The 144,179-nt window shown below is 45.7% G+C and overlaps 3 protein-coding genes across 4 annotated transcripts; 1 reads left to right on the top strand and 2 right to left on the bottom strand.

Annotated features, from left to right (window-relative positions):
• Positions 1-31,509: 31,509 nt before the first annotated feature.
• On the bottom strand, positions 31,510-80,238 carry atg4a (autophagy related 4A, cysteine peptidase). 2 transcript variants are annotated; one of them, XM_086000609.1, is made up of 13 exons: positions 79,904-80,225; positions 77,860-77,970; positions 72,236-72,307; positions 65,532-65,630; positions 62,584-62,685; positions 54,430-54,502; positions 52,688-52,767; positions 47,889-48,073; positions 46,722-46,800; positions 44,507-44,652; positions 35,390-35,446; positions 33,966-34,077; positions 31,510-33,056 (listed from the first exon to the last, which is right to left on the bottom strand). In XM_086000609.1, the coding sequence occupies exons 1-13, from the start codon at positions 79,989-79,991 to the stop codon at positions 32,992-32,994; spliced, it is 1,269 nt and encodes a 422-aa protein (XP_085856735.1). In that variant the 5' UTR covers positions 79,992-80,225; the 3' UTR covers positions 31,510-32,991. The 2 variants fall into 2 exon arrangements, with proteins under 2 accessions (XP_085856735.1, XP_085856744.1); XM_086000618.1 differs by lacking the exons at positions 31,510-33,056; positions 33,966-34,077 and adding an exon at positions 38,250-38,334 and having other exon boundaries at positions 79,904-80,238.
• A 175-nt stretch (positions 80,239-80,413) lies between these two features.
• Positions 80,414-113,977, top strand: psmd10 (proteasome 26S subunit, non-ATPase 10). The gene is made up of 5 exons (XM_086000645.1): positions 80,414-80,586; positions 89,004-89,102; positions 92,715-92,861; positions 99,954-100,120; positions 112,147-113,977. Exons 1-5 carry the CDS (start codon positions 80,473-80,475, stop codon positions 112,298-112,300), a joined length of 681 nt encoding a protein of 226 aa, XP_085856771.1. The 5' UTR covers positions 80,414-80,472; the 3' UTR covers positions 112,301-113,977.
• A 3,280-nt stretch (positions 113,978-117,257) lies between these two features.
• On the bottom strand, positions 117,258-141,048 carry cnpy3 (canopy FGF signaling regulator 3). The gene is made up of 7 exons (XM_086000631.1): positions 140,957-141,048; positions 140,728-140,841; positions 135,948-136,071; positions 129,992-130,088; positions 126,551-126,673; positions 122,793-122,910; positions 117,258-121,220 (listed from the first exon to the last, which is right to left on the bottom strand). Exons 2-7 carry the CDS (start codon positions 140,828-140,830, stop codon positions 120,970-120,972), a joined length of 816 nt encoding a protein of 271 aa, XP_085856757.1. The 5' UTR covers positions 140,831-140,841; positions 140,957-141,048; the 3' UTR covers positions 117,258-120,969.
• Positions 141,049-144,179: the final 3,131 nt, after the last annotated feature.

Genomic DNA, 144,179 nt, shown 5'->3' with positions numbered 1-144,179 from the left:
TTTTATAAAGGTTCATCATAACTTCCTTGCTTTTGTACTCTATGCCTCTATTTATGAAACCCAGGATCTCATATTCCTTTTTAAGCGCTTTCTCAACCTGCCCTGTCACTTTCAACGATTTGTGCACATATACCCCCAGGTCTCTCTTTAATCAATAGTTGATATGATTACAGTTAAAAAGACTAGTATTAATGGTATAATGGTAAATTAAAAACCACTACCTGCTGAGTTTCATTTATTTTTGAGTATTTGCTGTATGAGGAAATGAAACCAAGTATGATTGGACTTATGTGGCAGCTTTTCAATTCCTGTTATTCAGTTGGCAAGTGCTTATTTCATAAAACATGACGTGAAAGATTAGCAAAATCTTGCATTTCCAGAGTCCCACTGTCATGGATTGGAATCTCAACTGAGTGTTGCATTAACTTGTAGTCCCCCTTTTCAACTATTCAAATCATGTGAGATTAAATTTCTCAAATGGAAAACTGTAATTTTAATATTAGTAAAGATTTAATGAGCCAGAACAGTTTGATTAGCCTTGGTTTTTGATCAGCTTTATCTGTATGTGGCAAGATGACTGATCTTTCTCTCAATCTCTCAAATGCCTCCTCCAAATTGTTCATGTTCCACAACATTACAATTCCCTCTTTATGCCCAGATTTGTTCTACTGTAGTAGGTAGATTTCATTGTTTGAGTACTGAGACTTGCTCTTCTGGTTTGGATCAGATTAAAGATATTCCCAACATTTATTGACAGGTATGTTCCAGGAAATCCATTACAAAGTAAAACTAGTTTGGAGGTTACTCAAGTGAATTGCCTATTGTTACCTACAGTAATTAGCCTGTTTTAAAAAGAAAACTCATTTCTAAAATTCCTACCTGGAGTAATCCTCACAAATTTACTTACTATTACTGTTCAGATTTGGCTGCAAAAGGGCATTTTGGGGTGGTCCATTCTGAACTTCATACAGTGGTACTAGAGATTCAAGATCACTTGATGGAAAAATAACCCACTGTATAAGGAAGAAATATAGGTCGGGAAATTCCTCAGAGCTGCTCCCGTTCCGCTGGCGTTACTTCGCTGCCTGCCGCACTTCCGGCGAACTGGAAGCAGCTCCAAGGAAAATCCCGACCATAAATTACGAACTTCTACAGAGTTTCCTCATTCTCTGAATGATAGTACAACAAATATGTTACTATGTGTGGGGATCAGTGCTTATTATTCAGTTACTGTTGGTGTTTTCCATTTAATAAAAAGGATAGGCAAAGAATGAGGTTAATGAATACATCTGGAAGGAATAAAAGCACATGGAAATCTAGGTTCTAGGGACAATGTACTGGGGACTTTTACCTTGTCAATCACTTAGACTATTCTCTAGTTTGTAGAGGATGACATTTGACAAATAAAGATAAAGTGGTGGAAGGCATAGGGTGTTGCAGAAGAGCCACACAGCACAATAAATTGCCAGTAAGGATCAGGACAGAATTTTGAATATATTATGGTCAATCATCCTCAGAGGCTTTATTACTTCTGATTCGTGGATACAATTCTGCTTTCTTGAAAGAACCAAATCTAGATGTGTGTGTCCCAAGGTTGCCTGCCGCCAGAGCATTCTCAGAAAATTTAGGCTATTGTGTTATGAAACAATCTTCTACCGCATTTATTACTTTAGGTTCTTTGGCCACAGTTCCATGTGAGCATTCGCAATTTATGTTGAATTGGTTGAAGTCATCCATTATTATAAATTATTATCTATACTTATCCTTCTAATCTTGCCATGTAAGGCGCTGCTGTCTTCCTTCACCTGCTGTAGAAGTCTGTACCTGATGCCAATTGTTAACCAGACTCCTAGTTGCTTTTAAGCTCTAACCATACTGTTTCAGTTTTCCCTTCCTCTTCATTCAACTTACTTGATTTCCAGAATATGCTGTTTATTTAAAGCTATCCCTCTTCCGTTGTTATTATAGCAAAATACTGCAGATGTTGGAAATCCGAAATAACAACAGAAAATGCTGGAAAAACTCAGCAGGTCAGGCAACATCCGTGGAGAGAAATTTGAGTTGACGCTTCGGGTTGGACCCTTCTTCAAAACAGTTTTGAAGAAGGGTCCAACCCGAAGCGTCAACTCAAATTTCTCTCCACGGATGTTGCCTGACCTGCTGAGTTTTTCCAGCATTTTCTGTTGTTATTTCCGTTGTTATTATCTCAATCCGTCCTGAATAACCTATTGAGTATTGAGTTCACTTCCATCTTCTGGGGTGCACCAGAGAAGTTGATACTAATCCAGGGTATTGTTGATCATTGATGAACCAGATTGGGCCAGTTACTGAGGGCTGGAATTCTTCCCACTGAACTCCAAATAATCCTACAAGTCAATGCCTTAACAGTAGGGGATCCTAACAGGACAAGCAGTAGGTGACTTACCACTACTTGGTGCTAGTAAGCGGCATAGTTTTAGCTAGTTAAGCTTCAGTAGTACCCCTGTTCACACTTTGGGAATCACTTGAATATGGGGATGGGGGGGGGGGGGGGTCATATCACAACCCGAGCCCAATCCAGCCTTGACCCAATACGAAAGCAAAATACTGCGGATGCTGGGAATCTGAAATAAAAACAGAAAATGCTGGAAATACTCAGCAGGTCAGGCAGCATCTGACTCATGCACTCCACTATCCAGCAGAGATCACTGGATAGTGATCTGGAATGGGAATCTTTGTTCATGTTTCCCCTTCAATAGCCTAAGGTAACCGAGGACAATTATAGTGGCACTACCCATACCAAGCTGAGTTCAGGCAACTGAACTGATCAAACCTGGGACTTTCCTGATCTATATGGCTCAGTACTATATTTATCCAGTAAGAACATACGAAATAGGAGCTGGAGTAGGCCATTTGGCCCTTTGAGCCTGCTCCGCCATTCAACATGATCATGGCTGATCTTCTACCTCAACTCCACTTTCCCACACTATCCCCATATCCCTTGATTCTCTTAGTTCCCAACAATTTATCGACCTCTGTCTTGAATATACTCAACGACTGAGCATCCACAGCTCTGTGGGGTAGAGAATTTCAAAGATTCACAACCCTGTGAGTGAAGAAATTTCTCCTTGTCTCAGTCTTAAATGGCCTACCCCTTATTCTGAGACTGTGACCCCGTGTTCTAGATTTCCCAGCCAGGGGAAACAGTTTCCCAGCATTAACCCTGTTAAGCCCCTTAAGAATGGTATATGTTTCAATTAGATCACCTCTCATTCTTCTAAGCCATCCCCCTCTCAAACAGATATACCACTTTGAATACTGTTGAGGGGGATGGCTTATCAGGGGAAAGCAGCAGCAGCCAACTTCCTGGCACCAGGGGTGGTTCTGCTGCACAGGACGGGAGGAAAAAGAGGGGTAGAGCTATAGTAATAGGGGATTCTATTGTAAGGGGAATAGATAGGCGTTTCTGCGGCTGCAAATGGGTCTCCAGGATGGTGTGTTGCCTCCCTGGTGCAAGGGTCAAGGATGTCTCAGAACGGCTGCAGAATATTTTGGAAGGGGAGGGTGAACAGCCAGTTGTCGTGGTGCATATAGGTACCAATGATATAGGTAAAAAACGGGATGAGGTCCTAAAAGCTGAATATAGGGAGTTAGGAGATAAATTAAAAAATAGGACCTCAAAGGTAGTAATCTCAGGATTGCTACCAGTGTCACGTGCTAGTCAGAGTAGAAATAGAAGGATATTTCAGATGAATACGTGGCTAGAGGAATGGTGCAAGGGGGAGGGATTCAAATTCCTGGGACATTGGAACCGGTTCTGGGGGAGGTGGGACCAGTACAAACCAGACGGTTTGCACCTGGGCAGGGCCGGGACCGATGTCCTAGGGGGAGTGTTTGCTAGTGCTCTGGGGGAGGGTTTAAACTAAAATGGCAGGGGGTTGGGAACCTGAGCAGGGAGACAGAGGAAAGGGAAACAAGGATAAAAGCAAAAGATAGCAAGGAAAAAAACAAAAGTGGCAGTCAGAGAAATCAACGGTTTAAAACAAACATGGCCACAGTAAATAATAATTCTAATAGGTCTAAGAGCGTTAAAAAAACAAGCCTGAAGGCTTTGTGTCTTAATGCGAGGAGCATTTGTAATAAGGTGGATGAATTAGCTGCGCAAATAGAGGTAAACAAATATGATTTGATTGGGATTACGGAAACATGGCTCCAGGGTGGCCAAGGCTGGGAACTCAACATCCAGGGGTATTCAATATTCAGGAAAGATAGGCAAAAAGGAAAGGGAGGTGGGGTAGCGTTGCTGATTAAAGAGGGGATTAACACAATTGTAAGGAAGGATATTAGCTCTGATGATGTGGAATCTGTATGGGTAGAACTGAGAAATACCAAGGGGCAGAAAACATTAGTGGGAGTGGTATATAGACCTCCAAACAGTAATGCGGAGGTTGGGGATGGCATTAAAAGGGAAATTAGAGAAGCGTGCAATAAGGGCACAGCAGTCATCATGGGTGACTTTAATCTACATATAGATTGGGCTAACCAAATTAGTAACAATACTTTGGAGGAGGAATTCCTGGAGTGTTTCCGGGATGGTTTCCTGGACCAATATGCCAAGGAACCAACTAGAGATCAGGCCATCCAATCCTAATTGGCCCAAACTAGCACAACATCACCACCCCCATCGCCCCCCCCGCCGACTATCGTACAACATCTTTGTCTGCCTCCTGTCCCATATTACCTACTTACTGAGAGCAATGCCATGGAAGATCTGCTAACCATATTTAAAGCTGTACACCACCGTACACAGACATTAAACAGTCACATGTGCAGGCGTCTTGCTTTTTTTTACATTTGTAACATTAGAAATGGCTTTTTGCTTCTGACCTGCGTTTCTAACCTCTAGCTTCAAACTTGTAAGCATAATTCAACCCGCGACATTTTCTGACTAAATAACAATTAAAATTGCAGGGCTACAGGCAAAGGGTGGGGGAGTGGGTCTAGCTGAACTGTTGCAGAGAACTAGCATGGGCTTGATGGGCCGAATGGCCTCCTTCTGTGTTGTAACCTGTTAGATCCGTGGTTCAGTGGATAAATAATCACACGGATGCTGTACATTAACAAATAACAGGTCTTTACTGGAGGAGGGTAATCTCTAGACTGGGGTACAGAGGCATGCGCACAGCTTATATACCGGTGTGGTCACTGCTGGTACTACAGTATACAGGAGCTGTAAAAAGTAGTTCTGACTTAAAGGCACATACACTGCAATTCCTCCCTTTTTAGATTAATAATACCCCCTTAATATTCAAATAACAATTACATTTTTATATGTACATTCAATAACAAAAGTCCATTTATAGATTCAGTCTTTGGGGCGGCTTCCTGACCGTTTCAGGATAGCGCCTTTCCAGAGGTTCTTGTTCTTGGTGCAGAGGCGATTCTGACCCCTTTTCATCGGGTAGTTCATCAGGTTCCACTGCTACTGGGTCTGAAGTAGATGCTACCGGTATGTCGGGTTCATCCCCAGGTACTCGAGACATGGGGTTGACGCATTCCTGTGATGCTAAGATCTGATCGACGTGGCGTCTCACAATGTTCTCCCCGACATCCACTGTGTACATTAATGGCCCCTGCCTTGTACATATCGTTCCGGGTTGCCACTTCTCTGTTCGATAGTCCCGGGCCAAGACTGGTTGCCCTACAATGAAGCTCCTTGTCGGCTTCTCGTTGATGTGCTGGAATTGTTTGTCCTCCGCACATTTGGTCTGAGCAAGTCCAGACGAGATCTCAAACTTCGGTTAAAGAACATCATGGCTGGGGTCTGGTTGGTAACTGCATGTGTCGCGTTTCGGTAGGCTAATAAGAAATTGTCCAGCTTATGCTGTAGTGGAATTTCCTCGTCGCACATGGCCTTTATCGCCTTCTTAAAGGTTTGTACGAACCTCTCAGCCAATCCATTGGTGGCTGGATGATACGGGGCGGATGTGTAATGCCTTACCCCATTCCTTTTCATGAATTTTTGGAACTCGTCGGACACAAACTGTGGTCCATTATCAGAGCAGATCTGCTCTGGCAAACCGTTTCTGGCAAATATGGTCTGTAGGACTGCAACCGTTTTCTCTGTAGTGGTTGAAGACATCTTTATCACCTCAGGCCACTTTGAATGAGCATCCACTGCTGTTAAGAACATTGAGTCCATGAATGGACCAGCGAAATCAATGTGCACCCGTTGCCATGGAGAGGAGGGCCACTCCCATGGGTGTAGAGGGGCATGTGGTGGTGCATTTTGGACCTTCTGGCATCCTAAGCAGCTCTTAGTTAGGTCTTCAATTTGTTGATCGATTCCCGGCCACCACACATAAGCCCTAGCAAGGCTTTTCATTTTCACTCCCCCCAGATGACCTTCATGTAGCTCATTTAGCACGCTCTCCCTTAACTTGGGTGGAATCACCACTCTGGATCCACACATCACTGTCCCCTGGCATACTGACAGCTGTTCTCTTCTGGATGATAATGCTGGCAACAGTGAGTCGCCATGTGTTGGCCATCCTCTCACCGTCAATTCATATACCCGTGACAGCGTCGGATCATTGCGGGTCTCCTTCTCTATATCCGCGTTTGTTACTGGCAATCGTTCAATTATCGACGAATAAAATATCTCGATAGGGTCCACGGCTGGTGCTTCCTCCACCGTAGGCAGTGGCAGGCGCGATAGCCCATCAGCGTTCCCATGCTGTTTCGTGCCTTTATATTCTATTTCATATTGATTCGCCCCTAGAAACAGGGACCATCTTTGTAACCGCTGTGCAGTCATTACTGGCACGCCCTTCTTAGGATTAAAGATGGAGACAAGTGGTTGGTGGTCAGTCAGCAAGGTGAACTTCTGCCCATGCAGATAGTGGTTGAATTTTTTTATTCCCCATACTAGGCTGAGGGCCTCCCTGTCAATCTGGGCGTAGTTGCACTCGGCTGAGGTTAGTGACCGAGACGCAAAGGCTACTGGCCTCTCCAACCCGTCTGGGAATTTGTGCGACAGCACCGCTCCAATGCCGTAGGGTGATGCATCACATGCCAAACGAATTGGTAGTGCTGGGTTGAAATGGGCCAACACCTCTTTTGATGTGATCAATTCTTTACACTTCTGGAAAGCTCGTCTACGTTCGTCATCCCACTTGCATGGTACCCCTGTTTGCAGTAGGGTGTTCAGCGGGTGTAATACCGTAGACAAATTTGGAAAGAACTTGTGGTAATAGTTTACCAGCCCGAGGAACGACCTCAGTTGTGACACATTTTCCGGTGCTGGAGCCTTGACGACTGCCTCGATCTTGTCAGGGGACTTATGTAACCCTCTTCATCGATGACGTGGCCGCAATACGAGATCTGTTTCTGGAAAAACTCGCACTTGTGGCGATTAGCTTGTAGCCCATATTCCTTTAATCTGGCGAGCACCTTCTCCAAGTTAGCGAGGTGATCACCGTCATTTTCGCCCGTGACCAAGATGTCATCCAAATAACACTGGGTCCCTGGAATCCCTTGCAGGACCTGATCCATCACCCTTTGCCAGATAGACGGAGCCGAGGCTACTCCAAACACCAGCCGGTTGTATTGATAGAGACCTTTATGGGTGTTGATCGTAAGGTAATGTTTCGAAGCTTCTTCTAACTCCATTTGCAAGTACGCCTGGGCTAGATCAATTTTGGTGAAGCGTTTACCACCAGATAGCGAGGCGAAAATATCCTCAATTCGTGGAAGCGGATATTGCACCGTGTGAAGGATTGGGTTCACTGTCACCTTAAAATCCCCACAGATGCAGACCTTCTTTGGTTCCCCAGGCGTATTACTCAACGACCTCTTCATTACAGGAATGATGGGTGTAGCCCACTCGCTCCAGTCCACTTTGGACAGTACTCCTGAACGTTCCAACCCTTCCAGCTCTGCTTCAACCGCTGGTCTGATCGCATAAGGCACTGGTCTGGCCTTCAGAAACTTTGGGCTTGCATTTTCCTCTATTTTAATTGTTGCTGTTATTCCTTTTAGTGTTCCTAGTCCCTCCTGGAACACTTCTTTTGCGTCAGTTAGCATTTTTGACAGTCGTCCAGGTGTGACGTCGTCATCCTTTTTGGCCTCAACCTTCAGTGCCTGTATGGAATGCCAATCTAATTGTATCTTTCGGATCCATTCACGTCCTAGCAGTGGTGGTCCTCCATTTGGCAATACATATATATCCATTTTAGGTATTTCTTGACCTTTATATGTCACTTTCACCCTTATTTTCCCTTTGGGGTAGACTTTTTGCCCCGTATACGTCTTCAAGACAATCTCTGTAGCTTTCAAGGGGTATGTGTGAAAATAGCCGCTTGTAGTCTCTTTGATTTATGACGGTTAGAGCTGACCCTGTGTCCAATTCCATTTCCACTTGGACTCCGTTTCTCTTGAGTGTAATCCAGATAGTCTGGTGATCCTCCATTTTGGTTACATTATGTAGTTTCAGACAACCCAACTCCTTGCTTCCGGAGTCTGTGTCACTTTTCTGTTCGCCTGAACCACTGTCCATCACCTGGTGTACCTTTTTGTACTTCTCCTGTGGAGATTTCTTACTGTTGGTTTTCTTCCCAGACCTGCAGACTCTTGCTATGTGTCCTGCTTTCCCACACTGTCTGCACACTTGGTCCTTGAACCAACAATCTTTCTGGTCATGTGTTGTTCTGCCGCAGCGATAGCACTTCCCTGTTCCATAGGTCATTTCGTTGGTGCCATATTCACAGAATCACAGAATCACAGAAACCCCACAGTGCAGATAGAGGCCATTTCGGCCCATCGAGCCTGCACCGACACATATCCCACCCGATCCCCGTAACCCCTACACCAACACATATCCCACCCTATCCCCGTAACCCCACGTATTTAATCCCCCTAACACTAAGGGTCAATTTATCATAACCAATCATCCTAACCCGCACATCTTTGGACTGTGGGAGGAAACCGGAGCACCCGGAGGAAACCCACGCAAACACGGGGAGAATGTGCAAACTCCACACAGACAGTCACCCGAGGCCGGATTTGAACCCGGGTCCCTGGCGCTGTGAGGCAACAGTGCTAACCACTATGCCACCGTGCTGCCCCATTCTTGCGGTCTCCGTTGTATCTCTGCAGCGCCCATTGCGGCTGCTTCGTGTGATACTGCCATACTGAAAGCTTTGTGCAGCGTAAGGTCCTTTTCTGATAGAAGCCGTTTCTGGGTTCCTTCACTTTGTAGCCCACACACAAACTTGTCCCTTAACGTGTCTGCTAGTCCTGCTCCAAACTGGCAGTATTTTGATAGCTTGCGCAGTTCCGTTAGGTACTCAGCATTGATTTCGTCTTTGTGTTTGTTCCTTTTATGAAACTTAAATCGTTCTGCTATCAGCAGCGGTGTGGGGTTTAAGTGGTCCTGTAGGATTTCTACTATGCTTTCAAAATTCTTGTTTACCGGCTTCTCTGGGGTTATTAGATTTTGCAGTAACCCATAAGTTTTTGCACCCATGGAATTTAACAGAACCAGTGCTTTATTAGCATCTGGCACTTCATTCGCCCTGCAGTACACCTCAATACGTTGCACATATGTCGCCCAATCTTCGACTTCATTGTCGAACGTAGAGATACTGCCACTCTTCGGCATCCTTGGTTGTGCGTAAACTATCACCAATGGCGCCTCCCGCGCTTCCCCTTCTTCTCCGCTGGCACAAAATGGCGTCTCCCGCGCTTTCCTTCCTTCCCGCGCTCGCCCGTCTTCTCCGCTGCGGCTTCGCAAAATGGCGTCTCCCGCGCTCTTCCTTCTTCTCCACGGCTCAATGGTGTCTCCCGCGCTCTCCCTGCTTCTCAGCGGCTCAATGGCGTCTCCCCTTGCTTCGCCCCGCGGACCCTGATCAGCCCGTGATCCCTGGCTGTGCTCTGCGCGTTCTTCTCTTGATATTTGTCGACGCCGCTCAGTCTAGAACCCGGCTGTTTCTTACCCTCTCTCTCTCCGGTTTGCAGTATTTTCCTCGACGCCGCTCAGTGATCAACCCCCGGCTGCGCCCTGCTCTCTTCACCCTCTGCCTTACCCCGTCGACGCTGCTCGGCTCTCTCTCTGCCGTCGGTCGGCTCCAGCCGCCGCTGCTTGGGAAGGGTCTGCTCTGGACCTGTCGTCGGTCTCTTCCTGCTCGTTGTGGCTGGGGAACCAAGCCCAGCTCTCCACAGCCTCCCCAGCAAAGTTGGATCTCTGCCTGACTGCTGGGCGGTTGCTCGCGGTCGACGCCCGTGTTCCTGGACTCGAGTATTTTTTATTTTTTTTTATGTTGCAGGTAGATTCGCATCAACACTCGTCGCCACTGTTAGATCCGTGGTTCAGTGGATAAATAATCACACGGATGCTGTACATTAACAAATAACAGGTCTTTACTGGAGGAGGGTAATCTCTAGACTGGGGTACAGAGGCATGCGCACAGCTTGTGGTCACTGCCGGTACTACAGTATACAGGAGCTGTAAAAAGTAGTTCTGACTTAAAGGCACATACACTACATAACCATTCTATGAACTCTGAATAACCTACATCTCTGTTTACTTAAGAACTTGGTTTTCTGGGTATTGGGGACACAGCTCCCATTTAATAGAATTTAAAAAAAAAAATTGTTCATTGGATGTGGGTGTCACTGGCCAGGCCAGCATTTATTGTCCATCCCTAATTGCCCTTGAGAAGATGGAGGTGAGCCACCTTCTTGAACCGCTGCAGTCCGTGTGGTGAAGGATGTTCTTGCCATGGAGGGAGTGCAGCGAAGATTCACCAGGCTGATACCTGGGATGGCAGGAATGACGTATGAGGAGAGATTGGGGCGATTGGGCTTATACTCGCTGAAGTTTAGAAGAATGAGAGGGGATCTCATTGAAACTTAAAATTCTAACAGGACTAGACAGACTAGATGCAGGAAGGATGTTCCCGATGGTCGGGGAGTCCAGAACCAGGGGTCACAGTCTAAGGATAAGGGGTAAGCCATTTAGGACAGAAATGAGGAGGAATTTTTTCACCCAGAGTGGTGAACTTGTGGAATTCTCTACCACAGAAGGCAGTAGAGGCCAATTCATTAAATATATTCAAGAAGGAGTTGGATATATTTCTTACGGCTAAAGGGATCAAGGGGTATGGGGAGAAAAGAGGGACAGGGTACTGAATTTGGATGATCAGCCATGATCGCATTGAATGGCGGAGCAGGCTCGAGGGGCTGAATGGCCTACTCCTGCTCCTATCTTCTATGTTTCTATGTTTCTGATACCTGGGATGGCAGGAATGACGTATGAGGAGAGATAGGACAAGGAAGGAGGTTCTGCTGAGGGAGTTTGAGCAGCTAGGGGCCAAATTAAAAAGCAGAACCACAAGGGTAATAATCTCTGGATTACTACCTGAGCCACGTGCAAATTTGGCTAGGGTAAATAAAATTAGAGAGTTAAATGCGTGGCTCAAAGACTGGTGTGGGAGAAATGGGTTTTGCTTCCTGGGACACTGGCATCAGTACTGGGACAGGAGAGAGCTGTTCCGTTGGGACGGACTTCACTTGGCCAGTGCTGGGACTAGAGTCCTGGCAAATTGAATAACTAAGGCTGTAGAGAGGGCTTTAAACTAATTAGTGGGGGGGAGGTTTTAAGAGAGCGAAAAATAAAAATGACAGCGGAGAAGGCAATAGAGCAAGGTAGCAGTGGGGGAATTAAAAACCAGAGTATGTCAGGAAGGGACACAATGTATAATGATAAAGGTAAAGTAGTAAAAGGGGTAAAAGCAGGAATAAATTGTCAGAAAACATATTTGAAAGTTCTTTATCTGAATGCACGCAGCATTCGTAACAAAATTGACGAGTTGACGGTACAAATAACTACACATGGGTATGATCTGGTGGCCATTACGGAAACATGGCTGCAAGATAATCATGACTGGGAACTAAACATACAAGGGTATTTGACAATTAGGAAGGACAGACAAGAAGGAAAGGGAGGTGGGGTTGCTATGTTAATCAAGGATGGAATCACTGCAATAGTCAGAAATGATATTGGGTCAAAGGATCAGGATAGTGAAATAGTTTGAGTGGAGATAAGGAATAATAAGGGGAAAAAGTCACTAGTGGGCATAGTCTATAGGCCTCCTACAGTTGCAACTCTGTTGGTCGGAGTATAAATCAGGAAATAGTTGGGGCTTGTAATAAGGGAACAGCTATAATCATGGGGGATTTTAACTTTCATATTGACTGGACTAATCAAATTGGGCATGGCAGTATTGAGGAAGAGTTCATAGAGTGTATTAGGGACGGGTTCCTTGAGCAGTATGTAACTGAACCAATCAGGGGGCAGGCAATCTTAGATCTGGTCCTGTGTAATGAGACAGGATTAATAAAAAATGTCCTAGTAAAGGATCCCCTTGGAATGAGTGACCATAATATGGTTGAATTCCAAATTCAGTTTGAGGATGAGAGAGTTGGATCTCAAACTAGCGTACTGAGCTTAAATAAAGGAGACTGTGAAGGTATGAGAGTAGAATTGACTAAAGTGGACTGGGAAAACAGATTAAAGTGTAAGACGGTACAAGAGCAGTGGTCTACATTCAAGGAGATATTTCACATCTTTCAAGATAAATATATTCCACTGAGGAAAAAGGGGAATAAAAGAAAAGACAGCCATCCGTGGCTTAGTAAAGTAATAAAGGATAGTATCCGACTGAAAACAAGGGCATATAAAGTAGCCAAATCTAGTGGGAGGATAGAAGATTGGGAAGCATTTAAAAGCCAGCAAACAATAACTAAAAGATTAATTAAGAAAGGGAAGATAGATTATGAAAGTAAACTAGCAAAAAATATAAAAACAGATAGCAAGAGTTTCTACAGCTATATAAAAAGAAAAAGGGTGGCTAAAGTGAACGTTGGTCCCTTAGAGGATGGAACCGGGAAACTAGTGGTGGGGAACATGGAGATGGCAAAGGCGCTGAACAAATATTTTGTATCAGTCTTTACAGTGGAGGACACTAAAAATATCCCAACACTGGACAAACAGGGGGCAATGGGGGGGGGGGGGGGGGGAGGAGCTAAACACAATTAAAATCACTAAGGAGATGGTACTCAGTAAAATAATGGGACTTAAGGCGGATAAATCCCCCGGACCTGATGGCCTACATCCTAGGATCTTGAGAGAAGTGACGGTAGGGATTGTGGATGCATTGGTGATTATTTTCCAGAACTCCCTGGACTCAGGAAAGGTCCCGGCAGATTGGAAAACTGCTAATGTAACACCCTTATTTAAGAAGGGAAGTAGACAAAAAGCTGGAAACTATAGACCAGTTAGCCTAACATCTGTGGTTGGCAAAATGTTGGAGTCCATTATTAAGGAAACAGTAACAGAGCATTTGGATAAACATAATTTAATAGGACAGAGTCAGCATGGTTTTATGAAGGGGAAGTCATGTTTGACAAATTTGCTCGAATTCTTTGAGGAAGTAACATACAGGGTGGATAAAGGGGAACCAGTGGATGTAGTGTATTTGGACTTCCAAAAGGCATTTGACAAGGTTCCACACAAAAGATTACTGATCAAGATAAGAAACCACGGGATTGGGGGTAATATACCGGCATGGGTGGAAGATTGGCTATCTAACAGAAAACAAAGAGTTGGGATAAATGGTTCATTTTCGGGCTGGCAATCAGTAACTAGTGGTGTTCCGTAGGGGTCAGTGCTGGGACCCCAACTCTTTACAATCTATATTAACGATTTGGAGGAAGGGACCGAGTGCAACATATCCAAGTTTGCCGACGATACAAAGATGGGAGGGAAAGCAGTGAGTGAGGAGGACATAAAAAACCTGCAAAAGGACATAGACAGGCTAAGTGAGTGGGCAGAGATGTGGCAGATGCAATATAATGTTGGAAAGTGTGAGGTTATGCACTTTGGCAGAAAAAAATCAAAGAGCAAGTTATTATCTAAATGGAGAAAAACTGCAAAGTGCTGCAGTACAAAGGGATCTGGGGGTCCTGGTGCACGAAACACAAAAAGTTAGTATGCAGGTGTGGTAAACCACTTTTATCGTTCACTATCGTTACACTATGGTTAGCACTGTTTATATGGTTAGCACTGTTTATATCGTTACACTATGGTTATCACTGTTTACACTGTTGTATCACTACACAAGGTCACCTCTTGCCACGCTGTTATACCTGGGCTGACCACAGCTGACTCCGCCCATGGCTCCGCCTGCTTGCCCAGGTATAAAGGTGGTCGACTGGCTGGTATTCCTCCTTGTTGGATCCGATCACCCACGAGGGTGGGCTCTGTTATTTAGCCAATAAAAACCTATAGTTACTAACTTAACTCGTCGCTTTTCATGAACTGAATTGATAGGTATATCAATTTTATTGGCTAAATTTTGAAATGTCTACAACGGAGCAGCCAAACGACCAGTCAGACGTACAGCCCCAGCCAAACGGCCATCTACAACAGCCCCAGCAGCCGGCCTGGCTACGAGCCCTCCGGCCGCCGTACCTGCATCTAAACCACAGGCTGCGAATTCAGCCCTCGACTTCGAACACTGGCTGAGCTGCTTCGAAGCCTACCTGGGAGAATCCGGCGTGCCTCCGGCATCCAAACTAAGAGTTCTGACCGCTCAGGTGAGCCCTAAAGTATTTGCACTCATCTGGGACATTGCCACATATGAGGACGCCCTCAACCTGCTAAAAGAACAGTATCGGAGCCCTGTAAACTCAATGTACGCCAGGCATCTCCTAAGATCCCGCTCGCAACAGCCAGGAGAGTCGGTTGATGATTTCTTACGGGCGCTGCAAATACTCGGCAGGGACTGTGACTTTAAAGCCGTAACAGCTGCAGAACATACAGATGGAAACATCCGAGATGCCTTCGTGAAAGGCCTTCGGTCAGACTACTCACGGCAAAGGCTGCTGGAATCAAAGGACCTCGACCTGAAAACAGCTGCTATCCTCGCTCGCTCCTTGGAAGTGGCCCATCGGGACCTCGAGGCGTACTCCAGGTACTGTGCTGCGCGACCCTGGGACTCGGGCCCGACCCCGGCCGCAATACCCCTTGCACCGCCACCTCCGGGACCTACCACAGCGTCGGTGTCCCGGAACCGATCGGGACCGCCACCCCCGGTACCGGCTGCGACATCGGAGCCCCGCGATCGGGCCGCCGGCTGCTTCTTCTGTGGCCAGGCGAAACACCCGAGGGCGCGCTGCCCTGCAAGAAACGCGACCTGCTCCGACTGCCACAAGAAAGGCCACTTCGCGAAGGCCTGCAGGGGGAAAGCCACAGACGCCAGCAGTGCCTCATGCGAGTTGTGGGGGCGGCCATCTTTGACCAAGGCCTCCGACGCCAGCAGTGCCTCATGTGAGTTGTGGGGGCGGCCATCTTCTCCGCCATTTTATTCAACGTCGTGGGCGCCGCCATTTTGTTCACCACACTCGACCGCCACCTTGTCTCCAGACCTGACCACCGCCTCACCCGCAGACTACAGCAGCTCGCTCAGCCATACACTAGCCTCCGTCACACTTGACCAAGCTCGCCCGCATCACCTGTCCAAGTCCATGATGGACATCAAAGTAAACGGCCACGCCACGACCTGCCTGTTCGACAGCGGAAGCACGGAGAGTTTCATCCATCCAGACACGGTGAGCCACTACTCCCTCACTGTCCGGCCAACGCGCAACCGGATCTCGATGGCGTCGAGGTCCCATTCTACAGACATCAGCGGCTACTGTGTTGTGACCCTGTCGGTTAGGGGCACGGAGTATAAAAATTTTAAACTTCTCGTCCTGCCCCAGCTCTGCGCTGCCATCCTACTAGGGCTGGATTTCCAATCCCACCTTCAAAGTGTCACTTTGGCATACGGTGGACCCCTCCCCCCACTCACAGTCTACAAGCAGCAGCTTTTAAACCGCCCACCGCGTACCACCTGCGGCCTATCCACTCTCAAGGTCCCGCCCCCTCCCTGTTCGCTAACCTCACCCGCGACTGTAAACCCGTCGCTACCAAGAGCAGGCGGTACAGCGCCGGGGACAGAGCTTTTATTAGCTCCGAGGTGCAGCGACTCCTGAAGGAGGGCATCATTGAGGGAAGCAACAGCCCCTGGCGTGCCCAGGTCGTAGTCGTTAAGACCGGCGATAAACACCGCCTGGTCATCGACTACAGCCAAACCATAAACCGGTACACCCAGCTGGACGCATACCCCCTTCCCCGCATATCTGATATGGTCAATCAGATTGCACAGTACCGGGTATTCTCTACCATCGACCTTAAGTCGGCCTATCACCAACTCCCTATCCGCCCTGAGGACCGCCAGTATACCGCCTTCGAGGCAAATGGCCGCCTCTACCACTTCCTTAGGGTTCCCTTCGGCGTCACCAACAGGGTTTCGGTCTTCCAAAGGGAGATGGACCGGATGGTTGACCAGAACGGGCTGCATGCCACGTTCCCTTATCTAGATAACGTCACCATCTGCGGCCGCGACCGGCAGGACCATGATGTTAATCTGGAGAAATTCCTCCGTACGGCCCAACGGCTGAACCTCACCTACAATAAGGAGAAATGTGTGTTTAACACCTCGCGCCTTGCCATCCTCGGCTGCGTAGTAGAGAACGGAGTCATCAGCCCCGACCCCGAAAGAATGCGCCCCCTCATGGAGCTTCCCCTCCCCCACTGTCCAAAGGCGCTGAAGAGGACCCTGGGGCTCTTCGCCTACTATGCCCAATGGGTGCCCAATTATGCGGACAAAGCCAGACCCCTCATGAAGTCCACCTCCTTCCCCCTGACGGCAGAAGCATGCGCAGCCTTCTCCCTCATAAAGGGAGACATTGCTAAGGCCACAATGCACGCGGTGGATGAGTCTATCCCTTTCCAAGTGGAGAGCGATGCATCCGACTTCACCCTAGCTGCAACCCTTAACCAGGCGGGGAGACCTGTGGCCTTCTTCTCAAGGACCCTCCAGGGCCCTGAGATCCGACACTCTTCGGTCGAGAAGGAGGCCCAGGCGATCGTGGAGGCAGTACGACGCTGGAGGCATTACCTGGCAGGCAAACGATTTACCCTCCTCACCGACCAGCGCTCGGTCGCTTTTATGTTTAACAACAAGCTGAGGGGCAAAATCAAGAATGACAAGATCTTGAGGTGGAGAATCGAGCTCTCCACCTACGATTATGATATCTTGTACCGGCCTGGTAAACTGAACGAACCCCCAGATGCTCTATCACGAAGTACATGCGCCAACGCGCAAATTGATAGACTGCAGACCCTCCACAACGACCTCTGCCACCCCGGGGTCACCAGACTTTGCCACTTCATTGAGGCCCGCAACCTGCCCTACTCCATCGAGGAGGTCAGGACCATGACCAGGAACTGCCAAACCTGTGCCGAATGCAAACCGCATTTCTTTAGGCCGGACAGAGCAAGCCTGATCAAGGCCACCCGCCCCTTCGAGCGCTTGAGCATCGATTTTAAGGGGCCCCTCCCGTCCTCTGACCGTAATGTGTACTTCCTCAACATTATTGATGAGTACTCCCGTTTCCCCTTTGCCTTCCCCTGCCCAGACATGACCAGTACCACGGTCATCAAATGCCTGAACGACCTCTTCGCCTTGTTCGGGTTCCCGAACTATATACATAGCGACCGGGGCTCATCCTTCATGAGCGAGGAACTTCGCCAGTTCCTACTAGCGAGAGGTATTGCTGCAAGCAGGACCACCAGCTACAACCCCTGAGGGAACGGCCAGGTGGAAAGAGAGAACGCGACTGTCTGGAAGGCCGTTCTCTTAGCCTTAAAGTCTAAGGGCCTCCCAACCTCTCGCTGGCAGGAAGTCCTCCCGGCAGCGCTGCATTCCATCCCGTCACTGCTTTGCACTGCCATTAACGCCACCCCCCATGAACGAATGTTTGTTTTCCCCAGGAAGTCGACTACGGGAACCTCGCTACCAACATGGCTGACTTCTCCGGGGCCCGTCTTGCTGCGAAAGCACGTGAGGGCCCATAAAATGGACCCCCTGGTCGAGAGGGTGGACCTCCTGCACGCCAACCCCCAGTACGCCTATGTGGCATACACAGACAGGCGGGAGGACACAGTCTCCTTACGAGACCTCGCACCCTCGGGCATCCCTGAGACACCACCGTTACCCCCCACCACCCCCCCCCCCCCCAAATCCAGCCCAGGTAGACGGCATGCCGGAACCCCACGAGCCTTCGCCGACCACGCAGACACCAGCATTAACATCGGATACTGCACCACCGCCGCCGCTGCTGCGCCGATCAGAGAGGCTTACGAGGCCTCTGGACAGACTGACATACCCGAACTGGTAGTACACTTCACCCCGCCGGACTCAAATTTAAACAAGGGGTGAATGTGGTAAACCACTTTTATCGTTCACTATCGTTACACTATGGTTAGCACTGTTTATATCGTTACACTATGGTTATCACTGTTTACACTGTTGTATCACTACACAAGGTCACCTCTTGCCACGCTGTTATACCTGGGCTGACCACAGCTGACTCCGCCCATGGCTCCGCCTGCTTGCCCAGGTATAAAGGTGGTCGACTGGCTGGTATTCCTCCTTGTTGGATCCGATCACCCACGAGGGTGGGCTCTGTTATTTAGCCAATAAAAACCTATAGTTACTAACTTAACTCGTCGCTTTTCATGAACTGAATTGATAGGTATATCAGCAGGTGCAGCAGGTGATCAGGAAGGCCAATGGAATCTTGGCTTTTATTGCGAGGGGGGTGGAGTATAAAAACAGGGAAGTCTTGCTGCAGTTATACAGGGTATTGGTGAGGCCACACCTGGAATACTGCGTGCAGTTTTGGTTTCCATATTTAAGAAAAGATATACTTGCTCTCGAGGCGGTTCAGAGAAGGTTCACTCGGTTGATTCCGGAGATGAGGGAGTTGACGTATGAGGAAAGGTTGAGTAGGTTGGGACTCTACTCATTGGAGTTCAGAAGAATGAGAGGCGATCTTATCGAAACATATAAGATTGTGAGGGGGCTTGATCGGGTGGATGCGGTGAGGATGTTTCCACTGATGGGTGAGACTAGAACTAGGGGGCATAATCTAAGAATAAGGGGCTGCCCTTTCAAAACTGAGATGAGGAGAAACTTCTTCACTCAGAGGGTAGTAAATCTATGGAATTTGCTACCCCAGAGAGCTGTGGAAGCTGCAACATTAAATAAATTTAAAATGGAGATAGACAGTTTCCTAGCAGGTAAGGGAATTAGGGGTTACGGGGAGAGGGCAGGGAAGTGGACGTGAGTCTAGATTCGGATCAGCCATGATCCTATTGAATGGTGGAGCAGGCCCGAGGGGCCGTATGGCCTACTCCTGCTCCTACTTCTTATGTTCTTATGTTCTTATTGGGTCGATTAGGCTTATATTCGCTAGAGTTTAGAAGAATGAGAGGGGATCTCATTGAAACTTATAAAATTCTAACAGGACTAGACAGACTAGATGCAGGAAGGGTGTTCCCGATGGCGGGGAATCCAGAACCAGGGGTCACAGTCTAAGGATAAGGGGTAAACCATTTAGGACAGAAATGAGGAGGAATTTCTTCACCCAGAGAGTGGTGAACCTACCACAGAAGGCAGTAGAGGCCAATTCATTAAATATATTCAAGAAGGAGTTGGATATATTTCTTAAGGCTAAAGGGATCAAGGGATATGGGAAGAAAGCAGGGACAGGGTACTGAATTTGGATGATCAGCCATGATCGCATTGAATGGCGGAGCAGGCTCGAGGGGCTGAATGGCTTACTCCTGCTCCTATCTTCTATGTTTCTATGTTTCTAACTCTAGGAAATATAGGCCTAGTCTACTCAATCTCTCCTCATAGGACAATCCCCTCATCCCAGGAACCAGTCTAGTGAACCTTTGTTGCACTCCCTTTAAGGCAATTATGTCTTTCCTTAGGTAAGGAGACCTGAACTGTACACAGAACTCCAGGTGTGGCCTCATCAATGCCATGTTTAATTGTAGTAAGACTTCTTCACTCTTATACTCTAATCCCTTTGTAACAAAAGCTAACATACCATTTGCTTTCTTAATTGTTTGCTGTACTGCATGTTAACTTTCTGTTATTCATGTACAAGGATACCCAGGATCCTCACCATTCACAAAATAATCTACTTTTTTGTTTTTCCTACCAAAGCGGATAACTTCACACTTCCCCACATTGTATTCCATTTGCCATGTTCTTGCCTACTCAGTCAACCTGTCCATATCTCTCTGCAGCCTCTTTGCGCCCTCCTCACAGCTTACCTTCCCACCTAACTTTGTATCAGCAAACGTTACACTCAGTCCCTTCATCTAAGTCATTAATATAGATTGCAAATAGCCGAGGCACAAACACTGATCCTTGTGGTACCCCACTGGTTACAGCCTGCCAACTGGAAAAAGTCCTGTTTATTCCTACTCTCTGTTTTCTGTCCATTAACCAATCCTCAATCCATGCTAATATATTACCCCAATCCCTGGAGTACTAATTTTGTGTAATAACCTCTTGTATGGCACCTTATCAAATGCTTTATGAAAATCCAAATACACTACATCCACTGGTTCCTCCTTATCCTTCCTACTAGTTACATCTTCAAAAAACTCTAACAGATTTGTCAAACATGATTTCCCTTTCATAAAACCATGTTGACTGTGCCTAATATTATGATTTTCTAAGTGCCCTGTTACCACGTCCCTAATAATAGATTCTAGCATTTTGCCTACTACTGATGTCAGGCTAACTGGCCTATAGTTTTCCGTTTTTTCTCTTCCTCCTTTCTTAAATACCGGGATTATGTTTTCTACCTTCCAATCCTTGGGGATGCAGCATTCGTAACAAGATAGATGAGTTGACGGCACAAATAGATACAAATGGGAATGATCTGATCGCCATTACAGAGACGTGGTTGCAAGGCGACCAGGGCTGGGAACTGAATATTCCAGGGTATTTGACAATTTGGAAGGATAGACAGAAAGGAAAGGGAGGTGGGGTGGCTTTGTTGGTAAAGGATGGGATCAGTGCAGTGGTGAGAAGTGATATTGGCTCAGAAGATCAAGATGTAGAATCGGTTTGGGTGGAGATAAAAAATAATAAAGGGAAAAAGTCTCTGGTGGGCGTAGTCTACAGGCCCCCGAACAGTAGCAATACCGTTGGACTGAGTATAAATCAACAAATAATGGAGGCCAGTAAAAAAGGTACGGTAATAATCATGGGTGATTTTAATCTCCATATCGATTGGACAAATCAAATTGGCCATGGTAGTCTTGAGGAGGAGTTCATAGAGTGCATCTGGGATGGTTTCCTAGAACAGTATGTAATGGAGCCAACCAGGGAGCAGGCTATCTTGGATCTGGTACTGTGTAATGAGACAGAATTAATAAATGATCTCATAGTAAAGGATCCTCTAGGAAAGAGTGATCATAGCATGGTTGAATTTCAAATTCAGTTGGAGGGTGAGAAAGTTGTATCTCAAACCAGTGTCCTGATCTTAAACAAAGGCAATTACAATGGCATGAGGGCAGAACTAGCTAAAGTGGACTGGAAAAATAAATTAAAGAGTAAGACAGTTAAAATGCAATGGCGGACATTTAAGGAGATATTTCATAACTCTCAACAAAAATATATTCCAGTGAGAAAGAAAGATTTTAAGAGAAGGGAGCACCATCCATGGCTAACTAAGGAAGTAAAGGATGGTTGCCAAGATTGGTGGACCAGAGGATTGGGAAATTTAAAAAAACCAGCAAAGGATGACTAAAAAAGAGAGATGAATTATGAGAGTAAACTGGCAAGAAACATTAAAACAGATAGTAAGAGCTTCTACAGGTATATAAATAGGAAGAGGGTAGCTAAAGTAAACATTGGTCCCTTGGAGGATGAGACTGGGGAATTAATAATGGGGAACAGGGAAATCGCAGAGACTCTGAACAAATATTTTGTATCTGTCTTCACAGTAGAAGACACTGACAACATCCCAGTAATGGATAATCAAAGGGCCACAGCGAGGGGGGAACTAAAGACAATCACTATCACTAAGGAAATAGTACAGGTACTTGGTAAAATAAATGGAACTAAAAGATGACAAGTCCCCTGGATCAGATGGCCTGCATCCCAGGGTCTTAAAAGAAGTGACTGCAGAGATAGTGGATGCATTGGTTGCAATATACCAAAATTCCCTGGACTCTGGAGAGGTCCCAGCGGATTGGAAAACTGCAAATGTAACACCCCTATTTAAGAAAGAAGGGAGACAGAAAGCAGGAAACTATAGACCAGTTAGCCTAACATCTGTCGTTGGGAAAATGCTGGAGTCCTTCATTAAGGAAGCAGTAGCAGGGCATTTGGAAAATCATAATGCAGTCAAGCAGAGTCAGCATGGTTTTATGAAAGGGAAATCATGTTTAACAAATTTGCTGGAGTTCTTTGAGGATGTAACGAGCAGGGTGGACAAAAGTGAACCAGTGGATGTGGTGTGTTTGGATTTCCAGAAGGCATTTGATAAGGTGCCACATAAAAGGTTACTGCATAAGATAAGAGCTCACAGAATTGGGGGTAATATTTTAGCATGGATAGAGAATTGGCTAACTAACAGAAAGCAGAGAGTCGGGATAAATGGGCCATTTTCCGGTTGGCAAACGGTAACTAGTGGGGTGCCACAGGGATCGGTGCTGGGACCTCAACTATTTACAATCTACATTAATGACTTGGATGAAGGGACCGAGTGTAATGTAGCCAAGTTTGCAGATGATACAAAGGTAGGTGGGAAAGCAAGTTGTGCAGAAGACTCAAAGAATCTGCAAAGGGACATAGACAGGCTAAGTGAGTGGGCAAACATTTGGCAGATGGAGTATAATGTGGGAAAGTGCGAGGTTATACACTTTGGCAGGAAAAATAAAAAAGCAAATTATTATTTAAATGGAGAGAGATTACAAAATGCTACAGTTCAAAGGGACCTGGGGTCCTTGTGCATGAAACACAAAAAGTTAGCATGCAGGTACAGCAAGTAATCAAAAAGGCAAATGGAATGTTGGCCTTTGTTTCAAGGGGGTTGGAGTCATAGAGTCATAGAGTCATAGAGTAATACAGCACGGATAGAGGCCCTTCGGCCCATCGTGTCCGCGCCGGCCATCAAGCCCTGTCTAATCTAATCCCATATTCCAGCATTTGGCCCGTAGCCTTGTATGCTATGGCATTTCAAGTGCACATCCAAATGCTTCTTAAATGTTGTGAGGGTTTCTGCCTCCACAACCCTTTCAGGCAGTGAGTTCCAGACTCCAACCACCCTCTGGGTGAAAAAGTTCTTTCTCAAATCCCCTCTAAACCTCCCGCCCTTTACCTTGAATCTATGCCCCCTAGTTATCGACCCCTCTACTAAGGGAAAAAGCTCCTCAGCATCCATCCTATCTATGCCCCTCATAATTTTGTACACCTCAATCATGTCCCCCCTCAGCCTCCTCAGCTCCAAGGAAAACAAACCCAACCTGCCCAGTCTCTCTTCATAGCTGAAGCGCTCCAGCCCTGGTAACATCCTGGTGAACCTCCTCTGCACCCTCTCTAACGCGATCACATCCTTCCTGTAGTGTGGCGACCAGAACTGCACACAATATTCCAGCTGTGGCCTAACCAGTGTTTTATACAGCTCCATCATAACCTCCTTGCTCTTATATTCAATGCCTCGGCTAATGAAGGCAAGTATCCCATATGCCTTTTTTACCACCTTATCCACCTGTTCCGCCGCCTTCAGGGATCTGTGTACTTGCACACCCAGATCCCTCTGACCCTCCGTCTTGCCTAGGGTCTTTCCATTCATTGTGTATTCCTTTGCCTTGTTAGTCCCCCCAAAGTGCATCACCTCGCACTTTTCCGGGTTAAATTCCATTTGCCACTGTTCCGCCCATCTCACCAACCCATCTATATCGTCCTGCAGACTGAGGCTACCCTCCTCGCTATTTACCACCCTACCAATTTTTGTATCATCCGCGAACTTACTGATCATACCCTTTACATTCATATCCAAGTCATTAATGTAGACCACAAACAGCAAGGGACCCAGCACCGATCCCTGTGGTACCCCACTGGCCACAGGCTTCCAGTCACAAAAACAACCTTCGACCATCACCCTCTGCCTTCTGCCACTAAGCCAGTTTTGTATCCAATGTGCCAAGGCACCCTGGATTCCATGGGCTCTTACCTTCTTGACCAGTCTCCTGTGCGGGACTTTATCGAAGGCCTTACTGAAATCCATGTATACCACATCCACTGCGTTACCCTCATCCACACACCTAGTCACCCCCTCAAAAAATTCAATCAAATTAGTCAGACATGATCTTCCCTTGACAAAGCCATGTTGACTATCCCTGATTAATCCTTGCCTCTCCAAGTGGAGACAAATTTTGTCCCTCAGGATTTTTTCCAATAATTTTCCTACCACTGATGTTAGGCTCACTGGCCTGTAGTTCCCCGGTTTTTCCCTACTACCCTTCTTGAATAATGGTACTACATTAGCGGTTCTCCAGTCCCCTGGCATATCCCCTGTGGCCAGAGAGGTCCTGAATATATGTGTTAGAGCCCCCGCAATCTCCTCCTTTGCCTCACACAGCAGCCTGGGATACATTTCATCCGGGCCTGGGGATTTATCCATTTTTAGGCCAGCTAAAACCGCCAATACCTCCTCCCTCTCGATGTTAATATGTTCGAGCATATCACAGTCCCCCCGCCCTATTTCTATGTCTACATCGTCCTCCTCCATAGTGAAAACAGATGCAAAAAATTCATTTAGAACCCCTCCTACATCTTCCGGCTCCACACACAGATTGCCACTTTTGTCCCTAATGGGCCCTATTTTTTCCCTAGTTATCCTCTTACCCTTAATATACTTATAAAACATCTTCGGATTTTCCTTTATTTTGCTTGCCAGTGTTATTTCATGGCCCCTCCTTGATCTCCTAATTTCTTTTTTAAGTATCCCCCTGCACTTTTTGTACTCCTCTAGGGCTTCCTCCGTCTTTAGCCTTTTGTATCTACCAAAAGCCCTCCTTTTTTTCATAATCCAGAGGGGAGTCCTGCTATAAAAAGAGGGGAGTCCTGCTACAAATGTACAGGGTATTGGTGAGACCACACCTTGAGTACTGCGTACAGTTTTGGTCTCCTTATTTAAGGAAGGACAAACTTGCATTGGAGGCAGTTCAGAGACGATTCACTAGGTTAATTCCAGAGATGAGGGGGTTGACTTATGAGGAAAGGTTGAGCAGGCTGGGCCTATACTCATTGGAATTTAGAAGAATGAGAGGTGATCTTATTGAAGATATAAGATACTGATGGGGCTTGACAAGGTAGACGCAGAGAGGATGTTTCCCCTTGTGGGGAAATCTAGAACTTGGGGGCACAGTTTTAGAATAAAGGGTCGCCCTTTTAGAACTGAGATGAGGAGGAATTTCTTCTCTCAGAGGGTCGTAAATCTGTGGAATTCTCTGCCCCAGAGAGCTGTGGAGGCTGGGTCATTAAATACATTTAAGGTGGAGATAGACAGATTTTTGCAAGATTAGGGAGTGAAGGGTTATGGGGAGTGGGTGGGGAAGTGGCTTTGAGCTCAAGGTTAGCCATGATCTTATTGAATGGCGGAGCAGGCTCGAGGGGCCTAGTGGCCTATTCCTGCTCCTATTTCTTATGTTCTTAAGACAGATACAAAGGCCACGATTTTGCCGACGCTCAGAGGGCGGGTTTGGAGGCGGGTCAGGAGTGAAAATCTAAATGATTGACGGCGGGTTGTGAACCCGTTGCCATCCCGCCTCCACGCAACTTTGCAAAGTGTCGGGTCTGTGAGTCCCGATCAGACCCGACACTTAATAATCCCATTTTTACAGGCTCTTCCCATTTTACTACATTGTCAGCGTGTTCCACGCCATTCGCAAAACACGCCAGCTGATTGTGCCGGGTTCAGCAACTACCTGATTTCTTGACAGCTGCTTCTGCAGCATAAAAGCAGACCTGTAACATGGCTGACATTCGGATGCCAGAACTTTGTGTTTTGTGGTTTTGGAACACATTTTGCAGGTTTATTGAGCTTGTGAGTGTTTAAGCTGAGAACCATATGCACTGTGACTTCCTTGGAAAACCCTCTCCTCACATTGACTGAGCGCTTATAACATCTATTCCTCAACTGCGATATATACCAGCGGAATGGTAACCATCTATACCCTCTCATCTTGGTCCTCAGAATTGGAGGAAGACCAGCCGTGGTAGTAGCAGAACCAGGCACAACAGCAGCAGCAACAGGAGCGCCAACCTTCTCCTCAGCCACCTGATGCTGCACAGAGCAGAGGGCGTCGGCACAGGGCTGCACTGCGGCGCAGGAGATACCCCCAACACAGGGTTTACAGGCCAAGGATGAGCTTCCTCAACATGAGTGAGCAGCAGTGCCAAAGGAGGCTGAGACTTTTTCTGACATCTGCACAATGCTGCACCAACACCTGGAGCCCAGAGGAGTGTGTGGACACTCCTTACCAGTGGTTGTCAAAGTCACCATCGCACTCAACTTCTTTGCTTCAGGGTCCTTCCAGGGATCAGCAGCAGACATCAGCAGCATTTCCCAGTTGGCCACACACACTTGCATCACGCAGGTTACCGATGCCCTCTTTGTAAAGTTGCACAATTACATCCACTTCTCCACGGATGAAGCAAGTGTAACCACGTGTGCGGTTGGCTTTGCAAAAATGGCAGGCTTCCCAAGGGTGCAGGGTGTCGTGGACTGCACTCATGTGGCTATTAGGGCACCCCATCACAACCCAGCTGTATTTGTCAACCGCAAGGGCTTCCATTCCCTTAATGTCCAGCTGGTGTGTAACCACAGCTGTTCAATCCACCAACCCAACTTTCGGGATGGCTACTTGGAGACAAGGGCTATCCCCTGAAGATGTGGCTAATGACACCAATGAGGAGGCCATCAAACAAAACTGAGGAGCGCTACAATGTGAGCCACATTTCCACCAGAAGCATCATAGAGCAAACCATCGGCTTGCTCAAAATGCGATTCAGATGCCTTGCCAGATCTGGTGGAGCCCTTCAGTACTCACCAGCCAGGGTCTCCAGAATCATCGTGGTCTGCTGTGCACTGCACAACATCGCACAGCAGTGTGGCTTACCGCTGCCTGAGGAACAAGTGGCTCAGCACACAGCCTCCTCCGAGGAGGAGGAGGCAGATGAGGAAGTCCTTGCGGAGACAGATGTGCAGGTTCCACCAGCACGCGAGCACATTGCTGGTTGTGAGGAAATGGGATGCACTAATCCATGCCAGATTCGTGCAAGTTTACGCAGCGGTAACATGTGACTGGCTCATGGAAATGAATGCCTGGCCGACCTTCTTAACACACCATACAGCACCTGTACAATAAATTATGGGTTCCTATCACTCTCACCACCATCATTACAGATGAAAGGCGCCCTGACCCCTCACTGTGACACTTCCATTTCTGAGCACACATAAGCCAACTCTTTGAATCTTTGCCATCGCATTTTTTTATTACAATTGAAATAACGATGAGAATCTTCACTTTGTATTAGATCAAAACACCCAAGTGACTACCCTTGTGACTATATGTGTATTAACTTTCTCTTACGCGTGCTTCTACATGGTACTTCCCCTGTGGCTTCAGAAGATGTAGAGGCACCTTGCTCACTTTCATGCTGTGCCTGCTTCAACGCCTTTGGCGGGCATCCTCTTGGTTTGGGAGCCTGGGAGGGCTCGGCAACAGTCTGCTCCTCCTGCGGCTGTGCAGGGGCTGAGACGGCCATCTCAGTTGGGTGAGGAATCTGGGCTCCGCAGTGGCATGGGAGTGTGAGCGCTTGGAGAGGAGCCCACACATCCTTGTTGTCGACCACCAACATCCTTCTCATGGGTCACCCGCATTTAGCTAGAGAGCACCTTGCTGCACATCAGTGGGGCCATGAGGACCCGTCTCTGTACTGACAGTCCTCATAACAGGGACGTCCATGTACCTCTGGTTCCTCTCCTCAATAGAAGCTCATCTATCCTCCATAGCAGACTGTCTATTTAGAAGAGTCACCATGTTCATTTGCGTCTGGCGATTTATGTCCTCCATGGAGGTTGCCATCCTTTCCATGGCGGCACCAACATTCGCCATTGAGCGTGCCACGGCATTGCTCATGTTTGAGATGGACTCCTCCATTCTCTGCACACTCACAGTTACAGTGGTAGCAAACCCTGCCAGAGACTCCTGCACCTGTTCCTGAAGTTCCAGCACCGCTCTCTTTCTGGATGGCCCCAGAGGCACAGTGTTCACATGCAGCTTAGCAGAGCTAGGAGCGCCCCGTGGCCTCCAACGAGGACTCTCCACTGCTGTCCATGTCTTCACCATCTGCTTATGCTCACTTGTGAGCTGTGATACACCAGGTGACAACACTAATCTATCTCGCGAGTGACCCACCGAGGTGTGTCTGCGTTGGTGCTGGGTGCGCTCAATTCAGCTGACGCTGCTCCCTCAGAGGTTGCAGCTTCCTCTGAGGGGTCTTCAGGCTCTTCGTCCCGGACAGTGGGGAGGGGGGGCTCTCGATGGTCCTGTGGGGGAGTAAAGGCATGAGTTAGACATGTGATATTAACGTAACAGACACATCCCATTGTGGAGATGATCAGAACTCAATCTGTATGAACATCAGATGCCATAACAGTCACTCATGTAATCTAAATGAGAGGGTTGCAAATCTATTCTGCTCTAGTTTGCTCTATTGCACCTGTCTCTCCGTCCCTCACTTCCAGCTCCTCAGCACCTCCAACGATGTCGAGAGCAGCCTCCTCAGCGGTGGTCAAGTGTGCCATGGAAGGTGGCCCTCCTCCTGTCCTCTCCCTCTTGTTGTGGGCTCCCTTTTTCTGCAATGAGGGAGACAAGTGGAGTTTGAGCGAGAATGTTGGAGTGAGTGTAGAGAATCCATAGTGTAGATGCTGAGAGGGAGACAAAGATGGAGTGAGATGCCAATACCAAGGGCCCTCCCTGTGCGTTGTTAGTTGTTGCCATTGCATAACAGTAATAGCGAGCGTGAGGGGTGCTAGTAGAATGGTGGAATGATTCTGTACATAGAGAGGGATGGTTAAGGGTGCAAGGAATGTAAGGGTAAGTTGGGATGTGCAGGAGTAGGTTGCCAATGCAGAGTGCTGGTGATGAGAGGAGATGGGGAGCAGATTGAAGATAAGTGTGATGTTATACTCACTTTTGCTGAGCGTTGCAGATCATTGAACCTTTTGCGGCACTGAACCCAGGTGCGGGAGCACAAAGACCTGGCGCTCACCTCCCCAGCAATTTGCAGCCAGGCTGCCTTGGTTTGCTGAGGAGGCTTCCTCCGTCCATTTGAGGGGAACAGAACCTGTTTGCGCCCTCTCACTCCCTCCACAAGAGCATGGAGGGAGTCATCATCAAATCTTGGAGAGGCCTTTGCTCTTGAACCAGTCATCTCGCTATCTGCCACACTGAGAAGCATCAGAAAATGAATGAAAAACCACAAGGCTGCATGGGCCCCTTAAATACAGCTGAATGGAAGACGTCGGCAGAAGCGAGCAGCAGACCCAAACCCACTGATTGGGCTGGGCAACGTGCACGACGGGCTTAATAAGCCCAGTTAAGGGAAAATAGTTAATTCAGAGCGGATGAAACCGGCAGCGGGACAGGAACCTGCCGACCAGCCAACCCGACTCTAACCCGCCACCAATGGTAAAATCGTGGCCAAAGTATTTGTTTAATGTCTCTGCCATTTCCTTATTGCCCATTATAATTTCTTCTGTCTCTGCCTTTAATGGGCCCACGTTTACTTTTACTACACTCTCCCTATTTACATACCCAAAGAAACGTTTACAATCTGTTTTTATGTCTCTTGCTAATTTACTCTCATATTCTTTTTTCTCTTTCCTCATCAATTTCTTGATCTTCCTTTGCTGAATTCTAAAATCCTCCCGATCCTCAGGCTTACTACACTTTTTGGCAACATTATGAGCCTCTTCCTTTGATCTAATACTATCTTTAACTTCTCTTGTTAGCCACAGTTGGACCACTTTTCCTGTGGGGTTTTTGTGCCTTAAAGGAATGTATATTTGTTGTAAATTATGTATTAATTCTTTAAATAGCCATTAATTTTCTACCATCATGGCCCAGAACTTGGTGTCGGGGGCTTGCCGCGCGTGCAAGCCCCCGATGTGCACTCACCCTGCGCGCCGACATCTGAAACCTGGCCCGCAGTGGATTTCCTGTCAGTGGCCCGGTTCTGATGTTGGCGCGCTGTGCTAACCTGACCCAGCGGCGTAGTTAGTGCGGTGTGCCGGCTGGGATCAGGTGAGCACTGTTCAGCCAATCAGGGGAGGGGAAACTTCATTCATAAGTTTGAGAGTAAGAACTGTCAAACTCATGAGAAGTACTGCACCCCAAAACATTACTTAAACTTTAAATAAAATTTAAAAAAACATCCCAATCATTAAATTAAGTATAAATAAGTATAAAAAAATAATTTAAACAATAATTTTTTTTTGTGAAAAAAATAAATTTTTAATAAAAAGGGTCTAAAACTAAACTTATCTTATTGTAGATTCTTTAAAATAATAAACCTGTGGAAATTTTTTTTCTAAATTGCACTAAAACACCACTTACCTGTAAAAATAAATACTTACGTATGCTTTTTACAAGCGTAAAGACCGGAGGCCTTTACACATGCGCAAATCCCCCAAAACAGAGGAAATCCAAGACGCACGCGCTGCCCCCTACAGCGCACGCGCTAGCCTCTTCAACTCTTGGGTTGGAGGAGAGGAAATGCCGGTTTTCAGCGCATGCGCTGTGCATGCTGAAAACCGGCATTTCCTCCGGCCAGACGCGTGAGTACCCCTTCCGTACTCACGCGTTTGGGGAGGAATTACTGCCCCCATATCTTTTAATGTAGTTTCCCAATCTACCGTAGCCAACTTGCCCCTCATACCTATGTAGTTTGCTTTGTTTAGATTGAAGACCATAGTTTCGGACTTAACTAAATCACTTTTGCCCATCTTCTGCCCAGCGAATGCCCGTGAAATACTTACACCTGGTAAAATGAATAGAAATTTTTTTTTTTTTCAATCATTTAAACATTAAAACACCTGTGCAATAAGGTAAAGTTATTTTTAGCTCCTTTAAAACATTTAAATTTATTTTTCAAAAAATTAAATTTTTGTTTTAAATATTTAATTAAATAACATTTTAATTAATTTTAAATATGTAATTTTTAAAAAATGTATTTGAAGTGTATGTGTATTTTTTGGGGGTATTCCCATTCATGCTTATGGGGATTCCGTACATGCGTTTTACAATCTATATGTAATTGTGACAGTACTGTAACATCAGTATTGATGTTTATAAGTTAGTTTACATCAATACCCTCAGCAGTTTACACTGCCATTTTGGTTTTTTTACATGCTCTTCATTACCTCTGTATCTTGACCATGCTCTCAAAGAAAAGGAATACACTCTGTCATCACTTCAAGCTAATTTGTTTTAGTTCTCCTGAGCTAAAAGTTTATTAAAAATTAGTAACAGGTACATCACCCCCTCAGACATTTCTCAGCAAGTTTGATTGAGGTCTTAAAAATATTTCAGAAGCTGCTAAGCACAGAGATTATTTTGAGGTTATTTAATGAGTAGTGCTTTACGTTCTGCATTATCCAGATGAGATCAATCTCTTCCCGCTCAGAACAGCCAAAGGTGCCCATCACGAATAACATATAGTACATACTGGGTAGCTGCTGAATATTTGGATGCATTGGGTATTATTTGGCCAAGGACATTGCAGTGCCATCTCTTGTTTGCACATACTAGCTAAGCTGTGTGCCCACCATAACAAAGGAGCTGATATCTTGGGGCAGGACAGGATGTGCTGACATGGGAAGAAGCTGGTCTTGATATCTAAAATCTGAATAGCTACACAGGGTATGTCTCTTTTTTTTAAATCACTATATATTACCAAGCTGGCATACAGCTCCTATGTGACACATATTTTGTACATGCATCAGTTTTCTTTTTAACATGCATTTTTGTACTGTACAGGGCTTCACAATAATCAAAAGGAAACTTTTTGGGAGTTAAAAAAAATTAAAATGTTATAGTAGACGCTAATATATTAACATTGCACTGATGTGGGTTGCACTAAAATTTGGATTTAGTATCTTGGGGCAGTCAAACAAATGCACAATAATGCAGTGTACAAAATAAATACTAGGTGGGAAGCTATAATACATTGAAAATGCAGGATCAGTATATATTTGACCAAAAGTGGATTAGACCATATACAAAGTGGTACATGTTGAAAAATGACTAAAAGAATTATTCCTCATTAGATATTTCACCCCGCAAAAAAATCAAAAGACTTGAAGTGAGAATGCAGCATTAATGAAAGACTCCTCGAATTACATGTCGAGACATGCATCCCCGAGTTCAGGCAGATAAAGAACAGATAATGGGGAAAATCCTCATCTGTCCAAGAGCAAGATGGGCTCCAGACGATTTATATGACATTTTACAGTCACAAGCCTGCTTTAAGCACTGCATAATGCCATCATCTTTGTGCATCAGAGGTCCTCTTCAGCTAAAATCCAGTCATTTTCTCTCAATGTTGTCCTGCCCCATATTACCAACTCCTCTCAAGTTTTCTAAATAACACTTGCTCCTATTGGATCCCCAAAAATGAACAGGACCCATTCTTTGGAAGATTTCCGTCTTTTCCTGTTTTGTTCAAAAGAAAGTTAAGTACATGAGGTTGGGAGTAAACTACTTGGAAGCAACTTGCTCGTTAAGTGGGAGTTGTTTCATTATCTTCAACCGTACAGCAAAGTTTCTTCTGTCCTTATGAAATCAGGCACTTGTCTTGTTAAAAAGGCTGCTCGAATGATAAAAACAGTCGACAGTCTCTGCTGTAGTCACTCATAAACAATGTTTGAAGCACGGATGAGGTCCAACCAAGTGCTTTAGACGTTCAGGATTTCAAATTCTTCCTCTGACTCAAACAGTTTATCAGCTGGCTCAACAAACTCTGTGGGTCAAAGAACACAAAGACAATAAAAACAGTATTAATGGTATAAAAATAAACCCAGATTATTACTTTACAGTATACTGAGAGGAGTGAAAATATTGAAAAGCAAAAATATTTTGATTCAAAGTAACGAATGGAATAGAGTACCAAGCAAGGTGGTAGAGGCAAAATCATTGGGATTATTCAATATACAATTAGATGTGATGGGAGACATGGTATACTGGAGAAATGAGCTTTAATTAGCCCAAATTACCTTTCTCATCCCTAACTTTCTTTATGTTAGTAATTGTTTCTGTTCAGCAAAATAGGAAACAATTCTTCATTATCTTTATTTTTTAAAGTATGAAAGGACCACAGTAATAAAAAAAAAAGCTTACAATTATATAGGACCTTTTATAATACAAAATGTCCCAAGGTGCTTTAAGGATGAACGATGGACAGAGCAGGATGTAGGGGGGAAGTCAGGAGAGAGAAGAGATGGGCAAAGAAGTAAGTTTTGGGGAGGCATCTGAAGGAGGAGAGAGATGTAGCAAGGCAAAGAGGTTTAAGCAGAGAGTTCTGCCACCCATGGTGGAGTGGAAATAATACTGTACACCAGAATTGGAAGAGTGCAGTGTGTATTCTGAGATATAGTACTGGAGAAGAGTCCTGAGCTGGTGTGGAGTTAGGTCCTGGAGGGATTTAAAGACAGGAACTTCGATAGCCTTTTGGTGGGAGAGAGAATGAGCCAGCGAGGATGGTGGGTAGGCATGCCAGATGTCATGCAGGATAGAATGTGAATGTAGTATTGGTGTAGGGTGAAGCTGGCGAGGTTGGCATGCAGGACATAGAAGAATTGGAGTCTTGAGGTGACTACTGGGGTTATTCTAGGGATAAACCTAATGAACAATGGTCCAGCATGGGTCTTACCTGCTCCTGTGGTCTGTACATCAGGCTTAGTCGCAGGTATAAACGGAGGCCAATGTGCAGGATGCTTCTCGACCAGTTCAAACATCCGGAAACTTCGCGTCTTCAGGATTTCCTGTCATTTGGCATGTTCACATCGTTAGGCATAAGCGCAATACAATTTTATTTTACATTGTAAACTATATTTATAATGGCTAACTGCATCACCGCACACCCATTTCATCTTTGGGATCAGGATTTGAATCCATCCCAGACTGATGGGGATAAATGTCTTCTCTTGTTAGCTGTAAGGACATAGTGAAATGAGTCTGGGGGTAGTCTAAACCCAGGTCCTAGTGGATAGAAGTCCACAATACAAAACTGCCCATGTATGACACCAAATCACTTTTGATGCGAGACCAGCCCTCACAGATACCAGTGCTGATGACACTAACTTAAATATGGCCTGTGGCTCAATCCTGAAGAGGATCCTTTCTCAGAGGATCCTTTCTCAAAGGTTAGGCCTCCATTTTCGAAAGACAATCCTTTGTGGTCTGAGCAGAGAACCAAAAAAGATTTTCCATGAGTGTGTGTCATATTTCTGGAAAAGAACTATGGCCATCAGTAACCAAGAAGGCCGTGGCACCTTTAATGTTACAAGCTATCACTGACTTTTTTTTTTTTTAAAGTAAAATTATTTAGAAAATGAGAAATAAATATGAAAGAATACTGAGCTCAAGTAACACCAATCTCAGTACTAAATTAAATCAACATCAAATCCACCACATGGGAAGGTTCGGAAGCTGCCCAAATGTTGACAACAGGGAAAAGAAATGATGCACCATCTCAGGATTAGCAGAGGGAGGGAAGTTTACCTAGACCACACCCTAATAACATCTAAAAAGGACAGCATTCCTTGTGAAATTTTCCTGTGGGCAACGTGGGCTTACTCTTATGGTATGGAACGATCTGGAATACTGAAGAATGGGAATGTCAAACTGGTGCAGTTGGGGCACTTTATTGAGGTTGGTGTTATTGGACATTATAAAAAGAACTTTGCCCAGTGTCTAACCTGACATGCTTGACCTTGTCTAATCAGGTAAACCTAACCTTGAAGCACAACCTGTTGGCACTGGGCACAAAACTTTTAAAAATGTTAAAATTCTATGGCACTGGTATCTCAAGTTAAAATAAAATCATTTTGAGAAAACCTTGCATAAGTAACCAATCTTCCGTATGAGCCTTGATAGTAAATGTCAACAGACTACTCAACTATGTGGGCATCACAGCTGACTTCAATCCAATCTTCACTCAATGCCCTTTCAAAGCTAAAACAGTCTGCCACTTTCCCTTTAATCTCATGTAAACTCCACAGATTTCAAGTTTAATTCATAAAGAGGAATCAGGATTCAGATTAAGACTAAAATAGAAATAGTTTCATTTCATACCTTCTGTACAAAATTACACCAGCTTTCAAAATCTTTTTCAGTGTTGCAAAAAAATCCCTGCAATGAGAAACAGATGTCAAGGAAAATGTGAGAGGCAGTACTGAGTGCGAGCCTATGCAATCAGACATGAGGCATATTGGGGTCCTAACACACAGCTTTTTCACAGCACAGGATTTAAAATATATCAATTGGACGGTAACAGACGGAGTTGTGTGGATGAATGTTCAATCCATCACACTGACAAATTCCCAATATCAGCAGTGAGGAGGCCCAGGTGTAAATGAGCTGCTTCCCCACAGGAAAGTAAGGGGCAAAAAGAACAGTAAACCCCAAGCCAATCTCTGAACCTCCCAGCACTTGCCTCAAAGCAGCGTTAGTGGAGATCTGAGAGCAGCTCATTTTCTTCATGACTGTGCTGGGAGGGGGTGTAAGCCACTTTCGTTTTTCTAATTTTTCTTTAAGGATCCCATCCAGATCAAACCTGTGGTGTGTAACATGTGTCCAAACAGGTCTCCTCATGGCTCAGAACTGCTAGACGTGTAACAAGATGTTTCCTTCAGCCCATGTGAGAGATTGAACACCAAGCTGTGAAGTAGAATCATGCGGCTCGTGAGGAGCTCCTGATACCTGCTGTTACCCTAACAATGATGCAAAGCCACGCATCAGTTGTCTCATGACCATCCAGTAACTATCATCCTTTGTGGAGAGGGGAAGAGGAAGAAAGCTGCATTTCTTTGGAGTTGAAATTTTTCTAAGATGATATGCCTAACAATAGAAAATGAGAACTTACAAATCTCTGTGGAAGATTCTGTAATACAATACCTGAGCCAGACAGATGCACAGTACTCAAAGGAACTTTGGACAGATAGAATCTATCTGTGTGGCTTCCTCAGTAGCTTACTGTAGTGACTCTTAAGCATGGTAATGTAAAATTCCGTTGGCGCAAAGTAACTAGTGCCTGGGCGCGGCGCCACCAACGATTTTGCGGGAGGTTAACGGCGGTGGTAACCGTTAGCGCCCTGCGGTGCTGCGCCGCCAGTGATGACGTCATCACTGTGCGCAATGCCCTGCTCGCGCCCCGGCCACGATCGTTGGTAGCACCCCCTGACTTACCGCCGGACGCTATGTCCGACGGGGTCAGGGGGACCTACCTGCGGGCAGGGAGGCACAAATAAAAGGGAAGGTGCGGGTGGCCATTTTTGTTGCTGGTCGCCTGCCAGCACCTGCTCCCTCTGCCATCCCTAGCCTCCTCTGCAGCCCCCCCGCGGAGCGCCGGCTGCGCTCCGTGAGCCCGGCACTCTGATCCCTGGTGGCCCAGCTGGGCCCTGGGTCGCGCTGCGCAAGGCCCCTCCCCTTTAATAAGTGGAGGAAGGCCTGCAGTACCGCGGCACATAGCGCCGCGATATTCACTTGCAGCGCCCCAAGAGGGAGGCGGGCGCTTCCAGTAGCACCCCGCCTCCCTCTTGGGGCGCTACCGGTGAATTTCGGCCTGCGGGGGTGCTAATTCTATCGGGGTGCTGGCACGACCCAATTTTTCCCCCCAAGTCTTCCTGTTCTTAACTGGGCTGTTTGGCAGTGTGTGGAGGAAGAAAGAAGGAACCAAACTTGCAGCAAGGTGCTTTCCCAGAGAGTACTTATTAAAATCAGTGGGTGAGTCAACCTACACTGCTGATTTACACTTCCTAGCAGCTGGTGTGCAGCAACACTGGCAGGATGTAAACTGTGGTGTTCCCCAGGGGTCAGTGCGGAGTCTAATACTATATAGATAAAAAATATAAAGGATCTGGACTTGTGTAAACGGGGCACAATATTCAGATAACACAAAAATAGGGAGCATGGTGAGGATTTTGATAAAGTAATTTGGGAAAAGTTATTTCCGCTGGTCAGTGAGTTGATAACTAAGGGGCTTGTATTTAAGATCATCATGAAAAACATAAAGGGAGTAGTTAGAAATATTTTTAGATAGAGGGATGTTAAGACATGAAATGCTCTGCCAGAAACAGTAGTGGAAGTAAAATCAATTTTTTTAAACAAAGCATGAGGAAAAGGAAGAAGAATGCAACTAAGTGGATAGCTCTGTTGGAGAGACAGTCGAGGTACAGTGGGCCAAATGACCTCCTTCTGTACTATAATATTTGATGATACTATGAGCTAGCAGTGCAGCGCAATCTCTATTTCATGCCATAACTCCAAATGTATGCCAGGATGTCAAGAGCTGCTGCAGCTGCATCTTAACATTTTGGTCAATCTGTATCATTGCAAGAAGTTCACAGAGAAAACCCTGTTTGGAAATACAATCATCGCTTCATCAGATTGCCTGTAAAACTCCTTCCCCGACAATATCCCCCGGAACTCTGAACATTCAACTGTGAGAAAACTCTAGCTTTCCTGTTTGGTGCGCCAGTACAAATTCTCCAGAACCTTCTATGCTATTAACAACCATTAGGATCAATCTCATGCAATATACGTTTAAATGTCTTTGTTACAGCTATCGCCATGTCTGTGCCATCTAATGTTAAAATAGTTTTTTTGCTCATATTGCATTACTATTTTGCCAGCAGATGGTGCTATTGCACTTTGTAAATTAAACGATGATAATACTTGTATTTATTCAAAAGGTCTGGAACTCTGTTCAGTGCCTCATAAAGAAGAGTGGAAATGTTTTGTCTCCTCCCCTCTTAACATTTATGTTTCCACCCTTCTTTTAGGAATACCTGCAATGTGTTCAAAGGGTGGAATGGGCTCCCAAAATCTTCTAAAGAAATTCAACAACAAAGTGTACAGACGCCAGAGAACAGAAGGCAAAAGGCAGAAGAACAAAGGAGGAAGAAAGACTATTGGTATTTTCAAGACAACGTACCAAGAAATTCAAAATAATCAAGTGCGGCACTTCATTGTGGTAGAACTTCATTCCAAAACTCTGAGCAGCATGAAGCAGTTGGTAACTTGAATGGGATATGGAAGAAATAAAAAGGTGAGCACTAGGCTGAGGTAAAACAAAAAGGCAGCACCAGGCATTAGGTACATTTAAAGGGGAGCCCCTGAAAGAAGTAAAGCTGAAAACAGGATACCGGGTGAGAAATTACACTACAAAGGGAGCATCTTAGAGAAGTTACACCATGAAAAGAATACCCCAGAGAAATCAAATCAAAAGGAGACATCTGAAAGAAGTACAATTAGGATGAGGTATGCTTGCTGTGGGATGTTTACACTTGAGAACACCAGGTGTAATAGGTGGGGGAAGAGATACAAAACTTGTCAGTTAATACAAAAGGTCAGTTAATACAAAAGCTTACGAGAGAATCACAGAATCATTGACATTTACGGCACAGAAGGAGGCCATTCGGCCCATCGTGTCTGTGCCGGACGAGAAAGAGCTCTCCAGCCTAATCCCACTTTCCTGCTCTTGGTCCGTAGCCCTGTAGGTTGCAGCACCTCAAGTGCATATTCAAGTACTTTTTAAATGTGATGAGGGTTCCTGCCTCTACCACCCTTTCAGGCAGTGAGTTCCAGACCCCACCACCCTCTGGGTGAACAAAGTTCTCCTCAACTCCCCTCTAATCCTTCGACCAATTACTTTAAACCTATGCCCCCTGGTTATTGACCTTTCTGATAAGGGAAATAGATCCTTCCTATCCACTCTATCTAGGCCCCTCATAATTTTATACACCTCAATTAAGTCTCCCCTCAGCCTCCTCTGTTCCAAAGAAAACAACCCCAGCCTATCCAATCCTTCCTCATAGCTAAAATTCTCCAGTCCTGGCAACATCCTCGTAAATCTCTTTTGTACCCTCTGTAGTGCAATCACATCTTTCCTGTAATGTGGTGACCAGAACTGAACGCAGTACTCTAGCTGTGGCCTAACCGTTAGACAGTTCAAACATAACCTCCCTGCTGTTATATTCTATGCCTCGGCTAATAAAGGCAAGTATCCCGTATGCCTTCTTAACCATCTTATCTACCGGTCCTGCTACCTTCAGGGATCTGTGGACATGCACTCCAAGGTCTCTGTTCCTCTACACTTCTCAATATCCTACCATTTATTGTGTATTCCCTTGCCTTGTTAGCCCTCCCCAAATGCATCACCTCACACTTCTATGGATTGAATTCCATTTACCACTTTTCTGCCCACCTGACCAGTCCACTGACATCTTCCCGCAGTCGGACAGCTTTCTTCCTCACTATCAACCACACGGCCAATTTTTGTATCATCTGCAAATTTCTTAATCATGCCCCCTACATTGAAGTCTAAATCATTGATATATATACCACAAAAAGCAAGGGACCAAGTGCTGAGCCCTGTGGAACCCCACTGGAAACAGCCTTCCAGTCACAAAAACACCCGTCGACCATTACTCTTTGCTTCCTGCTACTGAGCCAATCTTGGATCCAATTTTGGATTTAAGCAAATTGACTGGTGGAGTTTGTCAGTAGATGTAAAGTGGATCACCTTTAAAGGCATACTCCAAAGCATGTAGGATAAATCCCTACCTGGGATCAGCAAGTGTAGGAAGAGTGAGAAGTGGCAATATGAATTCAATGGTACAATTTTAAAGTGGGTGCAGGAACAGAGAGACCTGGGGGTGTACGTACACAATTCTGTGAAGGTGGCGGGACAAGTTGAGAAGGCCATTGAAATGCATATGGGATCCTTGGCTTGATTAACAGAGGAATAGAGTACAAAAGCAAAGAAGTTATGCTAAACCTTTATAAAACACTGGTTAGGCCTCAATTCTGGGCACCGCACTTTAGGAAGGATGCCAAGGCCTTGGAGAAGGTGCAGAAGAGATTTGCTAGAATGGTACCAGGGATGAGGGACTTCAGTTTTGTGCAGAGACTGGAGAAGCTGAGGATGTTCCCCTTAGATCTTGAAGGGAAAAAGGTGAAGGGGATCACTGGGATGAATATAGGAACTTGCAGAAACATGTTAAAATAGAGGCAAAAACAGACATGGGGGAAAAGTATAGATGCAAATATAAAATGCAACAGTGTGAATTTGTTCCAGTGCTTTATAAAGGACATAAGCATTAGGAGCAGGAGTAGGCCATACGGCCCCTCGAGCCTGCTCCGCCATTCAATAAGATCATGGCTGATCTTCGACCTCAAATCCACTTTCCTGCCCTATCCTTGTATCCCTTGATTCCTCTAGAGTCCAAAAATCCATCTATCTCAGCCTTGAATATACTCAACGACTCAGCATCCACAGCACTTTGGGGCAGAGAATTCCACAGATTCACAACCCTCTGAGTGAAGAAATTCCTCCTCATCTCAGTCTTAAATGGTCGACCCCTTATCCTGAGACTATGCCCCCTAGTTCTAGCCTCTCCAGTCAGGGGAAACAATCTCTCAGCATTTATCCTGTCAATCCCCCTCAGAATCTTATACGTTTCAATGAGATCACCTCTCATTCTTCTAAACTCCAGAGAGTATAGGCCCAATCTACTCAATCTCTCCTCATAGGACAACCCTCTCATCCCAGGGATCAATCTTGCAAACCTTCGTTGCACCGCCTCTAAGGCAAGTATATCCTTCCTTAGATAAGGAGACCTAAACTGTGCACAGTACTCCAGGCGTGGTCTCACCAAAGCCCTGTACAATTGTAGCAAGACTTCCTTACTCTTATACTCCAGCCCTCTAGCAATATCAGTAAGAGCACAGCTAAAAGAGATGAGAACTTTAAAATATCAAACTGGACTGAAACAGAGAATGAGCATAAGATCATTAATATTCTGAATGTCTACTTCCTCCAAGTATTCACAAGGACGAACATGAGCAAATGCCCTTGCCAAGTAGCAATAACCTAATTAGAATTAGATAACCTAATTAGAATTAATGATTGATATAAATTAGATGGAAGTCCTGGACAGAATAAAAGGGCTCAAAACAAACTCTCCAGGGATTGATGGTACTTATCCCAGAATACTGAAAGGGGTAGGGGAGGATTTATGAGGCACCAACAGTGATCATGAAGGAGTCAATGAATATTGTGGCAGGAAAAATGCCAACCTCGTGCCAATCAAAAAGGATGGAAAAGTCAATAAAGACAACAACAGGCTCATTAGTCTTACTTCAATACAAAATAATGGAATAGATTATAAAGCCTAACTTGAGGATCATTTGCACAATAACATAACATCAGTCAACATGGATTCAGAAGGGGAAGCCTGACTAACTTCCATGACTTTTTTGAGAAAATGACTGTGGAAAACCCCATCACATACCTAGACTTTCAAAAAGCAATTGAGAAAGTTCTTTTTACACAAAAGACTACTAGTTAAGCTTAAAGCTTTAACGCTTGAGGACAAATCTTGTGAATGAATAAGAAATTGACTGAAGGAAAAAAAAGAACAATAAAAAAAAAAGATGATATTCAATATGGACAAGTGCAATGTACTGCAGATAGGAAGAGAAAATGGGTGACATATATATTCCACCAATAGTGTCAAAATAATCAAGTATGAAATTGAAAGAGATCTAAGGGTTTTAGAAGATGATGCTCAAATGTTCAACTATTGTAGAGACATTTGCACTTTTCAGCCTTGAAAGGATGACACTGACAGGTGATCCTGCACAGATAGAAAACAGTATGGAACAGGTAAATGAGGAGTTACATCAAACTACATTACAGGTTCAAAACCAGTAAAAGGCAAATTTATGATTAATGTAAAGAAGTTATGAGGAGAGGTTGGAAATGTCAGGACTGTTCTCCTTGGAACAGAGAAGGTTAAGAGGTGACCTAATCGAGGTTTTCAAGATGATGAGAGGTTTTGACAGAGTAAACAGGAGAAACATATTCCCTCTGGTGAGTGGGTCAATAACCAGAGGTCATAGATTTAAAATCATTGGCAAAAGATCCACAGGGGAGAGGAGGAGAAATGTTTTCACTCAGAGAGTTGTCGGGGATCTGGAACGCTCCACCTGAAAAGATGTTGGAAGCTGATTCCATGAATAATTTTAAAAGGGAGTTGGACAGGTTCTTGGGAATGAGGAATTTACAGGGTTACGGACAAAAAGCGGGGGTGTGGGTCTAAGCACGACTGCTCTTTCAAAGAGCCAGCACAGGCACGATGGGCCGAATGGCCTCCTTCTGTGCTGTAAGTTTCGATGATTCTATGAAGCTTTTCCTAAAAAGAATGATCAAAACTGTTTTTCTGTAGAGCAGACAAAAATTCTGGAATCCCTTAAGAACATTTTGTTGCCTGCATTGGGGAGGAGGAAGTGAATCAGTGTTTGGGTCAGAGTGTGGTTTTCTGTGCAACAAGCAAATCAGTTGATTTTCCAAATCTGGGGGTCATGAATGCAGCTGCTTTACTCAGTGATGCTGTTTAATACGGAGACTTCACTACTAAAACAGCACAGTTAAGAGGTCTGTTCACCTTTGTATCATGCATTATTTTATGGCAGTGACAATAAGGCAGCAACCTACTGCCAAGCTCCTGCTAATGTTGCACATGGTCTAGCTACCGTGAAGTACTCAAAAGCAGCCTATGGTGATTCAGCCAATAGTTTTCTCACAATGTGAAAAAGAGTCTGGTCTCAGCCATCTGCATGTACCTGAAGATAAAGCCGAGAATAGATTCTCCTAGTGGGGAATTACAGAGAAACCCATGGCCCAACTCACTGTAGCAGATTGTTAGAGCACCAATGGATGGATGTTGCCAGAGGCTTTAGCTGCATGAACATCCTGTCATTATGGCCAGCCTGCGGCCAATCCCATCCAAAAAATGAGGTCCACACTCAGCCCGACTCTGTTAAGTGAATCGAGGAGGCTCAAGCGCATGGAATGGCTCCGTCTGATCGTCAACCCATTCAGACGGAGCTGCTTATCTGTGTGAGGCACTGAAATGTCCTTTGGAAACCTCCACCTCACAACATGAGCCTTCTCTTGTGCCATTCCATGTCTGCACAGAGTGCACTCTCCATCCCCACGCCCTCTTCTTCCACTCGGGCACACCTTGGTGAAACATCCTGCCGACCGGCAGAGATGTCCCCCCCCAGCGGAGAGCCCTGTATTCGAGGCTCTTCCCCAGCACACGGCATGGTGGCCGCAAATATCTATTTTGGCCACTTTACCGACACCCTGGCCACGTGCCCATTTTGCAGCCAAGACAAAACAGTCTCCCACATTTTTGTACACAGCAAGGTTTTATATTTCCCAAGGGGGGGGGGGGCTGCTCCTCAACGTTTTAAAAGAAGAAAAAAAAAGACTGACTTGCATTCATATAGCGCTTTTCACGACCATCGGACGTCCCGAAGTGCTTTACACCCAATGAAGTACTTTTTGAAGTGTAGTCACTGTTGTAATGTAGAAACACGGCAGCCAATTTGTGCACAGCAAGCTTCCACAAACAGCAACATGATAATGACCAGATAATCTGTTTTTTTAGTCATTTTGATTGAGGGATAAATATTGGCCTGCTTTTCTTCGAAATAGTGCCATGGGATCTTTTACATTCACCTGAGAGAGCAAATGGGGCCTCGGTTTAACGTCTCATCTGAAAGACGGCACCTCCAACAATGCAGCACTCCCTCAGCACTACACTGGAGTGCCAGCCTAGATTTTTGTGCTCGAGTCTCTGGATTTTACTCCATTTTAGTCCCTCGCTCTTTATTTCTGATCAGTTGGTGCGCAGAGGGGCATGCATATCAGTGGACCGCCTGGTGGGTCCGCTCCTGGGCTTGGCGCAAATAGCCATCCGCAGATCCAGGGTGCACGAGACTGATGGGGGTGGGGCGGGGGTTGCTTTGACTGCTGCACTTGAGGCCTTGTGTGCACCTGGTGACCTGGGAAAGGGAATCCTGGGATGTTCGTCAGTTCATTTGAAGCGTTCTGCGACTGGTGGGCAGCGCTAGACACGCTGTGTATTTTTAACATCGAAAACCAGATCCTGATTCAAATATTTAAACACTTTGCGCACACATGACTGGGCCACTGTGCTAGTGATGCCTTCCTCTTGAAGGGGGCACTTGTTACTGGTTCTTGTCCTGGTGGCTTTGGGCTCATGCTTTGCTCCACTCTACTGCTCAGACAAAATAGTCCGAACTTTTGTGAACCTAGTCACAGATCTGTTATTCTTGGTTGAGACAGCAAACAATGGATTGAGCAGCATCACTCACTAAAGCTACCGAGGGGTCAAGATGTGTAATTTTCATACGATGCGGTGTTCGCTGGCAGTGATAACTGTAATCATCCACACTCCCATCGTCCTCTGTGTCTACTGCAGCCTGTGTTGTATGAGGGTCCAAATAGATCAATTCATCTCCTGTGTAAAAAGCAGAAAACATCTCAACCATATACAGAGCATTCAGTGCAACAGCAGATGAATGGTGTGAATAAAATTTAGTAACTGCTCAATATAAAACCTCAGAGACATTTTAGTTTAAAATAACTACTGTACCAGCACTAACTGACTAACACACACGTATACACACAGGTCTATATTGCAGTATCGCACTGACACTAAAACATTCTATGTAATTGTACAATACTGGCATTATATAAACAGTGTCCATTGTATAATACAATACTAATGCTGTAACACTAGCACATTGGAGCAGGTGCAAAAAAAGATTTACAAGGATGATACCAGAACTGAGAGGTTCTAAGTATCCAGAATGACTGAACAGGCTGGGGCTCTTTCTCTAAAAAATAGAAGGCTGTGTGGTGATGTTATAGAGATCTTTAAAAATATGAAGGGGCTTGAACGGGTAGATGTAGAGCAGATATTGCCACTTGTGGGGGTTCCAAAACTAGGGGTCATCAATATAAGATAGTCATTAATAAATCCAATGAGGAATTCAGGAGAAACCTCTTTACCTAGAGAGTGGTTAGAATGTAGAGCTTGCTAGCACATGGAGTCGTTAAGGTGGATAGCAGAGTGCCTTTAAGGGGAAGCTAGATAAGTACATGAGGGAGAAAGGAATAGAAGGATGTGATAGGGTGAGGGTTAAGTAAGGTGGGAGGAGGCTCGTGTGGAACATAAACATTGGCATGGACCTGTGGGGCCGAATGGCCTGTTTCTGTGCTGTAAATACTATGTAATTGCTGACTGTTCCAAGCCCACTTGGTAACTCGATGCACTTTCTGGCACTGCTGCACCAGCAACTCCCAAAGAATAAGCCTGCTGTGGTAAATTCTTATAACAACTGCAAGACCCTCGTTAACCTCTTTTTAGTCACATATTCTTGATCAGACATCTTCAGTCAAGGCATACCTCTAACTACAGTTCCATTGAATGGTATCATTTAATTATCACATTGAGGTGCAGCATGTGGACCGTACCAGTGGAGGCTTTTGTGCTTTCTCAGTAATAAGAATATACAGCACCAGGTCAGCATATGAAGGAGGATAATTTACTCTATGAAGAAATAGGAAGGGTACTTAAGAACAGAAAATTATTTTGATGGGAAACTTCAATCAACCTAATATAAACTGGAAAAATCCAAGTAGCTAAGAGTCAGGATTGGTAAATTTAATACACTACTGCTTCATGATCCAGATCAAAGAAGCCACAAGAGAGAGTGCTCATTTTGATATGTAATTTGTAAATGACCCAAAAAATCTACACAAAATGGAAGTCAAAGCACATTTGGAGAATAGCTGCCAAAGACAAATCAAGTTTAACATAACCTGGGAGTTGGAAATACCCAAGGCCAGGAGCCAATTCACTGAAATGAGGAAATAGATCGGGGAGGTTGTTCAACACTACTTTAGCAGCAGACGTGGAACATCTAAAAAGGTACAATGCTGAGCATGCAGGATAAATACATAGCAAAAACCAACAAGCTCAGACTAAACCAATGTGATGCTAAATGGATTAAGAAAAACTAAAACTGATAATGACAAAATCTCTGCAAATCCTGCAGGGATGATTACAAAAAAAAGCATAAACATGTCGAAAGGGTGATCAGATGAGCAGAAAGACTTAAAAGAAGCACAGCAGCGGAGGCTAAACATAACAATAAAAAATGCATTCTGTACCACAACAATAAGAGGGAAGTCAGAGAAGAGGTGTATAGGTGTGGTGAACAGGAGAATTTAAATCACACTATGCAAGAATATAAGCAGTTGGCATTTGGCAAAGAAGACAGGGCAACCATCAGTAAGGCTGCCCATAAATGGCCAGACCAAGTTGATGATACATTTTGAATGACGTGCTACACCCTGTTGTGCCAGTACTGTACAGTAATGTATACAAAATCCATAGTGCAGTACAATACTCAAACTATACAGTACTAATTTACTTATTTATTTGGTATCACTCAGCACCATTATTTTAATTTTGCACCTGTACTGAAGTTGATAGCTCAAGTAATTACTCCAGGTACTTACCAAGAAATCCTATAAAATAATAAGCATTGTTTGGTTTTCCTCCTAAGACTCCTAAAGACTGAGGCATCTTAAAACATTCCTGCAACAGAAAAGGAGCAAACGAATATCAGAATTTAAAATAAATGTCTCTATTTATCAGCATAAGGCAACAGTCCTCGGCTTTTAAAAGTAACCGACAACACCTGAATAAAAACATTAAAAAACTGCAAATGCTGGAAATCTGAAATAAAAAGAGAAAATGCTGGAAATATACAACAGGCCAGCCAACCTCAGGAGAAAAGACAGATGAATGTTTTTGGTGTATACTCTTCCTTAGAACAATACCATGATTTGGGTTCACCCCTGCATTTTTCCACAAGCAAAGTTTCCAGTTTCAGACTGGCTAACTGTGAGAGCCACTGTGGAGGCAATAAAATTCAGAAGCCAAAGTTTCTACTGAACCATATTAGTGGCGGGTTATAGAGCTGCTTAGATTGAGGCCTGAGGATGGCAGTAGACTGCAATCTACAAACATTTTGGGTTACACCATTGCAAAACAGAGAAAAGAAAAAGACTTTCATTTATATAGCGCCTTTCATGACCAGTCAATGAAGTACTTTTGAAGTGGAGTCACTGTTGTAATGTGGGAAACGCACAGCAAGGTCCCACAAACAGCAATGTGATGATGACCAGATAATCTGTTGTTGTTATGTTGGTAGAGGGATAAATATTGGCCAGGACACCGGGGATAACTCCCCTGCTCTTTTTTAAAATATTGCCATGGGATCTTTTACGTCCATCTGAGAGAGTAGACGGGGCCTCGGTTGAACGTCTCATCCAAAAGATGGCACCTCCGACAGTGCAGCACTCCCTCAGCACTGCACTGGAGTGTCAGCCGAGCTTTATATGCTGAAGTCCCTGGAGTGAGACTTGAACCCACAACCTTCTGACTCAGAGGCGAGAGTGCTACCCACTGAGCCACAGCTGACACTGAGGGGTACAAATGCCACCAGATGCCTCATGTCATTATCCTGATGTGCTTCCAGCTCAGGATTACCTTCCTCTGATAAATATATAGTCACTCCTTATTTTAAAAACACCACCTAGTTTATTTTAGAATCAGTAAGCATAAATTTCAAGGTACCTCCTGTCAATGCCTGCTAGAAAGAGAAATGGATTTAAGCTTGCCTTTAGCGCGTTGATGTAAACCGGATTGATGTGGTTTATTCCCATACGTAGAGGTATGATCAGCAAAAGTGGTTTCCAGTCCCTACGGTGCACAGGCACAGTCTGGTTTTTGGATACATCACCTCTGTACAGTGAGGTATCAGTTTGTAACCTGCAATTCTCAGACCAATGTTTGCACAGTTTTTCTGAAACAATTTTAAAAAGAAAAAAAATTAAGAAATGTACAAATTTAAAAGAGTAATCAATGAAGAATACAAGGGAAAGGTGTTAAATATATTTCTTCATAGAGTGTCAGTGCCAATACACTGTCTTGAGTGTGACAAAGCCAGCTTGGATCATCAAATATTGGTCCAGAAATTCGGGTCCCAATGCGCGAGTACGCACGGGGTACTCACGCGTAGGCCCAACGAAAGTGCCGCTTTTGTGCATGCACTGCGCATGCGCGGGAAACCGGCACTTCCGTTCCCCTGAAAGAAGAGGTTGACAGGTGGAACGCGTGCACCGGAGAGGCAGCGCGTGCGCATCGAACTTACATTTTTTTTGCAGATTTCTCCCGGAGGGTAAGTCTCCAGCAGTTACACTTTTAAAAAGCAGGCGCAAGGCCTGCTTTTAACAAGGTAAGTGGTGAATTAATTAAAATTAAAACATTTTTTCCACAGGTTTATTATTTTTAAATACTTTAAAGAAAGGTAAGTTTATTTTTAGCCCCGTTAGAAAATGTAATTAATTTTTTCAAAAATTTAAATTATTGTTTAAAATAGTTATTTCATGTAATTTATAGTTATTTTAAAAATGTGATTTAAAAAAATTTTATTTGAAGTTTTAGTGATGTTTTGGGGCTTATAGTATTTACAGGTTTGGCAGCTCTTCCTGTCAAACTTATGAATGAAGCATTCCCTGCTAGCAGTGGCTCTCCATGGCCCACGTGATCCCAGGGGACGCATCGAACTAACTGCGCCCCTGGGATACGCAAGCACTGCGCGCCGGCAGTTGGAGCAGGCCCAGGATCGGAATCCCACGCGGGCCCACAGCTCAACGGCCGGCGCGCTAGGTAAGTGCAGGTCGGGGGCTTGCACCAGCAGGAAGCCCCCGACCCGAATTTCTGGGCCATTAATGATATACTTTCTGACACACTCAATTTTGTCAAGTTGTTACAGTGGAAATGGTCTGATAAAACACAAAACACAAAAAAGGTAATTTCAAGGGTAAACCTACTTAATTTAAATTTCTAAAGGTGATTGAGGGGCGAGGGAGGGGCTGGGGGAAAGGGTTCAGGATGAAAGGCAATGAAGGTGGTTTTTAAACAGTTCACTTGGGGATATAAGGAAAAAATCAAATAAACACTGTGGCAGTGTGAAGGACATGTTCTACTCTGAGAACAGTGCTCAGAATTGCAGCACGTAGAAATGCAATAAAATAATGATGGCAATAACGTTGTTTCTTCTCCCTTGGCACAAAGCTTTCTTTTATAGAAATCTAACAAAAACACTCAATTGGCATAATTTAAAAAAATATATAAAGACAGTACTATTTCCATTTAAAAAAAGTAAATGTTTCATCACTGAATGTGAAATTTCGACTGCCAACACATTATTGGAATCTCTAAGAAACAAGTCAATTCTGAAGTTAATGTTTTGGGTTCAACGTTTATAGCTTTTTTTATTATCTCTATTTAGAGGTTGCTCATTGTTTGCAAATGCTTCAGAAGAAACTGATGCATACTGGCAGAGAGTGGAGTATTGATATATATTGTGGGAGGAAATCTCTTAAATTAAAAAAAAAAAGGTTGCAGAGTTCGGTTTTATCAACTTGTTTCAGATATTCAAGATCCTCTCATCTAACAACCTGCAGGAGACAGGGTCAAAGGCACTGAAATGCCACAGTGAATATGAACTCAATGAAATTCCTTTGTCCACTATTTTAACCGAGATATTAACCTGCTTATTCGTATTTCCTTAAATGGATACATTTTTTAAAATGTATTAATTCACATAGAAACATAGAAGATAGGAGCAGGAGTAGGCCATTCGGCCCTTCGAGCCTGCTCCGCCATTCAATGCGATCATGGCTGATCATCCAAATTCAGTACCCTGTCCCTGCCTTCTCCCTATACCCCTTGATCCCTTTAGCCTTAAGAAATATATCCAACTCCTTCTTGAATATATTTAATGTATTGGCCTCTACTGCCTTGTGTGGTAGAGAATTCCACAGGTTCACCACTCTCTGGGTGAAGAAATTCCTCCTCATTTCTGTCCTAAATGGCCTACCCCTTATCCTTAGACTGTGACCCCTGGTTCTGGACTCCCTGACCATCGGGAACATCCTTCCTGTATCTAGTCTGTCCAGTCCTGTCAGAATTTTATAAGTTTCAATGAGATCCCCTCTCATTCTTCTAAACTCCAGCGAGTACAAGCCCAATCGACCCAATCTCTCCTCATACGTCATTCCTGCCATCCCAGGTATCAGCCTGGTGAATCTTCGCTGAACTCCTTCCATGGCAAGAACATCCTTCCTCAGATAAGGCGACCAAAACTGCACACAATACTCAAGGTGTGGTCTCACCAAGGCCCTGTACAACTGCAGCAAGACATCCTTGTTCCTGTACTCAAACCCTCTCGCTACGAAGACCAACATACCATTTGCCTTCCTAACCGCCTGCTGCACCTGCATGCTTACCTTCAGCGACTGGTGCACAAGGACACCCAGGTCTCGTTGCACGTCCCCTTCTCCCAATCTATTGCCATTCAGATAATAATCTGCCTTCCTATTTTAGCCACCAAAGTGGATAACCTCGCATTTATCCACGTTATATTGCATCTGCCATGCTTTTGCCCAATCACCCAACCTGTCCAAATCATCCTGGAGTTTCTCGGCATCCTCCTCACAGCACACACGCCCACCCAGCTTTGTGTCATCTGCAAATTTGGAGATATTACATCTAGTTCCCTTGTCTAGATCATTAATATATATTGTGAATAGCTGGGGCCCAAGGATCGATCCCTGCGGTACCCCACTAGTCACTGCTTGCCACTCGGAAAAAGACCCGTTTATTCCAACTCTTTGCTTTCTGTCTGCCAACCAGTTCTCTATCCAAGTCAATACCTTGCCCCCAATCCCATGTGCCTTAACTTTACACGCTAATCTCTTATGCGGGACCTTATCGAAAGCCTTCTGAAAGTCCAAATACACCACATCCACTGGTTCTCCCTTATCTATTTTACCAGTTACATCCTCAAAAAATTCCAGTAGATTAGTCAAGCACGATTTACCTTTTGTAAATCCATGTTTGATGCGCCATCAATTACTCAAAAGACTGAGGTTGAGCGAGTAACAATCAGGCTTTTATTAACTAAAGAATGAAGGTCTTGTCTCGAGTGGTCGACCCGTCCAGAATACTAAGGGACTGGGAGGTAGTCACTTATATACCTGGAATAGTGGGAGGAGTCAGCCGAGGCATGTCCAGACCTGTACCTAGTGGAATACACATACAGACACAGACAGGTATGACAGTGGTTTACCACAATGTTGACTTTGTCCGATCCTGTCACTATTTTCCAAGTGCTCTGCTATTACATCTTTTATAATGGACTCTAGCATTTTCCCCACTACCGATGTCAGGCTTACCGGTCTGTAATTCCCCGTTTTCTCTCTACCACCTTTCTTTGAATAGTGGGGTAACATTAGCTACCCTCCAATCCATGGGTACTGTTCCAGATTCCATCGAATGCTGGAAGATGATCAGCAAAGCGTCAACTATTTCTAGGGCCACTTCCTTAAGTACCCTAGGATGTAGATTATCAGGCCCTGGGGATTTGTCGGCCTTCAATCCCATCAATTTCCCTAACACCATTTCCCTACAAATACTGATTTCTTTCAGTTCCTCCCTTTCACCGGACCCTATGTTCCCCGACATCTCTGGGAGGTTATTTGTGTCCTCCTTTGTGAAGACAGAACCAAAATATGTATTTAATTGGTCAGCCATTTCTTTGTTCACCATTATATATTCACGGGATGTGGGCATCGCTGGCAAGGCCAGCATTTATTGCCCATCCCTAATTACCCTTGAGAAGGTGGTGGTGAGCTGCCTTCTTGAACCGCTGCAGTCCGTGTGGTGTTAGGGGGGGAAGTTCCAGGATTTTGACCCAGTGACAAATGCACCCATAAAAGTAGCAGACTAAGGAATTTCAGATTCTCTGCTTTTCAAGCCCAATTCTGCAACACCAGAGATACCCCACCATGGTCTTTATGTAACTTTTTAACCCAGTGGAATATGCCAATGATGGCGGGGGTCGGGGGGGGTGTTGGGAACACAGTCAGAAGACTGGTTTAATAAGAGAACTTGAACCATTAGGACACCAGAATACAATGCTTCCACAGCAACAACTGGATAAGGGAAGGGAATCTAATGCTCCATGGATGTTTTAGCATATGCTCAATAGAAACAGAAAGTTCTGGGAATCCCCAGAATAGACTGTTTCGGAACGAACAAGGCAGATGCTGCCAATCAATACTAGGGGCTGTTTAGTTTTAAGACAGTGTCCACTTAGTGGCTCCTCTTGCACTAAAAAAACATGTAGTGGCAGGTAAATAAATTCTCACTCAAGGTAGCTTTCCAGTAACCCTGGTTAATTTTACAACAACCCCGCTGGTATGGCAGAGAGTGGAGCTGGTCTCCACATTCAGCAGCTGAGTTCAAGTCATCTTGTGCCTGCTCAAACTGATTCATCCACTTCCCCACACCCTGTGTTAAGTAATGGACAAAGCATTGTTAACTAAGTGAGCAAAGTATTAAAACTCACTGATATCTTCAATAACTACAGTATTATCCATGGAAATGTAAACTGCCAGAGCATTCCAGTCGTCAAATAAGGCAAGCTTCCTGTGAAAAAAGAAACATTCAGCTTGTACATTTCTATCTGGAGGGAAGAACGGAAAGGGGGAAAATGGATACTTAGGAATGATTACACAAAGCAGGAAAATATTAGATATAAGCCAGTAATTGAGAAAAATACATTTTTAGTTTCTTCATAATACACACCAGTTGACACTTCCATTAGACTACGACCTTGCAGTCACTTTGGGATATTTTATTACACCATTAAGGATACTGTAAAGGGTCTGTGTTGGTTCTAATCCCCATGAGGCGGCAGGCAGGGGAGTTTGTACCTCCATGACTGACATCTAAGGAAATTGAGCCACCTGTTGTTTATTTAGAAACGGTGCTACTCTAAAATGGAACAATTTAAAATACGTTGGGTGGTGGGGTGGGCAATATGGTGGTTTAGGCATTGGCCTTTCGCCTCTGGGACCTGGGTTCTTATCTAGCCCAGACTGATGTGACATTCTCCTCTGTCTGTTGGCTGTAAGGGCGCAATGTAAAATAAAGTTTGGGAGTACTTGCCCAGTTCTAAATGGAAATAGCCCCAAACTATCCTTATTTGCCAGATTCACTCAAAGAGGCCACAGGTTGGCTTGTATGCAGAATGGAAAAATGCCACACTAGTGCAGTAGGGAATTTTTTTTATGTTGAGGTTGAGGTATATGTTGGGGCAGAGTAGCGGGAACCCTACTCTGCTTCTAACCATGAAATAGCTGACCTGGGATGCTTGATTCTGACACTATGGGGGTAATTTTAAACCCCACCCACGACCGGCAGGAGAGGGTCGGGGTCGGGGGGGGGGGGGTGTTAAATTGGTAAATATGTGAAACCCGACCCTAACCCGCCGCGAACGTGCCTATTTCCAGCTTAACCGCGGCAGGTTTGGGGGCGTCCGAGTAACCCGCTCTGGAGAGGCGGGTCCATAATTATAATATTTAAATGAGGTTCTGTTCCTCAGATTTTGGGAGCCATTTGAGTTTTACAGCTGTGGATCAGGTTTCCCAAGGCGAGGCAGGCAGGAGCTGCCGGCTGCACTAGGTAAGTGCTTTTTAGAGCACTGCATGTGGGCCAGGAGGAGCAGGAGTGCTTCTCCCAGCCACTCAAGCAAACCTGCTGCCGCGATTTGCCTCCCTGCCCGCGATCTAACGACCACCCCCCACAATCTACAGACTCCCCCCACCCCCCGCGATCTTCATACCCCCCTCCCCACCACTATGCCCCGATCTTTCCCTTCCTCCTTGCTGCCGCGCTCCGAGCCACCCCACCATGCCTCAATCGTTTATAATTGCCAGGAAAGTCTCCAGCGGTCCCTGGCTGCGGCCTTCTACCACTGCTTTGTCGCCCGGCAGCCGGCCAGCCTTTTAATCTGGCCGGCTATCGGGTGGGAAATGAAATAAAAAATGCTAATGAGGTCCTGCCGTTAAATTCAGCAGGACCTTGGCCTTCCCGGCTGCAAACACTCACCCCCGCTCCCTCCCGCAAATATTGGGGCCTATATGCCCAAAATGCTCCATTCCCCAACACTAACCTTGACGAGCACACAACTTACACAAAAAGAGAGTCAACAAAAATAAGTGCTAAACAGAGGATGTTAAAGATCAACTTGAGTGTTTGTAAAAGTTAGATGGAACATTCCCTCCCTTATTCTGAATTTTCACTTACTTTAATACTTGGGCCACTGTGTTGGGTCCGTACCATTCCCCAACAGATTTACCCTCTCCCACTCCCATCTGAGCTGTTAGAAAAGGAAGACAAGGAAAATGTTAGAATTCAGTCAGGACAACCATTAGTATGCATCACAAATTCTGACACAAAACGATTTAATCCAGTAAGTGATGGTTGTGTCTATTTGCAACACCAGATTTTTGATTGGTCCCCTTGGAGGACAAGACTAGATTTCTGATTGGTCCCCTTGGAGGACAAGACACACCCAACAGTTTGTCTGGAATGTGTAATTTGATCCTGCCTGCTGGAGAGTAATCAAGATTTCTATAATGTGTAATTTGATCCAGTCATTGTCAGGCAGGCTACTGAGTTCACAGTGCTAACACTACGGCTTTCAGAAAACAGACAGGGCTCACCCTCCTGGGTTAGGAGCACTCGCAGTGTTCACACTGCCGAGTTCAGGTAGGAAGGGGTGAGGCCATGGAGGGATTTTAACATGAGGGTGAGAATTTTAAAATCAAGGTGTTGGTGGTCAGTGTTTTGGTTGCGTGGCCCATTCAATACACAAAACTCCGGTTCAAAAGCCGGTAAGTGGCCTGCGCAGGACCTCCAGACAGCTTAGCGGGAACGTCGTTGGTGGACCATGAGCCAATGTAGGTCAACGAGCACAGGGGTGATGGGTGAATTGGACTTGCTGTGTGTTAGGACACGGACAGCAGAGTTTTGGATGAGCTCAAGTTCATTGAGGGCGGAGGATGGGAGGCGGGCCAGGAGAACATTGAAATAGTCGAGTCCGGCAAATAACACATAAATGTAATGTTATGCAGGACCAACACTGAATACGCTCTCATTTTAAAAAATTCATTCATTCATTGCCCATCCCTAGTTGCCCTTGAGAAGGTGATAGTGAGCTGCCTTCTTGAACCGCTGGGGGTTGGGGGAGGAGAGGGAGGAGGTGGTGCAGGTGTAAAGGGGGCGGGGGTGGAAGAATGTGACCCAGGCCTAACAGAGGGCAGGAGAACGTGATCCATCTTCCCATCCAATGTTCCCCATAATTTTCATTGGTTGAGCAGCCCCTTTAAAGGGGCTACGGGTGTTGTTCCCATCTGGATACGTTCTTGCTCTCCTCCCACACCCCCCTCCTTTAGACCTGGATCACGTTCTTCCCCCCTCCCTACTGTTCTAACCGTGCTCCCCACCCCCTCCACAAGTCCTGACCACCTCTCCCCGAGTTCTTGACCTCCCCCCCCCCCCTCGGAGTTCCTGACCTTCTACGAGCTCTTCTCTCCCCTCTCCGAGCTCCTCTCTCCCCGCTCCTCTCTCCCCTTGCAAGCTCCTCTCTGAGCTCCTCCCCCCCTCTTCGATCCCGTCTCCTCTCTCTTCCCCTTTGATCCCCTCTCCTCTCTCTTCCCCTTCGATCCCCTCTCCTCTCTCTTCCCCTTCTATCCCCTCTCCTCTCTCTTCCCCTTCGATCCTCTCTCCTCTCTCTTCCCCTTCGATCCTCTCTCCTCTCTCTTCCCCTTCGATCCTCTCTCCTCTCTCTTCCCCTTCGATCCCCTCTCCTCTCTTCCCCTTCGATCCTCTCTCCTCTCTCTTCCCCTTCGATCCCCTCTCCTCTCTTCCCCTTCGATCCTCTCTCCTCTCTCTTCCCCTTCGATCCCCTCTCCTCTCTCTTCCCCTTCGATCCTCTCTCCTCTCTCTTCCCCTTCGATCCTCTCTCCTCTCTCTTCCCCTTCGATCCTCTCTCCTCCCCTTCGATCCCCTCTCCTCTCTTCCCCTTCGATCCTCTCTCCTCTCTCTTCCCCTTCGATCCCCTCTCCTCTCTTCCCCTTCGATCCCCTCTCCTCTCTTCCCCTTCGATCCTCTCTCCTCTCTCTTCCCCTTCGATCCCTTCGCCTCTCTCTCCTCCCCCCCCTTTGATCCCCTCCCACCACTTCGATCCCCTCTCCTTCCTCCCGCCCTCCCAGCTGATCCCGAGGAAAGTATTCCAGTGCAGGCCGCGGTACCGTTTGGTACTGCGCATGCGTGACCGGATTGAGTGCGCATGAGCGACCAGATCGAGTGCATACACAGTACCAAACGGTGGCGCATGCGCAGAGGGACCAGAAATCCGTGGAATCACAGTGGATCGTAACCTCCAATAAGGCTCAAATTTAAAACAGCTAGTTTACAATTCTTTTGTAGCACAGCCAATTGATTGGTTATCCAACTCTAAACAGACACAATTAGCCTTTTCTGGCATTTTCTATTTGGATCAGAAATTCTGTACAATAAGTTTGAATGACAGATGGTTCAGCCCAATCCCATGCTTCGGTCTGGCATCAAAAGATACTGCCCATATTACTGAAACCCTGAATTTGGATTAACCATTTGAGGATAGTACCAGAAGTAACAAATCTACATTCTAAAAATTATAAATTCCCTCTAACCCTCACTTAGTGACAAAGCAGACTCCCATTCAGAATTCAGAGTTTGTGTCAATGCCTTGAATGATATTCAACTCAAGTTTCCAGTGAGCTGGTTGTAGGGTCAGGTGCTGTACGGAGTGTCTCAAGGTTATAAAGCGCCCCATCATGGGCAGCAGTGGTAGCAAGATGACTAATTCTCTGACTAACTGTGCCGGGACATTGTATGCCAGCAATCCTGCATGCACCCAGTTCTGAGCAGGTCAATAAATATTGACATGAATTCTCCCAAAAATATTCACACTGCACTGTTAATTTAGAACACATTCAATAAATGCTATAAATACAAATGCTATCGAGAAGTGTAAGGAGTTCAAAACTGCAGCCTGTCCTTTCTTCACCTACTTATCCTGAGGGAAGGGCTGTTACCAGTATAGACAGAACCTTTCTTGTTCAGGTTACAAGAAAAACTTATACTATTCCCCCGCTTTCCTCTCCCCCCTCCCAACCACCACACACACACTGTCCACCGTTCCTCAACAAACAGAGTGGGCAACTAGCCAGCTCCCAGCCTACCGACCATAGAGCACATATACCAGAAACGCTGTTTACGGAGGTCACGGTCGATCATCAAAGACCCTACCCACCCCAGCCACAGTCTGTTCGCCCTCCTGCCATCTGGGAGACGCTACAGATGCATTCGCACCCGAACGACCAGATTTAGGAACAGCTTCTTTCCCAGGGCTGTCATCCTACTGAACTCCAAAAAATATATATTCCACTGAGAAGAAAAGGGTGTAAAAGAAAAGACAGCCATCCATGGCTAAGTAAAGAAATTAAGGATAGTATTCGACTAAAAACAAGGGCATATAAGGTAGCCAAATCTAGTGGGAGGATAGAGGATTGGGAAAACTTTAAAAGACAGCAAAAAATAACAAAAAGATTGATTAAGAAAGGGAAGATAGATTATGAAGGTAAATTAGCAAAAAATATAAAAACAGATAGTAAGAGTTTTTATAGTTATATAAAAAGAAAAAGGGTGGCTAAAGTAAATGTTGGTCCCTTAGAGGATGAGACCGGGAAATTAATGGTGGGAAATATGGAGATGGCAAAAACACTGAATGAATATTTTACATCAGTCTTTACAGTAGAAGACACTAAGAATATCCCAACACTGGACAAACAGGGGGCTAAAGGGGGGGAGGAGCTAAACACGATCAAAATCACTAAGGAAGTGGTACTCGGTAAAATAATGGGACTCAAGGCGGATAAATCACCTGGACCTGATGGCTTACATCCTAGGGCCTTGAGGGAAGTGGCGGTAGGGATTGTGGATGCATTGGTAATAATTTTCGAAAACTCCCTGGACTCGGCAAAGGTCCCGGCAGACTGGAAAACTGCAAATGTAACACCCTTATTTAAAAAGGGCAGTAGACAGAAGGCTGGAAACTATAGACCGGTTAGCCTAACATCTGTGGTAGGTAAAATTTTGGAGTCCATTATTAAGGAGACAGTAACAGGACATTTGGATAATCATAATTTAATAGGACAAAGTCAGCATGGTTTTATGAAGGGGAAGTCATGTTTGACAAATTTGCTGGAGTTCTTTGAGGAAGTAACGTATAGGGTGGATAAAGGGGAACCAGTGGACGTAGTGTATTTAGACTTCCAAAAGGCATTTGACAAGGTGCCACACAAAAGATTATTGCTTAAGATAAAAAATCACGGGATTGGGGGTAATATTCTGGCATGGATAGAGGATTGGCTATCTAACAGAAGGCAGAGAGTTGGGATAAATGGTTCGTTCTCAGACTGGCAATCAGTAACTAGTGGTGTTCCGCAGGGGTCAGTGCTGGGTCCCCAACTCTTTACAATCTATATTAACGATTTGGAGGAGGGGACCGAGTGTAACATATCAAAGTTTGCAGATGATACTAAGATGGGAGGGAAAGTAGTGAGTGAGGAGGACATAAAAAACCTGCAAGGGGACATAGACAGGCTAAGTAAGTGGGCAGAGATTTGGCAGATGGAATACAATACTGGAAAGTGTGAGGTTATGCACTTTGGCAGGAAAAATCGTAGAGCAAGTTATTATCTTAATGGCAAGCAACTGGAAAGTACTGAAGTACAAAGGGATCTGGGGGTCCTGGTGCACGAAACTCACATGGTTAGTATGCAGGTGCAGCAAGTGATTAAGAAGGCCAATGGAATGTTGGCTTTCATTGCTAGGGGGATAGAATATAAAAATAGGGAGGTATTGCTTCAGTTGTACAAGGTATTGGTGAGACCGCACCTGGAATACTGCGTACAGTTTTGGTGTCCATACTTAAGAAAGGACATACTTGCTCTCGAGTCAGTACAAAGAAGTTTCACTCGGTTAATCCCGGGGATGAGGGGATGGACATATGAGGAGAGGTTGAGTAGATTGGGACTCTACTCATTGGAGTTCAGAAGAATGAGAGGCGATCTTATTGAAACATATGAGATTGTGAAGGGGTTGGATCGGGTGGATGCGGGGAAGATGTTCCCGACGATGGGTGAAACTAGAACTAGGGGGCATAGTCTTAGAATAAGGGGCTGCTCTTTCAAAACTGAGATGAGGAGGAACTACTTCACTCAGAGGGTGGTAGGTCCATGGAATATGCTGCCCCAAAAAGCTGTAGAAGCTACATCATTACATAAATTTAAAACAGAAATAGACAGTTTCCTAGAAGTAAAGGGAATTAAAGGTTACGGGGAGCGGGCAGGAAATTGGACATGAGTCTAGGTTCGGATCGGTCATGGCCCTGTGGGTAGCGGAGCGGGCCCAGGGGCCGTGTAGCCTGATCCTGCTCCTATTTCGTGTGTCTAATTCTGTTAGATTCAGGAGATGGTTCTGGGATCGTGGATTGGCGGTTAGGATCAGATCAGCCATGATCTTATTGAATGGCGGAGCAGGCTCGAGGGGCCGATTGGCCTACTCCTGCTCCTATTTCTTATGTTCTTATGTTCTTATGTAAAGCCTGCACATCTGCCAATGCACTTTATTATGGTTATGTTTATGTTAATATACTACAAGCCAAATGTATGTTGAATGTTTAAATGTCTTAATCCAAATGTACACTCTCGGGAGCCGCAAGCCTACATTTCGTTGTACTGCACTTGTGCACTAACAATGACAATAAAGTTGATCATGATTATTATGATGATCTGTTCTTGAGTCAGACACTTTGATTAATATTACAGTAGGATATGATATGCACTCCAGTGGTGCCTCCCTCTCAGTATGCAATCTGTTTGATGCTTCCACTAAATGATACGCCTTCGAATAGGAGATCATTATGTGGGGAAAAACTGGATTGGTCCAGAATTGCACCACTCCATGCTAGTAAGTTACCATCATGTTATCCATGAACTTTCTTCCTAATTTCCAGTGGTCTTTGGAGGTTTGTGTCAAAGAGGGCAGGTGGGTAAATTCATCCCAGGCATTCATCAAGCTACTCTATGCCAGTTGATAGGAGGCACAAAGGTCTCCACTCAGCACCACACCACAGAAATATGGATGAGATCAGGAACTCAGCAGAGCAGAGAAAATTCAACCTGCCTTCCATGACTGCAATCTGCTACACAACTATTTTCTAGTTAGGCTTAACTTCCCCCCACCCAATCTTCTCTTTGAGTCTTCTGAAGGTGCCAACTTTTGCTGGGGTCCAGTTTCACAAGCAGCAGCAGCCCTCCAGCTCCAGTGTTATACTTGATACGTGAGCCCAGGTACTAAGGACGTGATTTTGTCAATGGGTGCGGGGTGGGAGCGGGTCAGGTGGTTTCCGGCTTCCAGTCCCGCCCCCAACTACAATGGCCCACACACATGATTTTACGTTGATTGACCTTGTTAAGTCTGCCCTGCGGGCTTGCTGGCCAATTAAGAGGAAGCCGGTCAGATGACGTCATTTGATGACGCGTCATCTGCCGGTTTTCTTAAACGGACCACGCACAATTTTTTTTTTTTGACAGCTCATTTTTCAGTGTTTGACAGCATTGAGGTGCTGCAAACACTGACAATCACTGTACAAAGGTGAGCTCTTGCACCCAGGCTCTCCAATGACTCCCCCCATAGGCTGGAACAGATGGCAGCTGCAGGTGAGGTGACAGGAGCGATCTGTCACTGGTGAGAGAAGTTCTCCCAATGAGGTGGAACTGGACATCGTTTTCAAAACTTGTTACCTAAAGAAATTGTAAATGCATTAAAAATGATCTTCCCAACATTTTCTTACCTCTGAGACTCACCAGTGCACCTTTTTATCCTTCACACCACTTCTGCAGCTGTCATCAATGCAGATACATTACAACTGACTCACATCACGCCACACTTACCTGGCGTGGTGTCCGGACGTCAGGAAGCCCAAGGCAGAAGTGACAAAATTAAAAAATAGCCTGTCAACTACTCTGAACTACCTGTTAACAGGCAGGTAATTGGCTTTAATCCTCTTCCCGCCGCTAGGTGTTGGGTCAATGCGCAAATCGGGGACCCGACACTTGGGAAAATTTGGAGGCGGGTTGACGGTGGGATCGGACCCCGCCGTCAATCAAAATGATTTTAACCTTTGACCCGCCCTCTCAGTGCTGATAAAATCGCGGCCTAAGTGTTGGCTTGCTATTCAAATGTACCAGAATTTACAAGCATTACTCAGCAGGGATTATTGCAGAACAATCGGCTGAGATAAGCAAGTTCAGTCCAACCTAACCTCAGGCCTACTGGTCGCTACGGCTTAATGCTATACCAGACATTGCTGTTAATCATTTGCCGATTGAGAAAACCCAAACTTTGAGATGGACCTTCACCATTAAAAGTGTCTCAATAACTTAGAGCAGAGCAGGAAGTAAAACTATGAAGAGCACAGTTAATCTCAGTTTCACAGGTTTTTACAGGAAATTAATCGTAACCAGCTTTGTGCACAAAATTAAACGGCCCTGACATCCATCACACTGCTGTGCCAACACGCTTCCCAGGAATTTCTCTCCTACATGCTTAGCAGCGCCACCAGCAGGTAAACGGTATATTGCAGTTATTTACAAACAATTCAAGCAGAGTAAAGAAAACCTCCATGATGGAAATGGTTACATAAAATTATAGAACGTTAACAGTATAAAACAGGCCATTCAGCCCATCAACTCAGCACGTGTTTTCCTCCATTTATGCCACTTAATCTAATCCCACTCTTCTGTTCACTCTCTATACCCTTTAACAACCCTCTCTTTCAAGCAACTACCTCATTTCATTTTTAAAATAATATGGACTTTGCATTGGCAACAATTTGTGGCTGAGATTCGACATTCCAACAGTCCTGATGGTAAAGAAACGCCTGGTCAGGCACCACGAGAAGCACACGGCACCCACCCACCAGTATCCCACACCAGAATATATAGGTAAGAGGCGCTCCTACCTCTAGCTGTCCAAGGAGCAGTGCTTGCAAAGTTTACAGTTCACACAGAAAACTGTTATCAAGTTATGCCATGTGCTACAACCCCAACCTGCAACCCACCTCCACAAGAGGTACCACACTATGAAAGGGTTCCACTTTCTCAATGTGCACTTCCGTTGTGCTATGCCGGAGAATTTCAATTTGGAAAAGAAAAAAGTGTTAAGGACACCTCGATGCTAACAGTTAGTGTATTTATATATTTTTGGAGGGCGGAGCGAATGTGCAATGAATTCTTATTTATGGTTTTACAGTTGTAAAACAAAAACACTTGTTGTCTCCCTTACCCATTTGATGAATCGAGTAACAACTGTCCTTCCTGTCCAGAAAACACTGCAGAATCCGGTGGTACTGCTCAGGCTGACGTTTGCCTTTCTCCCATCGCCAATCTGCAACAATACCATTCAATTAACCAACTAACAAAACATATAAACACACGTAAAAATAACAGTTGAAAATAACTTTAAAAAAGTGAGTGTCCTCAATTGAAAGACTACTTGCCAAGTATTAACTGTAACACCTGCTAGTTTCAGTATTTCTGTTTAGAACAGGATAGTTGGTAAGAAAAATCAGCTGAGAGGAATTACTTGGCCCTGACTGTTGGTGAAGCTGAATTAACACCAGTGGAGGCACAGTCATTAACACTGTCCCGAGTCTGACAGCTAAATTAACACATTATAAACCAATGGTTTTCTCCGGGTGCTCCGGTTTCCTCCCACAGTCCAAAAATGTGCGGGTTAGGTTGATTGACCATGATAAAAAAAATTGACCCTTAGTGTTAGGGGGGATTAAATACGTGGGGTTACGGGGATAGGGCTTGGGTGGGATGGCTGTCGGTGTAGGGACCGGGTACTAGGGTTTGGATGATCAGCCATGATCTCGTTGAATGGCGGAACAGGCTCGAAGGGCCGAATGGCCTACTCCTGCTCCTATCTTCTATGTCTATGTCAATGTATAACTGTTCTTCATCTCCACCCCTTGGACTTGAAGGAGCGAAGATGGGGCCACACCGGGGGAATGACCAGGATGGTAGAGAATAAGGGCTAAAAATTGAGTAGCGCCCCAATTGAGGCGCTAACTTCGCCGGGGCGCTAAAAATAGAGTGGTTGCGCCCCAAGAGGGAAGCGGGGCGATACTGGAAGCGCCCCGCATCCCTCTTGGGGCGCTGCGAGTGAATATCGTGGCGCTACGTGCTGCAGCGCCACACGTTGCAGCACGTCGCGCCGCGTTATTGCAGGCCTTCCTCCCCTTCTTAAAGGGGAGGGGCCTTGTGCAGCGCGACCTGGGGCCCAGCTGGACCCCCGGGGATCGGGAGTGCAGGCAAAAGAGCCCGGTACTCAAGAGAAGTGCCGGGCTCTTGGAGCGCAGCCGGCACTCCGCTGGGGCGGGGGCGGGGGGGGGGGGGTTCAGGAGGCCGGGGACGGGAGCGCAGGCAGGTGGCCAGCAACAAAAATGGCCGCCTGCACCTCGACTTTAAATTGTGCCTCCCCGGCCGCAGGTACGCCCCCCTGACCCTGTCGGACATAGCGTCCGGCGGTAAATCAGGGGGCGCTCCCGAAGATTGCGGCCGGGGCGTGAGTGGGGCGCTGCGCACACCAGTGACGTCATCGCCAGCGGCGCAGCGCTACCAGTTAGCACCACCACTAACCTCCCGCTGAATTTTGCGGGAGGCGTGGGCAGTGCCACGCCCGGGCACTAGTTGGTTTGCGCCCCACTTAGCGCCCTCTTAAGGCGCTAACGGGTGGCACTACCAACTGAATTTTTCCCCCTAAGGGTTTTACTGGGAACAAAGACATCAAAGATGGAAGTGAGGGGGTAGCTGAACAGATCGACAGCTGCAGAAGTACCATGGTGAATGGAGGCCCAAAGGCTAGACAACTGAAAGTTTGAAAGTGCAGTTGTAAGTGACTCCTGTGGAGTTGGTGGGGGCGGGGGGGGGGGAGGAAGTTGGAGTTTTTTCCAGGGGCTGCGCAGAAGGAAGTGGTGTTGGAAGGGGTAGGGGGATATGGGTGAACAGGGACACAAGGAAGTGGTCGAAGATGGCACTGCCTGCGATTGAGACAATGGGAGTATGGAGGCCATGTGAGATGGCAGGGTCGAGGGGGTGGCCATGAGTATTGGTAGGTTATATGGAGCGGGAGTACAGGAGGGAAGTGAAATCAGAGGAGAGAGTGAAAAGTGAGTTGAGATGGAGACTGAAATCACTGAAGATGAAGAGGCACACAGTACAAAGACCGAGGGAGGAAACAGGGAGGATATCTTGAGAAGAAACTTGGGGTAAGGTTTGAGGGGGGGCATGGTAGAGAAGGATTTTAAAAGAGAGACGAGAGGGCTGGTACTAGGTAAGGTACTCAAAAGAGGAGAAGGTGCCAGGGGTCATTGGGGGGGCGCGGAGGCCAGGGTGTGATTTGGTGATAAGGGTGACAGCACCACTGTGGTGGTTTAGGCAGGCAGGTGATGGAAAGTACAGCCAGGCAGGTAGGCTCAGTAAAGGGCAAGGTGTTATCACCCATGAGCCAAGTTACTGTCAAAGCTATGAAGTCAATGAATTATTCACAATAAGGTTGTGGATGGCTGTACAGCCCTGTGAGTGAGTGACCTGTTAATTTCTCCTATTTTTCACTGACCAGGTCCCTCTGTGAGGCAGGGCAACCTGCTCCATGACCTCTCCTATTGACCTCTAGGCTGTTTACAAGATCTGCCTGGGCATGATTCTCTCCCTCTGCAGAGTGGTGAAAAAGAGGGAGGCCCTGGACTTCATTTAGCATTTCCTCACAGTGCCAAGACTATTACCTCACTGAGCAAAGGATTCCAAGAGTGAACCCGAGCCCAAAGCTTGTGCTCCAACTCAGTGTGACACTCATCTGACTCAGTCTTTATACAGTTCAGGTTTTTGTGATGAGATGTGATGGCATAGTGGTTAGCACTGTTGCCTCACAGCACCAGGGACCCGGGTTCGAATCCGGCCTTGGGCGACTGTCTGTGTGGAGTTTGCACATTCTCCCCGTGTTTGCGTGGGTTTCCTCCGGGTACTCCGGTTTCCTCCCACAGTCCAAAGATGTGCGGGTTAGGTTGATTGGCTATGATAAATTGACCCTTAGTGTTAGGGGGATTAAATATGCGGGGTTACGGGGATCGGGTGGGATATGTGTTGGTGCAGGCTCGATGGGCCGAAATGGCCTCTATCTGCACTGTGGGGTTTCTGTGATTCTGTGAAGTTACCGTAAAGACTCACCTATCCCTAGGTGTTTGCATATTAATGCTTGTGCCAGGATCATCTGTCCGCAGCGCAGCATACATCCCCAGCCAGCATCAGATGAGGGGCCGGTCCCCCCTGTGTGAACAAGAACAGAGGATTTACTATACACGCAAGTGTGAGCAAGCTGCTGCCGACATGATGATTCGCTTTTGGATGTGAATACAGGTAGACTATCCTTTATCTGGACTTCCGAAAACCGAAACCCTCTAAAAACCGAAGGTTTTTTCGGTCAGCGTAAGTCCAGCGTAAGTCGTGCGCACGACCCCCCCGCCGACCCCGACCGTAAGTCGGCGGGGGTCGGGGTCGGCGCCGGCGGGGGTCCGTGGGGGGGGGGGGGGGCGGCGGGGGTCGGGGCCGGCGAGGGTCCGCGGGGGGGGGGGGGTCGGGGCCGGCGGGGGTCGGGGTCGGGGCCGGCAGGGGACCGCGGGGGGGGGGTCGGCGGGGGGGGGGGGGGTCGGGGCCGGCGGGGGTCCGCGGGGGGGGTCGGCGGGGGTCGGGGCCGGCGGGGGTCCGCGCGGGGGGGGGGTCGGCGGGGGTCGGGGCCGGCGGGGGTCCGCGGGGGGGTCGGCGGGGGGGGGGGGGGGGTCGGCGGGGGTCGGGGCCGGCGGAGGGGGGGGTGGCGGGGGGTCGTGCGCACGACCCCCCGCCGACCCCCCCGCGGACCCCTGCCGACCCACCTTCCGAAATCCGAAATTCTCCGAAAACCGAAACACAGCTGGTCCCGAGGTTTTCGGATAAAGGATAGTCTACCTGTATCTAATCCTTTTAGACTATTTACATTTTTTAATATATATAAAATATACATACACACATAAAATAGTGTAATTTTCCTACAATATGGTTATCATTTTTAATGTTTTTATATTTTTCGCTGTCCCTTTAATAAGTGTTGGCTCATTGAAAAACATACAAAATTACACATAAATATTCCAACAATAACACAGCCATCTAGATACACATGCTAAATGCTATGGTAGAATGTGATTTTATATATACAGACTTGCATTTATATAACATGTCATCATATCTCCCTGAAACTTCTTGAATTGTTTGCAGCCTTTGACACGGTTGACCACTCCATCCTCCTCCAACGCCTCTCTACTGTCGTCCAGCTGGGTGGGACTGCACTCGCCTGGTTCCATTCTTATCGATCTAATCGTAGCCAGAGAATCACCTGCAACGGCTTCTCTTCCCGCTCCCGCATCGTCACCTCTGGTGTCCCCCAAGGATCTATCCTTGGCCCCCTCCTATTTCTCATCAGCATGTTGCCCCTTGGCGACATCATCCGAAAACACAGCGTCAGTTTCCACATGTACGCTGACGAAAACAGCTCTACCTCACTACCCCTTCTCTCGACCCCTCCACGGTCTCTAAATTGTCAGACTGCTTGTCCAACATCCAGTTCTGGATGAGCAGAAATTTTCTCCAATTAAATATTGGGAAGACCGACGCCATTGTTTTTGGTCCCCGCCACAAACTCCGTTCCCCAGCCACTGACTCCATCCCCCTCCCTAACATCAGTCTGAGGCTGAACCACACTGTTCACAACCTCGGTGTCATTTTTGACCCTGAAATGAGCTTCCACCCACATATCCGCAGTATAACGAAGACCGCCTACTTCCACCTCCGTAACATCGCCCGTCTCCGCCCTTGCCTCAGCTCATCCGCTGCTGAAACCCTCATCATGCCTTTGTTACCTCTAGACTTGACTATTCCAACACACTCCTGGCTGGCCTCCCACATTCTACCCTACATAGACTTAAGGTAATCCAAAACTTGACTGCCCATGTCCTAACTCGCACCAAGTCCCGTTCACCCATCACCCCTGTGCTCACTGACATTGGCTCCCGGTTAAGCAACGCCTCGATTTCAAAATTCTCATCCTTGTTTTCAAATCCCTCCATGGCCTCGTCCCTCCCTCTTTCTGTAATCTCCTCCAGCCCCACAAGCCCGAGATATCTGCGCTCCTCTAATTCTGCCCTCTTGAGCATCCCTGATTATAATCACTCAACCTTTGGTGGCCGTGCCTTCTGTTGCCGAGTCCCTAAGCTCTGGAATTCCCGGCCTAAACCTCTCCACCTCGCTACCTCTCTTTCCTCCTTTAAGACACTCCTTAAAACCTACCTCTTTGACCAAGCTTTTGGTCACCTGCCCTAATTTCTCCTTATGTGGCTCAGTGTCAAATTTTTTGTCTTATAATGTTCCTGTGAAGCACCTTGGGACGTTGTACTACGTTAAAGGTGCTATATAAATACAAGTTGTTGTTGTTGTTGAACCCTCTCAAACAATTTCACACACCATGGATTACTTTAAAGTGTAATAACTATTGTTATGTAGGCAAATAGAGGCATTTTGCACAGAGCACAATCTCACACACAGCAATCAGATGAATGACAGTTAGTGTTGATTGAAGGACAAATGTTGGCCAGGACTCTAGGAATACCCCTTGCTCTTAGAATAGTGCCATGGGGTCCTTAAAGTCCACCTGAATCCCCAGTGCAGGCAGATGGGCCTCAGTCTAATGTCTCTTTCAAAGAATTGGTTCTCCGACAATGCAGCGCTCCCTTAGTACTGCACTTGAGTATCAGTCTAGATTATCTTCTCTGGTCCTGGGGTGGGGCTTGAACGACAACCTTTTGACTCAAATGAGTCAATCTTGCTTTATTCAATGTTCCAGGCCAATGACACTATGTTTTTGATGCAGTTTTGTCAATGGGGTTACAGTTTTGTCAATGGGGTTAGTTTTGTCAATGGGGTTACAGTTTTGTCAATGGGGTTACAGTTTTGTCAATGGGGTTACAGTTTTGTCAATGGGGTTACAGTTTTGTCAATGGGGTTACAGTTTTGTCAATGGGGTTACAGTTTTGTCAATGGGGTTACAGCTTTTATGATCAGGATTAACCCATTTGATTTACTCTGGTCACATTGATACTGGACTAACACTATAGCTGGTGATAATAATGTAGGAAATTACTGTTAATAATGTCCTACATTACCAAAATGTACACAGCGGGGCTTGCCATCTTCTGTGTTATTTCAAGATCAAGTTCAATGACAGATACAGTAATCATTGTCTTTGTTCTTGCACAATGAATAATCTGGGGGCAGATTAAATCAGTGGACACCAGATCCCAAGCTCATTTTTGATAAGTGGACTTTCAGGAAAATTAATTCCACACCCTTGATTTAGATCTTGCAGAGCATAGAAAGTGCATCATGGAGGAGAATCAAACCCATCCTTTGAGCATAAAGGAATATTCACAAAGCTGCCAATTCTGCAGGATTTGAGGAAGCACACACTTCTGAAACCCAAATTAAGTGCACAGCCTTCTAAAACTATGCATCCATACAATATCCCATTTCTTTCATGTCTCCCAAGGTACTCTCTGAACAAGAGGATGGGCAGGCAACCTGCTGCCAGACTTACGTCATTCTCTGCTGGCAATCTCAACCTAGTTCCTATCGAACACAAGTCCGTAACACAAATACCCCGATAATTTAGCACAAATTAGTAATCTCATTCAGAACCCATAAGAACAGCTGGAGTGGGAAGTAGAAATGTCACACTGGTGCAAGCAGAGGTGCTCTTCTGAGATTAAGGTTAAGGCAGATCATTGGGTTACACCAAAGGAAGCTTTCCGCAAGTAACAAATACACTGTGCTGCCAGGTAGCAGGATTTGACAAAGAGTTACATCGAATTTACAGCACAAAAACCAGGCCGATCGTCCCAGCTGCTCTATGCCGGTGTTTATGCTCTGCACGAGCCTCCTCGCATTCTACTTCATCTAACGCTATCAGCATATCCTTCTATTCCTTTCTTCCTCATGTACTTATCTAGCCTCCCCTGTCTAGATATGACTAACATCAGTGATTCCTGAAGAGGCAACAAACACCTGCGGTGACGCCCAGCCACGTTTTCTAGTCGATTGAAAATAGGTTTGCCAGTTGACCTGATTGTTCTTGGGAGGGAACAAGGAAAAGCTACAGGTATCTTCACAACCAACAGACTTGGTTTATTTGGAACCAAGATCACATGTGAATATCAATTCTTTATGCCAACATCTTTCAGTGTGTTATGTTTTGGAAAATCATTGAGTCCCATCATCTCTCTGTCTTTGCCGAATGCAGTATCTTACCAGGTGATCATGAAGCTCTTATTTATGAGTGTGCTGTAAGAGACCATGGTAATGTTTACAGTTTAAACATCTTTGGCAAGTGGTTCAGAGCTACAGCAGAGTGGCAGTAAGCTAGCTGGCACAAACAATTCCCTACACACCTGATCTGAGGTGTCTTGGAGAGGTGATTACTGAATGTCAAGCATTTTCCACAGGTGAAAGATGTCCAAAAACCCTAGATGCCTTGGATACACAATATCCAGCTAACCAGCACCAGCCTTCTCTCAGATAGGGAAAATCTATGGGTTGGAGAGGATACAGTCAAGTTGGGGCAAATTAAGAGAATAAATAATAAAATTTTACGGAGTGACTGCTGCCAATGACCGAAAGCTACGCAGAAGCATACTGCGCATTAACCTGGAACCGGAAGCATGATGTTCTGTATTTTCCCCAGAGCCCACTCTCTCCCTGGCATTTTTCCCCAGAGCCTGCTCCCTCCCTGGCATTTTTCCCAAGAGCCCACTCCCTCCCCGGCATTTTTCCCTAAAGCCCGTTCCCTCCCCGGCATTTTTCCCTAAAGCCCGCACCCTCCCTGGCATTTTTCCCTAAAGCCCGCTCCCTCCCCGGCATTTTTCCCCAGAGCCCGCTCTCTCCCCGGCATTTTTCCCCAGAGCCCGCTCCCTCCCCAGCATTTTTCCCCAGAGCCCGCTCTCTCCCCGGCATTTTCCCCAGAGCCCGCTCTCTCCCCGGCATTTTCCCCAGAGCCCGCTCTCTCCTCGGCATTTTCCCCAGAGCCCGCTCTCTCCTCGGCATTTTCCCCAGAGCCCGCTCTCTCCCCGGCATTTTCCCCAGAGCCCGCTCTCTCCCCGGCATTTTCCCCAGAGCCCGCTCTCTCCCTGGCATTTTACCCAGAGCCCACTCTCTCCCCGGCATTTTCCCCAGAGCCCGCTCTCTCCCCGGCATTTTCCCCAGAGCCCGCTCTCTCCCTGGCATTTTCCCCAGAGCCCGCTCTCTCCCCGGCATTTTCCCCAGAGCCCGCTCTCTCCCGGGCATTTTCCCCAGAGCCCGCTCTCTCCTCGGCATTTTCCCCAGAGCCCGCTCTCTCCTCGGCATTTTCCCCAGAGCCCGCTCTCTCCCCGGCATTTTCCCCAGAGCCCGCTCTCTCCCTGGCATTTTCCCCAGAGCCCACTCTCTCCCCGGCATTTTCCCCAGAGCCCGCTCTCTCCCCGGCATTTTCCCCAGAGCCCGCTCTCTCCCCGGCATTTTCCCCAGAGCCCGCTCTCTCCCCGGCATTTTCCCCAGAGCCCGCTCTCTCCCCGGCATTTTCCCCAGAGCCCGCTCTCTCCCTGGCATTTTTCCCCAGAGCCCGCTCTCTCCCCGGCATTTTTCCCCAGAGCCCGCTCCCTCCCCGACATTTAATTTTTTCATTTTTAGCGAGCCCGCCCCTGTAACGAGCCGGGAGCCCGCATGCGCAGAATGCTTCTATGCAGCTTCCAGGTCATTGGCAGCAGTTGCATCCAAAATTTTAAGCCTCCCTATGTTGGGAACTTTTCAGGAGAGCACGACGTACCCCATGTGCACTAAGAAAGTATTAGGAAGATGGGTCAACTTGGCTCAGTTGGTAGCACTCTTGCCTCTGAGTCGGACGATTGTGGGTTCAAGTCCCACTCCCAGTGTTGTGCACAGAATTCTCGCTCCCATTTTCTCCCCCAATGCTTCCCTCCTTGAAGACAGTTATGGATCCAAAGGTAACATTCTGAAGGGCAGTGACAGCCTTCAGTAGCTCACTCATCTGGCTATTCTCATGCATGAGCCTATTCAGTGAGGATTGGCGGGCCCTTCAAGCATAGGGATCACCACACTGAGTCCCATCCTATCCTATTTCCTCATTCAGCGGGTGATGAATCTTTGGAATTCTCTACCCCAGAGGGCTGTGGATGTTGAATCGTTGAGTATATTCAAGGCTGAGATACATAGATTTTTGGACTCTAGGGGAATCAAGGGATATGGGGATTGGGCGGGAAAGTGGAGTTGAGGTCGAAGATCAGCCATGATTTTATTGAATGGCGGAGCAGGCTCGAGTGGCCGTATGGCCTACTCCTGCTACTAATTCTTATGTTCTTAAATCATTCCCTTATGCCAAGCAAGGTGGCACTGCAATCTATCTTAGAAGTGGGAGGCAATGACAAGCTGTGACAACAGGAGGATGACTAAATGTCTCATTTGTTGATCTTTGGGGTGGGGGGGGGGGGGGCGAAGGAGGATCTCCACAGGAAGATCCAAGACACAGTGCAGTGATAGGGTTAGCTGCAATGGACTTGAGCCCCTACAGTAATATGATTGGACTAAAGAACAAGCCCAGAAGGTAAGTGTTAAAAGATGCTGTATAAATGCAAGTTATTGTTGCCTAGTCGAGAAAAGGGACCATTCCAAAAGTGGGGAGGGGGGAGGGGGGGTTACCTCTTCCACCTGGGCCTTTTAATGTCACATCACAAATCGCATTCACCTACTGAGCTACTGGGCAGTGGGGCCCCAGCCATGCTGATTACAGTCAGAATACTCACCAATTGGGGAGAACTTCTTCCTATACGTAAACCAAAGCCTTGACTTCACGTCTGACAAGAGTTCAGATCTTTCTGTTAGAAGAAAAGGAAACATTAGATACTAGGTACCCAGGATCAAGCAACACATTCCCCTGCTCTCCAAGTGATGAAGTACAGTTGTGCCAATAGCTTTACAGACTGCTGTTAAGATAAATTGTGCAAGGCCAACTGAAGTTACACGCTGGTGCAGTGAGGAATTTACTATACAATAACACTCCAACTGAAATTATTCATGCTTTCCCCATTTACTATCATGCATTTATATAGCCTTTCACGTTCTCAGGACATCCCAAAGCACTTCAGAACCAATGAAGTACTTCTGAAGTGTCGTTACGCTACTTATGTAGGCAAATGTGGCAGCCAATTTATGCACAGCAAGGTCCCACAAACAGCAATGAGATAAATGACCAGATACAGGAAACTCTGGTTTATCCGGAGGTTGTATGTCCAGAAACCTCGATCTACCGGCAGAAATCAGGAGCCGTTTTGTTAGGTTTTTTTTCTTCTTGTGGCTTTGTTTTCAACAGTCGGGCTCTGGAAAGTCTCTCTGAAGCTGTTGCTAAGCTACAGAGACGCTTCCAAGGTACGGGCCGACTGTTTACAAGCTGTTGCTAAGCAACAGTGTTTGTTGTCAGATACGGAGATGAAAACCTCCGTATGCTTCAACATTAACTTTGTATGTCCGGCAGTTTTGATAGATCGGCAACAGCTCGGTCCCGTCGGTGCCGGATATAACAAAGTTTCCTGTAATCTGTATTGGTGGTGATGGTTGAGGGATAAATGTTGGCCAGGACATCAGGAGAACTCCCCTGTTCCTCTTTGAATAGTGCCATGGGATCTTTTACATTAACCTAAGCAGGCACAGGGCCTTGATTTAACATCTCATCCAAATGACTCAAGTCTCTGGAGTGGAGCTTGAACCCATGATTTTAGACTAAGACAAGAATGCTACCACTGAGCTAAAGCTTACAACTTTAATATGGTAGTACTACCACCTACAGCCAGGCGTATGGAAATAAAGTGCCAGGGGTGAACCGGATATACAGATGTTGACCCCAAATTGTGCCAAACTATTATTTTTGTTTTGTCTTTGGAGTTATGGGGCTGGCTTTTGTCAGCCCCGAGGAGGCGGGTATGGGGGTGGGACTGCCGGTAAAGTTGCAGAATTTGGGGGCGGCTAGCAAACCCGCCCCCAACCCGCCTCCGTGCCCTCTTGCCAGGAGGCGGGAAGCCGTCCTGCCCCGGGTCCCGTCTCCTCGAGGCGGGAAAGGGATTAAAGCCTATTAACTGCCTGTTAACAGGCAGAAAATAGGATTATCCCCATTTTTAGCTCCAAAGTGCAGGCTTCCCGACCTCTGGGAACCCCGCCAGGGTGTAGGAGACGAGAAGGAGGTCTGCGGGGGTCGGAGAGGTCTGAAAGTGCGATGTAGAGGTGAGTGATGGGTGCAAGTGGGGAGTGGTAAGTATGTAAGTTGAGTGTAGTGTTATAAAATGTTCACTTACCTTTGTTTCTGCCTACAGCCTTCAGCCGCTGTGGAGCTGGAGTCCCGACATCTCCATTGTAGATATCACAGACTGGCTGTTGGATCCTCCGAACCAACAGCCAGGTGATTTCTGCAAAGTTGAAAGGTTTGATGAATCCTGAACACAAGGACTCATCAAACTACACAAAATATCAGTGTTTGACAGCTTCACAGAGCTGTCAAACGATGACATTTCTTCTTTCAAAAGTTCTTGACAGATGGCACATCATACGTTGACATGCTCTGTCAGTGACTTCCCCCTAATTGGCCTGCTGAGCCCGCTGGGGTAATTCAGGGGAAAATCCTGCTGGTTGGCCAGAAGCTGATGGAGGCGGGATTGAAAGCCGGCAAGCAGCAGTCCCGCCTCCAAAAGCTTCTCATTGAGAAAATCCAGCCCATGCAGTCTGTCACCTTGTGACCAGGTGCTGAGAATACTTCAAACTATTGAGGGAATTTCTGAGGTGGGGGGGGGGGGGGGGGGAAGAGAAGCTCAGATGACAACAGAAAGCACTAAAGCATTTGCTGCAATTTTTTTAATTCGCTCTTGGGATGTGGGCGTCACTGGCAAGGTTGGCATTTATTGCCCATCCCTAGTTGCCCCTGAGAACGAGGTGTGTGCCTTCTTCTTGAACCAGCTTTTTATTTCCAGTTGTTTAAAAAACTGAATACAAAATCTGAAACTGCCATGGTGGGATTTGAACTCTCGGTCTCTGGATTATTATTCCAGGCCTCCGTTACTCCAGATAACCACGACACTACTGTATCTAATTCTAATCACTATTTAAACTAAACTGAAAAAATGAAACTTCAATTATTTTATTTTAACTTAATAAAAACAAATTGATAAAAAAACTGGGTTAACTAACAGCACTGTTAAAAAAAAAACTTTGCCTTCCATGGTTCTCCGATGTATATTGTCTGCACAATGACATTAGTTTGTCTGAGAAGTTATTTTCTATTTCTGGCATGCATACATAGAATATACAGCACAGAAACAAGGCATTCGGCCCAGCTGGTCTATGTGTTTATTTACCACATGAGCTTCCCCCTACTCTAAGTATCACTTCCTATCCTTCCCCCGTATCCCTCTATTCCCTTCTCCCTCATGTATGCATCAAGCCTCCCCTTAACTGCATCTATGCTATCTGCTTTAACCACTCCATTTGGCACATTCTCACCACTCTCTGTGTAAAGAAATTCCTCCTAAAGTGTTTATTTGAAATGACTGGTACGCCTGACATCAGTAGTGGGGAAAATGCTAGAGTCCATTATAAAAGATGTAATAGCAGAGCACTTGGAAAGCAGTGACAGGATCAGACAAAGTCAACATGGATTTACAAAAGGTAAATCGTGCTTGACTAATCTACTGGAACTTTTTGAGGATGTAACTGGTAAAATAGATAAGGGAGAACCGGTGGATGTGGTGTATTTGGACTTTCAGAAGGCTTTTGAGAAGGTCCAGCATAAGAGATTAGCGTGCAAAATTAAGGCACATGGGATTGGGGGCAAGGTATTGACTTGGATAGAGAACTGGTTGACGGATAGAAAGCAAAGAGTTGGAATAAACGGATCGTTTTCCGAATGGCAGGCAGTGACTAGTGGGGTACCGCAAGGATCGGTCCTAGGACCCCGGCTGTTCACAATATATATTAATGATCTGGACGAGGGAATTGGATGCAATATCTCCAAATTTGCAGACGACACAAAGCTGGGTGGGAGGGTATGCTGTGAGGAGGATGTCGAGAAACTCCAGTACGATTTGGACAGATTGGGTAGAAACATGGCAAATGCACTGTAATGTGGATAAATGTGAGGTTATCCACTTTGGTGGCAAAAACAGGAAGGCAGACTATTATTGGAATGGCAATAGATTGGGAGAAGGGGAAGTGCAAAGAGACCTGGGTGTCCTTGTGCACCAGTCGCTGAAGGTAAGCATGCAGGTGCAGCAGGCGGTTAAGAAGGCAAATGGTATGTTGGCCTTCGTAGCGAGAGGGTTTGAGTACAGGAACAAGGATGTCTTGCTACAGTTGTACAGGACCTTGGTGAGACCGCACCTTGAGTATTGTGTGCACTTTTGGTCGCCTTATCTAAGGAAGGATGTTCTTGCCATGGAAGGAGTGCAGCGAAGATTCACCAGGCTGATACCTGGGATGGCAGGAATGACGTATGAGGAGAGATTGTGTCGATTGGGCTTATACTCACTGGAGTTTAGAAGATTTGAGAGGGGATCTCATCGAAACCTATAAAATTCTGTCAGGCCTGGACAGACTAGATGCAGGAAGGATGTTTCCAATGGCCGGGGAGTCCAGAACCAGGGGTCATAATCTAAGGATAAGGGGTAAGTCATTTAGGACTGAAATGAGGAGGAATTTCTTCACCCAGAGAGTGGTGAACCTGTGGAATTCTCTACCACAGAGGGTGGTGGAGGCCAGTTCATTAAATATATTCAAGAAGGAGTTGGATATATTTCTTAAGGCTAAAGGGATCAAGGGATATGGGGAGAAGGCAGGGACAGGGTACTGAATTTGGATGATCAGCCATGATCTCATTGAATGGCGGCGCAGGCTCGAGGGGCCGAATGGCCTACTCCTGCTCCTATCTTCTATGTTTCTATGTATTGATATTTATGCCCTGTTCGCCAAGTCTTAAAACACAGTTTCATGAATCATTCTGTAACAATGGAATTCTATCTGCCCCATTAATTTAAAAATAAGCTTTTGGGGTTGAAGCTGAAATTGCCTTTTCTGAAAAAAGAGACTTTCCTCCTCTTCTGCTTGCTTGCATTCTTACTGCAACACTTTCATCTTTCTCCTACCCCCGATCCATATACTCCTCCACTCTCAGCTGACACAGGCTTTCAGTCTTGAATGCTTCAAATGAATCACCATTCACTGGGCTCCGTCTACTCCCATCTGCTTGTTTTGATGGTTCTAATTAGTAAAGATTAAAATGTTTTCCTAGTGTCCTGAACAATATTCCTCCCTCAACCTTTGCCACAAACAAAAAGGACATTTGTCTATCTAATGGCTGTGTGAAATTGCTGCCGCAGAACAGCTACTCATTTGTCTACATAACAAAAGTCACTACTTAAAATGTAATGTGCAGAATTTGAGAATGTTTTGGTGCAGTAAAATGCCAGATTAATGCAAGTATGATCATCAAATTACTCCTTAGTTTACATTTAGCTTCCAGTTTTGCCAGATTATAATTACAACCCAATGCACAGGTTACTCAGCATCTGAAAGAGAAAAATAAGATTCACTTTTCAGAAGTGACCATCATCAAAACAGTTCGTAAATGTCACACCTACATTGTTAAGCTATCTGTCCATTTCAGATGCTGATCAACCTGCTGTGCATTGCTGCCATTTTCTGGTTGTGGTAAACCACTGTTTGTATTCCTGTTTGTCCTGTTTGTATTCCACTGTGTACATGCCTGGACATGCCTCGGCTGACTCCTCCCACAGGTCCTAGTATAAAGGTGACTGCTCCCCAGCCCTTAGTATCATGGACCGGTCGACCACTCGAGGCAGACCTCCATTCTGTTGTTAATAAAAGCCTTTAGTTACTCTTCTAACTCTCAGTCTTTTATGAGTAATTGATAGCGCATCACTGGTTTTATTTCATCCCTACATCTCTACTCCCGATTTCACACAGAAATACTGTTTTCCAGACGCTTTATTGATTTTTTCATTCTCAGAAATTGATTTGGATGAACTCTTTCCTTCACTCTTACCTTCTTTCTCTTTGCCCCCCTGCCGAAAAAATATACCTTTTCAAGAGAGATCCACCTCTTTCATTGAACTAAAAACTTTAATCACTCGCACACTGTGTTCTGCCACTCAGTTTTATCTGTCAGTAATGCTGTTGTCTCCATGGAGGTAAAAAGTGAACCACTCATTAGCTTTCTTCGCCCTTCTTCATCTGCAGAGGTGCATCACTGTTCCCTAGATTGAATGGGCACCTCGACAAACAACTAAAACCTGGAACCATCTTATCTTGCATAGCACTGAATCTCAAGAGGGATCTAGTGTACTTGCTTTATCTACCATGGCAATCCTACCTGTTTTTATGTGATACTGTTTTCCCAGAATCCATGTAGGCTCTTCAGTGTCTGGAAAGTCCTCAAGCAACTCAGAGAAGCCAGGTATTTGATTCTCACACTTGGCCAGAACTGTAGTGATACAAAATAGATGGCACAGTAAAGATACATTTCTGAAGAACTATTCAAAACTGCCAGCAACATTCTTATCTAGCAAATCAGGAAATTTAAAAAAAGCTGGCATCAGTATAAGTGAACACGAAGCTGTCAAATTGTCATAAAAACCCAACGGGTTCACCGGTCTGCTTTTGGGAAGAAAACCTGCCATCCTTACCTAGCTTATATGTGATTTGAGACCCACAATGTGGTTGACTCTTAACTGTCCTTTGAAGTAGTCTAGCAAGACACTCAGTTGTATCAAACCTCTACCAGCAGCTCGAGAAGGCGGCCATTACCACAGTCTCAAGCAACTAGGAATGGGCAATAAATGCCAACCTTGCCAACAATGCCCATATCCCGAGAATCAATATTTAACAAAGACGCTGCTAGGCTGAACATAATAACATGCGGTTGGAATTTTCTGTTGTTTTATCAGTCACCTGTGTTTCTGACTAGAGCAAGATATCAGTCTTGCCTCAGTGGTAGTAGTCTTGCCTGAGTCAAAGGTTGTGGGATCAAGCCCCACTCCACAGACTTGAGCACATAACTTAGGCCGACACTTCAGTGCAGTGCTGAGGGAGTGCTGCAGTGGGAGAGGTGCTTCCTTTTGGATGAGATATTTAACCTGCTCTCTCAGGTGGACATAAAAAAAATCACATTGCACTATTTGAAGAAGTGCAGGGAAGTCAGTAACTGCTACTAGGCTATTTGACCGTAGAAGGCACCACTGCCAAATCCTAACCTGTCCTCACTGAGGATTCACACCCATGCAATGTCCTAGATCAGGAATAGGGACCGAGGCTAATTCCCTCCCCCTCTCAACCCAGGGAAAATTGTAGCACTGTCCTGGCTAAGATCCGCTAGCTCAGCAGAGAGCAGAGATTGAACCTGGGAGTCTCCTGGTCCACAAAACTCAATCCATTTACTCACCAATTCATCCGGGGAAGCTACGTAGTTCAATGTTTTATCTCCTTGGCTCCAGTCCCAGTTTCAGCTAGCCACATCCCACTGTTTGTGGAGTTCCTTGGCACTCACATTTATTTTTTAAGTGGAATAAGAAATGCAATATCACAAAGTTCTCTCCTACCGTAGCCTCAAAAAATGTCTCACCATTCAGTGTTGCTGCAACACATCACAGATAGATTCATCCTCACATGCTATTAAACATATTTTTACCCCATCAAGCTTACCCTAACCAGGTTTTGATTCAATAAACATAGGCAAGAATGTGGCACTAGGACAGCTGTGATCAATCCTCACAACCTGTCACAAGGGTCAACCCAAGTCACCCAGAATCAGTCCTAGAACAGAGGATGTCATTACTATTTGGATCCAAGTCACTTTATTTTAAGTACTGGACTTCGTGTCACTGTGAAACAAATAGTCAGCAAGGTTTCGTTAACCTGACAGCACATTTAAGATGCGCGCATTACAAGCTTAAGTTTAACTTAAAGATTAATCAAGCTTCATCACGAAGAAATATAAATGAACAAACACAAAAGAAAGTCGAGCAGTTGAAGCGCATTGATAAGAAGCCGCTCCTTTGAACGCTTTAACAAATAAACAATCCAGCTGACAGCAGCTGAAATCTGAGATCACAAGGCTTCTTTTGGTTTCAGTGAATTTAATAATGAATTATCGGATTCTAATAAATTATCACAATAATAATAACCGTAACGATCCTGGAGACTGAGACCATCCCAACAACACTGATTGTTACAATAGTTATTGTGGCCTCAAAACAGCCAGAAGTGAAGTTGCTCTCTCAGCTTTTATTTATAGTGTGCCTAGCGACAACATTTTCAAACAAGATTAAATCAACTTAGCACCGACGCTTAATAATACCGCGGTTGAGATACTTTGGGTAGGAGATGTTACAGTTTTGTCACAACAGCGAAGACGTTACCTGCCTCCATTCTCAGCTCTGTCAGTGTCAGCACAGGATCAGAGCGCTGCGCGCAGTGTCCTCTGGTTAATGTAGTCCTCCTGCCCATCTCGCTTTTGTTCCCCGCAGGCCGCGGCGGACTACAGCTCCCAGAATGCGCCGGGCCCGCCAGTGACGCACTACCCGGTGTGAGCTGGCGCCGCCTGAGGCCCCGCCTCCGTTGCTAGGGCTCGAAATTTAGCAGGGCCGGGAGGCAGGCTGATTTTCTGCAGTCAGCAACAGCGAACTGAGCCTTTCACTCCACTGGCCAATTACAGGTCACTGCTCCTGGAGTACTGGAGGTTGGAGGCGATTCAACGCACAAATCGATGCGGTGTGTTTGTCTTTGATCTGATTGGTCGCTGGAGGTCAGCGTGTATTTGACTGACAGGCAGGGGGCGGGACAAATGACATGTCTGGCCGAAGGGGCGTGGCAAAGAACTTGACTGACAGGCAGGAGGCGTGGTAAAGGACAGAGCTTGATTGGCAGTTCGGTGGAAGTGGAGGGGCGGGACTTCTGGTCAGGGTTGCTATGAGAGTGAATCAGCAGCATGGACGGTGTAGTGTCTGATGTGGAGATCTGCAGCCTGGCTTATACAGGGGACTTGGAGCAGCTCAAGACACAGATCCTGGCAAACAAGGGCCTAGCTACAAAAACTGACCAAGTAAGCACAACTAGTCCACAGTCATATTGCCAAAAGGTAGGGTGAGCCAGTTCTTCATAATGTGGATTGCTTTTGGGCCCTAAAGTTTCACCTGCAGTTCCATTGGGGGATTGGTACTCCATTGACTTTGGGAAGGAGAATCTTTTCTTGATAGCTCATTGTGGAATGCATGTAGCCCTGAGTTATTAGACACATCAGGGTGCTTAGAGTAAGGCAGTGCTTTGTCTTTGACCAGCTGCATCCTTTGGTTAGCTTCAGACACATGCTTATGGAGGGTCTCAGCTTTAATGAAGAGCTGGCTCTCTGTGGTGGGTTGGTTGCCTGTGCACTGGTTGGCCACTCCCTGGGCAGCTATCTTGATTTGACAAGCAAAACTAGATGATGGGCTCTGGTATAGAGAAATACCTGCCCTCCAATATATAAGCTTACAGCAGTGGATCCAGTGTGAGAATCTTCATCTTGAAAGTTCAACAGCAGTGAAGGTGCTGTATCAAAGCCTTGTCAAGTAACTAGGGTATCAACTCAGGCACAAGATGTTAATGGCTATCTACTGCAGCTAGCTACAGCTGTCCTTACTCGGCCTTGCTTCTGTAGCCAAGATAGTGAGGTAGATCTCTTCCTAAATCTAATAATTACAGACAGGCTCTTGGTTGGGCCAAATTGTGTAGCAGTAGATGTAGATTACATGCCAACCTGCATATAAGCAGTCCAGCAGTTCTGTGACTCTGCTGTTGTTTGAAGTGATAGTAGAATTTGGCAGTATCTTGGATGTCTAAATAGCCCTTTTTAAGATTGGACTGTTCACCCTGAATAGGGAGGGGTCTAGAAATGGTGCCTTAAAAATGACTTGCTGCCACTCCCCTGGCCAGCTTGCTGTGGCTCTTGAGTCATATCTAAACTAGTCCAGACATGTGGATAAGAAAGTTACTTTTCATTGCACCATGGAATGTCTACACCCTAATGGATAGATAGCAGCTCTCTGACCTGCAGACAGACTGGACTAGTTGCCAGAAAGCTTGTTTGATACAAATTGGCCATTGTTGTCTTTGGCAAAACCAGCCAAACAAAATGATTATCTTACCGAGGCAAGTGAAGATAGATCCTTCTGGAAAGGGAAGGCTGCAGAGCACCGGTATGAGTTTGGTTTTGGATTTTACATCATTTTCAACCTTGCGGCCCGACTGGAAAGTCTTCCCAAAGACATCAGTAACTATCTCCTGTTAACACAGTCAAGCTACCACTGGTGCCTAAGGTACAAATCGCTTGACATGCTGAGCGCAAAGAGAAATTCTAGGAAGACCTGCGTCAGACAACCTGCACGGGCAACGTTCTGGACATATCCTCACTCTGCGCTAGTGTCTACTTGCTGCTGTTACTGTAACACACTAATTCCACAAGATTCTGTCTTGTAGAATAACCTATTGTGAGGCACCTTAGGATTACATAGGACATAGAGCACAGAAACAGGCCATTCGGCCCAACCAGTCCATGCCAGTATTTATGCTCCACACGAGCCTCCTCCCGTCTTTCCTCATCTAACTATCAGCATAACCCTCTCTTCCCTTCTCCCTCATATGCTTGTCTAGCCTCTCTATACTATTCGCTTCAACCACTCCTTGTGGTAGCGAGTTCCACATTCTCACCACTCTCTGGGTAAAGAAGTTTCTTCTGAATTCCCTATTGGATTTCTTGGTGACTATCTTCTATTGATGGCCTCTAGTTATGCTCTTCCCCACAAGTGGAAACATTCTCTCTGTAGCCACTCTATCAAAACCTTTCATAATTTTAAAAACTGGGTCATCCTTCAGCCTTTTTTCAAGAGAAGAGACCCAGCCTGTTCATCCTTTCCTGATATAGTATCATTTCTGGTATCATTCTTGTAAATCTTCTGCACCCTCTCCAGTGCTTCTATATCCTTTTTTATAATATGGCGACCAGAACTGTGCGCGGTACTCCAAGTGTGGTCTAACCAAGGTTCGATACAGGTTTAGCGTAACTTCCCTACTTTTCAATTCTAGACCTCTAGAAATAAACCCTAGTGCTTGGTTTGCTTCTTTTATGGCCTTGCTAACCTGTGGCGCAACTTTTAGTGATTTGTGTATTTGTATTCTGAGATCCCTTTGTTCCTCTACCCCACCTAGACTCGCACCCGCCAAGTGATAAGTGACCTCCCTATTCTTCCTACCAAAACGTAATACCTCACATTTGTCTGTGTTGAACTTCATTTGCCAATTACATGACCATTCTGCAAGTTTATTAATGTCCTCCTGTCATTTGTTGCAGTCTTCCTCAGTATTGACTAAATTGTGAACAGCAGTGGACCTAGCAGTGATCCTTGTGGAACACCACTACCCACCTTCTGCCACTGAATAGCTACCCTTTACTCCTACTCTCTGCTTTCTGTCCTGAAGCCAGCTAGCAATCCATTCTGCTGACTCCGCATTCTCTGACCTTGTTCGTCAGTCTACTATGGGGTACCTTATCGAAGGCCTTTTGAAAATCCAGATAAATTACTGCATTACCATTGTCTATTCTCTCTCTTACCTCTTCAAAAAATTCAATGAGGTTGGTCCAGCAAGACCTTCCCTTTTGAAATCCATGCTGACTATTCATTATTATATTTTTGGTTTCCAGATGGTTTTCTCCTTTTTAGTAGGGATTCCATTATTTTTCCTACCTCCGATGTTATGCTGACTGGTCTATAATTCCCTGGACATGTTCTATCCCCCTTCTTAAATATAGGTATTATGTTAGCTATCCACCAGTCCTTTGGCACTACACCTTTTTCTAACAAATTATTAAATATGCATAGTAATGCCTCTACTATCCCATCCCTAGATTCTTTTAAAATGCGTGGATGCAATCCAGGGGTTTTATCCTCTGAGTTTGATTAGTTTTTATTTAATATATCCCCTTTTTTATTTTAAATGCACTTCTCATTACTAATCTCATCATCATCCAATGTCATGCCCACCTGTTCTATCTCCCCGGTAAATACTGAAGCAAAGTAATTATTTAATATTTCTGCCATCTCTCTATCGTTAGCTGTGGTATTATCCTGTCTAGCCCTTAATGGCCCTATTCCCAACCCAACCTTTTTTTTATTGATGTGCCTATAAAATATTTTACTATTTTGTTTTATATCCTTAATAATTTAATTTCATAGTTCCTCTTTACCTCCCTAATTGTTTTTTGACTTCTCTCCTAATCTTTTCGTATTCTCTCTTATCGTGCACTCCCCTGCTGTCTATGTACTTAATGTATGCCTTTTTCCTTACCCTCAATTGTTCCCTTATGGCTTTATTCATTCATGGAGTCTCATTATTATTTAGTTTGTTCTTTCCTTTTAGTGGAATATATTTTCCTGCACTCTGTTGAACACCGTTTTAAATGTTTCCCATTGCTGTTCTACATCATTGTTTGCCAATATTGTTGCCCTTTTTTCCCCCAAGTTCTATTCTCAGCCCCTCAAAATCATCTTTTCTCCAATCTATTAACCTGGTTTTCGTCATACTTGGGTCCTTCTCAATTATCATCTTAAAGCGTATTATATTATGGTCACTATTGCCTATATGTTCCCCTACTTTTACTTCTCTTATCTGCTCTGGTTCATTCCCCCATTACTAGATCCAATAACAAATCCTCCCTTGGGCTTTTTACATATTGGGTTAGAAAGGAGTCCTGTACTCATTGTTAGGGTTGCAAAGGGGTGGAAAGTTTCCGGTAAATTTCCAGAAATTTTCCACGGGAAGTTTATTTTGGGAATTTTGCCCAAAAAAGCACATGCTAGCATAATATTGTGTTTTTTGTATTTCTTTTTTTTCCACAGGTCCCCTCTCTCAAAATTACTAACAGAGATGGAATCGTAATTATTAAGGAATTTCTTAATCAATATATGTTTATCTTCTTACTTGGCTTGTTTTAATAATTACAAGTTTTGTGTGTGACTGTGAACAAATGTGTCCTGATTGGTTGGATGAGCGACTAGCTCCCTCTATTTGTAATATTTGCATATCGAATTGTGATTGGCCTGCAGGCATCTGTAAGACTGCTATAGTTTTTTTAAGATCCAGGTTAGGGGTCCTGAGGGAAGTCATTTTGTTTTCTGCTGATGTTGTGATGATGCAGTAAGTAAATCAGACTTTATACCAAATAAACCAGTTACTTGTTGAACTCTGTTGTCCTTCAATTTAAAATATACAAAATAATACACTATTGGTGATGTAGCGTCGTGTGTGTACAGGTCATGCTTCCATCACATGGAGCATCAGCAAAAATGTACTCACCCTGTTGCAATCGTGCTGATCGACTGCAGTTCGACACAGAGATGAATGCCCTTTATTTCTCTGCATAGAACAATGCCACGTTTACCGTCGGATGTGTGGAAGGATTTTACCCCAGGCATTAAAGATGGAAACACTGTAGAAAGCCATATGTAAAGAATGCCACAAAGATGCAGCAGCATTTATCCAAATGCAACAACTTCACTCATATTACGTCTATTGGGTGCGCAGCTCATGGGCTTAACCTGCTCCTCAAGGACATCATGGGTTTGAGAACCATGGAAGCACTGTACAAGAGAGCCAAGCAAGTTGTTAAGCATGTCAGGGGAAAACAGGTAGTTGCAGCAACCTACAACTCCAAGCAAATGACAAAGAACAAGAACACCGCACTGAAGCTGCCCAACAACACTAGATGGGGTGGTGTTGTCATAATGTACAACAGCCTTCTGGAGGGTAAGGAGTCGCTGCAAGAAATGGCAATATCTCAGTCTGGGGATATGGAAACCACCATCAAGAAAATACTGCTGGATGATGTGTTTTGGGAGAGAGTGGTTAGCAGCCTTAAACTACTCTCACCAGTAGCATCTGCAATTGCTCAGATTGAAGGAGATGACGCTGTCTTGTCAGATGTTCTCAGGCTTTTTACTGATTTAAAAGAACAAATCAGCATTGCCCTACCCACATCCCTGCTGCTCAAAGCAGAGGAGAAGGCAATTGTTCAATTCATACAGACGCGTCAAGAATTTTGTGTCAAGCCGATTCATGCTGCAGCATACATGCTGGACCCAAAGCATGTTGGGAGACCAATACTTTCTGGAGAACAGATCAACAGTGCTTACAGTGTGATTTCTACCCTCTCACACCATCTCAATCTGGATGTGGGCAAAGTTCTCTACCAAGCAAGGTCTTTGGAATGGGGATGGGATATGGGAATCATGCAAGCATATCAGTGCACATACCTGGTGGAAGGGACTTTGTGCATCTGAGGCCCTGTCACCTATTGCATCGGTGATACTCCAAATCCCACCTTCATCAGCGGCCTCTGAACGAAACTGGTCACTTTTTGGGAATATGCATACAAAGGTGCGCAACAGGCTGACTAACAAGAGAGTGGAGAAACTGGTGGCTATCCGGGCGAACCTACAACTTATTGAGCCAGATACAGAAGTGTCCACCACACAGCTAGACACTGACACAGAGGAGGAAATGGACACGTCCGAGCCAGAGTCAGAGAATCAGGAGGAGCAATGAGGAGCAGAAGACTCAAAGGGACAAAATAAGGACAAATTACAGGCTAAATAAGCTGACGCTCTTATTTTATTTTAGATGGGTCTTTTTTGTGGGGGTTCAATAAAGTTCAAAATTATAACCTAAATAAAGTTTTGAAAGCCTGTTTTTTATTTGTATGGAACAGTATGTCTATTTTGACGACAAAGATAATATAAGGGTCAGAGACAAAAACCATCAGTGTGCAAAAAAACTCTAAATTCCCATGGAAAGTTTCCTCTTTTAAAAATTCCCAGAATTTTGCAACCCTACTCATCATTGTAATAACTGCATTCCCTTATCCCCTTTACCACCTACCTCTTCTGCCCAATTAATATCGGGTAGTTGAAATCCCCCATGATTATTATTCTATGTTTTTTACTCATTTCCCTAATTTGTCTGCATATTTCTTCCTCCAGCTCCCTTCCACTATTAGGTGGTCTGTAGACTACACTTATTAGTGTGATTGATCCTTTATTAATGGATGTAACTGGTAAAATAGATAAGGGAGAACCAGTGGATGTGGTGTATTTGGACTTTCAGAAGGCTTTCAATAAGGTCCCGCATAAGAGATTAGCGTGCAAAGTTAAAGCACATGGGATTGGGGGCAAGGTATTGACTTGGATAGAGAACTGGTTGGCAGACAGGATGCAAAGAGTTGGAATAAACAGATCTTTTTCCAAGTGGCAGGCAGTGACTAGTGGGGTACCGCTGGGATCGGTGCTAGGACCCCAACTATTCACAATATATATTAATGATCTAGACGAGGGAACTAGATGTAATATCTCCAAGTTTGCAGACGACACAAAGCTGGGTGGGCGTGTGTGCTGTGAGGAGGATGCAGAGAAACTCCAGTATGATTTGGACAGGTTGGGTGATTGGGCAGATGCATGGCAGATGCAGTATAATGTGGATAAATGCGAGGTTAGCCACTTTGGTGGCAAAAACAGGAAGGCAGATTATTATCTGAACAGCAATAGATTGGGAAAAGGGGAAGTGCAACGAGACCTGGGTGTCCTTGTGCACCAGTTGCTGAAGGTAAGCATGCAGGTGCAGCAGGTGGTTCAGAAGGCAAATGGTATGTTGGCCTTCATAGCGAGAGGATTCGAGTACAGGAGCAAGGATGTCTTGCTGCAGTTGTACAGGGCCTTGGTGAGACCACACCTTGAGTATGGTGTGCAGTTTTGGTCACCTTATCTGAGGAAGGATGTTCTTGCCATGGAGGGAGTGCAGCGAAGATTCACCAGACTGATACCTGGGATGGCAGTATTGACGTATTAAGAGAGATTGGGTCGATTAGGCTTATATTTGCTGGAGTCTAGAAGAATGAGAGGGGATCTCATTGAAACTTATAAAATTCTAACAGGACTAGACAGACTAGATGCAGGAAGGATGTTCCCGAAGGCGGGAGAGTCCAGAACCAGGGTCACAGTCTAAGGATAAGGGGTAAGCCATTTAGGACAGAGATGAGGAGGAATTTCTTCACCCAGAGAGTGGTGAACCTGTGGAATTCTCTACCACAGAAGGCAGTAGAGGCCAATTCATTAAATATATTCAAGAAGGAGTTGGATATATTTCTTAAGGCTAGGGGGATCAAGGGATATGGGGAGAAGGCAGGGACAGAGTACTGAATTTGGATGATCAGCCATGATCTCATTGAATGGCGGAGCAGGCTCGAGGGGCCGAATGGCCTACTCCTGCTCCTATCTTCTATGTTTCTGTGATCTTTTATCTCTATCCATATGGATTCTATTTTTGTCTTGCTGAAAATGATCTGGTCATTATCTTATTGCTATTTGTGGGAGCTTGCTGTGTACAAATTAGCTGCTGCGTTTCCTACATTACAACAATGACTACACTTCAAAAGTACTTCATAAGTAAAGCGCTTTGGAACGACATGAGGTCATGAAAGGCGCTATAGAAAGGCAAGTCTTTCTTTCTTCAAAAATAGTGTCACGGGATATTTTACATCAAACCCGAGAGGGCAGACGGGGCCTCGGTTTAACTTCTCATCCGAAAGACAGCACCTCGGATGGTGCAGCACTCTCCTCAGTACTGCACTGGACCGTCGGCCTAGAATATGGGCTCAAATCTCTGATTTGAACCCACAGCCTTCTGACTCGGAAGCGACCGTGCTACCATTGAGCCACGGCAAACAACAGCAACTGCAAGGGACTCTGTACACCAGGCCAACCATTTGTTTTGGGGGGGAAAAAAAGCTTTACAGGAAACTTTGGTTTATCCGGAGGTTAAAAGTCCAGAAAGCTCTATCTACCGACAAAATTCAGAGCCGTTTCCTATAAGTTTTTTTACTTCTCGTTGCTTTTTTTTTCCCCAGTCAGGCTCTGCAAGGTCTGTAGCTAAGCAACAGCTTCAGCTAGAGACACTTTTAAGCTGCAGCCGACTGTTTTGAAGCTAAGCAACAGGGTTTGTTGATTCACACGGAGCTGAAAATCTCCGTATGTTTCAACATTAGCGCTGGTTTGTCCGGCAGTTTTGATGGGACGGCAACAGGTCGGTGCCGGATATCACAAAGTTTCCTGTACTTTGACACGCCACAAGGCTTACTTTAAAAAAACAAATTACCTGATTATTATCTTGCTGTTTGTGGGACCTTGCTGTGCACTACTTGGCTGCTGTGCTTACCTACATTACAACAGTGAATACACTTCAAAAGAACTTCATGGGCTGCAAAGCACTTTGAATGTAACATTTTTCTTTCTTTTTATGCACAGTAATGGTTATTGTAGCTTTGGATATGCTTGAAATTATATCAGTAAATCTGTGAGGGTTATTTATGTGGTCTCACCATGTGAAGTAAATAATTTGAAATAATCTTTCTCTCTCTTTCCTGTCACGTTTGCTCAGGATAACAGGACGGCATTACATTGGTCATGCTCAGCCGGACACAAGGACATTGTAGACTTTCTGCTAAGTCTCGGAGTACCAGTCGATCCTAAAGATGACGTGAGTAGAGTTGATTAATTCTTGTTCAAACTATCTCTTACTGTTCACTGCTGCAGTCCATTTAAAAATTCTCATCCTCGTGTTCAAATCCTTTTTTTTTATTTATTGATGGGATGTGGGCGTCGCTGGCTAGGCCTGCATTTAGTGCCCATCCCTAATTGCCCTTGAGAAGATGGTGGTGAGCCGCCGCCTTGAACCGCTGCAGTCCATATGGTGTAGGTACACCCACAATGCTGTTGGGAAGGGAGTTCCAGGATTTTGGCCCAGCGACAGTGAAGGAACGGCGATACAGGTCCAAGTCAGGATGGTGTGTGGCTTGGAGGGGAACTTGTAGGTGGTGATGTTCCCATGCATCTGCTGCCCTTGTCCTTCTAAGTGGTAGAGGTCGCGGGTTTGGAAGGTGCTGTTCAAGGAGCTTTGGCGAGTTGCTGCAGTGCATCTTGTAGATGGTACACACTGCGGCCATGGGATGCCGGTGGTGGAGGGAGTGAATGTTGAAGGTGGTGGATGGGGTGCCAATCAAGCGGGCTGCTTTGTCCTGGATGGTGTCGAGCTTCTTGAGTGTTGTTGGAGCTGCACTCATCCAGGCAAGTGGAGAGTATTCCATCACACTCCTGACTTGTGCCTTGTAGATGGTGGAAAGGCTTTGGGGAGTCAGGAGGTGAGACACTCGCCGCAGAATTCCCAGCCTCTGGCCTGCTCTTGTAGCCACAGTATTTATATGGCTGGTCCAGTTCAGTTTCTGATCAATGGTAACCCCCAGGATGTTGATAGTGGGGGATTCAGCGATGGTAATGCCATTGAATGTCAAGGGGAGATGGTTAGAGTCTCGCTTGTTGGAGATGGTCATTGCCTGGCACTTGTGTGGTGCGAATGTTACTTGCCACTTGTCAGCCCAAGTCTGAATGTTGTCCAGGTCTTGCTGCATTTGGACACGGACTGCGTCAGTATCTGACGAGTCTCGAATGGTGCTGAACAGTGTGCAATCATCAGCGAACATCCCCACTTCTGACCTTATGATGGAGGGAAGGTCATTGATGAAACAGCTGAAGATGGCCTCGTCCCTCCTTATCTGTGTAACTGCCTCCAGCCCTCCAACAACTCAGTGTATTCCTTCAACTCTGGTCTCTTGTCCATTCCTCCACTTCCTTCACCCTGCCATTGGCGGCCGTGCCTTCTGCTGTCTAGGCCCTAAGCCCTGGAATTCCCCATCTTATCCGTGTCTCTCTCCTCCGTTGAAACCCTCCTTAAAAGCTACCTCTTTGACCAAGCTTTTGGTCACCTGTCCGTGTCAATGTTGTGTCTGGTAAGGCTCCTGTGAAAGGACTTGGGACGTTTTGCTACGTTAAAGGTGCTATATAAATACAAATTGTTATGTTGGGCTATGTTTTCATGGGTTGCGTGGTCACCTTAAAAATCAGTGAGATCCTGTGATATTCCAAACTGTTTCCTAAAGTTAATGTAAAACCGCATAAAATTCATGAAATCTGCATCCCATGAAAAACATGCAGCTCCATGTATGGGGGAAGATTTTATCTGAGCAGTAAGTGTAGCATTCATTATTTAGCATTCTTTATAAATGGGCTTATGATTTAATTATACATAACCAACCGACAATAGTTTCCCTCTATGAATTATGTTGCAGGGGAACGTTAACAAGTAGCTGTTTAAGAACTCTAGGCTCATTTACAATTAAATGTCCTTCTTGTACAGAGCAAAGGTATTGCAGCTTATGTGGGGAGGGGAGGAAAGGAACTATATTAATGCAGATTGGTAACTGATCTTGGATTGATGCTATGTTTAATTTACTTGGAACACTAATCTGCTTTTTATTGGGCTCAAACCAGTCACTTTTTTAGTTACCAGCAAAGTTCCCCCTAAGGTGCGCGGCCACGCACCAATCTGGAGGTCCCACGCAAGCCGCTCACCAGCAACTGCTGCTGGAAAGATACCCTGCATGCAGCGGCTGCGCAGTAAATTCAAAGGGACCGCGCACTTAACCAATGTCCCCTCCAATCATTTTTTTTTTATCAGTCTCCCTTGCACTAGCATATTGCCTCCGCAAGATCCTGCAAATCCATTGGCGGGATAGGCACACCAACGTCGGTGTTCTTGCTCAGGCCAACATCCCCAGCATCGAAGCTTTGACCACGCTCGATCAGCTCTGATGGACTGTTCACATCGTCCGCATGCCCGATACGAGACTCCCAAAACAAGTGCTCTACTCTGAGCTCCGGCACGGCAAGAGAGTCCCAGGTGGGCAGAGGAAACGCTTCAAGGACACCCACAAAGCCTCCTTGAAAAAGTGTAACATCCCCACCGACACCTGGGAATCCCTGGCCCAAGACCGCACAAAGTGGAGGAGAAGCATCCGGGAAGGCGCCGAACACCTCGAGTCTCTTCGCTGGGAGCAAGCGGAAGCCAAGCGCAGGCAGCGCAAGGAGTGCACGTGAACCCAAGCACCCCACCCACCCGCCCCTTCAACCACCGTCTGCCCCACCTGTGACAGAGACTGTAGGTCCCGCATTGGACTCATCAGTCACCTGAACTCATTTTTAGTGTGGAAGCAAGTCATCCTCGGTTCCGAGGGACTGCCTAAGAAGAAGCATATAACTATTTACTGAAACAAATCACGTTTAGGAGCATTGGTTATTTTTTTTTAGATGAATCTCACAAATCAAATTAGGATTATAGTATTGAGAAATTGATTTTTCCATCTTTAGCACCACATTGTCGGAGTTGAGCACTCCTAGGCCTATTGAGATGTGTAACATAAAGCTCCCTCCCATGTAGCACGAACGTCTTTTAACTCCAACCTCTGAAGGGCAACCTCACTCCCGCAGGAACAGACTTCTGTTTCCCAATCCAACTATTTTAGTGACTTCTCTCGGTGAGCTTGCTATGTGACAATTTGTGCCAAGTACAGTACTGGCATTTTGAAAAAAGTGTCCTACTCAAAAACTAGATCCTGGTATCTGCAGTACTGTATTTCGATTGCACTAGGGAAATCCTTTCACCTCTTCTCGGGTGGTTCTCTACTCACCGATTAATGGTTCGAAGTGAAATACATTGTGGCCCGTCTAAACCAATTTCTTGCTCCGTAACACAACAGTGTCCAATTAATGGAGAAAGAATCACCTAGGTTGTCATCTACACTCCTACCATAAGAGGGTGCTCAGGAGAATTAAGTCCCGTTGTTGGGGCTGATTAAAGAGAAGTCTTGATCTTGTATCCAACTGATATCTGGTCTGAGAATGTCCACTGCTGGGACTTGGCTTAAAAATCTGGCCCTAAACAGTACAGATTTTCAATTCTATGTAATATTTTAACAAAAGTTAAATAGTACATTTAGAATTCTAAAAATGAAAAACTGCAAATGTTGGAAAACTGAAATAAAAACAGACAATGTTGGAAATTTACAGGCTGTCGGCAGCTGGAAACAGAAAAGACTGGTTAGCATTATGATCTGTGTTGCTAAAAGGGTGTACACCTGCCTGTTTTCTTGACAGCTGCTGCCTGACCTGTGTACTTTCAGTATTTCCTGTTAAGTCTCGCATTCAATTAAGCCCTTAAACTAGTGTGCTGACAGGTTTTTTTTTAATTATTTTATAGGTCGACTGGACTCCCCTGCACATTGCTGCATCAGCAGGTCGAGAGGAAATCGTGAAGGTGCTGATTGGTAAAGGAGCACAGGTCAATGCTGTCAATCAGAATGGTTGCTCACCGCTGCACTATGCTGCCTCTCGAAACCGATATGAGGTATTGGGCTAACATTTAAACATGAGTCCATTTCTCTTTAGTCAATATCCTGTTTTTTTTTTGTTCACTTCCCCAGCTCTCCTGAGGTGGTTATTCGAATTGAGTCGTGGTTCCTCAAACACCTACGGCCCTCTGGCACTCGCTTGTGATTGAGGTTTACGGTATTTTTATGAGCCTTTCTTCTCCCTTTCAACCAGTTTGCTGCATTCTGTGTAAATAGATCTCATCTCTTCTACATTACACAAACTGCAGCCTCTTGGATGTCAGTCCCTGGAAAGATCTTGTAGCCTTGGGAATCATAGATTCTAGTTCACCAGTGCTCCTTGCACCTTTACTTCGCTCTTAGACGTCCCAAAATACATAAATATCAACATGCCACACTCTCTAGTTTGGTTTAGGTCCAAGTTGAGTTACTAGGTTTTAGCTACAGTAATTTTAATGAGGGACAGCACAATTGTACACAATGGCTATTAAACTTCCTTTTGAAGATGCACTTGCTCCTTCAGCCGAAACCAGTTTATAGTCTCTTTCTCACCCTGGTGCAAACTTCAGTCTGGTTCCTGGAGATGCTCATTGTCACATCCCTCTTCCTTATTTGCTCACATTCTGGCAGTTCTCAAACCCAGGACTTGCACATGCTATTTTCTCCTTGATTTGCCCAGAGGTCAGCGTGGGCATAACGATTTGGATTTGCAATGTTTCGTTGCTCCTCTGTCTTTCTGACAGGGTCTGTCCCAAAATGAAATTGTGCACAGAATGGGAGGTGATGACATGGTCTTCCAGGATCGATTAGCATGTCAAACTAGTCTGAAGCTCAGAAATAACAAGCATTTACAACAGTCCATATAACCTAACACTTGTTGGGCATCTCAATGTTTTGAGGTTGAAGATAAAATCTGTCTTAGCTTGTAAATTATACAGAAAAGGTCAGATATAGCCAACTTGACTTCCTCGTAACAACAACAACTTGTATTTATATAGCGCCTTTAACATAGTAAAAGGGGGTTGGGGGGGGGGGGCACCAGAGGTAATAATGTGGGAGCGGGAAGAGAAGCCATTGCAGGTGATTCTCTGGTTACGAATAGATCAGAATGGAACCAGGCGAGTGCCGTTCCACCCAGTTGGACCACGGTGGAGAGGTGTGGGAGATGGATGGAGTAGTCAACCGCGTCAAAGGCTGCAGACAGGACGAGGAGGGATAGTTTACCTCCCATCTAAATTTATACTGTGACCTAACCAGTGAACCTTTCCTTCTGCCAAAGGCGGATTTGTGTTGGGATATGGCGGCACAAACATCTGCAGCCCTCTGGTATTCACCTAAGTAGCCACTTTGCACGTGTAAGCCAAATTGGTGTGTCAGTGGGCTAAGTAAGTCATAATGTGCATTACTGCTAAGCTTGATTCTGTCCTCACCCAGCAAATGCCTGGGCACTTTCCAACAGGAGTCATTGAATCACAATCAAGCGAGGGACCCTATCTGACTTTTGTATTTTGTCCCTGGGAGTTTTCATTCTCAATACAGGAAACTTTGGTTTAGCCGGAGGTTGTATGTCCGGAAACCTCGATCTAACGGCAGAAATCGGCAGCCGTTTTGGTTAGGTTTTTTTTTATTCTAGCATTTTTTTTTTTTTTTTAACAGTCCGGCTCTAGAAAGCGTCTCTGTACCTTAGCAACAGCTTCAAAGACGCTTCCAAGGTACGGGCCGAGTGTTTACAAGCTGTTGCTAAGCAACAGTGTTTGTTGTCAGATACGGAGATGAAAACCTCCATATCCTTCAACATTAGCGCTGGTCTATCCGGAAGTTTTGATAGATCGGCAGCAGCTCGGTCCTGTCGGTGCCGGATATCGCGAAGTTTCCTGTATCAATCAGGAGGAGTGGGGTGCAGAGCCAGAAAAGCCTGACATACTGTAAATGACCAGTCTCGCTGTCAATCATAAACCTTTTTTTTTAAGAAGTTGTAGGCATCGGTGAATGCTGGTAGCTGTAGCCTGCTTCGCTATTGTGTCTTCACTAGACAACGATACCTCTGGGAACCTGAGGCGCTCACATTATTGCAGGCATTTCAAACACAGCAAATGCAATTCTTTAGGTTATGCTGAATCACTTTATGGTAAATATTGTATTTTTCACATCCGATTGTCACAATCTTTATTTCTAGTAATATGTCTTCAGTTTAGTGGAGACCCTAAGATGGTGGCGGAAAGGGTTTTCAAAACTAGTTTGGTGCAGTGATTTGATCCAACTGTCTTTATTGGTAGATTTTGCTGACAAGTCCTTTTTATTAAAAAAAAAAAAAAATTGTTTTCACATCATTAATAGTTCCTTATTGAAAGGTTTTCGGCCTTCCTCGTGTTTGATTCCTATCTCTTGTTTGTGATTTGTTGTTTTAGGAATATGAAATTTGAACTTTCAGCTACAAATAATTTGCATGTTAAACTTCTGAGACTGGAAATGTGATGATATGGATAAATGAATGCAAGAAACAACTTTTTTTATCAGTTCATATATATTGCTCACAGTAAGTCAGATAATGTACTATTTTATAGAAGGACAGGCCTACCACATATTCTGTTTTACAGGTCAAAAGTCTAATTGTTAGGGAAACAGCGCCTTGGGTCACTCAAGAGTTTGATTGCTGTTTGTTATGGGAATTTTGCAAACCAGTTTCAGGCTTCAGATCAGAAACACACAGCATTTTAAGATTGTTTTCCCCCTGCACGTTCACTGACATATGCTTTTAATATATTATTATCAGTGGGTCTCCTGTGGTTATTTTATAAGGATAGAAGAGTTCCATCATGTAACGCACAATGTATAATTCTCCTACTAAGCGATGAGATTGTTTTCCCTTAAAGTCACAAAGTCTACTTGTTAAATAAGCACTGGGTGAGGTCAGAGTTTAATTGCTCTTCAGGCTGCACTTGTATTGAACCTTTCAGGTCTTCAGGACATCCCAAAGTGCTTTATGAGCTATGGATGACTTTTGAGGCATGGTCACTGTCATGCAGACAAATGTAGCACAGCAAGGCCCCAGACAGCAGATGAATGAATGTCCCGGTAATCTTGGTTTTGTTTGAGGGAGGGATGTTGGCCAGGATGCCAGGAGAACCCCCAGCCATCTTTGAACAGACTGATCGAATCTTTTACATTGCCCCAGCAGGCTGACGAGGCTTCCACTTAATGTATTCTCCAAAAAAAGGTGGCAGCACTGACAGTGCAGCACTCCCTCAGTATGGCACTGGAATGTCAGTCTAGATTAGGTGCTGATGCCCACAGTAGGGCTTGAACCTTGCTGCCAACTGAGCCGAGCTGCCAGCTGCCAGTCAGAACCGTCGTTGCATTTTTTTTTTAAAGTGTGTTCGATAAGGTCAGACAGTGGTTACAGGCACTCTAGCTCCAATGCCCTTGTATCCATTTTCATAAAGGGGTGCAGAGCTAACCCAGGTAATTACAGAGTACAGGAAACTCTTTGGTATCCGGGACCGGCGTGTTGCCGGTTGATCAAAAATTCCGGATGACGGAGAGGGTTATCTACCGAGGCTATTTTTAACAAAGAAAAATTTTAAAAAATCAAGAAATGTGCAGTATACAGTAACTGGGTACTCGCCTACAGAATGTTGTGTTAAATGGATGGTGGAAGATGCTTGATTAAGTACAGTACTGCCAGTTGAGGGTAATGCAATGCAATGACTACCAGCAGCGTGGGAGACACACAGTACCCCTGTAAAATAGCGGATCAGAAGAGACTACCGGCAGCGCGGGAAGAGTCAGACTCCTGTTACAGGGGTATTGAGGTGTTCCGACTCCAGACAGCGCCAAGAAGCCGAGTAGTGGCAGTTTGGAGAACTATCCCCACTGACTAACTCGGCCACCGCGGGAGACTCGGACTCGGCAACATTGCCGGTTATTGAGGTGTTGTTTTCGGAGTGAGCATTTTGCTGGTTAATAGAGAATTCCAGATATTTAGGTGCCGTTTAAACGAGAGTTTCCTGTAGTTACTTTAACATCCGTGGAGTAAACTTTTTGGAATCTTTGAATCATGAAATATCTAGATGAAGAGAAAATAATTAGTAGCAGTCAACGTAGATTTCAGAAAGGAAGATTGCTCGACGAACCTGATAAAATTATTTGATGAGACTACAGATTTGGTGGATGTGGACTTTCGGAAAGCCTTTGACACAGTACCACACAGGAGACTATAGGAGAAGATTAAAGGGTGTGGAATTCAGGGAAAAGTAGCAAATTGGATTTAAAAACTGGTTAGAAGGGAGTAAACGGAGAATAGGAGTTAAGGGCAGTTTCTCAGTGGTTTGAAGTGGTAGTGGTGTGCCACAGGGTTCTTCTGTATGGGACTGCTCCTAGTCAGAATGTATGTCAATGACTTGGGAATAAAGAGAGTGATGTCTAAATTTGCAAATGATATTAAAATGGGGTCATAGTAAATAATCCTGCGGACTAAAGGAAGCTGCAAGTCGATCTAGAGAAGATGCTGGAATGGGCAAAAAAGTGGCAGATAGAATTCAATGTCAATCAAGGTGAGCTACTACATTTTGGATAAAAAAATAATAAAAGTAGTCATTATACGGGGCAAGGCTGAGTGATGTGGAAGAGCAGAAGGTTCAGTGGGGGAAAACAATCTCAAGTGGATACGGTCATTTAAAAAAAAAGCTAATGGAATACTGGGCTTTATGGCATAAAATATGTAATGGTGAATGTATGTAACACCTTTAGTGAGACCACAGTTGGAGCACTGTGTGGAGTTTTGAGCTTCACACTGTACGAAGGATGTTTAGAGAGCCTAGTTCATACTCATTACGATGCTGCTCAGAAAAAATCCTCCAGCTCCGCTGCTTGTTGTCATGACCCTCTTCCTGACCTCGGCATTTCCTGACGCCTTCCATCGTTTACTCCTCTGCTTCCCTAGCAGGCTGCTCTGCTCCTCTCGCTGAGTCAACCTCTGGCCACTTTTCATTTCACAAAGAACACGTTTTGCTCCCTGGTCACCCATCCACTTCCACCCTGCCGTCCTGTTACTGATGCAATCTGTGGCTTTTTCTTTTTATAACCACCTCTCTTTTTGCTCCACCATACTCGCTCTGACCCTCGACTTTCCTGCAGTCCTCCTCCAGCTGCAGGTAATCTCCGTGGCCCACTGACCCCCTGCACAGCCAGAACACCACAAAGGCAAACATGGGAGTAAAACAGACATGATTCCTGCATCACCTCATTGCCAGAATTCAATATCTGTAACTTTGCATCTGTCGCTGGGTTTGGTGGTGATTTCCCCCCACCTACTCAAGTGAATTATTTGACTCCGCAGTTGGTTGTCATGAAAGCTCTGGCTTGCATTCTCTACTTCACGTAGTCTCTTGTGCTTTTTTTTCCTTTTCTTTTTGTCTACATGTTTTGTATTCGAGACTACAAACCTCTTTTAGCATGCATGTGTGTGGAGAGAATAAAACACATCTTGACAAAACTCAGGTTCATGGCTGAATAATATCAGAATGGCACAATGGCTTAACTTCTGCCTCGCTACCTGACTCGTTTGTCAGCCACGAGGTACAATAGCTCTCCAGCTATCCGTTATCCAACATGCGATGGTCCAATGATAAGTTTGTCAGTTGAGGTGGTAAAGTTCAATCCAGTTCAGATTATTCTTTACCATAGAGTGCTGGCTGATGGCACTGTGACCATATGGCCCACTTAAATTCACTTGTATTCTATAAGATAATTGACCTATTTATTACTTGAAAAATGCAAACATGGATGCAAAGCTTCCTGGTCTAACTTGTGCATTACACTCTTGCACTATGACCACTTTACATAATGCTCAATTATGCTTAGTTCTGAATACTTTTTACTTTGAAATGTTTGTCCTGCCTCTCTCACCCTCGGCTGTGATGTGAGAATGAGCTTGGGCTTTTAAAACCAGCACTGTAACTTCTGCTCAATGGTTCAAAGGGTTATAAACAGCATCTTTTCATAATCTCAACAGCCGTAACTGAGTGAGTTTCAGTCTGACTTAATGATCACCTGACCAAATCTGCTTTCATGATGCATGACACAATCACTCCCGCCCCCCCAGGGTGAGTTCACATATCCATTTGTGGCTGGAATTCAGTGCCTGCCCTCTGAAGAAGATCCCAGCGATCTACTGCTAAAGCTACCTTGAATAATCCACAAGAACCTTCGATTTATTAAAATAAGTCCTCTCATTAGAGAACTGGGCTGTCATTCAAACGTTTTAAGATTGCGTTTCAAGCCACTCGCCATAACTTGTGACTTGTCATAAGATGTAAATTGCTTGGCTCTGAAGGACTATTTATAAAGAGGACATGGTTACCATCAGTCATGTGTCTTGTAATTTACTCAAAGCACATCTACAGCCAGTTGAAAACTGAACAGACTGGAGGAGCTAACTTGAATAGATTTTTTTTACTATGTATTTAAAAAGTCTTGTGTATGCATGCAGTTGCTGTTGTCCTGATTTTGGGTCGCACTTTTATGTCAATAATTAACATTGAAATTGCCCATGTAGACATTTTAGAATGAAAATCCTGAGAGTGAAATTGGTCTTGGGCAGTAGCACAAAATGGGTGATCGCTACCGCTCAAAACCAATTTCACCTCCCACCTATGTAAACAGTGCCTGTAACACTCTAGTTGTATGCTCCAGCGAGTAGGTGGTGCTGTGGAGTGAGTTTCTGAAGTCTCCCAACTTTGTCACTATCTTGTATATTAAAATGGGTAATGCAGCAGGCAATTTACTAGTGTATTATGTTTTATTTTGATGGTTGATTGGATTATTGTCTTTATGTTGCTTTTTGGGTTGTCTATCCTTGTAGAGGTATTCCTGTAGTTGATTGGGAGGGCAAGTCTGTTGCCAATCCGATGCCTGGCCAGCTAGTTGCTAGTGATGTTGATAACTCCCCCTTTATTTTTCTCTTCTCCATGGCTGCAGTCAGTGCGGGGAAAATCCTGCACCCCACCGCTCAATGCCACTACCCTTTAATGTTGTGTTTATATTATTGTAAAGCAGCAAACTGCTTTTTTTAAAAGCCCTAATTCTGTTTTCACTATCTGTTGCTATAGATTGCTTGCATGTTGTTAGAGAATGGAGCAGACCCGAATGTTACAGACAATATCCACTCCACTCCCTTGCATAGAGCTTCAGCAAAAGGAAACTTTCGTCTTGTACAGCTCTTGCTGAAGCATACAGCCTCTACAAACCTCCAGGACTTGGAGGGAAATACACCACTGTAAGTACCTCGCTTCTTTTGAAGGGGTGTTGTTCATGTGGAACAGGGGTATTAAAATAAGGGTAAAAACTAAAGTATAACTCTAAACAACTTTTGTCTTCTCTTTCTCTTTCCCCCCCCCCCCCGCCTCCTCCTCCACCACCACCCGCCCCCCCCCCGTGTCATCTGTACATATATCACTAATAATCATAGAATATAGGTGATTTAAATATGTTGACAAATACTAGTTCTCGCCAAATTTCATGCATCATTTCATTTTAAAAGGTGTTTTTGTAAGAAGGTTTCACACAAGGTATTATTAAGTGCTTAGTTTTTGCGAGAGAGGGTGAGCTAGCGCACAAATTGTGGTCAACGTACCAGTGCTTTGTTTTCAAGTTCGCAGTAGCAAAAAACAATCATGGAAAGACAAATTTCCAGGATCCAATCAAAACACACCTGCTTCATAACAATCCTAATTGGCCCAAACTAGCACAACATCCCCCCCCCCCCCCCCCGACTATCGTACAACACCTTTGTCTGCCCCCTGTCCCATATTACCTACTTACTGAGCAATGCCATGGAAGATCTGCTAACCATATTTAAAGCTGTACACCACCGTACACAGACATTAAACAGTCACATGTGCAGGCGTCTTGCTTTTTTTTTACATTTGTAACATTAGAAATTGCTTTTTGCTCTGACCTGCATTTCTAACCTCTAGCTTCAAACTTGTAAGCATAATTCAACCCCCGACATTTTCTGACTAAATAACAATTAAAATTGCAGAGCTACAGGCAAAGGGTGGGGAGTGGGTCTAGCTGAAGTGTTGTTGCAGAGAACTAGCATGGGCTCGATGGGCCGAATGGCCTCCTTCTGTGTTGTAACCATTCTATGAACTCTGAATAACCTACGTCTCTGTTTACTTAAGAACTTGGTTTTCTGGGTATTGGGGACACGGCTCCAATTTAATAGAGTTTTTTTAAAAATTGTTTATGGGATGTGGGTGTCGCTGGCAAGGCCAGCATTTATTGCCCATCCCTAATTGCCCTTGAGAAGATTGGAGGTGAGCCACCTTCTTGAACCGCTGCAGTCCGTGTGGTGAAGGTTGTTCTTGCCATGGAGAGAGTGCAGCGAAGATTCACCAGGCTGATACCTGGGATGGCAGGAATGACATATGAGGAGAGATTGGGTCGATTGGGCTTACACTCGCTGGAGTTTAGAAGAATGAGAGGGGATCTCATTGAAACTTAAAATTCTAACAGGACTAGACAGACTAGATGCAGGAAGGATGTTCCCGATGGTCGGGGAGTCCAGAACCAGGGGTCACAGTAAGGATAAGGGGTAAGCCATTTAGGACAGAGATGAGGAGGAATTTCTTCACCCAGAGAGTGGTGAACCTGTGGAATTCTCTACCACAGAAGGCAGTAGAGGCCAATTCATTAAATATATTCAAGAAGGAGTTGGATATATTTCTTAAGGCTAAAGGGATCAAGGGATATGGAGAGAAGGCAGGGACAGGGTACTGAATTTGGATGATCAGCCATGATCTCATTGAATGGCGGAGCAGGCTCGAGGGGCCGAATGGCCTACTCCTGCTCCTATCTTCTATGTTTCTCCCACAGTGCTGTTAGGAAGGGAGTTCCAGGATTTTAACCCAGTGACGATGAAGGATCGGCAATACAACATAATGTCATGATATGTCCTTTATAAAACAGCATAGCATCCTACTTATCATGACCAATGCCACAAGGCACTCAATGTATGTAATTTTGCATTTGATGAGTGTCCATCACACTTAAGTTTCCAAGAACTGGTCAAAAAAGACTTGCTTCACTATCTCTGAACACGTTTGTCTCAAATATTTTTCCAAATTCTTTCACCAACTATGTAATCCATCCATTGCAATGGCCTAACCTCTGACTCACCATGGGCAATGAATGCCACAGGGGATCTGCTAGTATATTAGTTAAAAATAAAACTACTGAGTTGCTTATGAACCAGCTTACTGGCCAAAAGTAATCATGTGCTGCTTTCTAGTTGTCTCATTGGCCAACATTAATCACCTGACCACTTTCTCATTGAGCAATAGTAATTATGTGATCATTGGGTTTTGTTTACTCACCATTTCATTGGCCCAGTAGCAACCAAACTGGTTTTGAACTTTTATCTCCAATATTGTCCTCGTGTTCAGTGGCAAACACCACTCCTGTAAGTAAGCCCTCATGTCCTATAAACTAGAGTGTAACTTTACTTGCCCAATATTTAAGTAATTGATGCCAGTCAGGGATCAAATAGAAACAGAAACTTCCACTTTATATTGCACCTTGTAACGTAGAAACATTTCCTAACATGCTTCAGAGGCCTGAGGAAAGTGGATGCTGAGCCAAGGAAGGCGACATTAGGAGGGATGACCAAAAGTTTGGTTAAAGAGGTGAATTTTAAAGAAAGTCTTAAAGGAGATTGAAGAAGCGGAAGAGTTTAGGAAGGGAATTCCAGAGACTGGGACCTAGATGGCTGCAAATGATGGGGCAAAAGGAGGTGGTTGGTGCACAAGAGGGTGGAGTCCGAGAAACCGAGCGTTGGGAGGGTATGATCTGGAGGGTTAGGGCTACAGGGTGAAATCACGGAGGGCTTTAAGCACACGGATGATGATGTTAAATCTGAGGTGCTGGGGGAATGGACATTAATGTAGGTCATCGAAGACAGGATTGATGGGTGAGCGTGACAGGATACAAATTTTGGATGAGTTGAACTTTATGGAGTGTGGGAAATGGGAGGCGGACCAGGAGAGGATTGAAGTAATTAAGTCTGGAAGTACAAAGGCATGCATGAGGGTTTCAGCAGAGAATGGTCTGAGCTGGAGCAGAGGTAGGCACAGTGGAAGTAGGCCATCTTCCTCCTTGCAACATAGAAAAGGCAGTCCTGTGCTAAAAAATCAATGTAAAACTGGACCTGGAGCTAGGTCCCCGACCATAACCTTTCTTGATGTTTCACTACTAACCTTCCAAGAAACCCGTTGTGCGCCTCTTTCATTGTCTTGCTGGGCTCCGAAGGGCTGAACTGGGGCAACCCTGTTGAAGATGCACCTTCTAACTCCTTTGATGTACAACAAGTGAACAAAGGAAATTAAATGTGTATCTTTCCTATTGTATCAAGCTGTCAAACGTCCATAAAACATATTAGATAATGACTAAGCTTCCCAGAAATTGTTTCCAAGGTGATGACTTTGGGCCGGAATTTGCAGTCGGAGGGCGTACCTCCGGAGTACACCTCTAACCCGATTTATATATAAAAAAAAAATCATTTACATCTACCTATTGGCTCCCGGGCTTCGGAGACTTTGGGTTCTGGGCCTGCAGGCGTACACCTGCGTAAAGGCCCACGGATCCCAGGGACGCATGCAGTTCGGAAGCGTCCCTGGGAATACGTGGGAAGGGGGATTTCATTTACGAACGGAACCCCCATGAGCATGAACCCAATCCTTAATACAGGAAACTCTTTGGTATCCGGCACCATAGGGACCGGGGTGGTGCCGGTTGATTAAAATTTCCGGATGACGGAGAGGGTTATCTACCGAAGCTATTTTTAACAAACAAAAATTTAAAAAATCAAGAAATGTGCAGTATACAGTAATTGGGTACTCACCTACAGAATGCTTGATTAAATACAGTACTGCCAGTTGAGGGTAATCCATAACTCTTTAATTACTTAACAGTAAAACAAAACTTATACAGGAAACTTTGGTTTATCCGGAGGTTAACTGTCCGGAATGCTCGATCCACCGGCAAAAATCAGGAGCCGTTTCGTTAGGTTTTTTTTCTTTTCATTGCCTTTTTTTCACCAGTCAGGCTCTGCAAGGTCTAGGTGAAGCTGTTGCTTAGCTACATAGACGCTTGCAAGGTACGGCCGACTGTTTAGAAGCTGTTGCTAAGCAACAGGGTTTGTTGCTAGATACGGAGCTCAAAAGCTCCGTATATTTTAACATTAGTGCTGGTTTGTCCGGCAGTTTTGATGGGACGGCAACAGCTCGGTCCCGTCGGTGCCGGATATCACAAAGTTTCCTGTACAGTAAACAACTGTATACAGCGTGGGAGAGTCAGGCTCCTGTTATTGAGGTGTTCGGACTTCCGACAGCGCCAAGAAGCCGAGTAGTGGCAGTTTGGAGAACTACCCCCCACTGACTAACTCGGCCACCACGGGAGACTCTGACTCAGACTCGGCAACATTGCCGGTTATTTGAGGTGTTGTTTTCGGAATATGAATTTTGCTGGTTAATAGAGAATTCTGGATATTTAGGTGCTGTTTAAACGAGAGTTTCCTGTAATTTACACAACTGGAATAAAAATAAATGTTCCCATTTTCAAATTTGATTAAAGGTCCTTTTAATGAAGCATTTACTATATTTTTTTTTTTTTAATTACATTTTTGAAAAATATTTTTAAACATTTTAATCCGGGCCAAAATTTACAAACTCATTTTAAATGTTTGTGTATGATTTTTAAATTTTTTAAATTTTACCTTTACACTGGTGAAAGCAGGCCCTACGCCTGTTTTTACCAGGTCTAAGGGTTTTGTGGGCATTTGCTGGGCAGTAGTTGGGCAAATAGCCCAACTCTGTGCCAGTGAAAGTGATTTTTGGGTTGGTGCAGTAGATCTGTCCAGGCGAACCTTAACTGATCGCACGTTCCAGGTTTTTGCGCATGCGGTAACCCGGAACTTGCGAGGCCTTTTAGACGCCGTCATGGGGAATGGAAAATCTGGGCCATTAAATCTGCATTTAAAAAAAAAAAAAAAAAAATTTAAAAAAATTGTTTATGGGATGTGGGCGACGCTGGCAAGGCCAGCATTTATTGCCGATCCCTAGTTACCCTTGAGAAGGTGGTGGTGAGCTGCCTTCTTGAACCGCTGCAGTCCGTGTGGTGATGGTACTCCCACAGTGCTGTTAGGTTAGGGAGTTCCAGGATTTTGACCCAGTGACGATGAAGGATCGGCCATATAATTCTAAGTCAGGATGGTGTGTGACTTGGAGGTAGTGGTGTTCCCATGCGCCTGCTGCCCTTGTCCTTGATGTAAACAGCTTACTGAAAATGGAGGAAAGCACACCTAATCAAAGGGGCAAGATGGACACCAAATACCTATTGAAGCAATCTAAGTGACTTTTAATGTGATCACTCCATTGAAAACCATAAAAAGAATTGCATTTATATAGCGCCTTTCATGACCACTGGACATCTCAAAGCGCTTTACAGCCAATGAAGTACTTTTGAAGTGTAGTCACTGTTGTAATGTGGGAAATGCAGCAGCCAATTTGTGTACAGCAAGCTCCCACAAACAGCAATGTGATAATGACCAGATCATTTTTTTTTGTTACGTTGATTGAGGGATAAGTATTGGCTAGGACACCGGGGATAACTCCCTTGCTCTTCTTCGAAATAGTGCCATGGGATCTTTTACGTCCACCTGAGAGAGCAGACTGGGTCTCGGTTTAATGTCTCATCTGAAAGACGGCTCCTCCGACAGTGCAGCACTCCCTCAGCACTGCACTGGAATGTCAGCCTAGCTTTATTTGCTCAAGTCCCTGGAGTGGGACTAGAACCCACAACCTTCTGACTCCGAGGCGAGAGTGCTACCCACTGAGCAACAGCTGACACTGAACACTGACCATGAACAAAACGAGCCAGTAAACCAGGATGCAATTTCAGGTGTTCAACATATTACTATCCCCCTGATACCTGCAATGGCTGTACGCCTGGAATTTCCGATGGGGCTTTCCATTATCTCCTGCAGTAAATTACGCTGGAACCCCAGTGAATGGCTCAAACAGGCACTTCTGCCATTTCTCTGGTGTTTCTGCTGAAGTTACGGTGGGCGATTGGGAGAGCCTGCGTGGAAACCCTACCCCACATTGTCTGTTTCCTAAGCTGTTGTCTATCAAACAGACTGCATTTTTGTAATGAAAAAGCCAAGTCGATGGTGGTAGGGGCAGTGCAGAGTATGGGCTAGACACCGCGACAGGTCTGTGCAGGCAAAGGGAGCAGGATATAGCACAGGGAGCGAGTGCAACCTGGTCTCCACTTCAGACATGCAAACAGCGCTGCAGCAGACACACTAATGTCATAGTCATAACGGCACAGAAGGAGGCCATTCAGCCCATCGAGTCCGTGCCGGCTCTCTGTAGAGCAATCCAGTCAGTCTCATTCCCCCGCTCTATCACCATAGCCCTGCAAGTTTATTTCCCTCAAGTGCCTATCCAGTCTTCCCTTGAAAACATTGAGTGTCTCCGCTTCCACCACTTCCGTCGGCAGCGAGTTCCAGGTCCTCACCACTCGCTGCGTAAAAAAAAGTTTTTCCTCACGTTCCCCCTGTATTTCTTGTCCAAAACCTTAAATCTGTTTCTCCTAGTCCTTGTACCATCAACTAGTGGGAACAGCCTTTCCCCGTCTAGCCTATCCAAACCCGTCATAATCTTGTACACCTCTATCAAATCACCCCTCAACCTCCTTTGCTCTAATGAAAACAAATCCAGCTTCTCCAACCTGTCCTTGTAGCTAAGATCCCCCATCCCCGGAACCATTCTGGTAAATCTCCTCTGCACCCTCTCGAGGGCCTTCACATCCTTCCTAAAGTGTGATGACCAGAACTGGACGCAATACTCCAGTTGTGGCCTAACCAGCGCTTTATAAAGGTTCAGCATAACTTCTCTACTTTTGTACTCAATACTTCTATTTATGAAGCCCAAGATCCCATATGTTTTGTTAACCACTCTCTCAATATGTCCTGCCACCTTCAGGGACCTATGCACATTAACTCCCAGGTCCCTCTGTCCCTGCACACTCTTTAAAACTGTGCCATTAAGTGTATATTGATCAGGAGCCGTTTAGTTAGGTTTTTTTTCTTTTTGTTGCTTTTTTTTCCACCAGTCAGGCTCTGCAAGGTCTCGCTGAAGCTGTTGCTAAGCTACAGAGACGCTTGCAAGGTACGGCCGACTGTTTAGAAGGGTTTGTTGCCAGATACGGAGCTCAAAATCTCCGTATGTTTCAACATTAGCGCTGGTTTGTCCGGCAGTTTTGATGGGACGGCAACAGCTCGGTCCCGTCGGTGCTGGATAGCACAAAGTTTCCTGTACCACAACACACTGTTTTCTGTCCTTAAGCCAATGTGTGTAGATTTTTTTTTGTACTGGCTGTACTTTGTACCTGAGCCAGTGTGTACTCTTTTTTTGTATATGGACCATAAACAAATAAACTGTAACTTAAAAAACCATTAAATAAAACTTAACAAATTAAATTAAAATTTGGTTGGCCGGGGTGATGAGGCACTCCAGTCCCTGTGGTGCCCACCGGTTGCGGAAGGCCTCGAGCGTGCCAGCGGACACCGCGTGCTCTGTCTCCAGGGCCACCTGGGCATGAACGTGGCCACAGAAGAGAGGCAGGCAGTCGGGCCAAACGACCGTCCGCTGCCTGGAACAGTTAATGGCCACTTTGGCCAGGCCCAGGAGCAGTCCTACGAGGAGGTCCCCCGACCTGCCCACTCCCCTCCGCACCAGGTGACCAAAGATCAGGAGCGTGGGACTGAAGTGCAGCCAAAAATCGAGGAGCAGCCCCTTCAAATAATGGAATATGGGGCTGCAACCTCTCACACTCTACGTACACGTGCTATACGGCCTCCACCAGGCCGCAGAAAAGGCAAGCAGCCTGGGAGTCCGTGAACCTAGCTGAGCCAGTGTATAGTAATAATGATGTGAGACCACTGCATCAAGTAATCTTGCTGTCAACTCCTTGTATTTCACACCTGATATTGGTGCGACATAATCTCTCGCACCACCAAGACCAGTTTGGCTAGTGGTGGCACTTTTACCGTTGTCAAAAGGTCATGGATTCAAGGTCTCGAGCACATTATCTAATCCGCAAATTCATTGTAGCACTGAGATGTTAAAGCCCCATTTTCCTCTTCAGGTAGATGTAAAAGATCCCATGGCACTAATCGAAGCAGACCAGGGAATACTCCGAATGTCTTCATCCCTCAACCCAACATCACCTCGGAGACTAACTGATCATTTACATTTTTTGGTATTTGTGTGAAAAATTGTCGTCTGCATTTGACCACATAACCACAAAGATTACACTTCAAAATAATTAATTGGCTATAAAGTACTTCGAGGCTTTCTGATCTGTGCTTTCATTCTAACATCAAACATACAGTGTGGGATAAGTCGTGCAGCACAAGGTCTCAAAACATAACTTATTAAGACAATCATAATCGGGGTTGGCTGATGGTAATGTTTTTGAAGAAGCTGCAATTTCTTGCGCCAGAATGGCGAGGCTCCCCAGATATTGGGCCTCGGGCCTCGTTATAATGGGAACGACGTGGCATCAGAGCCCAACGGCAAAGAGTTGTGCGATATCAGGCCACTGCTAGAGTCAGAGAGGCCCTCCATTATGTGGGGTCGGGATCAGGGCCGCGGGTCAGGTCCAGGAATTGCAGGGCCGATCAGGGGTCCGGGATTTGTGGGGCGGGGGCCGAGGCGGAGAGTAGGTCGGGGCTCGGGAACAGTGCCGATTGGGGGGGGGGGGGGAGGTAGTTACCTCTGGGCTCCACATTCAGGTAAGTTACTTACCACCTTTGTTGCAGGTGATTCCTAGGGCTGGTTTCCCCGAGTACAGTTCATGATGGCGCTGGCTGCCATCTTAGAGAGGGGACCTCAAACGGGTGTTAAGCCCCTTATTTGCATAAGGGTAAAGAACACCACTGAAAGCAAACATGCAGGTGCAGCAAGCAGTTAGGAAGGTATGTTGGCCTTCATTGCAAAAGGATTTGAGTACAGGAGCAAGAATGTCTTACTACAGTTGTACAGGGCCTTGGTGAGGCCACACCTGGTGTACTGTGTGTAGTTTTGATCTCCTTACCTAAGAAAGGATATACTTGCCATAGAGGGAGTGCAGCGAAGGTTCACCAGACTGATTCCTGGGATGGCAGGACTGTCATATGAGGAGAGATTGGGTCGACTAGACCTGTTTCACTAGAGTTTAGAAGAATGAGAGGGGATCTCATTGAAACGTATAAAATTCTGACAGGGCTAGACGGACTGGATGCAGGGAGGATGTTCCCCCTGGCTGGGGGGCCTAGAACGAAGGGCCACAGTCTCAGGATATGGGGTAGGATATTTAGGACTGAGATGAGGAGAAATTTCTTCATTCAGAGGGTGGTGAACCTATGCAATTCTCTACCACAGAAGGCTGTGGAGGCCAAGTCACTGAATATATTTAAGAATGAGATAGATAGGTTTCTAGACACAAGGCATCAAGGGGTATGGGGAGAGAGCGGGAATATGGTATTGAGATAGAGGATCAGCCATGATATTGAATGGCGGAGCAGGCTTGAAGGGCCAAATGGCCTACTCCTGCTCCTATTTTTCTGTGTTTCTATTTGGACACAATACTCCAGTTGTGGCCGAACCAGTGTTTTATAAAGGTTCATCATAACTTCCTTGCTTTTGTATTCTATGCCTCTGTTTATAAAGCCCGGGATCCCGTATGCTTTTTTAACCGCTTTCTCTACCTGCCCTGCCACCTTCAATGATTTGTGCACATATACCCCCAGGTCTCTCTGTTACTGTACCCCCTTTAGAATTGTACCCTTTAGTTTCTATTGCCTCTCCTCGTTCTTCCTACTAAAATGTATCACTTCGCACTTTTCTGCGTTAAACTTCATCTGCCACATGTCCGCCCATTGCACCAGCCTGTCTGTCCTCTTGAAGTCTATCCCTATTCTCCTCGCTGTTCACTATACTTCCAAGTTTTGTGATATCTGCAAATTTTGAAATAGTGCCCTGTACCCCTAAGTCCAAATCATTAATATATATCAAGAAAAGCAGTGGGCCTATTACTGACCCCTGTAAGTCCATTATTTATAATAAAGTTCAAAATATTGGTCTGGAAATAGCTGCAACAGCAATATTGGCAACAAACGGCATTACAGGAAACTCTCTTTTAACCGGCACCTAAATATCCGGAAATCTCTATTAACCGGCAAAATTCAGAAGTAGGTTCAGGTAAGTTTTACTGTATATTAGTGGCCATGTAACCGGGGTTCCTGGATCTGTGGCCATGTAACCGGGACTCCTGCACAAGTGGCCGTGTAACCGGGGCTCCTGCACCTGTGGCCGTGTACGGGGCTCTCGTACCTTGGTAGGTATACCTCTCCGTAATCCGGAGTTTTTAATCGACCGGCAGCCCGTCGGTGCCGGATAACAGAGTTCCCTGTAGTTAGACCTCTACTCTCCGATCCTCCAGTGGTAAATTTACGCCACAAATTTCTGGAGAACTGGTTGGAATACACTGCAGTAAGTCAGAAGGGGTGCAGGCAATGTCTGATACAGATCAAAGGGGCCGGGGATTGTATCTGCTTTGTAAATGGCCATTTAGGGAAACTGGCATTTAGGAATATCTAAGAAGTTTACCCATGGCTACACACTAAATCTAAATATTTTAAAAAGGAAACCGTACTATAAACGCTGGAATTGCGATCATTCTCACTTGTACGTGGCGCCAAGAGGACTGTCACATAAATTATCCTAATTAAGATAATATCCACTGTGCACCTATTTGCTGATACGTGACATTCTGATGTCATAAAATTTAAGCCTCCTTAAACAAGTAGATTTTAACTAGAAAATGCTGAACTGTTCGACAGCGAGAGCAGTCTCTGAAACATGACCAGTTCTCTGTTGGTGTTGACGTTCCTACTAGTGATAACCGCTCATTTTCACTTCTCCATTTATTGTTGACATTTAATCAATTCTGAAAGTGCCAAAAACCTCCCAAACTGGACAAACTCAAAAAGTGAATGCAGTTGACTTCAGTTTCTAATTGCACCTGATGTATTATTTTACGGAGGGTACATTTTCTTCATGTTTTACTTTCTTCGTTATTACTTAGTGATTAAATGCATGTTGGGTTGTCGATTTATAAATTTTAGAACTACGAACAAAGACTTTCATTTATTTTGCGCCTTTTATGAAGTCTCAAACATTTCATAGCGCTTTGAATTTGATTTATGAGAATGGGTCTGGGGATTTTCTTCGGATTGATCTTGTGTGCACTAAGTGCGGATGATGCGGCATAAGAAGCAACCATCTTCTTGAATAAACGCACAACTCCCACTGTTGCCAGGTCTCCAGCGCCATTATTGTTCAGTCTAAGTGGTAGCAAGGTGAACATTGGCTGAAATACAGCAAATTCACAATCGCTAATATGGGGTGGGGGTGGGGGGGGGGGGGTGGAGCTATGATCATTAGCTGATCAACTTTATTGGCGAGGATCTCAGTGGGGCAGTGCCAAAGTCCCAGCTAATGATGGCATGGCGAAAGTAATGACGTAAGTCACTCGCGCCATACTTTCCAGGAATTTCTGCATCATTATAATGGCATACACTGTAGATGCGTCATTGCTATGGCGGCCATTTTCAGCAAATTCAGGCCCAATTTCTTGGCTACCCCAATAATCAGTGGGTAAATGTGCTACTGAACCATACCAACCTGGTTCAATCGGTGGCCTGTGCTGAGTAAGCTAATCTCCGCTAGGGCAGTGATGTGTTCAGTACACCTAGAGCTAGAGAATTGAAAAAAGCTGATTCAGTTCGTGGTCCTGATTGCTATCCAGTGAACCCTACTGTAAAATGCACATGTGGTGATCTGGCTGTCATGCCCCCAACCCCCTCCTCATGGACCTGTAGCCTACTAACACTTACTGCCAATATTTACACTTGAAAATTGTTGCCTGTGGAACTATACGCCCTCAAGAATTAGAGCTAAAAGTCTACTGTTGTCCATTGCATGCAGTGGTAATGGTGTATCTGTGAAATAGTAAAAATAAATGAATGCGTTCTACAGTTATGCGATATCAGGTAACTGGTACTATAACATTGTAAGTTTTTGTTTAAACAGAATGCCAGCAAATATACAGCTTGAAATGGCTGACCTTTCTGCCTACTGTATTTGGACTCGAGTGTGAGATGAGACCTTTTTTGATTTAAAATTCTCTTTGCAGACACTTGGCATGTGATGAAGAGCGGGCTGAGGAAGCCAAGCTGCTGGTGGAGAATGGAGCGAGCATCTACATAGAGAACAAGGAGGAAAAGACACCCCTGCAAATGGCTAAAGGTGGTCTTGGCTTACAGCTGAGAAGAATGGTAGAAGGTTGAAAATGGGGGTTGTTTTCTGACACCAGTCTGAACTCTGGCGTTTCCCTCAAAACATCGAATAAGAGCAAGGTGGGGAAAATAAATTCTGGGCGCTTGTATTGGTTGTGTACTACAGTACCTGCTATCTCTCCGAGTATGTGCACAACACATGTTGTGTTACTTACAACTCATGAAGTATTTAGACTTGTACCTGAAGGAAAGTCCTTTTACCACAGCCTCATTGGTATAATATTCTTGGTCTTAAGAGCTCTGCAAACATGAAACAAGATGTGCACCATCAAGTGACCTGTCAAAGCAGTGATATCAGCACTGATCACAGAATAAATCTTCTTTCCACTTTCAGTGTCAAAATTATCCAATGACCAAAACTTGCAGCGGTGTGGGGTAGTCACTGTTGTTGCAGCAAAATACTTAAATTGCTGGGTATGGTCATTGTTCTCCCCTGAATGCTTGAAAGATAGATGTCACTGGAAAACTCGAGATGTGAAAATGTAAAAATAGAAGCGTGTTCAGTAACGTACAGCTTCACACCAATGTATCTCATAGGATATGCTTTAAAAAACGCTTGAGACACTTGCAGTGGCTGGAAATTTCTGGAGATTGTCTTCAAATTATTAATTTTCCAAATAAAATGACTTGTGAATCCTTTCTCCTCTCCCCTCCCAACTTTTCCACCCGATAGATTTCTGCTTAGACCTCTTAATACGCCATTCCCCCTTTTCCTCCTCCCTCCCCCCCCCCCCCCCAAATATGCTCAACTTCACTGTTCCAATGGGCTCAACCTCACGAGATCATTTAGTTAAATACCAGTGAGGTGACTAGCTGCCTCTTCTGTGTATCAGCAACAAAACTGTTTGCAGTTTTTAAAAAGTCATTACCAAGGCTCAATTATTGTTACAAACAGTGGAAGAAAACATAATATTAATGGACACTGCTAATGAATGAATTGAGAATAGCAGACTTCTCTGCAGCTGCAGCAGTGATCTTGTCCTTATTGTGGTCTAACATTTATTTGGGTACTAGTCATCATTGCTGACTGCCTGTGTGACTATCCTATTTTCATTTGGGGCTGAGGAGCCTTCTCTGTGACTATCCTTTTGGAGAGTTGGGGGAGGGAAGAAAGGAATCATCAATGTGAAACAGTAATTTTAACAAATTTCTTTTATTTTCATCTTACTACTGGCACTAAACACACTGTTTAATGGAGTTACTGCTCATCACCTTTGGACTGCTGCCTCTCTTACCGTTGGAACCCAGACAGCAAGAAGGAGCAAAACTACAAAATATTGAAAACTAAAGGCTCTCTAGTTTTGTTCTGTTGTTGATGCTTTCTAAGGATATCTGCTGATTCTGTGCGGTGTTAACGTTCATGTTGATTTCACAGCTAGAAATGTCCAGTACAATGCATTAGTGTAGGAGCTAATGTTAAAACAAAATAATAGGTTGTATATTTACTGGGCATCATCTGTTACTATTGTCAGTTCTGGATGGATGAAAACAGGTTCCTGAGGGAACCTTTGATATGTAAGATAATATTGAACTTGTGCTTACACAGCAGATCATACTTGGAAGATGAAATTTGATTGAAAGAGCTGCTTCTCTTGCAACTTACTGTACACCCATATGTCTTGGTGTGTACTGAATATGGTTCCTGTAATAAAGATGTGTACACAATCATTGCTGTTTTTCCTTTTATCTAAAAAAAAATCCTGAATCTCTTTCCATAAGTGCCTGTATTTATGTTTGTGGAATATGACAATGGGTAATCTGATCGTTCTTTTGCATTCTGCACACATCAGAGGAGCTTGGCTGGCCTTGGTTGGTTCTGGGAAAACTATGGGCTAAGCTTGTCCATAAAAAGTGACATTTGGCTAGGTGGTGATACACATGACCTGCTCCTGCCTCATATTAAGAGGATTGTATTCCATTGCCCCTCAGGTTCCTGGGCTTTGCACTACTATTCCCCTGCATTACTGAATCAAACCCCACTGTGCCACTGGCTCCTAGACCTCGCACCACCTACTGCACTCTTCCACTGGCTCTTGGATCAATCTTTGCTGCTCTGCTACCTCCTGGTTGCCCAATCCCAGATTCATCTGAGGACGATGGTCCAAGCCCTCAGGAAATACTGTCTCTACTGCTGGAGTCCATACTAGCTGTTCTGATTCTTGAGATGGACCCCAGTCCTCAGCTGATTCCTAGGCTTCACTCCACTACTAGATTCCTGAATCTTACTGTGCTCATAAACCAGTGCCTGTATCAAACTCCAACTCCTCCAGTTTCTGGGTTCAAATCCTGATTGTCTAACTTCCACCTTCTGCGAACTTGAGATCCTGCCCTTCCAAGGCAACACTTTGGCCTTTGCTTCTGATCTCCATTCAAGCTGCTCCACTGGCTTCTGGGCCTGAGCTATGCTTGGCTGGTTTCCAGGGGCATGCCTCACTTCTCATCTAGTTACTGAGCTGGACTCTATCTGCTGGTTCCTGGGAGGGTAAGCTGTGAGGAGGATGTCGGGAAACTCCAGTACGATTTGGACAGGTTGGGTGATTGGGCAGAAACATGGCAAATGCACTATAATGTGGATAAATGTGAGGCTATCCACTTTGGTGGCAAAAACAGGAAGGCAGATTATTGTTTGAATGGCAATAGATTGGGAGAAGGGGAAGTGCAAAGAGACCTGGGTGTCCTTGTGCACCAGTCGCTGAAGGTAAGCATGCAGGTGCAGCAGGCGGTTAAGAAAGCAAATGGTATGTTGGCCTTCGTAGCAAGAGGGTTCGAGTACAGGAACAAGGATGTCTTGCTGCAGTTGTACAGGGCCTTGGTGAGACCGCACCTTGAGTAATGTGTGCAGTTTTGGTCGCCTTACCTGAGGAAGGACGTTCTTGCTATGGAGGGAGTGCAGCGAAGATTCACTAGGCTGATACCTGGGATGGCAGGAATGATGTATGAGGAGAGATTGTGTCGATTGGGCTTATACTCACTGGAGTTTAGAAGATTGAGAGGGGATCTCATCGAAACCTATAAAATTCTGTCAGGTCTGGACAGACTAGATGCAGGAAGGATGTTTCTGATGGCCGGGGAGTCCAGAACCAGGGGTCATAGTCTAAGGATAAGGGGTAAGCCATTTAGGACTGAAATGAGGAGGAATTTCTTCACCCAGAGAGTGGTGAACCTGTGGAATTCTCTGCCACAGAGGGCGGTGGAGGCCAGTTCATTAAATATATTCAAGAAAGAGTTGGATATATTTCTTGAGGCTAAAGGGATATGGGGAGAAGGCAGGGACAGGGTACTGAATTTGGATGATCAGCCATGATCTCATTGAATGGCGGAGCAGGCTCGAAGGGCCGAATGGCCTACTCCTGCTCCTATCTTCTATGTTTCTATGTTTGAAAGAAGGCATGCCAGTTTAATCAACAGCCAGCTTAGCCTGATTGTCCACACCTGCCAAGATGCCACCATTTTTGCAGGCCCTGACACATCAACCAGGCAATAACCATGGGCAACCATGTTAACGGGGACCAGGTCATCAGACAGTTGGTGCCAGCTGCCGAAAGGTCACCTACAGTTACCATGCAACATAAGTAGGGCTGGCACAGACTGTGACTAATAGTCAGCAGTGAGCTGAAGTTTACTTGCACTTCCTTGCAGGCATGCTGCAATACTGACCTATGGAGATGAGGCTGTGGAGTAGCAAACCGGTGCCACTGTCCTCACAGCCATCTTGTACTGCACCATCTCCATTTCAGCAGTCATCAAACCAGAGTAACGGAGCTGGGCTGCACTATCACTGGCCTGCAGATTCATGCCTGCACCTTGGGTTTCCTTTCCCTTCATTTTTGCCGGTCAGTTCTCACCCTTTTCTTCCTTCAGCTTTGGGAAAGGCTGCCAAGGGTTTGAAATGCCTGCTGAGCATTTCCTAAGGCTGTAAAAAAAATTGTGCGGCTCTTCTGATACCTTTTAATTGTCCGCATCCCTTTAAATTTCCCTTGTATGCAGTTTTCCATTCCCACTGCTACTGTGCTTACTGAATGCATCAAATCTGCACCTCAAGCTATGCATAATGATGCAAATAAACATCAATAAAATTGACAGCATATAGCACCCATTTCAAACCAGGTAGATGTGAAATGCACACCTATTCAAAATGTAAGCTGATAGCTCCAGTTAGAGCTAGCAATAGCACAGGTGTGATGTGCCAGATGGCTACTTCCTGCGTAATTACTATGATTTCAGTATAATCGATGCAAAGAGCACCTTGAGTTTATGTTAAGGGAGCTCAGGACTTTATGAAGTTCTGACAGTTATAGGTGTCATATGATAAGAACTTAGGAATACAGTAATAAACGGCATATACCATCTAAAGGTTATTCAACTTTTCTGAGACTGATTTTTAGGTCTGAGGCAGCTGCATGGAGGTCACCTCATTGCTGTTTAACTTTGATATTCACCAGGACAGTGTTTTTGGCAGATCGGTTTTGGTAGCAGGGTTTGGAGCAGGGCCTCCTCCTAAGTTGGTATACTTTGGCATAGTTCCTACAAAGACTGCAGAATGACAAAGGAGAATAAGAATACCTCCATTGTCAGGCCTTCATATGATAGTATCCTTCACACACCATGCTCTCTCCCAATCAGCCCCAGTGCTGTTGGTTTGGGAATCTTGGGCAAAGCTGGTAGAGATTAACAGCAAGTCAAAAATGAACTGGTTTTATGAAGGAGGTTCCTGGGGCACATACAAGGCAAGAGCCAGAGGATACATTAGTTGCCACCCATCATGATATCAGGATTGAAATTTTTATGGGCTCTCAGCACGTTGTTTCACCACAGCCAAGGTGCAAAATGTTGGACAGGAAAAGACCAACTGGTCAGTCTAGTTATGCATCACGATGCAGACATTCCCTCTGCTGCTACAGTATATGAAGGATGCTATAATTTGAAAAAGGACCCAGACTCTACCAGATGGGGAACATTACTATTTTGTTTTATTTGCCACCAGAAGGAAGAGCTGTCATTCCCTCCCAACTATTTCTCAAATACAGTCTTATCACAAGCTGGTGCTTTATCATTCTGAATTGATACAAATCATTTAAGATAATGAAAAGAGTTAGCGATGACCTGCATGGAAAATAAGTGAGATGTATTATCTGGATAATTTATACAAACAGGAAATTTAAAATCTGATATCCATCAAAGACTCAGATGTTTAGATAGGGATCAGTTCAAAGATGGAATTTAATATTGCAGCAGCCAAGAAGCCAGAAAAGCTATAACAGAGTCTGGAAGTAATGCCTAATTTTACTTTTGGGGAGGATGAATATGCCAGCTGGTGATATAAATGGGACGGTAGAGTAAGTGAATCAACTTGTGACTTTGGGCTGTGTTTTTTGTAAAAACAATTTTGTGAATTTTTGTGCGCATAATGAGGTATTCTCTGTCCCAACAATGTGCCCTAACCTCAGAAGACTCTCCCTAGTGCACGTGTGAGAAATTTTTTATTCATCTGGCTGAGATTGCGAGTCAGTGCTGAATTAATACTATGGCCTTGCATCTTTGTGAACTGGGTTGAAACTGCCTGAATTCATTTCAGAGAATCGCAGGTCTCAATATTCCAATCCAACACCAGGCCACAGAGTCTCAATATTCCAATCCAACACCAGGCCAGAGAGTCTCAATATTCCAATCCAACACCAGGCCACAGAGTCTCAATATTCCAATCCAACACCAGGCCACAGAGTCTCAATATTCCAATCCAACACCAGGCCAGAGAGTCTCAATATTCCAATCCAACACCAGGCCAGAGAGTCTCAATATTCCAATCCAACACCAGGCCACAGAGTCTCAATATTCCAATCCAACACCAGGCCACAGAGTCTCAATATTCCAATCCAACACCAGGCCAGAGAACAAGTGGATCACCTACTTTCAGCTGGAATTTAGTTCTACCAGCAATCTGCCCCATGTGCTAAGTACAGCATTATAATCCATGCTTTGAAAAAAAAATCTCAATTTAGGAAGAGGTTGGGTGCAAAGGGTCTATGCTGGGGAGCAGGAGAGGTTAGGTTTTGCCCTGGGGAGGGGTTGGGTTTTGCCCTGGGGAGGGGGAGGGGGAGGGGTTGGGTTTTGCCCTGGGGAGGGGGAGGGGGAGGGAGAGGGGTTGGGTTTTGCCCTGGAGAGCGGGGGGTGGGGGGTTGGGTGAAGTTGACTTTTGCCCAGTTGATTCAATAGTAAGAAATTCATTCATTAAACAAAAGGTACATAAGGAATATTCCAGCTGGAAATGCGAGCATGAAGTAAAATTTAGGGCACACACACACGGGTGTTTGCAAATTAAATACATGGATGTAACACAACCTGCATCCTATTGAGTGTCCAGGTTTAAAAACAATGAATGCAGGAAATCAAATAAAAACTAGAAATATGCAGCAGGTCAGCCAGCTTCGGAAAGAGTTCTGATGAAGGGTTTCATTCTGCACTTCCCCTCAATTCTTTATTTGCCTCCATTAGAATAAAAGCAACCACACTCCCGGTTCCCCTCATAGCATAGATTTATTCCCCGACTGAGAGATCACACAGGTGACCTTCCCCCAAGCCTCTGCCACTGGGCTCTTGGGGAGTTCACGGCCGTGGCCTGGGGTAGTCTGCCCACCCACTTTCCTCGCGTGTTTGAGAAGGAGTGCAGGGCGGAGAAGGTGGTGTAAAGCACCAGTCTTCTGTAAGGAACCGGTCCCTGTTGGTATACTTGTGAACGCAAACACGCATCCTGCTCCAGGAGTTTGCAGCGCTCTGCCAAGGAGTAATACGAGACCCGCTTCGACTAATTCCTGCTGCCAATAATGAGCATTCCTGGCATTTGAATAAGAACAGTTAAACTGGACAATTTTCAAAGAAGTCCAGAAAAATACTTAAGGACCAGTCTTTAAGTAGCTTTAAATTATTCTGATACTGTGAAATTGTTTTACAAGCAGTCAATCAGAATGAGCATAAAAGCCACATGCAACAGGCATATGGAAGGATATAATTAGGATTTTAACAAATATATAAAAAATTACTTTTCCCAGAGGTTTGTGTATCTATATTTGGGTAGATATATGTTGTGAATTTCCATACCACCTCCCAAATGATTAGTGGTTTCCACTGTAAGGAGCAGTAACAGCACAAGTAGTTACTGATTTACAAAAGTCACTAGCAGAGATGAGTGGAAAATTCCCAGAATCTAGAATCCAGGCAACTATATCTATTACATGCCAGACTACTGCAAGTCTAGGGACCTTTATTTCACTGAATGAATGATGCAGGTTATTTATAAGCATCTGTGCGTGTCTGTCTGTCCCTGGCAATTTGGATAAATTCACAAGCCACATGAATGAGACTGGATCGGTTTATTCAGGTCACCCAAACCCCAAGACCACATTATTGCCTTGAAATGGCGACTTGAAAACAATGAAGGTTTTTCTAAAAGTTCCTGCTGGGTTTTATCATGTGGTTTTGCACTATATGGCAGAAAGGGGTTTTAGATTTTTTTTAAAATCCAATTAGCTGACTGCACACACTTATTTGGTTGCCATGCTCACAGTTATATCAGTCACTTTTATGTAGTATGTGAAAGAATTGCTTTTGTCATCTGTACAGAATTCAAATTCTACACAAGCCATGTAGATCAATATAAAAGCTCGAAGGCCATTGATTTAAGGTGATTTAATAAGTCAAATTCGTTTTTTAAATACGTGGGATTCCATGATTTTTACTGGTGTTTTAGAGATCACATTCTACAAACTCATTTGTCTTTCCATGAAAATGGAAAACCCGTGACTTTGCCTATGGTATACAATGGGGCTGCTATTCCCGACATTCAGAACCATTCGCTTGTAGGAACGAAACAAGTGGACTTCTATTTTTTGTTAGATGGTATTTTGAGATTTGTTTTGGGAGACGCATTTCACGATTCCTTCGGTTTTCCTGAAATGGAAAACCAGTAACCTTGAAAAGCTGTAAAGTGATTTTCTACTTCAGCTTTTTAGTGCGTTTCTTCATTCTGGGCCTCTCCTTGGTTTTTTGGATGGATTAGAAATTATTGGATTTGCTTTCGAGTACCCGTGACGCTTCATGACATTCTATTTAGGAATGTCAGGACACATCATCTACCTCAAAACAACGCAGCGGCACCATTTCCTGACACAAAAATTAACTCAACCAATTATGAATTCCCATCCACTTTAGCTAAACTACAAGAGGCGTGATACAGATTAATTTTCCTGTTCCTACACATAAAACACGGGTTTTCCATTTTCATGGAAAGACAAATGAGTTTGTAGAATGTGATCTCTAAAACACCAGTAAAAATTATCCTCAACAAAGAAGCCAGGATAGGGGCATTCAAGCATAAAATGTCAACAATAACAAGCAACAGAACAGAGGACGCAGTCTGTGTTTTGTCTATGCCACTCTGAGATAGGAAGGGACGGAAGAAAATGCAGTGGATCATGATGTATAAATAGACAAACCAACAATCAAATAAGTGACCATTTTGTTGTCAATGTATCTGTGATTAATTTAAAGCTATTTAAACTCATATTAAGAAAAAGGTCCATAGGGTTCAGATTGCTGTCCATTTACCAGCAATGCTCTTTAACACACTGTTCTGAAACAATGCTTCCTGCCTAGTCCTTCAGTCTTTACAGTTCATCACGTCTGTGGGAAGTAGGTGATTTCCGTTGGGTTTGCTCATCATCTGACGACATGCTTTTTTCCCCTTCTTGGTCACTGTCCTCTTGTTTCTTTTTCTTCTTTCCTTTTTTCTCTTTCTTTCTATTCCCTTCCTTACCCTCTTTATCCTTATTTTTCTTCTTTTTTTTCTTTTTCTTCTTCTCCTCGTCGATCGCTGCAGGGTCCCCCTTCTGGCCATTCCAATGTTCACTCAAACATTCTGAAATAGATTCAGATTAGTGCATTCATTACAGATTCACCTTTGTGCAGGAACCTTTGGCAAATTACTTTTGTTTCCTGTAATACACATGGCATAAAGGACGAATGATGCTGAACTTCATTGCTACGCTGCAAAAATGCAATGGCTTCAGTTGTGCACTCCCAACAGATATGACATGCCGTTCGTCTCCATTCCCAGTGATGAAGGCCATCCTCCTTCAACATCAGGAATATGCTAAAAAAAAACACCACATGCAGGCTCGAGACCAGCTCCACGTAAAAACAACAATCCCCTTCCCATCACCTGATGGTCCGTCATGATAATGCATTGTCAAGAAATTAACAGTACATTTGGACAGTACATGGAGTGGGTGGACACATGGATGAAATTCAACGCAGAAAAGTGTGAGGTGATACATTTTGGTAGGAGGAATGAGGAGAGGCAATACAAGCTAAATGGTACAATTTTAAAGGGGTGCAAGAACAGAGAGACGTGGGGGTGTCTGTGTGCACACCTTTGAAGGTGGCAGGACAGGTTAACAAAGCAGTTAATAAAGCATATGGGATCCTGGGCTTTATAAATAGAGGCATAGAGTACAAAAGGCTAAAGAGTAATGCTAAACCTAAATAAAACACTAGTTCAGCCCCAACTGGAGTAGTGTGTCCAATTCTGGGCACCACACTTTTAGGAAAGACGTGAAGGCTTTGGAGAGGGTACAGAAGAGATTTACTAGAATGGCTCCAGGGATGACTGGAGGAGCTGGGGTTGTTCTCCTTAGAGCAGAGAAGGCTAAGAGGAGATTTGATAGAGGTGTTTAAAATTATGAAGGGCTTAGATAGAGTAAATAAAGAGAAACTGTTTCCAATGGCTGGAGGGTCGATAACCAGAGGGTAGAGATTTAAGGTGATTGGCAAAAGAACCAGCGGCGACATGAGGAAAATCTTTTTTATGCAGCGAGTGGTTAAGATTTGGAATGCACTGTCTGATAGGGTGGTGGTTACAGATTCAATAGTAAACTTCAAAAAGGGAATTGGATAAATACTTGAAGGAGAAAAAATTGCTGCGATATAGGGAAAGAGCCGGGGAGTGGGACTAACTGGATTGCTCTTCGAGAGAGAGCCGGCGTAGACTCGATGGGCTGAATGGCCTCCTGTGCTATACCATTCTGTGATTCCATACGTACCCATTCACCACCAGCTTAGAGGAACAGATTTCAGTCTGTGAGGCTAAAGTTACCCATGGAGCCTTCCACTTGGTTAGAACAAGAAGAGCTAGTAAACTAAGGTTCCCTTGGGGATTATAAGTTTGCTGCCTCTTTCAACTCAAGACACCAAAGGAGAACTGACAGATAGCATCTATTACTGCAACTACAACTTGCACTTATGTAGCATCTTTAAGAGATAAAACATCCCAAGGCATTTCTGAGAGACATGAGGGAATTTATTTCTTAAACTCTTTCACAGGGTTACTGTGGCTGCAGTCTTCCCAGGGATGTCTGTCTGCAGTAAAAATTAAAGCAGCGTAAATGCAATGCATGTCTCCAAGGCTTTTATGTTTTAGAAAGGTTTATACCTGTCTCGTGGGCCCTCAGCACGTGCCGTTCACAGAGGAACATGGTGAGGTCTTCCTCCTGATGATTTTTATACCAGTCCTCAATAACATCCTCATACTTTTCCACCATCACATCACACTGGGGTATAAAAGAGCAGTGTGATTATTTGCAACGCATTTTTGACACTGCGCATGCGCGCCCGTTTGGCACTGCGTTTCCGCACTCGATCCGGTTGCGCATGGGCAGTGCCAAACGGTGTGGCGGCTGCGGCCTGCACCGCCATGCTTCCCTCGGCTCCGTGCAGGGAGGGTCAAGGGATCAGATGTTGGGGGGGGGGGGGGTGGGGAGGAAGATAGGAGAGGGGACCGAAGGGGGGAAGAGAGGATCGAGGATCGGAAGAGGGGATTGAAGGGGGAGGTGAAGGAACTGAAAGGGGGAAGAGAGGAGAGGAGAATCGAAGGGGGAGAGAGGAGAGGAGAATCGAAGGGGGAGAGAGGAGAGGAGAATCGAAGGGGGAGAGAGGAGAGGATAATCAAAGGGGGAGAGAGGAGAGGGGATCGAAGGGGGAGAAAATCGAAGGGAGGAGAGGGGATTGAAGGGGGGAGAGAGGAGAGGATCAAAGGGGGGAGAGAGGAGAGGAGATCGAAGGGAGAGAGGAGAGGGGATCGAGGGAGGAGAGAGAGGAGGGGGATCAAAGGGGGGAGAGAGAGGAGAGGGGATCGAAGGGGGGAGAGGAGAGGGGATCGAAGGGGGGAGAGAGAGGAGAGGGATCGAAGGGGGGAGAGGGGATCGAAGGGGGGAGAGAGAGGGGATCGGAGGGGGGGGAGAGAGGGGATCGGAGGGGGGAGAGAGAGGGCCGACGGGGGGAGAGAGAGGGCCGACGGGGGGGAGAGAGAGGGCCGACGGGGGGGAGAGAGAGGGCCGACGGGGGGGAGAGAGAGGGCCGACGGGGGGGAGAGAGAGGGCCGACGGGGGGGGAGAGAGAGGGCCGACAGGGGGAGAGAGAGGGCCGACAGGGGGAGAGAGAGGGCCGACAGGGGGAGAGAGAGGGCCGACGGGGGGGAGAGAGAGGGCCGACGGGGGGGAGAGGGCCGACGGGGGGGAGAGAGAGGGCCGACGGGGGGGGAGAGAGAGGGCCGACGGGGGGAGAGAGAGGGCCGACGGGGGGAGAGAGAGGGCCGACGGGGGGAGAGAGGAGAGGATCGAAGGGGAGAGAGGAGAGGATCGAAGGGGAGAGAGGAGAGGGCCGACGGGGGGGAGGAGAGGGGATCGAAGGGGGAGAGAGGAGAGGATCGAAGAGGGAGAGAGAGGAGAGGGGATCAAAGGGGGGGAGAGAGGAGAGGGGATTGGAGGGGGGAGAGAGAGAGGAATGTGAAGGGGGGAGAGAGGAGAGTGGATGAGGGAGGAGAGGGGATTGAGGGGTGTGGGAATTAGGAGTGGGGGCCAAAGCAGGAGAGGAGGGGAGCTCGGAGGTGGAAGAGGAGGTCAGGAGCTCTCGGGGGAGAGACGTTCAGGAACTCAGGGGTAGGGGTGAAGGGAAGGGCATGAAGAGAACAGTGGGGATGGGGTAAGAACGCGATCCAGGTCTAAAAGGTGGGGGTGGGTCAGTGCGAGAACGTGATCCAGATGGGAAGACAGATCACATTCTCTACCCCCACCCACCCCTGTTAGACATGGATCACGTTCTTCCAACCCCACCCCCTTTACACCCGCACCACGTTCTCCCTCTCCTGTCCCTAGACCTGGTTGATTTCTCGGAAAGCCCGGTGCATGTGCGGCAAGTGACATCATTGGACTGGACGAAATCCAGTCACTATTCACTTCATACCCAATAAACCTGTTAACAATCCGTGCCACAAACAATCCCCCCCCACCCCCCGATAGATGGGGCAAAGAAGGTTGGGAACTTGTTGGGTTGTGGGGGGAGAAGGTCAGGATCATCTTGGGGGGATAGAAGGTCACGAACTTGTGGGGAGGGGAGAAGGTCAGGAATTCAGGGGATGACGGGCAGGTCAGGAATTTGTTTCGGCGTCAGGAACTTGTTGCGGGGGGGGGCGGCGAGGGGAGACGGTCCTAACCCACGGGGGTGAGCCCTGTCCGTCCTCTGAAAGCAATACTGTGAGCTCTGGAACCCGGCAGTCAGAATGAATTGATTAAATTACACATTGCAAAGTACTTGATTACTCAAGCAGGCAGGATCTAATTATACATTCCAGACAAACTGCTGGGTGTGTCTTGTCTTCCAAGGGGACCAATCAGAAATCTGGTGTTGCAAATACACACTGCCATAAAAGAGAGAGCACTTACTTGGAGTTAGACAAGCACCAACACAGTTTCACTGCTTAAAGGGAAAGTATATTTATCTGAATTGCCACCTAATCCCAAAAAGATTTTTTCTTAAACTACTGGTATCTTGGTCCTCTCTTGTAATTTGTTGGTCAATGGCAGTAGGGTTATATTTCAACTTACTAATATCATACAGCAGTGCTCAACAGCAGCAAATGAGTTCCAAGGGCGAGTGTGAAAGAGGTCCTGTCCCACATGTTGCGCCACCTCCCTCCAGTGCTCCTCTACCCGGGGGCATGGCTGGCTGCCTCCTGGCACTCCTTCTCCCTCACTCCCCCCGTCATTCCCTTAGGGGCAAAGCCTGGTCCTCAGTGACTCAGTGACCACCACCCCCCCCCCCAAAAAAAAATGTAAATAAATTTGGTTGAGTAAACTTTGCGTATATTTTTCCAAAATTAAAATCCAATTGTTTTAATATAAAACAGCTTTATTTAATTTTGGAATGCAGAGGAATATGTACCTTTAAACCAATTCATATGTGTTTTATATACATTGTTGCCACCACGTGTGCAGAGATCTTGGTCACTATGTAGTGTATTGGCAGATGGGGCCCAAAATCAAAGGAATAAAAATATTTTTGTCCCTTAATTTTCTTTCCTCCTCTCCTGAAGGCACTAACTCAGGCTGGGATACAGTCCAGTGGTGCTAACCACCCTCCAGTACCTTTATTAAGTGTCCATTTTTCATGCATGAGCCTAGGCAGTGAATGCCAAAAGCCTGTCCAACTTCAAAGGACATCACAACCTAGGACATCAAAACACACCCACTTCCAGGAGCGATCTCCGGATAGCTGTCAGGGACAGGAATCCTGGCTGGTTTCTCCCGACCTGACCTCAAGGACACAGAAATGTAGCACCTCAACTGTCATTCAGGCTCACTGAGCCCAGACCAGACATCAAACCTAGAACGTTGCTGGTCTCTGTGGTCCGGTTCCATACTGGGCAGTGCATTTACAATGGAACAACCAAGGGAAGTGGGAAACGTAATTGGGGTTGAGGTTCCACTTTGGGCACAATCGGCGATTCCAGCGCAAATTGTGCCCGTTTTGAAAAGTGTTTTTTTTCCGACCCCAAACTCATTTGCATATCGCCGAACTCAAAATCTGCCACGATTCATTTGATATGGGGGTGTGGCCAGTTGTGTGTGTGTGTGTGGGGGGGGGGTCTTCTAGCACGTTTCTAAAACTAGCGCAAAAGTTCGCGAAAACTCGAGTTGCGCTGAACACAATTTGCGCTTAAAATTCTGCGTTCTTTTGCGTCAGTTACGCTGATTTCAGGCGCGTTGCACAGAAATAAAACAGCATAATCGAGCGGAAACTCCAGGCCATTATCTTTTGTGCTATTATTTTGCTTTGTAAAGCAGTCCCCATCTTCAACCCCACGCACCCCCGCCCCCCCCCCCGCAAGTTGTCGATCAGCTCCTCTGCGCATACCTGCTTCTTCATGTCAGAGACCTCAGCCGATGTCTCGTTCCACAGCTCATAGGGGATGTCCATCACCACTTTTACACCTTTATGAACAAGGCCATGGAGAGTCTGGAACGTCTCACTCATTCCCTGGGTTGGAAAGAAATAAAATAAAGCATTAATGACTCTGCACATGATGATACTACTTCTCCGTGATGATTTTAAAAAGAGTTACATTTCACTATTGCCTCTGGCTTATTGCTTTTTTTATGGCGCCTCACTCATCACGCTGATCGCACAGCCATCTTCTCCTAATAGCACAAAGCAGTTTATTGGTCTTCAGCCTTTCACTGTTTCCCCATATTAAGGGGATCTTTAGTGTAGGGGATAAAGTCAAGACTTTACATTACTGGGCGCTCTACACATCCAGATAGCATTCCGACATAAAGTTACTGAGCTTCCTGGCCAATTGACTAGCTGCTTTCTCATGTGTGTGCTTCAATTCTCTAGTAATAATGGATCAATTTAAGAACATGATGCAAACTGCGACAGTTTCACCATCACCTGATAGTGACCCCTGAACCTGTCAAATGGTGCAAGGCCTCTGGCTTTTCAGCCTTAAAGGGAGGTGAATGCGAGGAGACCTTCTATATGTAAATAGGATACTACGTGGAATAGAAGATATAAACCTATAGGCACTATTTCAAGTTAAATCATAACCACAGGACAGGGGGACCTAGGTAAAAGCCAGGTTCGGCACTGATGTCAGTCAGCAATTCTTCACTGAAAAAGCAACGCCCTCTAGAATGCCCAATGCCCTTCTGGGTCACGTAATGGAGGCAAAGTTCTGGAATAATTCTGGTAGTTAAGATACTAGGCTGGGCAGCTAGTGTAGGGAGGGGGCAAGCTAAACCATAGGATTCTATGGAAGCATTAGCCTAATGGGCCGAATGACCGCCCTCATCGGCAATGAATTTGTGAATCTGTGTGAAGAGTGCGAGCAGCAGTGAGCAGTGTTGCTTTCTGGCAGCAGGAGAAGGGAGGCGGCACAGGAAGTGGGAAGGAGAGCTCGAAGGCATAGAGTGAAGGAGAAAATATTTAAATAATTCAGAGGCCACAGCATAAGGAAAGAGGCAGGGCATGGTCACACTTGAAGAATGCAAAATGAATGCACAATTTTATACTTGCCTTGGTGTGGTAGGAACATTTAAGAATATTAAATTTAGATTCACAAGAATTAGAATTCACCAGCATTAAAATACCAATCAGAAATCTAGGCTACTGTGAGTAGTTCTTTTTTTTAAAATAATTGAAGAGTCCAAATGAAGGATCAAAGCTTTTCATTAAGACATTAGCAAGGCTGAAACAAGTAGGAGAGACCATGAGATAATCCAAGGAGGGATTAGATATCACCAAGCTTGGATCTGAAAAGCTTATAGATTGTAGCATGACGGGAGAGAGTGGGGGGATTGGAGTTCCATAGTTATAAGGGAATTGGAAAGAATGAGCTGATGACAGATACTTTATTTCCCCAATCTGTGCCCCTACCACAGGGCTCATTGTCCAGCCCCTCCACCACCAGTTCACTGTGGCTGCAGTATGTATAGAAAACTTTAACATTGTTTATTCACCAATTTACACCACTACATTCCTGGATATTTCCAGGTTGGTGCATTGGTAGAAATGATTTCTGCCCGATTCGGACCTTTCCAACGTATGAATTCTCCTGGTCCTAGTGTATCCCAAAATGTGCATGCGTCGCACTGGTGACATGATCATGCACACTGCGCGATGAAGTATAACTCCTTCTTGAATATATTTAATGAATTGGCCTCTACTGCCTTCTTTAAACCTGTGGAATTCTCTACCAAAGGCGGCAGTAGAGGCCAATTCATTAAATATATTCAAGAAGGAGTTGATATATTTCTTAAGGCTAAAGGGATCAAGGGATATGGAGAGAAGGCAGGAACAGGGTACTGAATTTGGATGATCAGCCATGATCGCATTGAATGCCGGAGCAGGCTCGAGGGGCCGAATGGCCTACTCCTGCTCCTATCTTCTATGTTTCTATACCCACATCGTCCACTATGTGCAAGCACCCCAGGATCGACTTTCAGTGCCAAGATCTGGAGGTGAAGCCACTTTAGGTAAGCTTTTGCTTAGAGGGATTGACTAGTCAAAACAGAACGTTAATTCCTGAATATCACAACCATTTCCCACCTGGAGATTTTAATACTTTCGTTGATTTCTGATAGGATTTCTCAGCTGTGTGTGAGAAGAAAAAAAGCCTAAACAATCCAGGACGTAATCTATCTTGACAATGATGCCACTTCCTAAGAAAATGTGTGTATTGTGTCTCTTGCTGTTGTGTGCCACTGTCTTGTCTGGATTCCAAACATAGCAAATTAACCAAAGACACCAAAACTATTTCACTATTTGTGTTGTTATGGTAATGATGGGATGGGCTTCTGGGGAATATGGGCCTAAATGACCAGATCCAACATGTATAAACTATGGGATGGAGCCAAGATTCTTGAGGGGGGGGGGGGGTAGGGCGGAATATAAGAATTAATTCAATTTGAGGATACAGGAAATCAAGATCCTTTAAACTATCTTGAACTAAGAATCTGGATGGAGATATGATCCTTTGCATGTCAGCAGTATTCTTGGCAGAGTGCCAAGAGGATATTATTGCGCGCCATAAAAGTGGTGTCTATGAACTGTGCCCACCCCTCGGTGCTCGACTGATGTAGACGCTAACCAATAGACCAGCCCCTTCCACCGCCATTGCCCTCCCGACCAGTTGGCGCTCACGGTGGGCGTAATTGACAGGGCGGCGCCCAGGAAGGACACGTGTAACCGGGGACTCGGTTTGCCCGGGGACACCGTACCTCATCTGGAACTGTCCCCGGAAAACGGGTACACATGGTCACCTTCCTTTAAAAAGTCCTTAATGTATGCAGTATCTGCAGGATGCACATGCAGCAACTCACCAAATTTACTTTGACAGCACCTCCCAGCTCTGTACAAGGTCATGGGAACACCATCACCTCCAAGTTTTCCTCCAAGTCACACACCATCCTAACCTGAACACATATGTCCTTGACTGTTGCTAGGTCAAAATCCTGATATTCCCTACCTAACACCACCGCAGGGAGCAAAACCAGCATAAAAACTGCAGTTGCTCAAGGAGAAGCTCACCAGCAGCTTCTCAAGGCAACTAGGAATGGGCAATAAATGCGCTTTCAGCAGTGTCACTCCCATCCCAAGAACAAGGAAAAAGTCAATTGTGAGCCGTCACTTAATAAATTTGCAGTCACTTTGCCACAAGCAATGATCCTTCAATGCGGACGCCAATATCCATCAAACACACAAGTGCATCGTCCACCATGACAGCCGGCACCAGCAAAATCCAGAATAAAACTGCTTCCTCCACCCCCCACCGAAAGGCAGCTCATCAGTGCTTACCTTTGCAAAGCGATTACTCCCAGTTCGCTCCTTGTGTAGGTTATATTCCAACAGCCGGTTGCAAATGTTTTCTGTTACTTCAATCAACCGAATGTCACTTTGAGAGAAAAAAAGTTAACAAGAAAACCTTTGTCATACTGGAGTCATATCCTTCATTTTATTTTCGGATTCTGGCTTGATGGTTTTAACCAGTTGCTATTCCAAATCTATATTTAGCTCTTTCCTGTGGTCAGGCAGAGTAATCAAGATTTCTGTTTCTAAGACTAGGGCCTAGAAATTGGGTATAGCCCCGCTTGAGGCGTTAGAACTGGCGCTGCGCAAAGTTTATAGCCAGACGAAACTTATTGCTGCCTGGCGCGATATTGGGTTGCATCGCCCCCAAAGGGGATTGAGGCGCGAATTCAGACGTTGCACGGGGCTCCTAAGGCGCAAAAGTTCAGGCGCTACCCAATATCGGCGCGGACGGGCGCAGCGCAGGTGATCTCAATTACCGGAAACCACGAGACTTCCAGGCGCCGGATGGCTCTTAAAGGGGTGGGTCAGTCAGCCTGAGCTGCCACACTCAACGCCCTGTAGGCCTCAGAATCAGCGCTCGCCCTTCTCTGGCGCAAAAAACTTGGTCAGGATGGAGAAGGTGAGACAGAGAGCAGAGCTCTTCAGCACTGAGGCTCTGGAGGAGTTGGTGTCCGCAGTGGAGCGCCGTCGAGATGTTCTGTATCCTGACAATGGCAAGAGGCCGAATCAAAAGGCTTACCGGCGATCTTGGAGGGAGGTTTCTCTGAGGGTCAACTCCAGCAGCATGGCGACCAGGACCCCTGTTCAGTGCAGGAAGAAATTCAACGACCTCACTCGGGTCATTAGGGTGAGTGTTGTTTATGCAAACTTCTGATTCCCTCCATCTGCACCTGACTTCGAGCACCGTTACCATGATGCCCCAATGGCCATCTGTCAGCAAGCACCCATGGCCCTTTCTGGGCACACACATGGACATTTCACTCAAGGCCACATGTAAGGGCTCTTGCACCATGGGGGGCATGCGATGATCTCTCAAGGCATCATGTTAGAGCTTCCCCTTCTTTCCCCTGCAGTCCAAGCTGGCGGCAATGCGAAAGGACCAGCGTCGAACCGGTGGCGGGCCTCCACAAGTCGTCACTCTCACGGATCTCGAGGAGAGAGTGCACCAAATTCTTGGAGGATGTCTGTGTGGTCCTGTTACCACTGCATCTGCCGACCCCATTTCCGACAGCGAGGGTAAGGCTCTCACCTTCTCCAGCTGTTTCCTTCCACTTGGTCCCCCCGCCAGCATGCTTCCTCAGTGTGCAGCCATGTCAGAGCCTTGCCGCAATCTGGCATGCCTTTCTGCCAACCTGTCCTTTTGCTAAAGCCACTCTTCCACCTCCCTGCTTTCAGATGATTCATCACCAACTCGGGCTCAACGCCCTGAAGCTGCCAGTGCCAGTGCCTCCGGAGGCGAGGATCAGGAGGAAGCCGGAGCATCCGCTCCAATCTCAGGGGAGCATACACATCTGCAGACTGGGGATAGTAGTTCCCTGGAGGGGGGGCGGGGGGGCTCTGAGGATGAGCCAGTTGCCAGAACAAGCGGCATGCAGCAACGCAAGGAGGGTAGGCAAGTTCGGCCATCGTCTCCCCGGAGGGCAAGGCAGGTAGTGATGACTGCTGCACAGAGTGCAGAGGAGGTGCGTCGCCTGGCTGAAATGAGCACCCAGGCCCGGCTCAGGCACACTGAGCTGATGGCTGCAGTGGGGAGGATGCCTCAGTCAATAGATACACTGGCAAAGAGTGTGTTGGACTTCGGGGCAACAATGGAGAGGACTCTCCAGGGCTTCGGGGCAACAATGGAGAGGACTGTCCAGGGCTTCGAGGCCGCTGTGGAAAGGACTGTTCAGGGCTTCAGACAATCCCTGGAAAGGTCGGTCCAGGGCTTGTCCGAGGCAGTGGAACGGTCGGCACCGGCCTTGTCCGAAGCAATGGAAAGAACTGTCCAGGGCTTCTCCAAAGCACCGGCACCTGCCACAGGTCCTCACTGCTGCCACGCAGTCGCTTGCCGGCCTCATCCACACCCAGATTGAGGCAACGCGAACTCTCACTGCAGCCACCCTATCTGCATCAGCTAGGATCACCCCGGGCCCTTCCAGTCCCATACAAGGCCAGGAATCAGTGGAGCATGCGATTGTGGCGGATGAGCCGAGCCGGTCCTCTCAGAGAGCCAGTGTGTCGTCCGACCATGGTGCAGGTGTCCTCTCTCGGCAGGTGACCATTGCACATGCCAGCGCTGGTACATCTGCAGTGCAGCTGCCACCACCTGCAGGGCACACTGCTTCCAGCCATGCTCAGATCAAGCATCCTGCGTCCGCACCCTCCAAGCCCAGAGGTCGGCCAGGCCGTCCCTCAGGGGCTTCTGCACTTCCACACAGTCAGCAGGCGTCCCCCAGCCTTGACCCCGCCACTGGGGTTCAATTACGTAGGAGCAGCAGGGAGGGAAGGGGCCGACCGTGAAAGAGAAGTCGTTCTCCATCAAGGGGCCAGCAGTAGAGGGAGGTGCTGAGATGTTTCTTTGGCCAAATTCAAGGACACCCTCACCTGTTGTAATTGTTGGAAATGGTTTGTTGAGTTTTGCGGCTTTGCCGAAGAGTTAACTGTTATTTTGTTAGTTATGGTTTCTGTTGACATGACGTTGTTTTGCTGTAATGAAAGGCTTTTGTGATAATAAAGAAAAGTTTTAATGTGCTATGGTACACGTGACTAATTACAGTGATGCTGGCCTTCAGAGGCTTTCAAACATCCAAAGTGCGCAGGAGTAAAGACACCCATCATTCCGCCAGAGGGGCCTCGAAACGAGTCTTGATGAGCCTCTGACGGATGGCCCTTCCACTTTCAGGAGCCCTTACATCGTCCTCCTCCTCCTCCGCCTGCTCTTCCTCCTCCTCCTCCTCCTCCTCATCCGCCTGCTCTGCTGGTCGTTGAGGAACAGCTGGAATTGGCTGGGTGTGTCAAATCGCCAAGTTGAGGAGCATGCAGCAGACGACGACGACGATGTGACCCACTTGCTCCGGCGAGTACTGCAGGGCTCCCCCCGAATGGTCCAGACATCGTAAACGCTGTTTGAGCACACCAATAGTGTGCTCTACAATGTTCCTGGTCGCCTGATGGCTGCTGTTGAACAGCTCTTCTGCTGGGGTGGCGGCCACACGGAGTGGTGTCATCAGCCATGGGCAGAGAGGATAGCCCTTGTCCCCAATAAGCCAGCCTCGTGGTCGAGCCGGCCCCTCAAAAAGGTCACAAACTGAGGTCTGCCGCAGGATAAAGGCATCGTGGCTGCTCCCTGGGAATTGGGCGTTGACTGCCATGATGATTTGGCGGTAGTCACAGACCAGCTGCACGTTGAGGGAGTGGAACCCCTTGCGGTTGCGGAAGTCCTCAGGATTCTGGAATGGCGCCCTCAAAGCCACGTGTGTACAGTCAATCGCCCCCTGCACCATGGGGAAGTCCGCAATAGCAGCGAAGCCCTGCACGCGCTCCGCCTGCTTCTCCAGGGTCAGAGGGAAGGTGATGAATTGACGCCTTCGCCTATAAAGGGCAGCTGTAACTTGCCAGATGCAACAGTGGACTGCAAACTGAGAGATATTCGCGATGTCCCCAATGGCTCACTGAAAGGATCCGGTGGCATAAAAATTGAGGGCAACAGTCAGTTTAACGGCCACCGACAGAGAGGTCCTGCACCGTAGACGCGGCTGCAGATCCTCAGCAAGCAGGTGGCACAGCTCAGTAACAACGTCCCTCCCGAATCGGAGCCTTCGCACACACTGTTCCTCCGACATGTCAAGGTATGACACCTGCTGCCTAAAGACCCTCGCAGCATACCCTCGGATTGGCCAACCTCCATTGCCCCTCCTCCTTCTGGCCAATCCCAGCCCTCTCTCCCGCCGTCTCTCTGCCCCTTCACAGTGTTCGGCCATGAGGCCATCGCCCTCCAAAGCAGCTCCCATTCCGATGCCAGTTGGTCAAAAGGCTGTTAGGTCTAGTGCTCCAACTGCTCCGGGCAGGTTTGAAGGTCCCAAGTACTCTAATGCTAAATTCCAAAAACTCTGCTCCACAGTAGCTCACCAACTCTCTCCACCAACGATCGCAATGAACAGGCCAAGTGGCTGCAGCTTTTATACTAGAGCTGTCCCCTTTAAATAGCGCCCCCCGACTACGAGAAGGGCCTGCTAACGTTCCTTCGAACTGTCACTAATAGCGCTAGGCGTACAGGTTCCGGGCGCCACCCAATATCCGGTCAGGGGCACCTAAAAGGCGTTGCACACTGAAATGACGTCATGATCTGCTTGCGCACGCGGGCGCGCGCAAACACTTAGCGCAGGCGTCAAATCTATAGTCAATATGGGAGTTGTCGCTATCTTCATTGCGCCCGCCCCAACATTGGGTAACGCCCCAATTCTCGGTCTCTTTAGGCACTAACCGCTGGCGCTAACAACCGAATTTCTAGGCCTAGATCTTTTGTTTTGTTCCAAGCAAAATGCCACAATGGTGTGGTGTTTTAGTATTGTGTTTAAAGTGGCCTGGCCCTTTTAAGGCCACAAAGCCTAATTGACATAATTCTTGAGGTCAATTAAAGGTTAGTTTTTGGTGAGGTAAGCAACAGGTTTTTCTCTGCCCACCTGGCCAATTCCCAGAGCTCCATCCATTCCTCTTCATCATTTACAAGCTACTCTTTGACAATATCGTACAAAGCATTGAGCCAATTTCCACAAAGCTCCAGCTCCTCCATCATTCAAAGGCTGTTGCTACACTCTTCAACTGCCTGTCCATCATTGAGACCTGGATAAGCCTAAATTTCATCCAGCTTAATGCAGGCAAAACTGAAGCTCATCCTCTTCAACTCCTGCCAGTAATCACTGGCCTCGCCTCCATCAACCCTCCTCCCCCCCAAGGAACCATCTCAGGCTAAGACATGAGGTGCGAAACATTGGCATACTGCTTGATCCAAACGAAGCTTCCATCCCCCACATCTGCACCATTATCAAAACTGCTTTCTTCCACCTGCACAAAACAGCCCACCTGCACACTTACCCCTCCCCCACTGTTGCCAAACCCCTAGTCCAGGCCTTCAGGCCCTTGAGGCTCAAACCCCCACCCCCTACAGCACTCTCCTAGTCGGTCTAATGCCTCAACCTGTCACAAGTTACAATCAATCCACAAAGCAGTAGCTCATGTCCTCACACTCCCATTGTCCCGACCATCTCCAAGTTTCACTAAATCCCCGTGTCGCAGCCAATGAACATCAAAATTTTCATCCTCGCTTTCAAATCTCTCCATGGTCTCGCTCCACCCTACCATGGAGATCTCCTCCAGTCTTACCTGCCCACACGTACCTTACTCTGCTGATATCACTGTACTCCTTGTCCTCCAATCTCTAACATCCACCATTAATGGATGCTCATTCAACCACCACATTGCTATCATTTGCAAGTACCTCCCTAACTCTTTCAACCTCCCTCCCTGCTTTCAAATATCTGCTCAGAATTATTTTCTTCAACCATGTATTCAATTCCCCATCATAACCCTCTTCACTCTCTCCATTGTCTCCTGCTTCTTTTTCATTATTTTTCCACCTTAATTTTGAATTTAGCCCCTACAAGCACAGTCCGTGTCCTCTAGTCCTACTGTTCTGGACAAGGTGAAATAGCTTGTCATGGTCTACATTATTTCGTGCTTTAGAAGCCTAAAAACAGCAATCATCACCTCTCAACCATCTCTTTTCCAGTGTTTGCTAACAGCGGTTCAGAATGTCTTCTGAAGAGGCCTACGAGCAGATTATCCCATTTTTTTTTGGCCAGGGTCCAGAAAGAAAAATAAAATAAGAGGAAAAAATTATTTAAAGTATAAATATCAGTGTCCCTTGCAAAAATAAGTGAACTTGCAGGAATTTGCTTACGAGTGCCTGTATTTTATTTTCGACCCCTTTCCTTCCAGAAAGCCGTATTTGGTATCAATCACCTCATTGGTTTTTCCTGTTTCATCAAAAGCCAATTTCAATTCCACAGCAAGGTACTTGCAAACTAAGGAGCAAAAAAAAAGATAGAAATAGATATCAAAAAGGAAGAATAATTCAAAATGCCGATTTCGTTATCAAGCCAGAGAAGGAACATTGTACACTACATTTTTGTCCCGATAATCTGAGCTCCCAAAACTCTGTAATTTAACCAAAGATAGTTGTCTGTTAAGCAGCATATTATACATGGCATAAAAAGAAAAACATGAATGCTGTAATTTTGAAATAAAACAGAAAACAATGTTCTAAATATTGCACAGTACAGGAAACTCTCGATTTACCGGCACCTAAATAACCGGAAATCTCTGTTAACCGGCAAAATTCAGGAGTAGGTTCAGGTAAGTTTTACTTCATATTAGTGGCCGTTCCTGGATCTGTGGCTCTGTAACTGGGGTTCGTGCACTTGTTGCTAAGCAACAGGGACGCTTGGTCTGTGGCCAGAGTTCCTGCACATGTTGCTAAGCAACAGGGAAGCCTGGATTTGTTGCTGTGTACGGAGCTCTCGTACCTTTTAACTAAACCTCTCTGTAATCCGGACTTTTTGATAAACCGGCACCACGCCGGTCCCGTTGGTGCCGGATACCAAAGAGTTTCCTGTAGATTCAAGTGTTCAAATCTCCTAACTACTTTTGTAAAGCGACAGCTGGTGGAAATAGAAACATAGAAGATAGGAGCAGGAGTAGGCCATTCGGCCCTTCGAGCCTGCTCCGCCATTCAACGAGATCATGGCTGATCATCCAAACCCTAGCACCCGGTCCCTACACCGACAGCCATCCCACCCAAGCCCTATCCCCGTAACCCCGTAACCCCACGTATTTAATCCCCCCTAACACTAAGGGCCAATTTTAAAAATTTTTTTTTTTTATCATGGCCAATCAACCTAACCCGCACATCTTTGGACTGTGGGAGGAAACCGGAGCACCCGGAGAAAACCCACGCAAACACGGGGAGAATGTGCAAACTCCACACAGACAGTCACCCGAGGCCAAATCTGTTAATAAGCCATTAAATCTGTCATTAACAACACCTTTCGATTTCTGTTGTTTTCTCCTCCCCTCTTGCCAACTTGGTCAAGTCCTCACTTACATTGGCCATTCCTGGAAGTTTGCTTCTCCAGCACGAGTCTGCCAGTTCTCACGAGGTGTCCCACCTGAAACACTAACCTATCTTTCTCTTTCAAATTTTGCTGGAGCATCAAATGTTGACCAGCGATTTGGTTTCGTAGTAATACAGTGATAGCAGTGTATTTTTGTGAGTGTTTGTGCTCAAAGTGAGGGATGTTGGTGCTGGTATTTGCCACACTTTCTTTTCTCAGGCATCCGCTGTCAGCATGAAGTGCTCTCTGGTACATATACCGCAGTTATGTGCAGAGCCAGGCTTCCTCAAATTTTCCCTAACGCCCTGCCACAATTCCAACCTCAAAAGGGCACCATCTATGGCACCAGTTTAATATTTCAATTTACTACGCCAGCCATCTTGGTAAGACTGACAATTTAGTTAATTTGAAATAAAATTCCCCACAAGTTTAAGAAAGCAGAACCCATCTTTGGTTTGCATCTCAGTCAATGAATAAAATTGGTTGTGACTGTTTCTTGATAGAGAAACAAATGAAAGAAAAATGGCAACACTGTCTCTCACTTCTACTTTTGTTCAGAAAGAGGAACAATTGAAACAAACTGAATCAGAATGCGCTGTTGTAAGTAACAATAAGAAATAAGGCTAGTCATTTGCACACGGCTGTTTTGTTTCTAGCTGTTGAACAGCAATCAGTAAATTCAACTAAAACACTAACGAGAGGGACAGTGTGTGAACGAGTGGTCAGAGAACCATATACTCAGTGTGCCCATCACAGACCACAAAAGGGGTAGTGCTTCCAACATAGCACAGTTATTTCACTGGATTGGGTCAACCTAATAGTTGCAGCAACATGCTGAAATACGCATATCTATCCTGGTCAAAAGGATTGGAGAGTAATTGATTTCTATTAAAACTTGTTGAATATTTGGCGAGGGATGTCCATGCTGGGGAATGGAACCTTTTTTTCCCCATTTTTCACACCGTGTGTTATCAACAACAACTTTCATTATATAGCGCCTATAAACAGAGAGAGTAAACATACTCTCAAGACATACTTCAAAGACGCATAATCAAAAAAATGACACCGAGTCAAAGGAGATAATAGAATGGGTGGGACCACTGGTAGGGCAAAGGGATGGAGGGGATGTACAAGAAGCCAGGATCAGGAGGTTTGGAGGGCAGCTGTAAGAGGTTACAGAGATAGGGAGAGGTGTGGCCATGGAGGGGTTAAGACATCAAGCCCTTTCCGATCAGATACTATACAGGTTTGGTGGAAAATAAAGATCCTTGGACTCTCAAATCAATGTACTTTAGAGGATTGATCACTTCCATACCATTGTGACATTTCAATTTCCCATGTCAGTATCCTTCTGGTTTGAGCAAGACTGTCGATTTGTGTTGAATTATAAGCTACTTGTGCTGTAGAGTCCCATGCACCAGGAATCAGGGTAAATAAATGCCAAATTGTGCACACTTATTATTTTACTCATTCTCTGGATGCCGGGGTCACTGGCAGGGCCAGCATTTATTGCGCATCCCTAGTTGCCCTCAAAAAGTTGTTGGTGGTGAGCTGCCGCTGCAGTCCATGTGGTGAAGGTGCTCCCACAGTGCTGTTTGGTAAGCAATTCTAGGATTCTGACCCAGCGCCAATGAAGGAATGGCGATATATGTCGAAGTCAGGATGGTGTGTGACTTGGAGGGGAAACCTGTAGGTGATGGTGTTCCCATGCACCTTCTGCCCTTGTCCTTCTAGTTGGTGGAAATCATGGGTTTGAGGTGCTGCCGAAAAGCCTTGGCGAGTTGCTGCAGTGCATCTGTAGGTAGTACGCACTGCAGCCACGGTACCCCGGTGGTGTCCCCTTGTGCACAATGGTTTATTTATTTTTGGGGGAATCCACGGGAGTCCGTAGAAAATTTTGAATCGTTACATTAAAAATTGTGCTTGACCGAAAAAAATAAGTGGCATTTGGATTTATCCATATTTAACAGGCCAGCCAGGCCATCACTTTCCCAAAAGCTATCTCAACAGTCACTCGCCACCCTTTCACAGAGGCAGTCTTTCCTTCTAATCTCTTCGTCACAGTGGCGCTCCCTCTCCAACGCCAATTCACATACACACACCACCTTCTTGATGTACTACTGGTCTTGGCTGCAGCTCCTGCTTGGCGATTCTGCTTCATTTTGGGACGAGGCTCTGTGTTTCAGGAGAGAATTCCTGACTGATCATGAGACCAGGAATTCCAACATAGTGGGAAATGGAAGAGTGCATCCTCTGAGGTTATGGTATATAAGGTGTACTATTGGGGCAGAGGGTCTCTACATTGAATCTAACTGTCAAGGAGTAATGATTCTTGGCATCTAAAATGGGAAATATTCCATTTTCCAGTACCAGTGGATCAATAACTGACGTTACTGTGTTAGGATGAGACAAAATACCCTCCAATCATCATGCAAACCTGAATACACAATCACCTCACAAGCCACAGGCAAGAGCTCTTAAAGGGACAGGGTCTTAGGTAGAAAACACCATGGTTGTAAACAGAGGAATTTGCAATCATACAGTCAGGTTGTGCGGACACCAAAATTAAATTGATATGATGTCTAACTAAAATCCAAATATTGTATTAAAAAATATGCAAAATCAATGTTGAAAAGTTCACTCTACAACAGACCTTCAACACCCAGGAACATGGCAGATATTGATCAGAGTGTTCAGGACAGGCTGTTCCAGGACAAGCCAACCTCACTGAAGGGGCACTTTAAAATACCAAAAACTAGGCACCATAGTCCCACAAAAGGTGTTACCTCTATACTCAAAGATTTACTAAATATTGAATGACTAAACACTAAATAATGGAGCCATTAACTCTGTTGACTTTGTATATTTTGAATCGTGCACGTTTCAAACATTATTCCTTTGGCCAAAATGATTTCAGTCTAAAAGATCCCAACGAGGAATATCATAAAGTGGATAAAGCAGCAGTGCCTGCAGTACTACAGTAATCTGAAAGCTGCTCGGAATAAGCAGTTTCTCTTTTTTCAGTAAATCAGCGCTGCCCAATAGTATTTTTTTTTTTAAACTTGAACTGGAATCTGAATGCTTTACACGAAAGCATATAAGCACTGGAAGTCCAGCGAGACGGGTCTATTGTATCTAATGCACATTAGGCACAATAACCAAACCAAGCTGCAATTCACATTAATAAAAATTATGGAGCCGAAAGGGGAAGTAGCCTTCGAACAATTCGAAATCGATCCCTCCTTGTCGATTTGTTAAAGAAATCACGAAATACGTTATAAACAACACAATGAACGATGAAAGGTCATCTGCCCGAAACGTTAACTCGGTTTCTCTCGCCACAGATGCTGAGTATTTCCATAATTTTGGTTTGTTTAATTAAAAACAGCAAGAGTTTTCTTTCCGTATTAATAGTAATAATTCCCGATTAAAAACATTATTATGCATTGTCCGGAGAGTACCAGCGACGTGAATATTGACTCTGAAAACAGAATGAAACGACAGAAGGCCAAGTGCGTGTGTAACAAGTGCAGCTGTCAAGAGTGCAACAAGAACTGGGACACAAACCTTCGCATCGATTGGGGAGTTTCACCCATTCGGAATCATCGTCGCCCCAGACTGGCCCAGAGAGCAAGAGGAGGACTGAAATCAGCCTAGCCACGATCAGCATAGTGCTGGGATCTTTAATGTGGGGAAAAAAACATATAACAATAAAAGTTACAAAAATATCCAGTGTTTTTTTAATTTAAATTTATTTTTTACTAAAACGCAGGCTGGCTGAGAAATTGACACTCACCCGGCCCCCACGGTCACATTGTATCCACTTCCTCCTCGAACCGACCAATCCCCGCGTCCGCCGTGTCCGTCCCGACCAATCATGGCAACTCTCTTACGGAGCACGCGCAGAGCCGAGCACACTCTTGCAGAATGTGTGGAGCGGGTTGGAGAATGTTGAGCCAAGAAATATATTACACACATATACGAGCCCTGGTTATAACACCACACGATTTTTGCAGTATTTGCTACCTTACGCGTTTGTTTCTCACTTTTATATAGAAAGAGCGAATGTTTATAGATTCTTGCATTTCAAGAGGAGGAAGTGCTGGCGCCCAGGATATAGGTTATCATAAATAAGTTTTCGCTCCAATCCCATTCCTAACGGTAATACAGTAGATGTAATATATTTGATTTTTCAAAAGGCCTTCGATAAGGTCAGATCAGAGCATGTCAGAGCTATATAACCTGAGCTTTCCCCTGTGTCTATTCACGTGCGCACTTTGGCTGCCGCTCCGGACCCGAGCTATTGTTCCACTTTTTTCTCCCCATTTTCCTTTTCTCTCTATCCCTCCCTGACCGCACTCTCCTGTCTTCATGCCTTCTTTCATCGCTCCTCTCTCAGATACTCTGCCCTCCCAAATCCCTACCCCAATCCTTCATTACTCTTCGACCTTCCTACTCTCCTGCCGCCGTCCCAGGCTTGACTCCCTCTTAGATAAGTCTACAGCTTCCCTGTGTGCCTCTCTTGGCATCCTATGAAGGGCCCATCGAGGCACTCATTGCTACCTCCTTACGAGCAGCAACCCCAACTGTCCCATCGTACTCTCTCGCCGGCCTTCCCGCCCACTGGGGGCTAACCTTGCCAATCTCCTCCCCATCTAACTCACCCCTCTTAGCGCTGACCCTGTGAACACTGGGAGTGGGTCAGCCATCACCGACCCTCTCCGCATCTCCCTCCAGAATGTCCATTCACTTGCAAACAAGGCCCTTGCCATTCATGAGCTTATCGTGGATGATTGCATTGACATCATGGCCCTGACGGAAAGTTAGCTGAGGGGCGATGACACCTTACTCTTAAATGAAGCCTCCCCGCCTGGCTATACCTTCCACCATTTGTATTCCAGGCTGTTAAGCGAAGCAAAAGAGGAAAAAGCAGAGGCGTATGAGGTAATGCATTTGGGGAGGGCTAACAAGGAAAGGGAATACACATTAAATGGTAGGACACTGAGTAGTGTAGAGGAACAAAGGGACCTTGGAGTGCATGTCCACAGATCCCTGAAGGTAGCAGGCCAGGTAGATAAGGTGGTTAAGAAGGTATACGGAATGCTTGTCTTTATTAGCCGTGGCATAGAATACAAGAGCAGGGGGGGGTTATGCTTCAACTGTATAAAACACTAGTTAGGCCTCAGCTAGAGTGCTGCGTGCAGTTCTGGTCAGCACATTACAGGAAAGATGTGATTGCACTGGAGAGGGTACAGAGGAGATTTACAAGGATGTTGCCGGAAGTAGAGAATCTTAGCTATGAGGAAAGACTGGATAGGCTGGGTCTGTTTTCCTTGGAACAGATGAGGCTGAGGGGAGACCTTATTGAGGTGTATAAAATTATGAGGGCCATAGATAAAGTGGATCGAAAGGACATATTTTGCTTAGCAGAGGGGTCAAAAACCAGGGGGCACAGATTTAAAGTAATTGGGGGAAGGTTTAGAGGGAATTTGAGGGGAAATTTCTTCACCCAGAGGGTTGTGGGTGTCTGGAACTCACTGCCTGAAAGGGTGGCAGAGGCAGGAACCCTAACCACATTTAAAAAGTACTTGGATGTGCACTTGGGATGCTCTATCCTGCAGGGCTACGGACCAAGAGCTGGGAAGTGGGATTAGGCTGGATAGCTCTTTGTTGGCTGGCGCGGACACGATGGACCGAAATGACCTCCTTCCGTGCTATAACTTTCTAAGATTCTATGATTCTATGATTTGCTCCACTCAGATCACCGTGGTGGCAGTATGGCTCTCATCGCCAAATCACACCTTGGTCTGCCCCCCTACTCCTCTAGCACTTTCTCCTCCTTTGAGCACCTCACCTTATTCCACCACCTCACCTCTCATTTAAAAGTCTTGTTCTCTACCGCCCACCCAAGTACCATAAAAATGTTATTACCGAGATATCTTCACTGCTTTCCTCCCTCAGCCTCTGCGCCGAGCGACTTCTCATCCTCGGTGATTTCAATTTCCATCTGAATTCATCATGCTCTCTCTCCTCTGAGTTCACCAACCTCCTATCCTCCCTTAATTTCTCCCTCCATGTATACTCCCCAACCCATATTCATGGCCATCCCCTCAACCTTTCCATCTCTCGTGGCCTCGCTACTCCCATCATGTCAACCATAGGTAAGGCCATCTCTGACCACTTCCTCATATTGCTCTCCACCCACACCCCCCTTCCCCACTGCCCCCCCCACCCCCCAACCCTATGTCCTTCTGTGTCCACCCCTGGAAAAAACTCTCTCCCAACTCTCTTACAACTGGGTTGATGAAATCCCAACTGTCCAATCTTTGGCCCTCCATTCACCACGACATTTCTGCAGCTACCGATCTGCTCAGCCACACCCTCACCATCACCTTTGATGCCGTAGTCCCTATTAAAACAATTACTCCCTCTCAGCCAGGCCATTCCCCCTGGTACGGCCCTCATCTTCGCTCCCTTAAGTCCAAGGGATGCAGACTTGAACGGATATGGTGGACAATTAGCTTCGACATTCATCGCCAGATCTGGCTGGACCACATAAAGCATTATCGGGTCCTGCTCTCGTCAGCCTAAATTGCTGGAATGCAAAGATAAACCCTGGCTTCTATTCTCCACTGCTAACCATCTTCTTAAACCCCTCTCCCCTGTCTCCTCCACCCTCACCTCCGACAACAAGTGTGAGGAGCTCATGGACTTCTTTGTCTCTAAGATTGAGATGATCCGTTCAGCTGCCCCTGCCACTTCCTTTCCTTAGCCCACCGGGCTAAACTTCCTCTAAGGTTCCCCCCTGCCCTAGCCCTGAACTCACATCTTTCTCCAGTTTCTCTCCGATCTCCCCTCATGACCTCTCCACGCTTATCTTGTCCATGAGACCCACTTCCTGCTCCCTCAAATCTATTCCCATCAAACTGCTGACCACTGAGCTTCTTTTTCTGGCTCCCATGTTAGCTGACATTGTTAACGGTTCTCTCTCCTCAGGTACTGTCCCCCTCTCCCTCAAA

Source organism: Somniosus microcephalus, chromosome 1 (genome assembly GCF_052327205.1).
Source record: "Somniosus microcephalus isolate GS21.2 chromosome 1, FLI_Smic_1.0, whole genome shotgun sequence".
Taxonomy (NCBI): domain Eukaryota; kingdom Metazoa; phylum Chordata; class Chondrichthyes; order Squaliformes; family Somniosidae; genus Somniosus; species Somniosus microcephalus.
The sequence above is the reverse complement of the archived record's forward strand: the minus strand, read 5'-3'. Positions and strand labels throughout refer to the sequence as shown.

What these genes read in the sequence shown, in the direction of transcription:
- atg4a (XM_086000609.1), bottom strand. Translation starts at nt 79,991, where the DNA reads ATGGGCAGGAGGACTACATTAACCAGAGGACACTGCGCGCAGCGCTCT. An exon ending in GAAGAAGTTCTCCCCAATTG is followed by an intron (nt 65,631 to 72,235) that starts GTGAGTATTCTG and finishes TTGTTCACACAG; the next exon opens with GGGGGACCGGCCCCTCATCT. An exon ending in TGTAGTTATTGAAGATATCA is followed by an intron (nt 48,074 to 52,687) that starts GTGAGTTTTAAT and finishes AAATTGTTTCAG; the next exon opens with AAAAACTGTGCAAACATTGG.
- cnpy3 (XM_086000631.1), bottom strand. Translation starts at nt 140,830, where the DNA reads ATGCTGATCGTGGCTAGGCTGATTTCAGTCCTCCTCTTGCTCTCTGGG. An exon ending in AAAATAAAATACAGGCACTC is followed by an intron (nt 130,089 to 135,947) that starts GTAAGCAAATTC and finishes TTTCTCTCAAAG; the next exon opens with TGACATTCGGTTGATTGAAG. An exon ending in GGAGTAATCGCTTTGCAAAG is followed by an intron (nt 126,674 to 129,991) that starts GTAAGCACTGAT and finishes TTTCCAACCCAG; the next exon opens with GGAATGAGTGAGACGTTCCA.
- psmd10 (XM_086000645.1), top strand. Translation starts at nt 80,473, where the DNA reads ATGGACGGTGTAGTGTCTGATGTGGAGATCTGCAGCCTGGCTTATACA. An exon ending in CCTCTCGAAACCGATATGAG is followed by an intron (nt 92,862 to 99,953) that starts GTATTGGGCTAA and finishes CTGTTGCTATAG; the next exon opens with ATTGCTTGCATGTTGTTAGA. An exon ending in TTGGAGGGAAATACACCACT is followed by an intron (nt 100,121 to 112,146) that starts GTAAGTACCTCG and finishes TTCTCTTTGCAG; the next exon opens with ACACTTGGCATGTGATGAAG.